General features: G+C 42.4%; 2 protein-coding genes across 2 annotated transcripts; one reads left to right on the top strand and one right to left on the bottom strand.

Moving 5' to 3' along the window:
• Positions 1-42,160: 42,160 nt before the first annotated feature.
• Positions 42,161-46,317, bottom strand: lsm6 (LSM6 homolog, U6 small nuclear RNA and mRNA degradation associated). Its single transcript, XM_080879516.1, has 4 exons — positions 46,237-46,317; positions 45,814-45,919; positions 45,611-45,724; positions 42,161-42,341 (listed from the first exon to the last, which is right to left on the bottom strand). Exons 2-4 carry the CDS (start codon positions 45,905-45,907, stop codon positions 42,307-42,309), a joined length of 243 nt encoding a protein of 80 aa, XP_080735642.1. The 5' UTR covers positions 45,908-45,919; positions 46,237-46,317; the 3' UTR covers positions 42,161-42,306.
• Positions 46,318-61,009: 14,692 nt separating this feature from the next.
• znf827 (zinc finger protein 827) lies at positions 61,010-136,311 on the top strand. Its single transcript, XM_080881648.1, has 14 exons — positions 61,010-61,275; positions 84,329-85,606; positions 89,234-89,406; positions 89,631-90,126; positions 97,555-97,833; positions 109,734-109,976; positions 112,685-112,739; positions 112,876-112,976; positions 120,376-120,513; positions 121,681-121,852; positions 123,734-123,900; positions 127,509-127,718; positions 128,708-128,885; positions 132,094-136,311. The coding sequence occupies exons 1-14, from the start codon at positions 61,233-61,235 to the stop codon at positions 133,145-133,147; spliced, it is 4,587 nt and encodes a 1,528-aa protein (XP_080737774.1). The 5' UTR covers positions 61,010-61,232; the 3' UTR covers positions 133,148-136,311.
• The last annotated feature ends 7,868 nt before the right edge of the window (positions 136,312-144,179 follow it).

The following is a 144,179-nucleotide window of genomic DNA, read 5'->3' as shown; positions in this document are numbered from 1 at the left end:
CTGCATATTTATATGGGAAAGGCGTTATGCAGAGATACCAACTTGTCACCAACTGTGTTCTGGGTTTATTCATAGCTCTGTGCTACTGAGTTTGGAAATGTTAGCGCTTTGGATTGACATAGGACTGGGAGCTAGAGTGACAGAATCAAGACAACTAAAACAGATCTGCAATAGGAGAGGAAGACATAAACGGGTACCAGACAAGGAGGAACGTTTTTCTCCCCCTCCCCCGTCCCTCTGGACTCTCCTGTTTGAATCTCAGTTTTCCATTTTAATAGCGTCACAGCCAGAGTACTTAACAGTGCCCTCCAGAGGCAGTGACGTTCGTGTCAGAGTGACACGAAGGCAATGAAGTCAAAAAAGAAATTCACAAGAGGGGGCGCCACTCTTGGAAACAGATACAGGAGGCAACACATATTTCAGCATCAGTCAGACTAAATCACTTGACATAATTACAGATGCATATAGCTTCTTTTTTTTTTTAAAAAAATCTTCAGCCTGTTACAAGTAATTATATGACTATGTCAAACCATACTGGTCATTTACTCCATTTTGAAATGTTTCTGGCATTCCCACTTGTCACCTGTTCATAGAACGGCAAAGATACTATAAATAACTTTAATCCTGCATTAAGTTGAAAACGGTAAAAAGACAACATAACTGAATTAAACCTCTTTCAGAAATAGAAATAGTGAGGTGTTCAGGTATGGTTGTGTTGTGTTTCACTCTCTCTGTCATCACTCTTAGTGTGTTAATTTTCATGTCTCATGTTTGTTTTACTTCAGTTTGTTTCCTGCTTTTATTCCTTACCTATCTGAGACCATCGGCTCTCCCCTGAATAGTTTCACCTGTGTCTCATTCTACTCTAAGCCTTGTTTATTCTTGCCTGTCCCCCTCTCCTTTGTCAGACTGATTGTTTGTTCTCCTCATGTCAGTCTTTTGTTCTTCTGTTTAGATTCCGGTTATGTTTAACTTGTCCTTTGGACAGTGTGTATCTTGGTTTTTGCACCAGCCAAATAGATGCTTGCTTTCCATTCATTTCTCCTGAGAGCATGTCCTGTTTCAGATCCTGTCTCCAGTGCTATCATGACAGGTTCACCGCTCTGTGAAAGACTGCCTGGGCTAATAGTTTAAAGAATAATATTCACTTAAAATTACTTCACAACATTGCCAAATATTTAAAGTGTCAGGATACAGAATCAGGTGATCCTGAATTCTCCGTTAGTTATGCTGCAATAGGCCTAGGCTGCCAGGAGCTTCCAGTGATACACAGATTATTTCTTCTTCACTTTTTACAGACACTATGTGTTTACACACTACTTTGAATTTAATTATTAGTTATTATTATTAATCATTGGATCTCCACCACAGTGTGTTTTTTGTCTTGTCTTCCTGCCCTCAGCCTCAGCTGATTGCGGCAAACAGTTGCCCCTCCCTGGGCCTGGTTCCACTGGAGATTTCTTCCTGTTAAATAAGACTTGCCACTGTTGCCAAGTGCTTGCTCCTAGGACATTGTCTGACTGTTGGGGTTTATTTGTATTATTCTAGGGTCTCTACCTTACAATATGAATCATGTTTGTGTGTTCATGATATTGTCGTTATTCGTTTGGGTTTCATTTGGATGCATTTTGATTGTTGATGTTTCTCACCATTCAGGCCCACTTTGCTTTTAAGTAGGTCAGAATGGTGAAAATCGTATTTCTGTCAGTGTAAAGAAGTTTAACTGCACATTTAATCCCTGTAATTTCTCAATATAAGATTATAAATATGCAATACAATAAAAGGAATCTGTCAGCACAGTTGCTTGAACTTTTAAAAGCTGAATGTGAAATTACCTAAAAGGTTCTGGTAGTTCATGTCCTGTAATTAATACAGTAAGAAAGTAAGTAAATTAAAAAACGTTTGTTAAGTCACAGAAAGTGTCCTATTTTTACTTTTTTTTATTTATCTACCTTACTTTAGACATATTGTAAAAAATAAAAATAAGAATTTTTATAGTAGATTAATAGTCATTGTGAGGTCTTTATCAGTAGGGCAACCTGTAAAAATTATGAAAATACAATTAAAAATCCAAAATTTTTGGCCACCCTCACATTCTCCAAAGATGTCCAGTGGGCCGGATTGGAGTCTTTGCTGGGCCGATTCTCACCCCGACCTTATTTTTGACACCCCTGTAGTAATTAAAATACATATTAGCATCTAGAAAATTATTTGTAGTCATTTGAAGGAAACTCTGGTTCATTTATAATATTCACGCTATAAGAGAGAAGTTAACTATAAACACGACACCTTTTTATAACATTCATAGAACTAAAAGTTGATGTTGCTAAACTGTCACTGCAGTCAAGCCGCTAACAGAGCTGCATTTTTAATAAGATTTAAGATTTAGAACAACATTTGGTTTCACATTACCGATTACCTGAATAAAATAAAATAGGTATGAGAGCAGAGTCTGTAGCTGTCCCGTTTAGCTATTACAAAGGTAAAAAAGTAACTTACTAAATGTATTTTTAAAATTAACTGTAAATCACTGCATGTTGTTGCCGTTTACATTATATACAGTATCCTAACTTTTTTTTGGATTTGTAGTTGTAGCCTGTAAATTACTTAACAACCACATGTTCCTACAAATTTCACTTTCACATTTTCTGGCAGTTCTGAAAGCAGAAAAACAATAGAAATGTTTACATGCATTTAAAATTGCACAAACCGAGGTTGGAAAACCTGAATATCACCATCTAAGCTCACATAATAATGTGTTATTCGTTAAGGTAATGAGAATGTGATTAATGTATTGATCTTTTAATTTATTGAGTCAATAACAGACAGAAAAGTGATTGTTTATGTCACTTCCCTGTGTGGATAAAACTGTGTTATACTGTCTCTAAGAACATTATCTGGGCCAACATGCCACAGTATTTCCAAGATGATGTGGAAAAGTGAAAAAGTAATGATGCAAGCACAAATGCTGCTGAGCCCACACAGTGCACTTCTAATGTTGAAGCTAGTGGGCCTGGTTTAATTAACTTGTATTCAGGTTTCTGGCTGAGGAGAATAATCACAGTGCAGCTCTACTTTCACAGGAGAGCCAAATTAAAACACACACACACGCAAATGAAGGATATTCTTATGAAACTGTGTCAGTTAAGTAAGTGCATCATGTTTCCTGCTAAGGAAAAAGCATGTTTGAACTCAGTCAGTTTACTCTGAGAGATTTTACTTATAAGTTATTGAATGTAATTGATCACTTGCATGATTTTGAACAACTGCTGTTAATAAATTGCTGTTAAATCTTAGGAAAATAATGACAACAGAAAAAATAGCATATTGGAAGGAAGTCAAACTCATTTTATATGGTGGGTCACACTAAGCCCGCTTAACAGGGGCAGACCAGGGAGTGTCCCTTTTCTCTCAGTGTAAAGATGTTTAATTACACATTTAATCCTTTAGATATCTTAATATAAGAAAAAAGAAGTGCAATTTTAACATTGTGTCTCAGTGTTTTCTAAGAAATGGGCAAAGCAGAAATGCTGAATGAAATCTGTCAGCTTGAAATAAACATGCTAAATTACAGAAAAAAGTGTATTCATGTGTACAGTGGATAGTAGGGGGAAAAGTTTCTGTAGCATATAGTGAAAGAAAATCTGCAACTTTTCCGTCATTTGTTTTTATTTATATATTACTTAAATGGTTTAATGTAGCATGAACAGCCATGTGAGAATCAGTAAAGCTAAAGCTGTCATGGTCCTGCGACCATGACTCAGTGACTTTATGTTTATGTTCTTTATTGTTATTACTTTCATTATTATTCATGGCTGTTTTGGGATGGTTTGTGTTTGGGATTTTAGACACTGGGTTCTGGGTTTGTGCTCCCTCTGTTGGTCCCTGGTGTTAGTGTTCCCCTGTCTCGTCAGGTTAATCAGGTCCAGCTGTTTCCCCCACCTGTGTGTGATTTCCCAGTGTCTCTTTGTGTACTTATAGTGTGTGATTTCCTCTGCTCCTCGTCGCGTCGTCTGTGTTCATACCCTGTGAAATCCCCTGCGTGCTCTCCCTGCTGTTCTCCCTTCATGTTCAGGTTTGCCACTCCTTTGTGTAGTTTCACCCAGTTTAGTTCATCCTTAGTTCTGTTTTGCCATCTCCACTTTATGTTTGATATTGTCAATAAATCGCCTTCACATCTGAGTAAGTGCTGCATTTGAGTCCTCCTTTCCACTCTTCACACGGCCGCTGCCCCGGACCGTGACAAAAGCTGTAAAATCCATGAAAGTACAGCTCAGAAACACAGCTAAAAGTTGAAATGAAGTAAATCTTTGGACGGTAACCCAAAAAGTACAGATGAAGAGCTAAAATACCTGCAGGAGCTCATCTGTTCTTTGGATTGTTTTACATTCTAACCATTTCATAACTGGCATAGTTAAATGTGGCGTCCTAAACTTTAAACTTAGTTGAGCTTAGATGTGTGCCTTATTCCTCTGCCTTCCCAAAGCATTATGGGAAATCTGGATCACAGTGCATCTTTACAACCATTCTTCACATGAGAGCCAACCTCAGGCTTTCAAAGAGTTGAGTTAAAGGTGTAGACAAGACTACTGGCATCCATCCCCAGGACAGCAGGCCAATTATAAAATTATGAGTGAAGAGTTCCTCTAGCTCCCCGATTGCACCAAAGAACCCTATTACCCAGCAGCCTTAGCTTTGAACACCTCTCCCACACAAAAAGATGACACAAGCCTCCGTCGCTGACTCCTGTCAGGCAAAGGTTTTGCAATTGAAGCTATTTTTTGTGTCTCTGTCTCCCAGAGTGTTTAAAAGCAGCACAACGGAGCCACACTTCCTAACATCCTCGGCTTAAAGGCAGCACTGGCAATATGACAGCCAGAAGAAACAGCAAGTGCCACTATTGACATATTCCCCATCCTTTTGGCATGTCATCTCCCTTTTTCTGGACACCTGATTGATTCTGACAGCCTATATTGGGTATTTCATACGAAAGAGAATTTTGTGATTAAATGTTAATGAGCTGGAATTTCTCTCAGTGCTTTTATTACAGGCCGCCAGTTTTGAACATTTTTCAAAGTAACACACCCAAATTCCACTGTTTGCAATGAATTAATAATACAGTCTTGTCACTGAAGTATCATGCATTCTTTAATCAGGCTCCGGGTCTGAAACAGTAGCTTCTTGAAAGGTATTTCTTTATGATCAGAATAATTAGAAACTTAGCGGCACTCATAAAGGGCTACTCAAAAAGTCATGCACTCATATATACAATATATGTGTGTGCATGTCAGAGACAGAGAAAGCGAGACCCCTGGGGTGGACTACTTTCTTGTAGTTGCTAGCTGAATTATATGTCCTGACTGGTTCACATCAGTCATGACTGGGGACTTGAGAAGACTGAGGCCAAAGGGCTGTGTGAACTGCGAGCACAAAAGAACAGAAGCGCGCATCTTTGTTCCAAGAACTCAAAGTGCTCGCCAAGTTGTAAAATAAACATCCACAAGAGTTTAGCTCACCCCCCCCCCCCCCCCCCCCCCACGCCTCACCCCTTCCTTCACGCAGCCAAGCCTGGAATCGGGCCTCCGCTGCTGTTCCTGTTGTTGAGGACAAGACACAAAATTGCGCTGGTAGTTTGGGTTGTTTGGTGTCCTTTGTACTAAACTGTATTTGAGCTGACATACAGTATATCTAATGTCTGCATCTGCCTCCTACCTGAAATGCTCTGCGGCTTTTTCTACAACTGCCAGCAAGAGACGAGATGGGAGCAGCCAGACTTGTTTTATTTCATCATCTCAGAACACGATAGTGCCTACCTCACCTACACTCTCTTTACCACTTTACCACCCTCTGCCAGTTGTGTCTGTGTGCACTGACATAGGAATAAAGGGATTAAAAAAAAAAACAAAACGGGAATGGGTAAAGTGAAAAATAGAAGGTGCTCAGCAAAATGTCTGAGGTGTTCTCACCGTTAATGCAGTAATCACAGCAGGGAGTGTTATTCTGTCAAAAATGCTCCCCAGTTTCAGGATTGTAATATGCTTGGTATGTGGATGCTGGCTTTCCTTCTCAAGGCAGAGAAAACAAAAGATTTTCACAGCTATTGTGTTTCAGTTTCAATTCTTAGGCTACTACACTTCCATGTACTACACTACGAGTACTGTGTACTTTTTGTTGTATCGCCAGGGTTATGTGAAATCACTGATCATAAGTGTGACCACCCCTGTTGCGCTGGCTGGTACAATTTGTGAGGAAACAATTGAACACCTGAACAACACATGTAACAACAGTAACTAAAGCCACCTCTCATTTCTTTATATTTTGCTTGCAAGGAGACAGATTTTACTGTCATTTTTCAACGTGGTCTTGAGCGATATCTCTACAGGCTTTCATCTTTCATAGTTTTTCTTTGGACATTTTAGCTGCTTTTTTACTCATTTTTAGTCCAGCCCTTACACCTGACCATTTTCAGAGAAAGGTTTTTTGTTAAGCCACTTAACACTGACCTGCCAATCATTCAAGATTAAATAAGAGCACGTAAATGAATGACCCAGTGTCGTGTCTACACAAAGCAGAAAAGTTAGCAGTGAAACCATTTTAAATAGTGTCTTTAGCCACTTTCAGCCTTTCACAAAAACACATAATTTATTGCCATTTCCTGAGCTGAATCTATAAAAATGCCAAAGATAACACAGTTTAACAGACATAAAATAGTATTTTTGCACCAACAAAGAGATTTCCAAATATTAGTGTAAAATTTGGTATATGGTGAGCAATGCGTTCTTATAAAATCTGAGGAAATTTGGCAAATGGTGGACGAAATAAGAAGCGGTAGGCCTAAAAAGAAAACTATGAGGAGCTGATGAACAGTATCTGAAAATCCTTAAGAAATGGGAGCAAAGAAAGACAAAAGACCTGAGAGATGCATCCAGTGTTTCAGTAAGTACACAGGATGTTATGAGTGAGGCATGTAAAACACGTTCATCTGTAAAACACGGTGGAGGTTTGGGATGGCATTCCAGTCAGTGGTGCTGAAGATCTTGTCCGAATTGGTGGAATTATGGATGCAGAAAAGTACAATCAGATTTTGATCCACCACTCAATACATCTACACTGCCAATACAGAAAAAAGAGACATGGATAGAAGGACACACAGAGAAGCCCTGAGAATAATTTCTGGAGGCTAGTTAAAAAGAATTACAAGAAACCTGCCTAAGAAGTTTTGAAGAATAGAGGTAGTCATGCTAAATATTTACTTTAAAGGTTGTTAGAATTCCACAAATTCTGTTTTTATCCCATATACTGGATTTTCATGCATGTTTCCTAGCAAAGAAATAAAGAAAAGAGGGGAAATATGTCTTTACTGTACATTGCCCCACATTCAGGTGCATAAGCTGCCAGATTTGTCGGTGTAAATGCACTCAAAATAGCAAGTGCAAGTATGGAAGTATGCAGCACGGAAGAGATGAAGGTTTCTTTTTTTTGTTAAAAGAGTGAAATCTGCCTTTGTAGACTGATTGACTTTCTGTCTCTTTGGAGTTTGTTTTTCAGAGTCTCTTCTGTTCTGCTCTGCAAAGTACAATCTGTGAGAAGCAGACCTCTGAGCTCTCTCCGTTCCTGAGCAGAAGTTAGAACAGTTGGTGCCCCTCAATAAGTTATAGCGCCATCATCCCAACTCAGGAACACGCAACAGTCTGGAAGAATTTCAGGTAAAGGCCTGTCTAATTAGTTCCCATCAAAAATGTAATTCTTTTCTGGAATTACGCCGCAAGGGCAGAGTAGCCAAAAGCGAAGATACCTGGTGGTAAAAAAAAAAAAGAGGAAAAAAAAGAAAAATAATGAATGAAAAGAGATATTCTAACCTCGAGCCATAAGTACATTTATATGCTTGACATGACTCTGCCATCAATGTTGGGTCGAATTCTAATTTAATTTCTGAGATGTATGTGTAATTTTGCCATTAATATGAATGTTACCACCCTAAATATTTTACGCTTCTCATGGATATTGTGAGCGTCTCATATATCCTTCAAGACTGTATTAATTAATAAACTCTTTTCTGATACTTTTTTTTTTTGCTGGAAACTTCTAATAGGAGCACGCAGGTGGGATGATATAGTGAGCGGAGCCAGCACATAGATGTCTGGTGCCTCATTAACATCTCCGGTTCATTAGGAGGCGGCTTTTTTCCTGTCATCTTTTTACTATGTGCCAATGTTGTGTGGCCTTTAAGGTAATTAATAATGAATTAATTAACCAAATTAATTCGTAGGTTGGAGACGTTGTTCTGTAGTGAGGCCAGTCAGCTTGGATTTGGGCCCTGATGGGTGAGGCCCTTTACAAGCTGATGTTGTTCATGTTTCTGACAGTGCCAGCCCCCTGTCTAAAAGCCCTAGCAAGTGCCATTTGTCTCCAGGTTAACAGAAAGACGAGATATAGGGCGGGCTGAATTATTTAAGCTCCCACAACACATGCACTTTTGCTTTTCAAGCATGAGTTATAATTTAATTAGAAACTTCTGGTGCGTTGCTGGCTATTTAAATATTAAAATCTTCCGCTGATCACATTGGATTAGCCATCCCTGTGAAATTCCCTGAGATGTCAGTTGTTGTCTTTCTGTGTCCCCCCCCCACACACACACACACACACACCTTCCACTCTATCCCTTTTCTCACTCTTGCCGCTTCTCTTGCATCTCCATCAGCGTTTCCTGATCTCCCGCGCTCACAGGTTGTTTGTCGACTCCTCCATTAGAGACAAAGGACTTGTCATGGACCTTTGGGAACCTTAATGGGTGTCAGCTCAGAGTATGTGAGCATAAAACTGATCTGATGTGAATGAAAAGAGAGGGTTATGCCTTACAATCGGGCTGCGTCAGAGGCTGATTACATTAGCGCTTCTCCCCCGACAGCAGTAAATAATCGTCTTCCTGCGGTCATGTCGAGCCCCGTTTTCCGCCACCTTTTATGCTCTGAATTTAACAGATGCAACTTGTTGACTTGTAGCTCCACACGCGTGTTTGTGCCACTGTGTTGATGATTGTGGCATCTAGAAAACTGAAGTAGAAGCAGTTTGTTTTCCAAAAGCAAGAAAATCTTGATATAGCATAAATTCCAATAAGGTGGAATATGCCAGTCAGAATCAGCTGCAGTGGCTGTATTCTCTAGAACAAAGGAACGTGCCATCAACAGTGTGGATAATTTATATGTAGGTCTTGAAGTACAATGGAAGTCTTTGTCACAGATTCATAATCAAGTTCTGACTATGCATACAAAGCTTGGTTATGTATCTGTGCCATAAATACTGAGGCACATTTATGCAGACTGCAGCTGATGATAAGTTTATGCATTGCTGATTTTTTTTTTTAATTACCACGATATGCACTAATTTCAAACTAGTTTCTTTTTTCTAGGAAATTTTAAGAATATGAAATCCAATTACAGAAGGTGAGGAAGCGGCTAAAAGCTGTTTTTGTCTGCCCCAAATATGTAGGTGAAAGAGAGAAAAGACAAAATTGTATCACTGCAGCGAGCCGATGCACGGCTTTACTCTGCACTGTATGTATGAATTATGGCTGACAGGTTGCACGATCCCTTTGCACGGTCAACCCAGTGACACACACACTCAATCAGCAGTGGCAAAGATGTACTAGTGATCCTAAGCAGTAGGCCTGCCGCCTAATTATAAACCAGCCTCTACCTAAATAGTCTCCCCCTGAAGGTTATTTATTCCTTTATGCGCCTTTTGAAGCTGCTTCCCTTTTAGCTTTAGCCCCTCTTTCCTGCTGCAGATCAATGGATGCATATCTCACCTGCCTTTGATTCAGAAATAGCTCTCACATGACAGACAAAGAATACCTTACTTTTCTTCCTCACCATATGCCTGTGTGCTTCTGTCTTTCTGTGTATTCCTACCTGTCATTTTGGCTGTATGAACAGGTGTATTTGCCTACTCGCAGTGGGTGCGCCTTGTGCTGTTTCTCCAAACTCTGGGAGGTGCCCCGGCAGCAGCGCTGCAATTGTGTGTCAATCAGGCAACGCTGCAGACGGCCTCTCAGGCCCCCCATCGTGTGGGGTCCTCTTCTTCTCCTGTCTCATCCTGTCATCCCAAATTCTTTTCATCTCCTCCTCTGTTCCTCCCTCAACCCTTCAATCATCATCACCAGTTACTCTCTGAGAAGCGTTTCCCTCTTCATTTCTCCTCCATAGCATTTATTTGCTGCACAATTCACCGATATAACACTAAAAATCAGTTAAAATCAAATAATGCGGAGGGACATCTGTGGCTTTTTTTATAGACTGAATCGATTATATATGTCATATATCTATATATCTATATAGATATATAGATATATATTTAGATTCACAGTGTACTGTGTGCTGTACATTTTCTCCATTTTGGTTTTGTTTTCTCATTGCATTGAATCACTTTCTATTTAAATAGCTTTAAGGTCAAGTTAAAGGTAAAGGTTCAGGAAATATCTTAACATTTGTTTTTTCTAGATAGAGAGAGCATTTAAAAAATATACCTTTTCACCATGAGGAGCACAGTGGCTCATAGTAAAAGGGTTATGGTTTCAATGTGGAGCTTTGCATGTTCTCCATGTGCTTGTGCAAGTTTTTCCAGAAACGTCTTCTGGAAAACAGGTTAATGTTGTCTATGTCAGCTCAGGACACTGGGGCAAAAGTGAGTCTTAATCTTAAGAATTTCACATTGTGGTTAAATGAAGGTTAAAATGAAAAACTAAGTGTGGCGTAGGTGTGGTCTCTGGCCCGCTGCAGAGGAGGAGTGGCACGTGAGCTCACGGGGCGGCGCGGAGGCGGGGCTGAACAGGTGTTTGGGACGAGATTGAGATTCTTGTTATGTTTCAATGACAGTCGAGGAAGAAGGAGAGCGACTACTGAGCGGGAGTGTCTGTGTCCCATGTGTCAAGCCAAAACCACAGTATATAATAAAAGAAGTGTGTGTCACCATAACCACGGCGTGTGTGAGCGTGTGCTGGGGTCCGACGTCACACTAAGTAAATAACCAAAAGCGGAAAACTCTCATGTTTCATCTTTAAAAATTACATTTTATATGGAAGTTAGATCAATTCGGGAGAATCAGAGCTATTTCTAATTTTGTCTCATTCATGTACAATTGTGCTATCAGTGTGCATAAGTATGTGGACATTCTTACAGGTGCCATCAGTGTAATTACTGACTGCAGGTATGAAAAGTTCCCTAAAACACTTTAGTAGACAAGTCCCATATTTAGAACAACGGTTAAAGAGAATATCATCACAGGTGCTTTGTTAGCCGATCAGGACATTACAGTCAACAACTTTGCTCACTCTCTCTCCTTCCCTCTCTTTGCCAGACCTCCCCAGATGTTATTTGACTCTTATTGGCTTTAATATTTCAGCAGTTTGCACAGTTAGAGGAGCTCGATTCGCTGCAAGCCCTAATAATGTTACGTCCCTGTAAACACAGTTGTATTTACTGACTACTCGTAATCACACTGGGGCAAGTGCTGGATAATCAAAGAATGAAGGAGAGGATCCGATGTGTGTGCCGCCTGATGAAACGGTTAAAGAGGCAGAGGTGCACCGACGGAAACATCTAAATATGCTGCCTGCGTGAACGTCTGGATGGGCTTCAAAAAAAATCACCAACAGGTCTTTTGGGACGTATTTGACTCAAATGAGGTCGACAGGATTCAGTCGCTTGCAGCATATATTAGTAAGTGAATAAACTGACCTTCGGCCACCCCCGAAGAATTCTTTCGACCTTCTAACCCCGTATTCTTTCAGATGTATTGATTATTTTAAGCCTCCGTCGGGCCTATGAAAACAGTCTCAGTACAGACCTTTTCAGTCTGCTCTGTTTTGTATTGTATTTCCATTCATAATGAGCTCATCTGCAGCCAGATGTTCAGCTCAAATATGCTAAAGCAACCTCTGAGTCCAAGGCTTTCTTTTCTTTCTTTTTTTTGGCAAGAAGACTATCAGATGGCCCTGACAATTAATACTATGGCGAATAGGGCACTTTAATTATTAACCCTGCGTTACACTTGAAGAATGCTCACCAGGCGTGAGATTTAAAAGAAGCTAATGTTTCACTATCAAACCATTTCATCCAATCTTCATAACAGATGTGTGCGCTGGGGAGAGCATTACTTTCCTCAGTGGGTGCTGAAAATATGCCTGCTTTCCTCTCATCAGGAAAGAAGTCATGGTTTGTCTTGAGGGGCCAAGTGTCTTCTTGTGACTAGCCATTGGTTTTAAGTGGCTTGTGCATTTTTCATGGGACAGTGTTCAGTGGGAATGTCTTGTCACTCTATTAAGGCCTATTCAAATGGTAGTGGCCATAAAAACGAAGCAGCCCTGAAATATTAATTTGATATTGCAACACACCACAGTGTGTGTTAATTAAGGAGAGAGCTATATGCTTCAGACGGGACAGGGCTTTCATGCCGTAATGGTGGAAGATGAGTTAAATGAAAGCGGCGTTTGGGCTTCCCAGCTGATTTCAGTATGTAGATTTTATTTTATAAGTAGAAATGAAATGCCCGCCTTACATGGAGGGCACTCAAGTGCTGATAGAGGGCTGCTGTTAACAGTTCTGCTATTCATTAATATTTTTTTCATAAATTAAATTAAGTAGTACAGTTGTTTGCTGTTTGGTGGCTTTGTTTAATTAAACAGAAACAGCGCCGCTCGATTGAGAGCCTATAACTGAGTCAGGGACAGCCTAAAGGTTACATTTTAACCGCTGTACCTGTTAACGTGTGTCCTGTATAAGTGTCTCCTTAATGTAAGGCTGAAATGATTAGCCAGTAAATCGACTGGCGGGCTGTTATCTTTCTCAGTTTGATATTTAAGCGATAATCCACAGCAAACATCGTCAGAATCCTTTAATACGTTTGTGTATGTGATCACAAAAACATGCTATTTTCTAATAGTTTTAACATTTGTTGCAGTCCCGCACCACACAAGCACACATTTATAAAAGACTCGGTTATATCATCGTCACAATTCTATATTGTTTCTTTATATGTTTTTCCTTCATAGAGCAGTTAAAGTGTCATTTTGTATCCTTCTCCCCTCCTTCTTTTGGCCTTTTTATTACTTCTCCACCAGTCCTCCTTCCTCTGTAGGACAGACTAGCGATTATATACCCTATCTTCCATCTTAGAGCTTATTAACCTTTTTGTTGGAATATCTGGAGCATAAAGACCTCATTAAATATTTACATATGCACTAACCACTATGAAAAATTAAGAAACCCAAAGTTTTATTAACCTGTGGTGATATAATGTCTACTCTTGGCCAAAAAAAGCGGGTCTTTTTTGCACATTAAAGCATTCTGTAGCGCATAATAATGTATGGTAAGAAGGCTCCCCGTGCATAGATTAACTCTGCTTTAATATAACATTAGGTTTCCCCTAAACTAGCTTTATTATAGAATTATGCTTTTCATACAAGGTGTGGAGCTAAGGGCAGGGGAGGGATGTTTTGCTTGCAGAAATAAAGCATTTGCGACAGTCTTTAATTATCCATGGCTCTGTGTGTTGCGACTTACATACGTGAGGGTTTCAGAAAAATTCTCATGCCCTGCATTTCATGAATATATTAGAAGCCGTAGTGTAAATACCTGTCCCTGCTAGCCACACTGACCCGCCATAGGTGCAGTTGATCCACAACACGCTCAAACTTTCAAATGGGACTAAGTGGCGTTCAATTATTCAAGCATATATTCAAGAAAGGCAGCATAATACTTACAATCATATGCTCCCGCTACTCCACTCCTCTGTTTTGGATTGCGAGTAATACCTCACAGGAATGAGGCACTAATATCTCTTCACTGTCCCCTAAAATCACTCCCCTTTACTCTGATAGGTACTCAAGCACCCTGCTTCCCAGAGAGCTGTTACTTTGATTCTTTCGGTGGCGCATGCGGAGCCGGCTATGCTTCAAACCTGCATACCTGCAGGCACCTGCATGTCACCGGTGCAGTTCATCTGAAGGGAATTATGATTATAATTTCAAAGCAGGAACCGAATCTTATCATCAGTGTCAAGGCCAGATAGAAAGACAGATAGACTGTAATGTAATGTGGTGGCATATATTAAACTATCCAGCAGAATAAAAATTGCCTGCACATCAGGCAGTTATAACATTGTGCTGGCAATGATAATACAGTTAAATAATGTATCAAATAAAAGTGACAGGAAACAAAAACTCACATTTTTATTCGACTACATGCTGTTGACCATAATTGTTCTTGTGCTTGGAAAAGAGAGCTTGACTTTAGATGTTTAGATATTTAAGTATTGTAATCGTATATTAGTCCTTCTCTGCATAATATATGATATAATCTTATAAATTTAAATCTTCAACCATATCTCCAGTAGATGCTGCTTAAATTCTCCAAAGTTGGACTTTACTTTATTGCTGTAAAAGATTTAAATGTGTCTTGCCGTAAGAAAAATGGAAGAAAAAAGTCAATGGTCAGAGAAGGACATCGGTGCGGTAAAGAGTTAAAAAGACAGAAAAAAAGAATTGCAATTACAACGCATGATGAAAAGCTTGGAGAAACAATCCGGGACAGGAACATGGAAAGTGAGAGATGAGATGCGACCGAGAGCTGTAAGTTGTAGGTGTTAAACTTTGATGTCTCTGGCGAGTGAAGCAGTAAAGTACAGTACAGTGTGGTCTGTAGCTGTAGTGGGGGGGCGTAAAAGAGGGGTAAAAGTAAAAAAAGAGTAAAAGACAGGAGAGGCGAGCCATACATAGTTTGAGTGAGACACAGCAAGTTAGGGGGTGCAGATAGTTAGATTGCGAGAGAAACAAGAAGGTTATCCATGATTTAACGCCTGTGGGGCCCTGAGATGAGCTTTTCCAGTTCAGGCTGCTGTGATTGCTGGCTGGTGCTGACTGAGGCTGGGGCCTTTCAGATCATTTCATCATGGAGCGCCTAATGAGGCCTGGGCTCACTCCCCGAGCACGGGGGGCTCCAGACACACCTCTGATGGAGAGGCTCCAGCATCTACCAGCAAACACCATCAGGTCCTGCCTAAGGAGGCTAGGAAAGGGGCACTTGGAGGGAAGTGGTGGTGGTGGTGGTGGTGGATGTTGCTCCAGGGTGAGCTGAGAGACCCACTTTGTCCCGAGGCTGTGTGAAAAGGTCACTGCCCGTGAGGAGCGCCCACAGGCCCCCGCTGCAGGGCGTCTGCAGGGAGAGTTGTTTTTGTTCAAACAGGAAGTGGCAGGTTAAGAGGAACATGTCCACCGAATCTATGTCTGCTGTTTGCTCGTGAAAGCAGAAGTGGGAGCTTTTGTTTTTTATGTTTTGGAGTTTGTCTGGGCCACTCTGAAAACACGCTGTGCCAGTTATTTTAGGTTACACCTTAGATGGCTCTCAAATTTATCAGGCAAATAGTCAAGGACTGTGGGACATATGTGGCAGTGTGGGTGCTTCTCTAATGAGAGGCAGCTCTTGGGGATATGAAAGGCAGAGCGGTAGGGGCGGGTGGCAGGGGGTGGGGCAGCAGACTGGTGGAGCGACCTGTCTGTTCACCCCGGCTATGGCCTTTGTGCAGAGTTAATGATGCCACTAATATGTTCTTTAAAGACCACACTGTGATTCATGGCTTTCATTAGCCCTGTGTGCCAGGGTGTCTTTCTCTCTCACTCTCGTTCTCTTTTCTGTCGCCCTTTTAATGATGGCCTGGAGACGAGGTGGCACGCTTGACCCTTAATCATACGAGTGAGAGGAGGCTGGGGCGAGTGAGAGGCGGTGATGAGATGGGAGGTTTTGGAGGAAAAGTAAGGGGTCTGAGGAGGAAGAAGAAATCAGATGGTTGTTCTTCATAATCTAGCTCCCTGGGGCTGGTTAAGCACAGCTCTTCTGCTTGGGCAGGGCAGTGTAGTGTCCAGTATATGTGTGGGCTTACAGGGAAAAGGCATAACTATCATTTATCTAAAATATCACTGAGCCTGTAAAATTCCTAAAACTCAAGACTTTTCACCTCTGAATATAACAATAGGCTAAACCTGACGTGAGCAGATTAGTAAGAAAAAACCCATCTCCTATTTAAAGATAATGATTTTTCATTCGTTGAGGTTTTGACATAAGCTCCAAAATAATATTATTATATTATATTTTATAGAGGTTTTAAGGAAATTCCTTGATTTAGGATCCAGCATGTCTCCTTATAAAATACTAGTCCAGCTAGGCTAGCTGGAGTGGTTCTCAGAGTTTATTTCTATTTCCACTGTAGCTAACTGGCTGGCTGGTTTACACTGGCATGTTTTATTCATCAGTATTGTACGTAATTTTTTGTTGTTGAGGTGCTGAACATGGGAAAAGTTTGCATAGAGTAGCTAGCTAGATTACTATCAAGTGGTGACCTCTGGGATAGAAAACAAAGGAAAATAAAGGACTAAAAACTGCAAATAAATTAGAGGTGACTTAAGGCTGGCCCTTTGTATTGACGCTTAAATATTTCAATTTTTATTGAGCTGCTTTAAGTGACAAATGGGCTGCTAGCTGCCTTGAAGAAGTCCCTCGCTAATATTTTGGTGAACTGAGCATCTTGATCATGTTTGGAGCTTTGGTGCCTTTTTTAAATACAGTTATTTAACAAATATTTTGGCATGCTGTATCCAGGTTTCCTAATAAGTAAGTATTATTTTATTTGGAGTTTAGCAATAATTCACTGTATGTGATACAACTATGCAGTCAAGGTATGCTAACCAAGCTAGCATTAGCTGCTAACTTAACACTATACCCTTTCTTCCAAATATGGAAACACAGACTGTATGACTTGTCAGTCACAAGTCATTTGCCACTGAGCACACCAGAGATAAGTGTCCACTTTAATACCCTGTATCACTAATTTGCAGTATGACCCAAAATGAGCAACTATCACCAAAGGAAAGTGTTTACAGTGACCAAGGCTGAAAGCCATTTTCCTTTTTCTTCGATCTGTCTTTTTTCAGCCGCAACTCTCGCCATCTGGTGGCCTTCAGATGGAGTGCAGGTCAGAAGTCAAATTGGCTTCATTTCCTTTCTTTCTTTCTTTTTTTTATGTCCATCTTTTATACTGTCACTTGATGTGCGTACAGAAACCAACGGGTGAAAGCCCCCATATTTAATGCATAGTCTATGCAAATTTTGCAAGATTGTTAGCTTGGTCGTTAACAGGGTAAACAAATAGGAGAGTTAAATGAAAATATTACTTTTTTTAAATCCTTTTTTTTTTTTACCATCTAATTACAGGAAGTGGACGGACTGGATGGTGCAACAGAGTCAATAAATCCATTTCTGTCTGAGATGCACCAGTTCTCTTGTTTCCTCAAAGGTAAACAACTCACTATTCATCACTACGGTTGAAATTGATTCAATGAATTTACACCATGGATACATTTTTTGTGACAAAAAATGATATTTATTGGCAAATTTATTGGCTTTTATCTCATTTCAAAGGGGACACTAAGCAAACGATAAAATCTGGCTCAAGTGGCCCACTGTAATGGTCACTATTTACAGATGTAGACCTTTGACCCAGTGCACTCAGAGCTGTCGGACATGCACGCAATTGTTGTCTTGTGGCAAGGACGGATTTGATGTGCTGAATTTCCTTGAACATGGTTCTTTTGTTTACATCTGTATATCCTGTTTTTGACCCGGTCTCTCTGTTTTTGGGAGGTCTGAAAAGGTCGTGCTCGGTGGGGGGGCGTTACTGGAGCACACTGGTCACATCCTGCAGCTGACCTCAGGACTTCCATTCTTGTGTCTTCTATTTGCGTCTGTGGAGCCCTCAAGCCAAGCCAGGCTTTTACTTAATTTGGGAGCACATACAGGACTTACCTGTGTTTCCTCATGTGGAAGGAAGAGTAAATGTTGAAAGGGGTTTAAAAAAACTTCTCTCCTGTCCGCTGGAAAAGATTGTTACAGACTCTTTGACCGTGTTAGGACTCAGGGAATCGCAGGATGTAGTGTTACTTGACCTTAATAATGGCTTTGTTGAATGTGATGTTTATTAAATCATAGAAATAAGGGCTAAATTTAAGATTTAAGAAACACCACTGAGATTTTCTCTCCTCTTTGTGATAGGCGATGACATGAGCAAAACTTAAAGTCATCTGAAGCAACGCTGCAGTCATAGCTGATGCTTGGTTTGTCTGTGAGTCTTCGCGTGTGGCCTGGGTGAGTATGTTCACAGTGGGGTAAACAGAGTATCTATCACCTCCAGCTGCCTGTTGGTAGGCAGATAAATAAATGATAAATAAATTACACGCGGACATTCTGTACTTGAGCTTGCTTTGCACAGAATTACAGTTGTTTACAAGTGTGTTGGGGGACCTGGCAGGCAGAGCCACGTACGTCTCTGCATCATGTTGTGCTGTTTTAGACCACTGACACCGGGGATAATTTCAATAATTTACACTCTACGTGATTCTAGGAGACGCCTCGTGTGTTGCTTTTTAAAAATGTAAAGCGGGCCATGTTAGTCCCTGCCTACCGACCACAGCCTCCAAGTTCAGCACACTCACAAACATAACATGGCTTTGGACCAGCAACCTGATGATGAAGAGCAGATGTTTTCCCCAACTGGGGGCATGCTCTTAATGCTTCTATACCCTCCATCCTATAAAAACTATCACCACCCCCTCCTCCTTTTTTCTCTTGCTTTTCTGGTCTCTATCCAAGCCATCCATTTTTCGACAGAGTAAAGACAGATTAGGGCCTAAATCCTCCGCAATTTGAGTCACGGCCTTTTGTGTGCTCCACACGGTGTGAGGAGTGGCGCACAACTGGCCCCCCATTTGCCAGAGATCAGGGGGTTAGGCCGGCCACTGATTGAGGGGGAGCCACAAACTGCGACCATGTTTGGAGAAATAATGAGATGGAATTAAGAGAGAGTCTTAGTGCAGACCTGGGTGTCACAGAGAGGAGGAGTGCTGGAGAAATTAAAGAAAGGGCTAGAGGTTTCATTGTGAGGAGACCGGTCAGCAGAGGTGTGTGTCAGCAGGAAAAGGTACATTTGTGACCCTCTGGATCCTCTCATTATACCTCAATTCTGCACAGAAATGTCTGGCTCATGCATTTTTGTGGCATTAGGCTACATAGCACTATAGCAGGTGGTGGCTACCAATCACAAGGTCTGTGGATCAATTCTCTAGTCTTCATGTCGAAGCATCCTTCGACAAGATGCTGCACTTTGAGTTGCCTATGTGGGGGTGTGTGCGCAAATGTTTGCACACTTTTCTTTTCTACCAGGAGACCAATCCAAGCTATCACAGCAGCACAGCAGTTGTCATATTCTAACATGTTGCTAACTTAGCTCACAATATTAAGCAAATTAAACAATTAACTCTCATGTATGTCAGTTAAACGCTATTTGTGTATGTTTCTATTCATTGTGGACCCTAAAGACTGAAGTCAGAATAGTTGAGTAGTTTTTGGCCCAGGCAGTTTGACGCTTACAATTCTGATATTAAGACCAGGTTTCTGCAAATAGAACAGGAAATACCCTCAAAGAAATCAGCACATGGTTGCAACAATGCCTCTACTCCTAACTTCAGTTTCATCCATATTACCATCTCATCCTCAGTTCAAAGCAGCGCAATGTTAATGAAGGTTCCCATGTACAAAGAGAAGCTTATGTAAATGTTACCTCTCCAGATGTTCCATATCTCTGAGCCAGAACTGCACTTAGCCGCCAGCCACATACTACCAGTTAGCATTTAGACAAACCTTTGTACCTTCACTTGCCTATAGGGCCTATCAGATCGTCGTACCCCCGAAAATCAATATCTGCTGCTAATGAAGTTTAGCCACACATTTTAATGAAGGACCCAATTTGCATTTGAAAGTAACAAGAGGGGAAATGGGTTCATTTTCCCCCATATCTTATTTAGTATGTACGTTTGAGCAGAAAGCAATGCGCCAGTTTGTTGTGTGTGGTAACATTTGTCCGATTGTGAGGGGGGTGTTGAGGGTTATTTTGATTGGTTACTGTATACACGCTGTTATTGCGTGTCTGAAAAACTCAGTTGATGCACATGTTTGTGTGATAAGCTTAAATAAAATCAAGCACGTTGAATCTGTTGAAAGTTTAAGTTGTTGAAGGCAATGGACATTACATGTCTGATCAAGCAACTGTTCTGCAGCAAACAAAGCTAAGCTAGCACTGGCCAGATTTTGAACCTTTCTACTGTATCCTGCTTGTTTATGAGTATTTATGAAAACGTTTCTCTGCTTTATGTGTGCGTTTAAAGCCTGATTCTGACATGGAAATGCCTGTCTATCAGCTGTTGTCCGTGTTAACCATGATTTAGCTTTCTATTGCGTTTTCTGAATTTATTTATCTGCAACTCATTATATCTGCAAACGTGAAAGTGGAGAATAAATATCAACTGGCTAAACTGGAATTGCAGAAACACTGACCATTAGCCCCAGAGGTTAAATCAGCAGATTAGCTGATGGGTGTTTTATGACCCGCTTCTATTGTGGGACAAATGAGAATCTAAAGATCATAAGTAACCTGTGTAAAGACAGTAGTGCTGTATTTAGACTGTAATTAGCTCAAAGGAGGCGAGCAGCTTCTCATGAGTCCCTCTCCGCTCGCTTTTTTCTCCTCCACAACAACGTCCGTCTGTTTAATCTCTCCTCCACGACCGCGAGCGTCTACTGCGTGCGTCTCTAAACTAAACTGGCTTTAATCCTTATTTATCTTGCTGCTCTACATGGATCATCACACTCCCAACCTGTGTGTATTTTTGTTAGAAGTTAAATTGCTACAGTAGAAAGGCTGAAGGCTGTTTTCTTTCTTTCTTCCTTCTTCTTCTTCTTTTTTTTAAAGTGAAGCCCAAATCCCACATTTAAGAGGGGGAATAAATGGTGGTTAAGGCCTCCAGACTGAGGACTTGATGATATTCAGATAAACAACCTGCATCCTGCACAAACGCTTGCGTGTTTTCGGTGTAATCCTCTTTTAAAAAAACAGGCGCTTTGATATGTGTTCTTGTGGGAGATTTTCTCCTGGACCAGGTGAAACATTAAAGTCTTATCATTTCACTAAACAGCTGCAGCTCACCTCAGGCTACGTTGCTTTATTTTTTCTTTGTTTTTGTTTTTTTCTGCCCCGTTTTATCTGTTTTTCTATGTTTGAATGTTTTTCACATTCTTGCTTTGCATGTACTGGATCTTGAGTGCATTATTCACAATTTACAGCACAATTTAGCTGTGCTTTTTGAATAGTTTATATCAGGCTGTAATGACCCCATCAAAGGTGATCATCACTGTGGCAGTTCACATTTAGACCAAAAATGAGGGATCAAAATTTGCCAAATGCAGCTCAGTAGAAATGCAATAAAGCCACTAAGGACCGCTGTTCTTCACAGATGGGCATCCTCGTCTCCGTCAGTTAAAGTTCTCCGCGAGCAAGCGCATATTTGTATCGTGTCACACTGCGTTCATGACCCTTTTCTACTTGAGCGGCTCCTCGTTCATGAAAGCCAACCTGCTCGTCTTATGTAAATAACAAGGCTGAGTCTCCGGCGTGCCACACTCTGTTAGAATACTGTGAGATCTCCGCAACAATTTTCGCGCTCTCCCCTGTCGGCAAAGTGTGCCACAATACCAGCTGCAGCAGGAAGGCAAGTTAGCCTCCAGCAAGACTAAAGTGTGCATCAGAGTAAAACAGTTGTTTACTTTGTTTGAACTGCAGTATCTCACCCACGGGAGAGCGCACGCTTGAAGTTTCGCGTCTTTCACTCCAAACTTGTGACGAAGGCCTGGATGAATAACAGTGTCATTTCTCTACCTCACCCCCCCACCTCACACCCCTCCATCCTCCCTTGTTCTCTTGTTGTCTTCTCCTCCACATTCACTCTATTTCTTTTACCACCCCAGCCCGCGAGTGCCACCGCCACCCTTCTTCCCCTTTGCGCTCCCCTCGAATTATTCATAAGCTCTTTTAAATTTTCAGCATGCGGCAAATTTATGGTGACACGCAAACTACATTATGTTTTTTCACCCCCTTTTTTTTATGAACTAACAGCACTGCTCATTTCTCTTTAATTGCACAGCAGTTGGGGACACAGATGCACACAGATGCGAGTGCAGGAGGAGGGTGATGTGAGAGGAGGGAAAGTGGAGATTAAAAGACAGCAGAGGCGAGGATTGTGTAACTTAGTTAAAGTCATGAGGCAGTGGTCCTAAGTGACCTGGCTCAGATGGAAGCGCGCCTGTGTGTGTGTGTGCTTATGTGGATACAAGAGAAGGAGGAGTGAGAAAGGGCCGATGCTGTTTCTCTGGTTTGCTTCTGCTTCAAATCCAGTTCAAACTAACACTACATCTGAACATCTGTTTTAAAGTTCCTCACAGAAAAATAACAGTGACTGTACTGGAAAAACAGTTCGTACAGCTCCAGATATAAATGATGAACTCAACATGCCGTGAAGTTTTTCCTTCGTTGTGTTCCTATGCTGAAAAGAGTTTTGAGTGTGTGTGTGTGTGTTTATACTTTACTGACCTTTTCCTGACAGCGTGCCTTCAGTGTATCTAGAGCAGTCTGAGTACATGTGAAAGCAACACTTTATTTTAACTGCTTGTGTTATTTCTTCAGATTTTTTATTGAGGTATTTGGGAAAACTTCATTAAGTCGTAATGTGAAAAGTACTGTGCTGAAGTCTTGAGTCCCTCTTCATTTCTTTATATTTTGTTGGGGAAATGGGAAATAAGTCCAGCAACTTGTGACACCGAGAAATAAAGTTGTTATCAGTCAGACACTTTCCAGATCGTATTGCATCCTGGATCAAAAATTGAACTTTTCTGCGTTCATAATTCCATTTTGGCAACATTCCCGACACCACAGGCTCAAATGTTGTCCCAGAACATGTAGATAGACACTTGCTGTTGTACCTCTCTCTGGACCTCCTTCATACACACTGATGATGATTTCAATCAAAACTTTTTCATTTGGATTCATGACTCCATCAGACCTGTTGCGGCTGATTTTCAGTCAGGTTCTTGTTACTTTGGCATGCATCAGACTTTTCTTTCTGTTTCCCTTCCTTATGAATTGCTTCTTGACAGCCGCCCTTCCACTGAGACCATTTCTGCTGAGGCTTCAGGGAACAGTAGATGGATCAACTAAAGGTCCAGGTGCATCTCTCAGGTCTGTCAGGTTTTTTTCTAGATTTTTTTTTTCATGTTTATGCCTACCACTTCCCTTTGGTGGTCCACTTGTTCAATTTCCTCAGTTCTTTTAAGGACACACTGCACACCATGTGATATGCCAAGGTTTCAGCTATTAAATCTTTGGGAATCACCTTCTTGGTGCAAAAATAAAATTATATGCCTGTCAAACTGTCTTAACTTTGGGATTTTTCATAGATTCAACTAAAGAAATGGGAACAAATGATATGTTTTTGCTAATGGCTGCTGGTTAAATGGTGGCTAAAGTTTAAAAGTGGTTCTTTGCCAAGTTGTCTGTTATGTGTAGACACAACACTGGTTCATGCCTTGAGTTAGTTGCCATTTTATGCTTGACTGATTTATAGATCAGTGTTAAGTGGCTTAACAAAGAAAAAATAGTCCTCAAAAAATGGTCAGGCACAAGGACTGAACAAAAAATGAGTGAAAAAGCAGCAGATTTGCATGTTCTCATATCCATTAGATTCATACCAGGAGCCTTCTGGTCACAGCTCATATATTACAAAAAAAGAAAAGAAATTGAATCTAAAATGCGATCGGCACATGCACAAAGAAAAAAAGTATTGCATATAAATATAAACAGCAAGTTTTCATTACCCATTAGTTATAGATAAGTGGAAAACCTTGGCTTCTCAAAAGGGAATGGCCTCAAAACAACTAGATATACAATTAAATCTTGTGTCTTCCCTGGATGATTTTATCTTTATTATAATGGCTATTTTTCTATATTTGTGGTGCTTTTGCTGATCCTTGAAGCATCTTTTTTAAACAGTTGTGTCCATTTTGACTTGTTTTTTGGGGGGGGGGTTGCTTCGTTGTTTTGTAGTGTCCAAAAACAACCTATCCAGTTCTCTTTGAGCTTAATAGAGTTGTAGCACTGACTGAACAGCGTCAGTCTGGGGATGCGCAGAGCAGCACAGAGGAAAGATCCAAGCAACAAAAGATTATTGATTGGAGAAAGAAACAGAGAAATCTTTTTGTTGCAGATCAGGCTGAGGTGTCCATATCGCCCTACTCGATCCAGTCTGTTCTTATCTTGATGAACACATCTGTAAGGAAGTTTGCACGTGTGCCAGCATGAAACCATAACACGTTAATTTGTCCTCAAGAGAAATGTGAATTCAAGACAGCGCGCAAATTCTCTAGCATCATTCCTGAAACACACACGCACTCCCGGATTACCACGAGGGGTTAAAAAGACCAGATCAGACCGTAAAGTGTCACGTTTGTAACAGTCAGACAGCGCAAGAGATCAAAGCTGTACAAAATGTGTCAGATTTCGTGTGCGTGTGGATGTTTGTCTGCATGTTTGTGGCAGGCCGGAGCTCTTCTTGTCACTTTTTTTTTCCTTTACCAACCCCCCCGAACAGAAAATACATAAATTATACCCGAAATCATCGCCTATGATTGAAGAGGCTCCGAAATGGAGGAGTGAAGAGCATCGCCAGATGAAGTGAAGTGTTGAAAGGAGTGATTATTTTTGCTTCACTGAGGTCTTATTTTTCAAAGTGCCACTAAAAGCATGAGAGACTTGTGTCACTTTGCACTGGGAGGATGGAGGAGCTGAAGGGTGATTTGATAAGAGATGAAAGAAAGGTAGTGACACCCTGGCCACCATATTTTTTTCTTCCTTTCTTTCTTTTTTTTTCCAGACCTTTGCTCAAAAGCCCGATACTTCAAGTGGCTCCAATCATATTCTCCATGAGGCAGTGCGATATTTATGGCCAAGTGCCCACAGCTAAAGCTAATATTATGAGCTTCCACAGTGCCATCCATATTGTTTTACCTCCCGGTTGCCTGCGGTGAGGAACAAATAAAGTGCCTGACGCTGTAGAGTGGCACTGGCAGTCTTGGCTTTCACTCCTTTAGCAGGTTGGAGAGTAGGCTGGGCTGCAGAGAGGGGAGAGACGGAAAGAAAGGGGGCTGTCACTTTAGGTTGGGTAATTTTTGATGTGCACGTCAAGGCCTTGACAAGGGGAATGTGGCCGGCTTGTACATTAGAGTGAGGCTCACAGGCAGCGCAGCACTGGGGACAGGTAGTAATGCAGTCCCAAAGAGTGCTGCTCATCTGCTCGCACTATGTACTTGTCTGGTGCCACACAAGGATGCCCCCTGTCGCCCTGGCTCCACTCCCCCCATCCCTCTGCAGAAATGACTTTAGTCAGTGAGGGAAGAATCCATTTACAATGTGTGCTTTATAACATCTCCTTGACAATGCAGTAGTGGATTAGAGACATTTGTGATGAATCTTTTATAAAGACTCTTCCCCCCCCAATCTTTCTTTTCCATGTGCACAGGCTTTCTGGGTCCTGGCGCCACATGCACATGTGTCTGTTCGGATGTTATCGCAGATAGGGAGAGGAGATAGCGATGGGTTCTTACAAAAAAAGAAAGGAAAAAGGGGGAGAGTGACACAGAATCGTCAGAGTGGGGCATTAAAATTTATCTGCAAGTCACACTGGCTGCCATGATAGTTGGCATGACACTTTCCTTTGAAAATGAACGTCACTTGTCCTCTCCGTCATCCGTGCGCCTCGCAACCAAGACAAGCGCTCTCTGTCCTCATCAATTCTTCACTGCAAATTCTGACATTCATTTCGTTCATTTGCATAGCGGCGTAACGCGATCGGAGCGCGGCGTTCCCTTTTCCTCAACTTAAAAAAAAATGCTCCTTTAAAATTAATGCCGCGCCCAGAGAAATATATAAATATATCCTAAAGTTGACACGATGTTGTTCTACATTATTCTCCTTGAAAAGTGATTTTGTTCATACTTACAGCTACTCAGGCACCGCTGACGTGGAGGTGCGGGGCAGACACGCTCGGCCTAACAAACATGCATGCGGCTGTCTGGCCCTGCCAGCCCTCCCGTCTGTCTGCTCTGTGTTGTTAACATGGAAAGTTGCATACGCAATCCTGCGGTCTTGACCAACTTCATGCTGTTTTTTTAATGCGCGAGCCTCCGGTGAGTTCTCAGCAAAGAAGTTCACTTGTTATCAGCATTTGACTTTGCCAGTGATGCTATTGGTTTTTAAAGGGGTGGGGGGGTTGTAGACGCTTCTGCAGAAGTCATCTGTGGCTTTCCACAAAAGGAAAGAAAACATAAAAATGGAGGATTAAGATTAAAATGAGTTCTATAAGGGTGATCTTCTTTAAGTCATCCTTTCATTTGTTTTCCAGAATAAATGTGCTCTCCTCTCCGAGCCGGCGTTTTCTCTTTTTCTCTGGGCTGCTGCTCGGATGAATTTTCTGCCTACGTTTTCCGCTTCAAGCTCACCTGTCCGCCACCGTTGTCCGTTTGAAAGGGACAACAGCAGCCAGAGAATATGAGAGCGAGTCAATGCAAACGCCGCACCGAAAAAAGAAAAGAAAAATTAAAAATTGATCACCTTTCCATTTGAATTCAAGGTAGGCATCACTCTCCATAAGCAGGCCTGTCTCTTTAAATCAAAGGAACTGTCACTTGTGCGACTGCCTGTTTACAAAATATGAGGCTGAAAATGAGACCTGGTCCCTGCGGACAAGCTCCTTGTATAAATATAAATAATGAATATTAGATAAATTATTTCTGCCCTTTAATAATGTAAAACTTGACGAAATTCACTTACACTGTGAAACCGGAGGATCAAACTAAAAGTAGATAATGCAGTGGGTACAATAGGGGTTAGAGTGCTCTGTGTGTGTGTGTGTGTGTGTGTGTGTGTGTGTGTGTGTGTGTGTGTGTGTGTGTGTGTGTGTGTGTGTGTGTGTGTGTGTGTGTGTGTGTGTGTGTGTGTGTGTAAAGAAGAACAGGGACAGGTTGGAGTCCCTGCTGACCTTGTGGTCACCTCGGTGCATTGATGCTTTGAAGGTGGTCAAATCGGAATTCATTTTTCTTTTATTTATAAAAAACCTTAAAACAACTGCCTGTGAGCAACCACTCAATCATCGTGTATATTCTTTTGCCCATCTGCTGTGTCTGTATAATAATTATTAAGTCATAATTTGAAGAAAGGTTAAATATAAATGTATTTACAGCCTTCACAAGGTAATCAGGGGAATAAGTGGGAGCAAACTTACAGCTCCAGTCCCTCTGGGGGAGGTGGAAGAATGGGAGCGAATGCCTGCGCTGCTCTGCTGCCTGGGTGTCTTCTGGTAAGAAAGAGGGCGGAGATTTGATAAATGGTTAATTATGAAAAGCCTTGTGCCAAAGCTAAAACTGTAATTAGCCTTAATTGGCTAATTGGATAGAATTGGTGGATGGCATAAGCGTAATTACCCCGCTCTTTTATTTTTTTCCTTTAGCATTCAGCGTGAGATTATATGTGTCGCTGAGACAGTGACAGTTGTTGTGTTTTCTTTCTCTAATAAGTTTTGTAGCTTGTTGGGTGATTCTCGACTTGTGTTACTTTTTTTTTTTAAACTGGTTACTCGGTCGGGTTTGTTTCCACCCTCACTTTCCAGCACCGCATTGACTTGTTGTTGCGCTCCTGCTCAAAAGCTAATAAAACCCTGAGTGAAGGAAGTCCAGCTTTTTCTCCAACCTGCTGATTCACACCGCTGGAGATAAATTGTGCAAAGGCCTTCACTCCTGGTCTGAGACAGTCGAGCGAAACTAAGAATTTTCTTTCTTCCTCTTGCTCTCTTTCTGTCTCTCTCTCTCTCTCTCTGACACACAAACTCACAGTGAGCATTAGAGCCGCTCAGCTCAAGGTGCTCAGACTCTCTGCTAATAACACCATCTAGAATTCACGCCCTCCAAATAGGTTAATGTGTTTTTGCCCAGAGGGCCCTATCTACCTTAACAGCAGAACTCTCTCTCTCTGCACTTCCATTAAGCTAGAACACTGCCGCCTATTAGCTGCTGCGGTGTGTATGGGGCCAGAAGTGAGAATGCGAGTACAAGCACAGCTTTTTCTCTCTTTATGTGTGTGTGTGTGTGTGTGTGTGTGTGTGTTTGGACCACAAAGGTGCTCCTGTAGTGCACTGAGGGTGTCACTACCTGGAGCTGCCTGGTGTGCCGTGTTAACTGTTGCAGGAGAACAATGTTATGGCCCCTGACAGCTTGTTAAAGACTTCACCGAGTTGTCTTCTGTGTGTGTGTGTGTGTGTGTGTGTGTGTCTGTGTCAGGATCCTCGCAGCAGATATTCAAGCACACATACACAGTCAAAACTCACAGAAACACATATTTGTGTTTGTTAACATCTGAGAGTGAAGTTTTTTTTTTGACTAAACAAACAAAAAAACAAGAAAAAGAAACAAGCTGCCACTCAGAGAAGACAAAAACACTCATTGCGTGGACTTTTAATGAATCCCCGCTTTGTTTGCTTTTGTGAATGTCCACAAGCACTTCGTCCTTGTTCTGTCTTATTTTGTAGATTTACTGATGGGTTACTTAGGAAACTTTTTTAGTGATTACAAAAAAAATCCTTGTGAGCATAACTGATGTATTAATTACAGAAAAGGCTCAGAATTGTGACAGGACTTTTACAAACACCAACCTGGCTCCTCTCAAAAAGTGATGAATGAACGTGAACGATGGGCAGGATAAATACTGAGCGCTGCAGACGGTAATTGAACCTGAGAGCAGCAGCAAAAGCACCGTCCTGAATTGTTATCTCAGCAGTGTTACATTTAATACTGAAGGTGATCACTAATTAAAGATTTGAAGAATAGAACAGATGTATGAATCTATGAGGTGACTTAACTGGAGAAAACTAGCCTGACAGTGTGATTTTGTTTTTAGTTGATTTGAGATTTATGGTAAGAAAGAAAGAAAGAAGCCAAGTGCTCGCTTGCTTGCTCTTTACTTTCCAACGTAAATCGCCCTGAGATTATTCTTTTTGCTATGAATTGTTGCAGTATAGTGACGAAAGCTGAATTCGACACTTTAAGAATAAAATCAGCAGATTTGAAACCTTTCGTATGGACATAATGGCACCTTTTTTCTTTTTTTTCTACCTTCAGCTCCTAAATTTCACCTTTCAAGCAAATCAATGTATTTTCATCAGCAGGACTGACTGGCGTATTTTTGGAATATATTTGCACTAATGAGTCATTTTTGCTACATTAATTATTATGTGATTCTAGCCGTGAGGGGTGTTATAAGGAGAGCATAAAGCAATCATTTCTGATAAAATTGCTTATGGCACAGCACTTGAGGTGAATGCACTGACTCTGTTGCAGACGTGATTTGCTTAAAGGTGAAGGTGATTACGGGGTGTAAAAAAAAAAAAAATGAAAGAAGGAAAGAAAAAAGCAATTTTTGTGGTTTGAAATAGCAGCAGCAGTGGGCTCTGACCACCAGGCAGTCAGGGATTTTATTGGACTTTTTTATGAAATGCAAACGACTCTGTTAAAATCAAACACGTCCTTTGTCTCTGGGTTTCTTATTGTGCTTCTCTGCGTGTGACATGTGTTCATTTCACCTCATTCACTTTAGAATTCTGAATTTCCTTTTTTTTAACATTTTAATTTTAAAAGATTTTGAATCTTATTTCCATCATTAGGACCTGGCCTCACATCACCTCACAACGCTCCAGCATCTGAGCGCGTGCAGCGTTGTTTCAGAAGCTGCTCAATGCTTTGTGTCAGCCTGACCCCTAGTGGACATCCAGCCCACCCACCGATGCGCCCGTTTACAGAAGTATTACAGGGAAAACAGCAAAGAGGAAAACATCTATGAAACTTGAATAAGTTTTGTTAAAATTAATAAATCATCTATTGAGACGTTTTGATTGGATTTCACAGGCAGCACATGTCCTGAATTTTTTTGCGGAGAGGATTCGAGTTAGAAGTGCCTTAGGCCCTCAGCAGTGGTCTGTGTCTGCAAACATTTATTTGTATTTAAGCAGACGACGCCATTATTCATCGTGTTTGATGCCAAAGTCAATAACGGGCTGTACGGAAATGCGAGTTAAATTGCTCTCAATTCTCTGAACTGCAGTTCAGCGTGTCTGTCTATGACAACAATAACTCAGGCATTGAATATGTATTAACGACTGAAGGGTCCTCAGAGATGCAATGCATATATTTGATGAATTCCATGACTGACTCGACCAGCCCGTTTCATCGAGTGGAAAATAGATCTGACCAACTTAGAGACAGCAGAACTAATTAAATGGATAAAAGATATATATTGCCTCCTTAGAGTATGTAAAATTAATAGCAGACCAAAGGACTTGCCTCTAAGCCGCTCCATCCACTCTACAGCACTGAGCTACTACAGTGTGCAGAGCTTTGGAGGGCAGATGAGGCTTTGTGTGAGTGCGTCTGTTCTTCTTCTTCTGATGCAAGAATGATATTTCTCTTTTGTATATTTTATTCCCGTATTAAATTATCTGCACGCTCTTTGCTGTAAGTTGCTGTATTTCACTGCCTGTGCGATCAGTGTGTGTAAAGCCTGTAAATATGAAAAGTCTGCTTTTGTCCTGACAGAACAATATGCACACCTGAGCACTAAGAAGTACTGGCATCAAATGAAAATTACTTTTTTCCAAAACCATCAGACTCTTTGGTTTTTTGCCGTTGTTTAATTTTTTACTTTTATTTCATCAGGACATAAAGCTCAATAGACCCTGAGACAATATTAAAGCAGCAAGTAAACCAAGCATCCAGCCAAGGTTCAAACCCAGGACCGTCAGGCTGTGAGGCAAAAGTGCTGTCTAGTATGATGATTAAGAATTTGGGGTGTTGATTTATTTCATTTAAATAGGAATTAAAATATGTGTTCAAATGTTTCATATGACCAGCTGGGGGAAACTGAAAGCAGTGTCAGCTCCAGATCTATGAACCCTCCATCCTCCATCAGGTGGTCTGTCTATCAAGTCTGAAAAAACTGACAAAAAAAAATCTATATATATGGGTGTGTGTGTGTGTGTGTGTGTGTGTGTGTTCCTGTCTAGCTATCTTTGTGAGGACCGAAATCTCCATTCTACTATACTTATGAGAACCGACAGTCACTTGTGAGGACACACACACCGGTCCACACAAATTTGAAGGTATTTTTGAGTGTGTGTATGTGTGTGTATAAAAGAAGAAGAGAAAAAAAGTAACAAAAAGCTCACATTTGAGAAACTTTAATTAGCAAATGGAGCTCTAATGGAGGTTAAAAGTTACAAAATTAGCTCCCAATTAAGTTTCTGTCAGTTGAAAGTGTAATTCATTCAAAAATCCTTTCAGCTCCAGTCTTAAGTTATGCATATTATAGATATGTCTGGTTATACAAATGACTTAAATAGTCTTTTTGTCTGACTCTGACACACGCACTCACCAGTCCTTCACTGACCTGGAACAGCAGGTGACACCCGTGCTGGGAATACTCTACACTGACCCACTTTGACTCCTTAGTGCCCTTCATTCTGAGCTTTGCTGGGTGTGAAGACAGGTTTATTTTAACCTTACAACTCAACTCTATTAACTTTTGCTTTTATAATGCTACATATTAGTGCTTTTTACCTGTTCAAGGTTCAGTTTGTTGAGCCCCAGTGTTCCAAGTTGCAAAGTTTAAAAAACACCTGTATAAAGAAATTCAACACACCTGTGATGATTTTAACATAGATGTTTTGAAGTTTACTTTCATACAGCAATGATTCAAATATAGATATCTGATATCCAGCCATCAGAAGATGGGTACACTGTGGTCATAAAGGGATGGACATGGTTAGGAGCAACACTCAGGTATTCTGTGGTGTTGAAATCAAGCTCAGTTAGTACTAAGGTGCTCAAATTGTGCAAGGAAAATATCCCCCATGCCATTACACACTACCACCAGCATGAACTATTTATACAGGGCAGGGTGGATCCATGCTTTCATGTTATTTATACCAAATTCTGACCCTAACATCTAAATGTCGCAGCAGAAATTGAGACTCAATAGCACATTTTAAAACAACAGAGATTGACCCAAGGTGCTCTCCAGGCACACAAAACTCATAAACAAACAACACAATAAGAATGAATACAAAGTAGGAAGGATTTTAAAAATGTGATAAATAAAATAATAATACAATCCATGAATAAGACTGAAAAATGAAGTATAAATAAAAAATGAAAGTAAATATATAAGTAAATAAAAGTCAAATAAAAGAGCAGTAGAAAACATTTACAGTGAATTCCACCAACGTTACATCTTTAGAGGTCGCCTTTAGTTTTAAGGCAAGAAGAGGGCACTGAGAGGAGTCGTTAGGACGATGATCTCAGTGACCTGGAGGCAAAATACAAAGTTAAAAGATGGCGTCAAACCATGTACTGTTTTTCCAATCTTACACCGTCTCATGTTGGTGAGCCCATGTGAACTGTAGCCTCACTTTACTGTGTTTTATACTGACAGGAGTGGCCCCTCGTGTGGTTAAATGTTGGCATGGTGTGGCTGGTGTGGCACCAGGTGTGCAATCTTGGACACAGGTCAGAGGTATGCTCTTCTGCATTTCATCCAGAAAACTGGATGGATATCACTGGATATTTTCCCTTTTTCAGGCCATTTTCTATAAACCCTAAATACGAATGAATGAATGAATGAATGAATGAATGAATGAATGAATGAATGAATGAATGAATGAATGTGTGGGGAAAATTTCTGAAATACTCAGACTAGAACACGTTCACAGCCACTTAAATGACCTTTCCTCACTGATTCTGATGCTCAGTCTGAACTTCAGCAGGTCGTCTTGATCATGTTCACATGACTAAGTCCACTGAGTTGACATGTGATCCCCTGATTAGATACCTGTGTAAGCAATCAGTTTAAAAGTAGAAATACTGTATATGTTTGTTTTTATGACTTTTGTATATATACATGCTATAATTCTCATAATATAAGGCCCTTACTTGGCACCTGTGACTATGTATGTATGTCTGTCTGTCTGTCTGTCTAATACATTACAATAGTCTAAGAGAAGGCCATGAAGTGAGTAAATGCAGGTTATGCTGCTGTTTTGGACCTTATACTATGCAGTATTTCTGCTCCCTTTATCTCTGGATGTGCATTCCTGAAGTGTAACTGCAGTGAGCACAATCCACCACTGGAGGGCACCCCAGTGAGTTATTGCTACAGCTCTCAAAGGATGCCTAGTCCTGCCAACTTGCCTGGCCTTGACCATGCACTTGGGAAGCCATCATTTATTTTTGGAGCCCTAGGCTGCCTGGCTGCTGTGAGACTGGCAGAGGGTGAGGAGGTGGGAGGGTAAGGAGGGAGAGGAGATGCAAGGAGTGGGAGGGGAAGCAGGGCAACTTACGCCAGCACCAGTGACACAAAAAGCATTGTCCTGATTTAATGGCTGTGAAGTCTTGCCTCCCCCTGGTCCAAGGAGCTGCCGATGCTTAATTAGGACGAGCATTCATTCAAGCACACACTCACACAAACACACAACAAAACGCCGCGCATGCACACACATACAGCACACCTCGGCCCCAGCATTCAGCCAGGCTTTCTGCTACAGCACCAGCCGGAAGCGAAGATGACTCAATCCAGCTCTGCCATCACAGAGATGAGTTATGAAGACAGACGGGAGTTTCTGTTGTATCGTGGCACAGCACGCTCGCTCTCCTTCCAGTATGGAGACCATAAAATTGTCACCGGGCTTTAATATGAAGACTTAAACCTGTGATGAGTCATCAAGTGTAAAATCAAACAGCCCTGTGGTTTATGAATCATAGGTGTATTGGGAGTTGTAACATGACATGGGTGAGTAGGGAGGGGGAGTGGGGAAAGAGCAGCAGGGGAGAATTTAACCTGAAATATGGCTTTTACGTGACCTGCCGTGACACCGTCAGACGGAGGTGGTGGCAGGTATGACTGACTAAATTGCTTGTGCATTTATCGCCTCTACGTTTTTCAGCATGTTCAGAATGACATTTTTTAAAAAGTACGGCACCATTATCCATCTTTGTTAATCACACAAATGCGTATTTTTATATATTCACCCAAGGACTTTGTATCTGCTAAATACATTCATTTCTCAGTTTGATCTCTCTTTCATTTCTCATGCAGCGTGTTTTGATTGAATGGCCTTGTTCATCGTGTAGAATATTGATCGCCTTGTATTGATAACACGAACCTCTGAGCAGCGCACTGAGCAAACCGCATTAATATGCATGCGTGTCATACTGGACCCATTTGTACAGGTTTCTGTATTTTAAGAAAGCGATCAGGCTCGTTCTCTGTGTCTAACAGGAAACTCTGGATAAATATTTCACTGCATCTTTACACAGAGAAATAAGAATACAATACAAACTCGAGTGCCAGCTCCACACAAACATATGCAGTGGGTTTTTTTTTTCTTTTTCCAATGGATTTACATCCAGATGTATTAAAAATTCTCTTCTCCATTATCTGAAAATGCATATTTCTTAATTATTCATCGCAAGGCATTGAAGCACCCAGGTCTTTTAAATTTTTTATTTCTGCTCAGCTTCAAACAGGAGATCTTGTAAAGGGGACCCAGTTTTGGGGTGTGGGAATTGCTGCAGGGCGAAGCTGACAGGATTTTTCAGTCTCGAGGCACCTCTTGCTTTTTCATTACAGCAAAGCAAAGGAACAAATCCAGGTCAATTAAAATAAGGAAGAGGAGGAAGAGTTGAGTAGCTGGCTAAGGGGCAAAGCCATCACCGGGATCTACCACAAGAGGGCACAAGGAGCTCGGATAGTGCTTTCAAAACTTGGGGGAAGGAAGCTGCAAAAGGAGCTTGGTCGCAGCCCAGATTACATGTCGATATCCATAAAGCTTTTGAAGTTTATAGAATCTTTTCCAGAGAGGAATATACCATCAGTTGTCACAATAAACAAAATTTAAAAAATGATGTAAGAATATGTTCAAGTTTCAATTTGTATGCTCAGTTAAAAGTGCTGCCCCATCACTTTAGGCTCTACATAAAAGTCTATCAGACGCCTCCTCCTCCAGGCCGTACCATCACATGTGCGGTCCCTATAAAACCTGCTCCTTCAATTCTATTGGCGCCTTCTGCCGGAGTGAGTCGGAGAGCGTCCCCTCTTCGCTCGCAGTGACGCTCGTTAAAAACTCTGGAAGTGACACGCCCCCGTAAAAAGCATCAGTGGTTCACCCGGCGGGTGTCACATTGAATTTAATGGCCTCTTGTCCGCGTGCTGCGCTGTACGGGAAGTCATATCGTGATGTGAAAGGTGCTTTCCCCCGTCTGTCTCTTAATATGTTGTGACGCAAATGTTCACATGCTCTCTCTCTCCTGTGCACACACACATACACACAAACTAACTGAGGTATAAAAAAGCCATTAATTGTGTTTCTCTGACTCTCATGGTGGCTGCAGTCCAGTGTGCAAGCGTGCGTGTGTGCGTTTGTGCATTCTTGTGATAGATTAAGTAGTTTTTTAATATGTGTTCTCGTGTGTGTGTGATTGTAGCCTCCTTATGACCTCCCTGACGGCCAAAGTCAAAGATGGGCTGAAGTCATAACTCTTCTGTCTGGCTTTGCCCTTGAGCAATATCAAAGGCAGTCTGAGTGCAGCAAGTCAAACCACAGAGCTTCCGTCTTTAGCAGTGGACACACAAACTGAGATGACCAAACATGCACACAAAGGCCTTTCTAGTGTGGCACACACACACGATCAGACATCGCAACAGTCGGTGCTGCTGATTGTGAAAGACAGGTTGAATTCTGTAAAACAAATCGGTCAAAAGAACATTTTTGGAGCATATTTCCAGTTCGTAACATGTTGAGTTGTTGCTACTGATGGTTATTATTGGATGTTTTAACCAGAGCATGCTGTACTATCACTATCAAAGGAAGAAACATGAGCGGTCAAACCATGAGACCTGGAACAGTTTATCCCGACATCAAGAGCACCCCGAAATGCTGACAACGCCATGAGCATTCATTACAGCAAATCAAAGCTGCACCACTGTGGACTGTCAACCATACCGGATGTTTGCAGCAGACCCTACAGATTATATTTTTACCTTTAACCTTTGTTTTCTCTCCCAAAAAAAGCTTATTTTAGCAGTCAGCTTGATCATAGGTAGAAATATGATTTTATAGAAGTCAAAGATTCACACTCTTCTTATTTTTTCTTTTAACCGTCTCCCAATACGCAGCATCTTCACTGGAAACAGCTTCCACCGTTGCTAGAATGAAATCTGATGGCGTGATAGTGGCGAGAGTAGAGAGTTGAAGCTGAAACATACTGAAGCCCTGAGCTGCACAGCTGGGATAGTTACGGCTGGATTTGCTGCCAGCAGTTCTTTTCACATACACATGGTCCAGTATTGATTCTTTGGGCCCTCATAAAAAGCCTTTGAAAAGACATATACGTAACTCTCAGGCAACTCTTCCAGGCTTAATAGCAAAACTTAAAACTAACCCCGAATAACCCGGTGAGAGAGAATCCGACTGAATCAGCACCCCAAAAGCCTTTGGCCTGCACTATTTGAGAACAAAGGTTCATGTCTCAACTTCTGACTGTCGTGCAAACATTTCCACTTCCTCAACATTTCATCCAGTGACACACCAGCCGCCTGTGGCTGTTAGTCTGAGAGGAAACAACAACAAAAGACTCTTGCATTACCATTATTACCGTTTTGGGTGCTTGCCAGCAACGCTCCAGATTACCTTGCATGGCAGACAAATTGGCAATCGCAACACCAGTGTAATGGAGGCTAATTGCCTGAGTGCAGGGTTAGTTTGTATTTCATGCAAATCTCATGTGCATAATAGTGAGACTTGGCTGACAAACAGGACAGGCAAGGGCCATTCTGAAGCAAACGTAATTGAAAATGGCTCTTTGACACGGGCCGTTTACCTCATATTCAGTGATTATTGCTCACAAGCGCTGATGAGCTCATCCTTACATTTACTATTTTGTGAGACAAGGTCCCAAGACAGCCATTGATGCAATAACTTCTGTGCAACCTAAAATTACCTCCTACCAAGTATTAGTAACGGTGAGCTTTTTTTCTTCTTCCTACAGTATGATGTGGTCGGGAATTGCACTGGAATAAAATTACAAATACCTTTCGTGTCAGGAAAGTTCAGCAATATGGCAGCAGAGCTGTTTAGTTAAACACTTATTATAGAAGAATAAAAGTTTTATTTTACTTACCTAATTATTTATTTTTATGGATTAAAGGAGTTTGCTTGAGGATCACACATTTTTAGCCCGAAGCTTCGCCTGTTTTTACTGACAAAGGCACAGAAAAAGTTCACTAAGAGGGACAACAGAACGCAAAACTAACAAACCTGTTTTTGGCCTGTCGATTAGACTAGTGATGATGCGCTTTGTATTCATATCCATACAGCTTATTGAGCTGTAAGTGGGTCAGGTCACGGTCAGTGCTACAGTACGATTAACATGTAAGTGAGTGCGTTTCCAAAATAGACCCTACTGTTGCAGGACAGCTGCAGAATCTTTTAGGGGCCAAGGTTCAAGGACTCACATGGACCGTGCTACTGGATCATTCAAGACTTTTCCTGCCTTCCTTAATAAAGCTTTTACTCTTCATAGCGTACACATGCAGCACACCGAGAGCCAAAGAGCTGTTCTCTAGCGTCCTGAAGAGCACCTAGTCACACTCCGCTAACTTTGCCATCTGCATCGGGCTGTTTTGGGGGAAGATAAATCACAGAAGACCCTGTCCATGCTGGAAATAGAATTCTTCCAGTTAAGAAGGTCAGGGGTCGCATTTCTGGCCATGGCTGACTGTCCTCGAGGCTAAATAAAGAGCCTAGGGGTTGCAGAACAACACAGGCTTGCACAGACCTTCACACTCAATTAGGATCAAAACAGCCGTCAAACTTGGACGTGGATGAAGGTTCCTGAAAGACAAGGAAGCGATTCTGAGAAGCTCGCAGATCAACACATAAGTAATGCACACCTTTTTTCTGCTGATACATTGTCTGAATGGATGTGTTTTCAAGACTCAGCATGTATATTGTTTTTGCTTCAACCACATTCACAGTGGATTTGAAATGAAGCATAAAAACATGATTCGCTTAACAAAAAAAACAAAACTGTGTTATTCGTTTAGCCCTTTTTGCACTGTCTGCATTTGTACAGGCTCAAACCAACATAGTGTATAAATATGAGGAATATTATTGAGTCTTGGACACAAACCTTTGCAGCCAGTGACCAGCCTGTTAACAAACTTCCACTTCTTTGCTTTAAGTCTTTTCAACATTTGGTTGAACCTGAGCAGAAGCTGTAGCTGTACAGGCTCACATAATCAGCAAACACCACAGACCCAGTTTCATTGGCACTATACATGCACGTGTCATTACAGTGTGTTACCATGGTTGACAGATGATGATAGCTCCTTCTTTCTCTTCTTTTTCACTTACTCGGATACAAGACAATCTTAACTTTAGCTGACAAATAACCTTTTTCAAGAACTAGACAGGCCTTTTTATAATCTAGCAAAAAATCTAATCCAGCCTTTCTGCTCTTTTTACATACCAGTTATTTGCACTTTGTTGGAAACCTTCTGTTTACATTAATGAAGGTGTCTCTTTCAACGTCCACAGGCTTGACCAGCTGTTGTGAAGAGGTTTGTATTTACAGAGGAAATGTTGATATCGTCACTTTACTTATTCTCCATCAGCTTGCAAGAGTTTCTGCCATCTTTCTTCAAGCCTTTTTAGATTTTTCACTTTAATGGTAATGCCTAGGGTTAGGGTTAGGGAACGTATCGAAGTCCCACTTCTTAATTTGCGGTGAAACCTGTCATAAAGCTTCGTATCACTTGATCTCTGATGGTTTACTTTCAGGCCTGAAAATTGAGGAAGAAATGAGTGCAATGCTTAAACAGTTAATGCAATAGTTTATGAATTCCCTTGAATCAAAGCCTCAAGTATACACTTCAATCATATCTTAGCTGCTTCACTGTGGGGGATGTGGAGGGGCAGAATTATAAAAATCATGTTTCCCATTACTGATTCATGGAATAATCAGTTAACGTGCAGCTTACATTCAGCGTATTAATCAGAGGAACGTATTTAAATTTGTCAGCCACCGCCATGCTGTTTCTAAGGTGTTTGTTTATTCTGCACTTTCCAAATGGCACCTCTGACCCAGCCTGCGAAACGTGAGAGCGGAGCCGCTGAGTGTGAGGTCAGCGCCATCATTTACATCCTAAACACACGACAGGCTGTCAGGCAGAGGTCAAAGCAGGTCAAGTTCACATCCTAATACAATGTGAGGAGGGCGATCTCTTTACACACACAAAAACAAATAGCTGGTCGCATCTACACGTGCAGGCGGTAGATGCAGCGGAAATGTGGTAAATGTGCAGGAAGAGCCACCTTAGTTAAAGTTATTGAATATTTTTGTGTATATATTTTTTACAAACAAAAGAAAAACACTCTTTATCAACCATTCATATAAAAAGTTCCACATTGCACAGCCAAATGTTATAAAACAGAATCTCAGGTTGTCCTTGTCTTCCTTTGATCCCTTGTGAAAAGGCTAGACAGTCATGCTGCAGTGATCAGTCAGGGTCAAAGTCATACTCCACTTTCCCCTCCCTCCCTCATCCCATGTCGTCTCCACTGTAGTTTTGTAGCTCTGGCAGCTGGTGGTGCTGTAAGACTTGAGTCTGCCCCCCCTTGGCTTTCTCTCCTACATAACAAGGCTGTCACCTATTCTACCCTCCTTTGTCCTCTCCCCTCCATCACTCACCTCCACACGTCAACAGCGAGCCACTGCAGCATCCTCCGTCAGCCCGCTGCGATCGGGCAAGTGGGGACCAGCGCTCTACGCAAAGTAAGCCTGGACGACGGAATGAAGTGTCTTCAAATGAAATGTAAAATAAAAAAGGAGGTGGATTTTGGGTGTTCAGTGATCTAAAAGAAAAACAGTTTTGTTCTGCAGAGGGTTTAAAGGACAAATGCATGCACATGCAAGATGAAGAAGATCCTGCATTGATTCAAGAGTTTTTAAAACAAACAAAAAAAAAAAAAAAGCTCACAGTCCGAGAGCACGATGTCTCCCACCAGGTCATTTGTGTGAATGGTATTAATTGGGTTCCCTGTGAGGCCACACGGCCAGCGGCTCAGTTATGATTCCAGTGGGTAAATATTTGCCTGCACTAACCCTCACCAAGTGCCATAATGATTCTTTGTGTGTTGCGCTGTGTGCCGTGCCTTTCTTTGTGTGTGTATATATATGTCACTCAGCGCCTATGTCCGCCTGTGTTTCGTGTCTGTGTTGCAGCTCAATCTCCCTCCAACATTCCCTCTCTTACAGCTGCAGCTCGCCAGAGTTTGATCAATAACGCGTCCTTCATTCTCAAGTCAGGCCTGACCTTGGCAGCCTTTTGTCTCCTTCCAGGGGCCAGAGTGCGCATGTACAGGTTGGAAAACAAGGCTCTCAAAAAAAAAAAGAAAATCCATCCTTGGACGAAAAAGAATCCCCCACCCACCCCCAACCCCACCCTTCTTCCAATGCCTCCACGCTACAGCATTCTCATTAAGAAACTAATGAATCATATATTTATAGCATTCTTATCTTAGCGTAATGAGGTGATGCCACTTTTGAACTCATTTGCTAAATGACCACAGGCCAGACGCAGAAATGGAATAAACTTCCAATTCCCTGCATGTGCCACCGCATTGATTTTCACAGGGCAAAACACAGCAGAGCCAATCCAAACCTGACTGAACAAAGAACACCTATGCAGTCACGGATGATTTAAAAAATAAATAAATAAATAAAGCAGGCCTGTTCGCTCAGAGACATTTTTAAAAGCATTACAACATGGAAGACTGCAGCAGTAGGCAGTCAGAGTTGATCTGACAGATCTGTTTACATGCTAATGCAGCCTGACATAGCCTGCAGGTGGCACCATTTATAGATTGGTCCTGTAGTCTTTGTACTCTTTGTTGGTCGGTGATACATATTTGCATGGCACATTTTTTCTTTCACAGGTAGATATTCAATCTGTGACGGCGCATTAAGTGATCAACAAGTGTATTTTGCAACACAGTCACCAGCAAAGTTCAGATGTAGGGGTTTAAAAAATATATATATTTATATATCTATATGCGCACAAAGCAATCAAAGCATGATGTCATATTGAGCTAAATCTTTGTGATCAATTTGCAAACCAAAGAGCCAGAGACTGAAGCTAAATGAGCCTCACAACAGGAGCTTTTGTTTATAAATTCTTGTTTTGAAGCGTTTTATTTGAAATTATAAAGCGGCCGATTGTCAGATTATGTGTAATGATGAGTGCATTTGTACACGAGCCATTCAGTAATGGGTTTCTGCAGGCCAGTCGCATCAAGATCAATTACAAAATTAGCACATTAGGACTGACAAATTACAAAATTATGTTCTAATCCTTTTGAAGCCTTCTGGGAAAACAGTGGTAGATTTGATGTCTCCGCTTGCTCCGGGGATAAACTGTGAGCGAGCGATTTCACTAAAAGGACAAAAAGAATAGATCATTCGTCTTCCACAGTCAGACTTCCCCACGAGCAAGGGGGAAGTCTAAGAAGCCATTTAAGATTTAAATGACAATTATTAAAATCATTAAGCATGTATGGATATATCAGTCAGAAAGCACTTTCATCATTGACTGCTACTGGTAAATACAGGACATTTGCTTGTATAGCAGTGAGCTATGTTCATCTGTTGAGTCACATCAATTTTGTGCTGGCTAAGTGTTCAAAAACAGTTCAGTTTGTTTTTACATTGAACATTTCTTTGTTTCCATGGCACCAAATGGGAAATAAAAGCCACACCAGATGATGCATCTCTACAAATAGTTTAAAATTTGCAGGTTTGGACAGAGCCAAAAGAAATTCACCAGCTTTCTTAACCACCTTTTATTTACTTAAACATTAAAGCCCTTCTGAGTGAGGAAAACGCAGGTTTGTGTTAAATTCTTAGTTTTCCTGCTAGGAAAAAGTTAGATTGGACCATATCCGGTAAATGTGCGAAGCTATAGTTGTTTTCCTTGTGATAATAACACCAATATGTGTAAATGACGTTCAACGAGTCAGACATAAATCGAAACTCAGAGTTTATTCATATATTCCACTTTCACAAAACAAACGCTTCTCAAGCTTTACAGAACCAAAAACGTATGACAGTCGTCTTCTGAAACATTATTAAAAACTGAAAAAATTAAATGAACTCAAAATGGTCTTCACTAGACTTTCCTCTTCTGGGTGCTGATGTACAGAACTGTAAGAAGGAGACAGGAGAAAAGAAGGGGGGGGGGATCTTATTCATACACGATGATCCATAAAAATAAATCAAAATTCCGAAAATCTCATTTGACAGACAAAATACTCAATGAGGCGGCGTAAAGCAAAACAGAGGCAGGCTAATGTAGGATTTTTAAGATCGACACAGACATCTGGTGACTTAAAAATCCTGTATGTCGGATGATATTTTTTATTTCCTTTCAGACACACAAAATAAACATATTCCCCTAACATTTTTTTGTGTGTAGTTATTCATTTACACTCCACCCGACTGCTTGAATCAGCTGGTTGTTGGAAACACCCTGTACTGCCAGGAGAGATGCTGAAGAGCGCCATCTGCTGGTTAAATTGTGTAACATCAATGCTCACAACATTGTTGAAGGGTGTTTCTCTCGTCTTTAATTTATTTTATTTAGAAGCCGTTATAAATTATAGTCTGGCTCCACTGCAAAATGTTTTTTTTTCTTAAATGTCTTTAACAGAGGAGCCATTGTGTGTTTTGTTTTTATTTTTTATGTGAATAGCTACTGCACCTCACAACAGTCTGAATGCGCAGCCCCAAAAACAGAAGTTATTCCACAGAAACAAATCCCAAAGAAAAAACAATAATTCCAGTAACAAGAAAATGTGCTGCTGATGATGATTTAGCAAATTCTATGTTAAACCTTGACCCCCTGCAGCATCCACGTTCCACATTTTTTCCCCTCAAAGATAATCTGTATAGTTTGTTGTACTGGTTATTTTGACTAAAAATAACACTATCTGCGGCCTGAAACACCGGCCTGCATGACTCACATTCGAGATCAAATCACACACTGGATACAGTGCATGCCTGGTGTCTGGAAAATGCAGACAGAGAGATGAAGATGTAAACAATACAGTTAAAAAAAATGTTCCGACTACTGTGGTGAATACAGAATATATTAAAACTATCTCTGCAAACAAGAGCCTTACAATGAGCCAATTCTCATAAAAAAAAAAAAAATTTAAAAAAAGGGGCATACCAGTGATTAAACATGAAATCTCTGTGTCAGGACAGTTTCAGTGGTGTGAAAAAGTGTTTGTCCCCTTCTTGATTTCCATTTTTTTTTTTAATGTTTGCTGTTTTAGATCATCAAACAAATGTAAATATTAAGCAACAATAACACAAGTAAACACAAATTTCCAAATGAAGGCGTTTAGTCTGACTAGTATCACGCCTGTTCTCAATCAAGAAATTATGTAAAGTGGAGTAGACCAAAAATATCCTCAAAAGCCAGGCACATGTCGGAATCCAAATTCAGGAAGACATGAGAAACAAAGACCTCTTGGTCTTGAAAAGGGTTTAAAGCCATTTCTTGAGATGTATGACTCCAGTGAACCACAATGAGAGCTATTATCCACAAATGGCGAAAACATGGAACGGCCTCAGAAAACATTTTGATGATCCCCAAAACTTTAGGGATAATACTCTCTGGACTGACGAGACAAAAGTTGAACCTTATGGAAGGTGTGTGTCCCATTAGATCATGCATGAAGCGAACACAGCATTTTAGAAAAGGAACGTCATACCAACAGTGAAAAGGTGTTAGTGTGATGGTCTGAGGCTACCTCAGGACCCGGAGGCTTGCTGTGGTAAATGGAACCATGAATTCTGCCGTCCGGCCACCTGTTCATTACCTCAAGCTGAAGCAGAGTTGGGAGAATGATTCAAAATACACCAGCAAGTTCACCTCTGAATGGCTTAAGAAAAACAAAATGAAGTCTCTGGAGTGGCCTAGTCAAAGTCCTGACCTGAATCCAATTGAGATGCTGTGGCATGACCTTAAAAAAGGCAGTTCATGCTTGAAAAGCCTCCAAGGTGGCTGAACTTAAACAAAGATCCACTGCAAAGATGAGTGGGCCAAAATTCCTCCACAGTGCGGGAAAAGACTCACTGCCAGTTATCGCAAGCACTTGACTGCAGTTGTTGCTGCTAGGGGTGGCCCAACAGGTTTAGGGGGGGCAATCACTTTTTCACACAGGACCATGTAGGTTTGGATTTTTCTCTCTCCTAATAATAAACACCTTCATTTAGAAACTGCACTTTGTGTTTACTTGTGTTATCTTTGTCTAGTATTTAAATTAGTTTAATCTGAAACATTTAAGTGTGACAAACACAAAAAAAATAGGAAATCAAAAAGAGGCAAACACTGTACAAAGCCATTGTACAGTTTAAGTTCAAGTCTGTCTATGCTGATCAACATGGAGAATATTAATACAAAGTTTCATAAAAATACAGCAAGACACACAAGAAAATGCAATATTGAACTGACAACGAGTGAAAAAGGGCAGTTCCCAAGAGCTGTGTTAACAATGTGTTGTTTTAACAATAATTAGTGAGTTAAAAATATCTTAATAAATCAGCTCGGGCATCAGCTTACAGCTACTGTCATTAACAGTTTATCTACTGATTATTATCATATAATGATGTACTTCGAAAAATCAATGCAGGCAAAAAGTTTAATTTGAAGACCAATTTAATTTGAGTGGGATTTTTTTTATCATTAACTAATTATCACCATTTGGCTAACCCTCACAATACTTTCAAGAAGGCGAGAGACCTTTTCCACAGTTTAAAGAGGGAAAAAAAAAGTACTGGTATAAATAAAAAAAATAAATAATAAAACACATTTCTGAGTTCAGTTTTACAGTTTCAGGGTTCTGGTTACTCTTCACAACTGACTTGTACTGTACAGCTTACTGGAGCTGTGTACACTTTTATTTTACAAGTAAAAAAGGAGTTGTGTTAGAACAGAACATAGCTAAAAGGTTATGGCACCATTAAGTTGTGCCATTCATAATGTATGCCCTCATTTAAACGGAATTAATAAGCAAGCACTGAATGTGAGTCATTATCAGACAGACCACAGCTTCCTGTTTTGAGAGGAACATCCTACAGAGCAGGTTACTTTTCTGGGCAAGTTGGCTATTTGACAACCTTTTTAGATCACACTTTAATCTGCGCTCCTCACCTGTGTTTGTCATATTTTCGTCTCCTTTCAACTGTCATGAAAGAGTTCCAGTTTCAGACATTCAGAGAAAAACCTGATGGCCTCAAAAACATAAACCTGCATTTATTTATTTATTTTTAATCTATTTTATCATCTCTGTCACAGCTGCACAGCATTTCCTTAGGTTTAGCATATTTATTCTGCACTTCAGTCTTCTTACAGAAGACCTATACTGCCTTAAATACCAAAGTCTACATAAAAGGGACATGCTTACCATTGTTTCCTCTTAGGAAGGCATCGCCATATTTGTTCTTGAGTTGCCCGTTGACATACTCCTCTGTCTGCTCTATGGCGATGTTCATGTAACCATCTAAACAGGCCAGAACACCTGCAGGTACACAAACACACCGTGTTTTCCTTTAAAGTCATTACTTACCGATCAGTATGGGGGGGGCAAGTGGCTAAGCTGTTACGTACCTCTATAATCGACACCAGAGTTCAGTTTGACCACAACAGGTCTGCCAATGATCTGCTTCAGAAAGTCACTCGGGGTCTGCTTCCTCAGGCTCATTTTGACTGTGATCTGAAAGGATGGAAGATGAGCATTAGATACTATAGTAGCGATTTATTTCATGGAGCTACATTAGCGTAACAAAAGCTAACTCGTGTTCATGTCTGTAATAGTAACGATTTCCTAACGCAAACAGGCTAGTATCGTTAGCGGCTAGCTAGCTAACGAGTATAACTAACCTGCTAACCGACTATTTTCCCGTGAATCTGCGCAGCGAGGGTCGCTGTCTTTGTGAAAAGCATGCTTACATTTTATTGCACCCAACAACACAAGAAGAAACCCTTTAATTTTATATGCAGCAGCAATATGTTTGTTAGCATTTCACTCACCAGACCGACGTTTTCCAGACAATTGTATTTAGCATGGACGTCAGTTTGACCAATCACAAGCGTGTTCTGTACGGAAAGCGGCTGAGGACAAAAAACTTAAATGCTTGATCGCTAATCACATAATCAGCTATCAAACTGGCAACAAAGTAGCTATAGTTTTGTGATTAAATGTTTGCCTGAGCCTTCTGTATTTTTGCCTCTTTTTTTTTTTTGCATATTTGTCACATTTACATTTTTCAGGTAAACAAAGATAACTTGAGTAAATACAAAATACAGTTTTTAAATTATGATTTCATTTGTTATAGGAAAAAAGCTTCTAAAGCTACCTGGTCCTTTAATCCCCCCTAAAAAATAATCCCCCCTTGTTAAGTCATGAGTTAACTGCTAACTTTTCCCTAGTCACAGCCAGGGCTGGTTACTGCCAGACCTGCTGAATCAAGAAATCACTTAAGTAGAAGCTGTCTGACAAAGTGTAAAAGGTAAAAGATTTCAAAAAGCAACACACCATTCCTCATTCCTTGATCTAAAAAAAATAAATAAATTTCAAGAATTGATAAGAAACAAAGTCAGTGACGTCTTTCAGTCTGGAAAACGTTACAAAGCTATTTCTAAGGCTTTGGGACTCCAGCGAACCCCAGTGAGAGCCAAGGTGCCACAGGCAGTTATTAGGTTTTGGGAAAATAAATGTTTCAAGCAGGGCCAGCTTTCGATAGTCTTTTCCCTTAATCAATAAAATCAAACCACATTTCATATTTACTCAGGTTACCTTTGTGCAAAATTACAATTTGTTTGTTTATCTGAAACATGAAAGTGTGCCAAAGTGGCAAAAAAAAGAGGGGAAAAAAGGAATCTGTAAGGGATCAAATACCTTCCTCAGAGCATGCGGTGTTTTATGTGTTTAAGACTCTTACAACACTGTAGCCTTGTGTTCAGCATCACCGTTACTTTTGGTCCCAGCCATCACAGTTGATGTGCAAAGAGAAGATTGTGAAAAAAAGGAAATATGAATTTTAGTCCAGCAAAATTATATATATATATATATATATATATATATATATATATATATATATATATATAGAAGAAGGCGGCCGTAGTGATCGATGTAGCGGTTCTGAATGACAGCAATATCAAGAAGAAGGAACACGAGAAGCTGGAGAAATACCAAGGGCTCAGAGAAGAGCTCGAGAGGATGTGGAGGGTGAAGGTAACGGTGTTCCCCGTGGTAATCGGAGCACTAGGTGCGGTGACTCCTAGGCGAGTGGCTCCAGCAGATCCCGGGAACAACATCGGAAATCTCTGTCCAGAAGAGCGCAGTCCTGGGAACAGCTAAGATACTGCGCAGGACCCTCAAGCGCCCAGGCCTCTGGTAGAGGACCCGAGCTTGAAGGATAAACCGCCCGCAGGGGCGTGCTGGGTGTTTTATATATATATATATATATATATATATATATATATATATATATATATATATATATATATATATATATATATATATATATATATATATATCAGCTATTTATTTTCCTGCTGTTAGTCAATAATTTAGATCTGTGCGTTTTCTATATGTCATATTTCACATAATTACCATCCTAGACTGAAGGAGCATGATGAAAACAAAACATTTGAATCTGGATTCTGGTTACAGCACAGAAAATCACTACCCAAATAAGAAGAAATCAGAGCAATTTCTGGTTGAATATTACTAATAACAACAGAGATAATGATGTTGGTACGTCATACCTCTTTGTGTTGTTAAATTAAAATATAAAAAAATCCTTTAGGTGCTTGCCTTGTTTTAAAATGCATATGATCCTGAGGCAGAATTGAGTTAAACTTAATGGGTGACATCAATATATATTATAACCTATGGTTTCACAAAAGTTTGGATGCTGTAAAATGTAAACAAGAACAAAATGCAGTAATTTGCAAATCGTTCAAAGCCTATAATTGAGAAAAATACAAAGGCAACATATCAGAGTCTAAACTGAAAATATTATAAAACTATCAGGTACATGGGCAAAAAATAAGCATACTGGAAATGTTGAGTCTGCAAAAAATCTGTGGTCATTTGTGGTACATAACAGCAATTAATCAATCAGAGAATCGATAAAGATTTCACCAAAACTTTTGCTGAAGGGCCATGATCTATGGGCTCTCAGCTAGCACGACATTAAAAATAGACATGATGCTTTAGTAGAAATCACTGCATGGGCTCAGGATCCATTTTCAGTAAAATATTATTTGTCAACCATTCGCTCTCACATTCACACCTATGGGCAATTTTGAATGACCAGTTAACTGCACTAACTGCATGCCTGGTTGTCTGTGACAGGCTACCGACCTGTCCAGAGTGTACCCTGCCACTCACCCTGTGGTAGCTGAGATAGGCTTCATCCCCTCTACGACCCTGAATTGGATAAATGGACGGAGGGAAGGATGGATGTTATTTGTCACTGCCTCAGCAAATGAAAGTTAAAACACTACCCTGCAAAGAAAGTACATTTTTATCAGCACATAGTTCAAAAGCTGAGACCTGTGATGGTCATGTAGTACACATGGCGTGTTTAACCTGCACATCTGTAGGGCACACAGGGATAAACACACATTTTCAAGCAGCATATGCTACACAGTCCAAATGATGCGTTTCTCAGAAGAATCATTGCTTATTTCAGTGAGAGGATGTCTGTACATATTCTGAATATTCATCATAAAGAGTAACAGTCCTTCCTGTTTGTTTTTGTTACACACTAAAAAAACAAAATAAAAAAAACCTCAAACAATTCCAGAGAACCCAAACAACGGAAATTATGTATCAAGCAAGAAGAAGGAAGGACTCTGTGGTCTAAATTACTGCAATTTAATTTCAAGAAGGTTGTGTTGTAAAATGTACAGGTGATGCAACACAGTGGTAAATATGCTTCTCCCTAAATGTTCATGAAACTACTCTGAATCTCACATGTTTGACTTTGATACTATTTTACTGCACTATGCATAATTTTCTACATTAATCATATGGACAAAGTCTCATTTAATTTAATCCAAAAGCTTAACCTAATGTAATAAATTTCAATCTCAGTGGAAATCTTTAAAAGCTACAGAAGTTGACTTATATGTTAAAGTGAGTTTATGAGTGTTTCTCACTTTGGGTTTACACATTTTTAAATCACTGTGGAATTTCTCTGTTTTAAAAGAGAAATAAATAAAGTGCATTATAGCTTTAAAAACGTATAATGCAATATTAGTAATAGTATTGTTATTTTTTTATTATTATCATTATTATTATTATGCTATTGGTAAGCTGTGCTGTGAAGGATAAGAGAAAGTCTACCATCTGATAAAAACTCTGGTTGTTAGGGTGCGTGACCCAAACACTGCACAGCTTGGGAGGTACATGAAAAATGGTGTAGGGGGGGAAATAGGGATGAAATGGTGAGGTGAAAGATAGAAGAGGATAGAGGGCACGAGGATGTGCCAGTACGTGTTAGCAGAGACAGAGAGGTTGAGAGAAAAAGAGAGAGAGAGGGAGAGAGAGGGGGGGATTGTGAGAGGTGGAATCATAAAGTACTTCTTGTGTGTCTAGACAGGTTGCTTGTTAGCAGGGCATGGCTAGCCCTGTGGAGGCTAGAGGTTAATTTGGTATCTGCTGCTGTGTTAAACTAAGGTCAGTACTACAAGTCCTTAAGTCATAAACAAGAGTGGTTAAGAGCCATGTATACACCTAGGCACCGGTTAATGAATATTCAATGAAGATTTTTTTCCCCCTTGTCCCTTGTTTCCTTTGTCGTTGCTTGCTTTGTAGAAAATTTTTGGAAAGGAAAAAAACCCACCGTTTTTCTCCATGGCCTTCAGAAATGACCTCTGCGTGCTTACATTTAGTTGTCCTTTGTTATCCTATAGTTGTAACGAATAGTGGCTTTTTGCTTTTTGAAATGCGGCACGCTGATTATTCGCTTCCATTCTTGAACGCACCGAATGCAAATGCTTGTGATTTTTATTTCGTAGTACAATAAAAACCAATGATCTAATAAAAACAAACGAAAAAAATGTCAGAGTCATGAAGTTTGTGGATAAAGCAGAACTTATACTCATGACTGGCATTTAATGCAGATGTTTTCTTGGATCTTAGTGGAAACATAATGAGAAAATGTTTGAAGTGAGCTCGCACGAGCAAATCGGGTATAATTCACATGCTGAGAAAAGTGCTTCTGGCCTGTAACCAGCACAAAATCCACCAATGATGGTTAATAAGTCAGCTGAAATAGGGCTTAATTAAAACATTGACACTGTGGGCTGTATCTGTTAACCCGTCAGTGATCACCAGACTGTTCTGCTGCCTATGCATTACATTTGTAATGTATGTCTAAGATGCCAAGTCTTTCTTTGTTTTGTTTTACATATGCTGTAACAGCAGATTCAAAAACAAATAAATACATAAACACATGCAAATACAAAAGCATCAACAGGCTTTGTTTTTGTTTCTAATTTCATTGTTTTTGCTTTTAGTCAGCACATGTTCTCAGGTAAGTAGTAGATTTCCCTCTCTGGTGTCAAATTGCTTCAGGCAGTCTTAAATGTTTGATTTTTTTCCTCACTGTATTCTAATTTTGTATTCATTTGCATTTCATGTGTGTGTGTGTTTTATACATATATATATATATATAATTTTGCATTTTAAGGTAATGGATACTGGCTCTTTGACACTTCCCATTGTCAGTGGCTGATATTTATCTGTTACAATAATTTGCTTGGGCTCAAATCAAGTGAAAAATGTATTGATATAAACACTGACTAATGACCAGATTGTTATTTTAAACACCTGTATTGACAGATTTTCACAATCACCACATCATTAGTTTGCTAACAAGTTAAGGCAAAAGAGGCAAGTATTGTATTTTTAATGCTTCTTTATTCATATTTTCTTCTATTTATTTTGGTTTCCCAAAATAGCAAGCATTTAAGCATTTCACAGTAGTAGCAGCAGTATAAAAGCAGGAAACATCAACCGTGTAGTTATTTTCAACCTGTTTTTTTGGAGCCTCACGCCCACACAGAGGCTCAATAAGGCCAGATTTAAACAATAATAATGATAATAACTGGGGGGGGGGGGCAGCTTACATTAATGTTTGGACAAACAGCTAGTCATTTTTCTTCAAAACCTCTCTGACCATGCAGTGTAAACCTGGTCAGCCAGAAAGCATAACAGCAGTGCTGTCAATTGACAGACAAATCCCGTCTCCATCTCCAGACCTCTTAACCCCGAGGGATGGGCTTGTGAAATAGAAAGATTACGGTGACGGGAGATGCTATTGTAGGTGGGAAATGGGGGACTGGACCAAAGCAGGCAGGGGCTTGAGGTGAGTGGGAATAAGGAGGAGGGGGCACATCCCTCTTGTATCCTAAAGCAATATGCAGGATGGGGGTTGAGGTGGGTTGGCAGTGCAAGATGTGGAGAAAGTCTAGACTGCATTGACCCTTTTGAAGCCAGGTTTTCTCTTCAGGTCAAGCTTGATATGGAGAAGATAATGGAAAAGCTTGGGGGACTTTTCAAATAAAAAAACAGATTGGTAGACCAAGTATCCCTTCTCTAGCTTCTGTGTAATCCCAAACTGTATGGAGGTAATAGCCTGGAAGTGATGGGAAACCTTTTTCTTCCTTTAAAAGGCGACCAGGACAACTCAGTTGCATGTCTTGAAGCTTGTATCTATTACTTTTGTAGCACCTAGGGTTCCTTTAAATGGTTGACTTGCTTAAACATCTTGCCTGCCCTCTGTTCTTTTAACTGTACAACAGCGCGGCCGCTTACCGAAACAATTGATCAAATCGTCACATTTACTGCACATCCACAAAACAGAGCTCTGAATCCCTTCACTGTAGCAGGGAAGTGCTGAAGAATTTACATTTCTATGCATCGGTAAATTGCCCACAGAAGCAATAGGAGTGTCCCTGTGCTTTGAGTTTTGCTCCTTATTATTTTCTTGCCCATGACACGTCGCTCAACTTCCACTTAATGACTCAGCTATGAGCGCTGACAGTTGACAGAGGTTGGCTGGCCTGGGGGCCCCGTGCTTAGAGAAGGGGGTGGCACAAGGCAGGCTAGGTGGGATGTAATCACTCCCTGTAATTTGGAGGAAAACCACTGAGCTGCTCACAGTCAAGATGAAAGCCCCGTTCTTGTTCCCATCATTCCACAGCCATCGAGCTCCACTGCTTGCAAAAATCTGAAAAGAGAGCTTCAGAGAACCAATTCTGCCTGGTTGATGTCCCCCAGGGTTTAGTCCTGAGACCATCTCAAATCAGCTACAGCCCCGGAGCCATGTTCTTTCCCCAAGGAGTGTCACTGTAGCCAGACAGTCAGACTGCCCATCCTGTGCTGTATGGCCCGAGCGCAGCCAGCCAACACAACTCTCCTGAGATCCTCCTTAGTGGAAAGAGAGCTCAGTGGAGCTTATGCTGTGGGCTTGTATCTGGCTGTCTGTCTGTCATTCTGTCTGACATTCTCCCATGTTGCCGTTTCCCTTTTATATCTCAATCTGGGGAAAGGAGGGAATGCATTTCAAAGCTGTTCCACATCAGGGAAGGAAAAGAATATATTTTATTTTTCACAATATAGCAAGTTGGATAAGTTTGCCAAAAAGCATCCTGTCGTGAAAATAATTGTCTGAACTGGCCAATAATTGCACTTCGTTAAGCTCAGTGTACTTCATTTCCCCGAATGACCATTTTCACAGCAAGATGGGCCAGTTTGATCACTTTGCACGCAGCGCTATGCTACCAAGTTGCCAAAGGGACACTGTAGTGGTTTTGCTTGATAGATGGTGAATGGTGCTTATACAAGGAGCCACTCCAGTGCACCCATAAATATGCATTGTGACATTTGGAACAAAGCCGCTCGTCCTCTATTTCCTGATGAGCCCTGCCTGCATACTATAACATATTGCCATACTGTCACACCTTGTGTTTCATAGCCAATCTCTCTGTTCATCAACTTGGCAGATAACCTCTAGATGCTGACAAATGATATGGGCGATGGCATTAGAGCTCTATTGTATGCAAAAGCGGGAAGCAGTTTTCCAACAGTGATGCTTGTGCAAGTAATTAATGATTAATCCTTGTTATTTGATGATGAATATGGTGCAGGGTTGCATGAATATTAAAAAAAAAAAATAAGGCCACACTTTCTATGTTCATTTTTCCCAATCTGCAAATAGTCAGCATCACGTAGATAGTTAATTAAATGTAGTTGCTGTTATTTTAAATTAGCAGAAAATGAAAGATAATTAATAATATTTACTGACCCCCCCCCCCCCCCCCCCCGAGCAGGTTTCTTCCTGTTAAAAGGGAGTTTTTACTTCCCACCATCGCTAAGGTGCTTGCTCATAAGAGGTCATCTGACTGTTGGGATTTTTCTCTGTCTTCTCTGTATTATTGTAGGGTCCATACCTCACAATATAAAGCACCTTGAGATAACTGTTGTTGTGATTGGGTTCGATATAAATGAAATTAAACTGAATTTAAAGCTAATTGATTGGGTTTAGGATAAGATCATAGTGTGGGATAAACTGCACCTTTTCGCAACTCTGCGCATTGCTGATGAAGTGCAAGGATTACCTATTAACTTGCAGTTTATTAACGATCGTATTATAAATCAGGTCCCAAAACAGGTTTCCCTCTATCAACAAAAGGTTTGGTCTGAGGATGTGTTCTCGCATCCACACACCAGACTCGGGCAAGTGCAGAAGAATGCTCCCAGTCCTCGCTGTAGCATTAAGAACATAGCTGGCCTGGATCTCCAAACACCCCATTGCGTTAGAAAGGAATAAATATCCAAGACAGCCAGAAGCAGTTCCTTTCAAATCCCACACACACGCATATCTCTATCTCTCCTCCATCCCTCTCTCTCTGACTCTGTCTCTCCCTCTCTCTGTCATTTGACCAGCAGTGCTTCCTGCCACTGAGGACCTGTGACTCAACAGCCAGAATACAGCAATGTTCTTTTGCCCACCCTCTTGAATATTCATAGAAATAAGAGGACCCATCCATCTTGCATCCATCCACTTTTATATCTAAAAAAAAGGAATTGTGTGTGTGTGTGTGTGTGTGTGTGTGTGTTAGAGGTTTACAAGCTAGCACTGGATATCTAAACGGGTGCTGTTGGAGAGGGTAGGGGCGGGGGTAGGGTGGTGGGGGGCTGTTTTACACTAATTTCTTTATCCCTTTCACAGGAGTGCCATGTTACAAGAGAATTCCTGAGGCGAGCCAATGGCCCGATAAATCTGCCGGAGCCTCTCTCTCAATTTGTCTTCGTGGAATGTCAGCTGGCAAGCGCCCAGACACTGAGAACCTCTTTTCACAATGCGCCAATCTAACAGACGAGATCCCATGTTGGAGCTACAGTACGAGGACTGGCATGGATAAATTGCCACGTGCCTTATCTATGTGTCTTTATGTGTAACTGTCTGAGGTCCTCACTCGGCCTCTGGAAGGCCACTTCCTCTTAGACTCGACAGTTAACCTGAACGGCCGGGTGGCTGACATTGACAAAATGCAGGTGTCGCCAAAGAGGAACCTGTTATGTGACACAGACGCTGTGTCAACCCGTCTTACGCCATATGACCCGCAGTGTGAACAGAAATTGTTCTGTTTGGTGTCGTTCATCACTGTGTGGCGCAGTCTCCCACATAGCTCGGTCCAGGTGGCAGAATGGCAGAGTGGGAGAACAGACCATGTTTGTGTGAAGATGCAACAACTATCTCTCTCTTTTTCTCTCTTTCTTTCTCTCATTTGCCTCCCTCTTTCTGCTCTCGCGTTCCCTGTTCAGACAGATCGCTGTGTATCTGTCTTTGGACACTATTTAAAGGTTGTAGGTTAGCAAACAGGAAGATGCCTTCCCACCTGTACCCCTATATGAGCCATGAGTCATGATCCAGTCATAATCCATTTATATGTACAATATTTGGAGGAAAATGCACACGTATGTACACACACTGGTGGGAACATAAAGTTTATTATTAACCAAGAGAAAGTTTTATTTAATGAAGTTCATAAATTAAAAAGTGCTATCATTTTTATGCATTATTTAGACCTAATTTAAAATAGATTATCCCCTAGATACATAGCAGTATGTCTGCATAATGAATGCGTTTATTTGTTAAATTAAGTTGGGTAAAAGTCTGTAAAGCAGATACTTTCAAATAAAAAAAAAAAACAAGTAAATACCACTCGATCCTCTACATCTCTAACATTTCAACACAGCCCACCACACAAGCGTATTTCGGGGGTTCATGTTACTGCATGACAGTTGGCATGACTGTAAAAAAACGCCATGTGCCAAGTGGAGCTGCCAATGCTCAGCATGGCTGGTTTTAATATTTTAATGTGTTTCATTACAACATTATGGGCCAGATAGCCTTTCTGACGTCCAGACAATTGTCTGCAAATGAACAAGATTACATGACAAGCCCTGAATGACAGCGCTGCCCACTGTTGCCTACCCTAGCCACTTATCTGATGGTAGCCTAGCAACAGATCCCTGACCTGGCTTTGACCTGCACCCGATAAGGTCAACACCTGAAGGCTCTCCCATTGGAGGGCTGGCTGAGAGAGAGGTGGAGCCTGGGGATGCAGGAAGACAAAGGACTCACAGACCAAGGGCAGCCTCCTCTGCATATAGCTCCCTGCTTGTACAAAAGCATGCCAGACCTCCTTACTGGCTTGCATTATACCTGCGTGTGTCTGTGTATTTATGATTGTGTATCAGAGGCAAGGCAGTCAAAAAAAACTGGCAACAAAAAAAAAGCCCAACTGCTGGTACAGCAACCCCTCATAGCTAATTTAGACGGTGCATTATTTTTGGTAAAGGGTGAAAAATATCTCCACATTTCTCCCAGAATTACTTACAGAAAATGAGAAGTATTGTGGTGACAAGACCGGATAGATACATTATGAAGGAGGTGCTGAATGCGAAACTAATCGACCACAGAAGCCCACCCTGACAGACACCCCTCCCACCACCCCTTCTCTATTATTTGTGTGCATGCACACACGGAAACCTCACTTGGTTTAACAGCAGTGATATGGAAGTTAATCCAAATTGTGATAGTGGCAATATCCTATTAGACCATGGCAATAAAATCAAGCTGAGACTGGTAACGCATTACAGATATCCGAACATGTTCAGCACGCTCCATTACAATGCGAAGTGACATTAATCAGCAGGGGTCCTCTTACACATACATGGAGGCAAAAAACAAACATGCAAATAGTGCACACACAAGCCCGAAGTAAAAGCTCAAAGGAAATATTTGAGCCTTGAAATGATCACTCGATATTATTATTTTTTAAATAATTACTGAAATAACACTGGCTTTTTACAAGATAAGTACAGACATATTGTAAAACAAAACAAAAAAAAGATAGCCAGGCAAGCCAAGCGCAGAGAGGTGGACAAATGAAAAGCAGTTCATAATACTCTTTGTAATTATTTTTGCTCACCCAGCCTCAGGAGTAAAAGTGATTTAGAGGCAGGTGGCAGAGAGTTTTACAGTCCTAATGCTGTGTGAGTTTCTCTTTTTTTAAAAAGTGCCGTTATTCAGTATGCAAAGCGTTTGAAATGATAAAAAGAGCACTGCAGTTTTTGTAGACCAGTGTTTGCAAAGGGTGTGTCACGAATAAGCTTGTATATGATTTCTTTCATTTTTTATAACCATAAGTTTTCGCATCTTTCCGTCTCTCTGATGTGCATATTCACTGAGGTTTTGTCCCCGTGGTGATGATCATTCAGCCCTGTCAGGTTTGGCGCTAAAATAACTCTCGGCCCTGAGTCGAAGGACCTTTCGCTTCCCTCCAGGGCTTTTTGCAAGACCTCTGCCCCAGTTCACCCAGGGCAACCTAGGCTCCTCCTCTGTATATGTGTGTCTGTGGAAATGTGTGTGCATGCGTGTGTTTGCACTGTCTCCTTACTGTGGGGAAACTGTTGAAGGTCAAAGGGGAGGAAGTTGGCCACCTGCCTCTGTCACACTAACAGTAGCTGAGGGGAAAGAGAGAGGAAGCAGTAGCGGGAGACGTGCCATACACACACACACGTGCACTTAAAAGCACACACACACACAAACGAGCACACACAGAGAGAGAAAGTATAAGTAAAAGTTGTATGTGTGCATTCTTTTGTCTGGCAGCTCAGTTTTCAAGGTCAGCTGGGTTGGAGCTTGGAAATCCTTAAATAAGTTGAAATTATTGTCATTTGAGTCACATACTCTTAAATTTCCAGCACTTTGTGATGCTTCCCTTTTTTTTCACTGAACATTTTATTGACCTTTGTAAAAGTTTGTTTATCTGATCCTCACACTTTTATTCCTGAGTCAGAGAAGCAACTCCTATAGGCTCCAGGAGACCCGCTGCTAAAAAAACCTGGTGCAGGGAGTTCTCCATTGGTATTTGCTAGAGGCGACAACCCTGCTCGCACCCTGCATAAATGTGCCAACCGAGGACGAGAGCATAGAAGGCCAGAGGGCAAAAAGGGAGTGAACCACCTGCTTCTGTCACAATGTCAGGATGAAGGCGGATAAGTGTAAATAGGGTGAAGTGTGTGTGTGTGTATATGTGTGTGTAAGGGCTGGGTTGTGGATATTGTGTAGGAGGAAGGGGGGACAGGTGGCACGCCGGACAGCGCTGGCACGAGCCACCCAAGGATTTATCACTCAGCGACAGTCATGGCTGGGCAGGGGACAGATGTTGCTGTTTACCCCAGGGCAACATCTGACTGACTGAGCCTAGCATTGGCCCAACCAGCCCAGCCCAGCCAGCACAGGATGGGGCCTGAGAGGATTGAGGAGAGGGAGGTAGGGGAAGCGACAGAGGAGGAGAAGAAGAAAGTGGATAGATGCTCAGTTTACCCCCAAGGTACACAAGCAAGCGAGCCCATTTCTTTCCAATCTGCTCCATGCTCCACTGAAGCACCTGAAACTCATTTAGCCCCCACTAACTGTTGTGCCACTATAGGGAAGCATTTTAATAAGTAGTAATAATGCCACATGACAATATGAGCTTTCATCAGAGGCCTGAAACCTAAACCAGCTACTGGGAAGTGAAACAAAGAAATTGTAATTGACCTCGGATGTACTGCGCATTAGTTAACAAAGCAGACACAAACACACGGCCCTTAAGATGTAATTAGTGCATGCACGAATACACACGCGCTGCACATGTGTTCCACCAGGGTCATGTGAGAAGTTTTAAGAGGCTGTCACCAGCAAAATAGTTGAAGCATTCCTCCCTTGAGCAATGAGGAACGACCTTTAGGTTCAACCGTGAGTGAGGTCATGTCATTGTTGCCATGGCTACTATCAGCAGGCTGCCCTGTTGCTCGCATTACCTCAGCTGCCTGGCATTGTCAGGGTCAGAGAACAGGCTGTGACCTCCCCATGGTGACCAAACTCAATGGGGAACAGAAAAAAGCTCCACTAAGACAAACACTAGTGGCCTATTTGGCTGATCTGCTGTTAATGTAAATGCTTAGTGGAAATTATGGCATTTCCAAGACAATGCAAAAGATATTCTTTGATGATTTGTGCCTTGAAGAAGTCAGCCTTGTAAAGTGAGTGTGATATAACATACAGTTTGCTATCATTAATGATCACTAATGTGGTGTAATAAGCTAAGGGTGGACAAGCAGACCAAGATTTTGCACAGGAGCACGACACACAATGGCTTAAAGGAGAGATCTGCAGTGCCACTGTTAGGCTACAAATGTGCAAACAAGAAAACTGTCTCCAGCATGAAGAAACGCACATTTATCTGAGATTTCATCGAAAAACTGCAAACCACATCACTGATGGTGTGATCAAAAGTAGCTCGCTCTGCAGGAGTGTATGCATGGAAGCTGATCGGAAAGTAAATACAGTAAAGTCATCTGTGATAAGGCCTGTTAGCTCGATGACTCTGTCCACAGTGAACGCTCTACACGTTTATCTTTTAGTGTTTAAACTAAGAGTTTCTTTCTGATGTAGTGCAAGAAACCGTCTAGAGGTCTTGTCTTTTGCATATTTTATGTTGTAGAGAAAAAAACAAGCTGCAAGCAGAAAGAAACCTAAACGATTTGAACCTCTTTTGTTTCCCAGCTCATAAGCTTTCTGCCTGGAGAACCTGTCTTTGTCCATCTGCATGTGCACGTGAGAAACAGCTGTTTACACGCCACAAACACACTGGGACAACTCTATTAAAATTTTAATATAAATCATTGTAATATTCAGCATCACAACCCAACATTATCCTCTCCACAAATGAAAAAAAAACCTAATGGAGTGTCTTAATCATTTCATGCAGGAGATGCAATATAAAATCGCTCTTTTGCTATTTGTGGAACATGTTTGTCCACTCTCCTCCTGATAGGCCCCATTTAATCATGTTGTTCTGTTTCCTAATTAGCAGAAATGCAAAGTGTCTTTGTCACCTGTGGACAGCCAAGAGGGCTAATTTGGGCTTTTCACTAATTGCCACGGTAACGAGCCTCCTGCGCCTCCGCTGGGGGTGGGTGGAAGGCATGGCAGGAGGAGGACTGGAGAATGGAAGGATGGAGGGATGAAGACACAGCTCTGCTCACACACGGCCGAGGTGTGAAAGAACGCGGCAGGCCAACAGAACACAGCCTGGAGGAGTCCAACAGCAGGGAGTGGGGGACAGCCTGCGCTGTGAAAAAGCCCCAACACCCAGCTGAGAGGGAGGAGGATTCAGCTCTGGCCAGTTTTGCTCTCTCTCAACTTTGATGGGGAGATGACTACATTGGGTTGGATAACTGTTGGACATTTTTCTGACACCGACACTTGTTTTTTCCCCCACCTGATTTAATACAGGTTTCCACACAAATGCACTCTTTTAAAAAACTGTTCTTATTATAGACAAACTCCAGGAATAACTCTGCAGGCCGTGTTTTTACATGAAGTTTGACATGTGTGAAGCCTGAGTGTATTCTTCTTGTTGCACTTTTCATACACATTGCAAATTATGTTGAAATTAAATTTAAAAAAGAAGAAGAATGCATTGCATCTAGTCGTACTCACCACAAGCCCCCTGTTATTTATTTCCATTTATTATTAACTTTTACCGTGACGCAAATTGAGGGCTAATATTAATTGTGATAAGGATTATATATACATATATATATATATATATATACATTAGGGTTTTAGTGAAAATGTATCCACAGAGCGCTGAATTTAATGTTAAATTTCGCCCCGGATTTAGCGAGTTCCACCAGCAGGTCAAAGCGAAGATGTGCATTCATGTTTGCATGCACCGCATAAATTATTGTCGCGCTGTTTTTTTTTTTTTAATTTTTTATCTCTATACATATAAAAATATATTTATTTATTTATAATGGTTTTTTTGTTTGTTTTGTTTTTGTGGGAAGGAAATTGCCCTGACTCCCTTTAATGCAACCCGACTCCATCAATATGCTCTCTCCGCCGAATTATGTCCCTGCTTTCTCAAATATATTTTTTGTTCAGTAATACACTCTGAAAGCTTGGGGGCACCTTGTCCGTACGCTGCTCTCGGGGGCGAGCTCCTCCAATGTGTACGTGCGCGCAAGTGTGCGTTTGAGTGAGTGAGTGAGTGTGTATGCGAGAGAGAGAGAGAGAGCGCGCGTGTGAGCGCCTGTGTGAGCGAGAGAGAGAGCGCGCGTCTGTGTATGTGTGTGTGTGCGTGCGCGCGCGTGTCTGCCTGCTCTGCTGTTGCTGCCCTTTGATCCCTGCATTAGTGTTAGTTAGGGGCTCGGAGACACACTTGCACCGAGAGCAGCCATAGTCAAGACACGGCAACAACAACAGCGGCACCTCCTCCGCCTGTGTGTTCCCATTCCCCCAACAATACACTTTAAACCGAGCAAAGCCAGGTGCACGACCAAGTCCCTGCCATCACTGGCGCCTCCAGTCTCAATGGGAAAAACCTTTTTTCTCCTTATCCCTAAACAAGGACGAGAATGTGATTAAAAACGGGGGAAAATGCCAAGGAGGAAGCAGGAGCAACCCAAGCGCCTGCCTTCACGTAAGTCGTTCGCTCGTTTTGTGCAATTTTAACGGCTCTCCGTGTGTTTTGCGCAGTAGTTTAGGGTTAAAGAGGTGAAACAGACAAAAGACTCGGCGTAGGTTATTTCTCCCCTTTTTAGGTCCGAGCGAGGCAGCCATGTTGTTGGCGATGGGTAACGTTAGCCTAGGCAGTGAGTGGATAAATGATACGTGGCTTTAATAAGGGTATAATCGATAAAGGTCCGGTTCCGCTAAAGGTTGCGGTCAGTTGGCATATGTGTCGGTTGTGTGTGCGTGTGGGGCGATAACGGCCGAGCGTTTTCGGTAATGCGTTCGCCTCCGCTAGGTCGCTTTTCGGGTAGAAAGGGGAGGATCTGGGAGTCTGGCCGCAATAAAATGAAGGGTCAGTCGGATCAGACGAGCCAGACTCTGGCTACCCGTACTCCAGTGTTCCTAGTTAGCAATAGCGCTATCTAGCAACGCTCGGTAAACTTCATTTCGTCGGCAATAAACGTCCAACTTTCGCCTCATAGTTTTTTGCGGCTCCCCAGTCGTAGAGACGAAAATTCTTCTCGCTTGTTTGTCATCGACTTTTTTTTTATTTTTTAAAGTATGGTTAATTTCTCTTTTCTTTTTTTTTCTTTCCGAGGCAATGCAATTTTTCCTCTCCCCCCTACCCCTCCCAGTCTGCATGCAGGCTGTGTCAGAGCCATGGTCGGTCACCTGAAGTTCAGGGTTTTTCCCCCCTTCCCTTTTGCAGCCATTCATTGCAGACAGACTACGATCAATAACGCGGTTAGAAAAAGGAAACGACACTTGTGCTTCTTTACTACGTTTCTCACGGTAACGCCGTGCAAACGCCGCAGAAAGCCCATTAGAGAATCTCGTGCTGAAGCTGAATTGGGAAGAAGCTCGTTTTTTTTTCCTTTTTACTTTTGTGTGTTTGACCCTACCGTGTCTTGGATGTTCGTATTGTGCCTTTTATCAGTCCAGATAATGAAAAGCTGCAGTGACATTCTCTGACCACTAGAGGATTGCTGGAGACGTTAGCGTGGCCGATGACAACTATTATTAAAGGGTTTATCCAAGAGTGGCATTTAGTCTGCTCTTAATCATTCTTGCCCAACACGTGCGTAAGCAAAAGAGCAGAATTAGTCATATTAGTATGTAAATGTAATGAATAATGAGTGATTCATGTTTACATCAACAGTGGCTTGATGCATTTGTCTATATGGCACTGTCTTCTTCTTCTTCTTCTTCTTCATCATCATCATCATTTCTTAAATGTCAGATCCGGGGAGCTGCTCGGCCTAACCAGCACAGATCCCATTTTCCTTTTCTCCACTGTTAATATTAACTGATCTACTGTTCAGGTGTTTGACCTAGGCTTGAACTTGGGGAAATTGCAGCGGTTGGCTGGGAGGCATAGAGGTGGAGACGAGGTGACAGTGGGTGCAGGGACTGTGTGTGTGTGTGTGTGTGTGTGTGTGCGCGCGCGCGCGCGCTCCGGACTTGACTGACAGCGAGTCCTCGCTGATGTGCTGCATGAGGAGTGTGTAAGTCACATGGATGAACCGCGCAGAAGCAGGGTCACGACGTTTAAATGATAAGAATCCACTTCAGCCTGCGTACTATCACTACACATCCTAGAGGGAGGGTGTCTTTAACGGTAGTTGTGCAAAGGCATGTGTTTTGCCAAAGTCTTGTGTGTCATGACGTGTGTCGAGCGCTCGCCGTAGCCCTGAAATGCAAGCAGTGACACATTAATTTCACACGTGAGGTGAGAGTGACCCTTTTCTGTGAGGTGTATTCATCAGTTTGCTCTGCCATTCTCTCTTTAAGAAAGGTTTCAGATTGGGGGTGGGGGGTTTCTACTGTACAGCCCACTGTACTCCTACGAGCTTATACTCGGCTTTTCCTGGAAATAAGAACACGTCTGTAGTCCTGCTCAGGTGGAGTGACTCACTTTGTGATATATATTCAAATAAATTGTATTTTGTGTGTGTGTGTGTGTGGGGGGCGGAGGGCTGCAGCACTTGAATATCTATTAAACCATCTCAATTTTTGCATTCTAGACTTTGAAAGAAGCAGCAAGGTAAAGGCACTGACTTTTAAGGATGGAGTTTGTTAGTTTAAAATGTAAATATTTGGTATAGTGTGTGAATCGAAATGAACCGTTCTATCAGACGAGCGGTGAGCTGATTAAAATATAAGATCCAAGCAGAGGGGAATGAGAGGGGTTGCTTAAGATTTGTGATTTACGACAACCGGTGTTTTCAGAAGGTGCACACGGTTTCGTGATAAAAGCTGTTTGGCACAGTGTGATTATGTATAGTCTGGATCAGCAACACAAGATGTCCCAGTATTTTCTCTCTTTTTGAGCACATCAACCTTTCAATTAAGCCGCTTCGTAATTGGCCTGCAACAAAAATACTCTTCACCCACGTATCTGAAACCATGCACTCCCGTGTAGGCACTGTACTGGAGCACTGCTGTGCCTGTTCCTGGCTCTAAATGAAAGCTGCTTTTTTTTTTCTGATTTAGGAGTTGTTTCCCTCCTCAGTCAACAAACTGTCACAGAAAAGTATGAATTTGTCAGAAGCTTTTTGCGCTTTGTTTTGGATCTTCCCACTCTAGAATGGAAGTGTCACCCCATGCCATTCGCTGTCAGTCTGTGTGTTTTTCATTATTCAGCCAACAACACCCTAGTGGTGTGCCAGCCAACGAGCACAATATCGAGCTTCAAATCTCTTCATCTGTGGTGAAAAAGGGCAAGCTAATACACTGGCTTTAATGCTGAAGGTGCTTTATCTTAGCACAGACCCAGATATATGGGCTGTGCTGCCCAGTGTGCAGTGTCCTATTGTCTGTGGCACAGCTTGTGAGTGGAGACTATTCTTTAAGTGCGTGTGCATGGCACACACATGTGAAAGTGTTATGAAAGTGAACACACAACCTCTTGTGTGTGTGTGTGTTGTGTCTGTGGGTACATAAGCTGGCTATGGAGGTCACAGTACAGTATGGCGCCTTCACTCTGACAAGTAAACATGACCTTTGGTGCCACAATGAAAACAGCCATTCTTTATGACCTTGTGGTGTGTTATTGTGTGTGTGTGTGTAATGTTGCTGCCTTATTACTTGCGATTCAAAGTTAGGTTAAAATGCGTAAAAGTTTGGATATTTTGCATGTGACTTTGTGCATTCGAAAATGTGAGAAGCAGCATTTTTGCCGCCTTCTGTCCCCAAAATGTCCATATCCCAGCTTCCGCTTTACTCGGATCACCCGCTCCGCACCACCTCGTGCTTCTCAAACAATCAAGAAGAGCCACATCACAAAAAGCACCGTCCTCAGCGACTGGGGAGGAGCCTTCTCCGTCCGCCCCTGGTTATCTTCAGCTGAAATGGAGTTGCATTGGACATTTCTAGATCTAACTCTGCTCGTCTTTGTCAGCCAATAGCTGACAGACTGGGTGGCTCTGGAGCTTACTGTAATGGCGGGTCACTGGCTACCTTCCACTTGCTATGATTATAATGACCTTGGTGGGGCTGGGGCTTGAAAACATTGGATTAAGGGGAAAGGAAAATGAGAGGAGGTTTCCATTTCGCTCTTGGCATAAAATTTGTGGGGGAATTTCTGCCAAGAACACCCCCTCCCCAACACACACACACACCCTAACATCACCACCGCTGCCCCTCAAGTTGATGAGGCTTGGGTGCACTGGCGGCGTCGGGCGAGTAGAGCTCAAGCGAGTAATGATACACAGCCTTTAACTTAGAAATGAATTATAGGGCAGGGGAAAGGTGGCGGACGCCTCTCTCGCTGTATAGTCTTTGAGAGAAGAGAAACCACCTTCTTCTTCTTCTTCTTCTTCTTCTTCTCCTTCTTCTTCTTCTCCTTCTTCTCCTTCGTAAGCAAAGAAGAAGAGTCCAGCTTCCTTTTGTGTTTCACTTAATAGTAACAGAAAAACACTGAGAGTGATGCGAGTTTGGGCAAGGTTTAATGGGCCTGGTTTCAAAGAAGTAACTAAGCCTCAGGGTGAGGATCAATATTTATACCAAATGTTAACCTTATTTGCTGCTTCAGACAATTGGCTCAAAGCACACAGACTACAAAAAAAGAAAAGGAAAAAAAAACATTTCTTAAGAAGCAAAACTCTGTGTGGATCTGTTACTTGAAAATAATGTGAAATGAACGCGCTGTAAAAAATTCAGTTTCACATCCTGTTGAAGGCATCATTTGAAATGCTAACCGCTCTTTACACAACCAGGCTAATACCTTACTGAGTGGGTTTGTTTTTTTTTGTTTTTTGTTTTTTTTGGTATTATGTCTCCCTTAGATTTTGGTTATGTTTGTTACTCGAGAACATCTGAATGCAGGCATGTCAATTGAAAACTCCTAACACTCGGGTTCAAGTGTGTTGGTCAGTGTCACGTTGGTAAAGCACAATGGAGATTTTTTTTTTCTTCTTTTTTTGTCGTTAATTCAGTTTCTTTTCACTTTAATTGGATTTTATCACCAATACAGAAATCAGAAATACAATACTTTGAGACACAAAACCACGAGCCTGGATTTCCTATGACTTCTTTTTGCAGTAAATACAAGTCTGGGCTAAAGCAACATAAAGACACACAGCATCACAGAAATTCATTTTTTTGTATGTGTTGGGACAGAAGATGAACAATTGTGCTGAGATTTCTGGTGATAATTTGACATGTTTACGAAAGAAATCTGTTTTCTTGGAAGACTGCGTGCACTTACGGTTACCTAGACTACAGCGTGCTAGTCAAACCAAAACTACAAGGCCTGCTTGGATCTTTGTGGATTCATAGCTAGTTGAAGCACCACACAATGACAAGTGGTGGGCCAGACATAATCCTTTTGTGTCTAGACACACTCACACAAGTTATGCAGATTGTTATATTACCTCGCCAAGTCTTTTGAGGTTTCACGACCCAAGCGTCTGTGTGCATTTTTTTCTTTTTTTTTTAATTAATGGAGGAGAATCATGCAAGTCGGTCTCTTGCATACTGAGAAGGGCTATAACAGTACCAAATGCTAAAGGTTGTAAATACAGGATGATTTGCACTTGAACTTCAAGCTCTTGCTGGGCTACAATGATAAAGCATCATGTACACATAGTAGTGTGACTGGAACATCGTCAGTAATGACGTTTTTATGTTAGATGGTGAGACTGAGTATCACCGTATTTGTGCAGAAAAAATATTAGATTTTTTTTTTTTTTTTTTTTTTGATTTAGAAAAAGAAAAAGCTCCCCAAACTTGGACAGTTTTTTTTCCTTGTGGTAATGCATTAATGTGCAGTCTTGGCCTGAGTTATAGGAGATTAGAAGATATTAGAGTTTTTGAAGATTGAATAAATATTATCCTTTTTCCCCTTTATTAAATATGTTTGAGAAAGGAAAAAGTCCCGTGCCTTTTTTCTGCATTTGAGTGACGGAGAGAGACGGGAAGCCCGGGGGGAAAGAGCGGGGTAACGACTTGTAGTAAAGATCCATCTGGCTGGGAATCGAACTTGGGACTTGGCTGACGGACGGTTTTTGTGCTCATGTGATACTCACCCAGTCACACTTTGGATCTCCCCCAGCTGGTTTAATACAATTCAGCGACATTTTTAGCAGAAGAACTGACAGAGAGGCGTGCCGCTCATAGAAATATAAAGACTGTTTAATAAAGAGTAAAGGAATGCATTTGACCAGTCACAGTAAACAAGCATTAAAAAGCTTACTGTTCGAGCCTGTGGTAAGTTAGGTGTCTTAAAAATAAATTCTGGTACAGTGTAACAAAGTTTAGTTCAAATTGTAACACAGGAAAAAAAAAACTTGATCTGAAATGGTCAACTTGGAAAGGTTTTTTTTTTTTTTTTTCAGATGTGTGTTATCTAATCATTTCAAAGTGCTTTCTCTGAGCAGAGAGTCCTCTGCAGCACAAAATCAGTAGTCAGCCTAATACTTCAGTACAGTACCTGCCTGTCTGCCTGGTCACAATCAGAACCCCCTCTGTGAGGAATGGAAGTGCCTCAGCCTTGGTAACGATTTTTCCAGTGTTGACAAGTCACAACATGGAGATCTACAGCTCGGAGAGCAGCCCTTTGGCTACGCAGAGCCCTGCTTGCACTGAGTAATAGCAATCTCACAGGAGTAGCAGGCTTTCAGCTGGCAGCAGTTCATACGGAACAGCTCGCCGGTGCAGCTGGGAAAGACAGAGCAGAGTGGAGAGGGAGAGAGGAGCTGGTGGTGGTAGCAGCAGTGGAGATGGAGGGAGGGAGGAAGTGGAGAGGAAGAGCTGTTAAGAGCTTTGGGCGGTTTCTCTGTTGTTGTACCACACAAGTGCATCCAGGCCCTGCAGGACAAGCCTTTAACAGGCATGAGGGATGGAGAGCATGAGAGGAGAGGAGGCGGCGGCGGCGGTGGTGGTGGTGGAGGAGGAGGAGGAGGAGGAGGGAGGTGGTGGTGGTGGTCTGGGGAGCCGAAGCTGGCTAGTCGTGCCAGACGCTCGCTCTAAACAGGGATGTGATTTATTGTTTGCCTCTGTCTCACGTTTCACTCCTAGAAAGACACTTAAATTGCGTTGTTGAGAGATAAAGTACTTCCTCAATTGTCTTAAAAGAACGACCACCCCCTGCGGGCTGTGAAGAATTTTTTGAGCATGTGGTACATCATTAACAAGTGCACCAAACTGGGAATATTTTTGGCACAAGGTGGCATCTTGATTTTGTTTTTCGTCTGTGGATTCCGCTTGGTTTATTGCTTCCTTTTTTCTTTTTTTTTTAACTGTCTATATACAGATCCTACTGCTTATGTATATTACGCATTAATTACTTACAAAGCTGCCTTTTAAAACTCTGTAATTCAATGTACGTATATTTCCTAGTGGGCTGGCCAACACGTTGATCTTTGTCACCCTTGCTGAGTGCACTCGGCACGGCACAGTGCTATGGGATGACCTCACTTCCTGTGTGGGTAGAAGAGGGCAGGAGGCCTCGTGTACACACACACACACACACACACACAGACATTCTGAAGCACAGCCTGGCTTCAGTTAGCCTTCAGCGCACCAGCCAGGCTAACCCCTCTCCCTCCATTTGGCGCGGACGCGTTTCGTCTTTGCGCATTTGGGCAGACACGAGCACGACGCGGGCTAATGTCTTTAACTAGCTGGTCTAACAGCTGTGTGTTTACAGCTTTTTGGGACATAGGATCAGTTTTATGGGAAGATTAAAAGTACAGAAGGGGGGGTCCGTCACAGACACAGGATAGTAAGACCATAAGGCAGTGACAGCTCTCTAGGGAAACAATATATCACCTCTAAAAGAGGGTGTGGAAGTGTTTGACAGTGGGATAAAAATCCAGAGAAGTTAAAATCACTGATGTGATGGCATCTCCTGAGAAAGACATTGTCAGGGCGGTGTTAGGTTATTTACGATGTAGTCGTTTCATCTTCTGGCGTATTAAAACAAATATCTTGCCTTTCATTGTTAACCAAGGGCACATGCTCACTTGATTCCGACCTTACAATTCTAAAGAGATTAGCAAATAAGTGGATGTTTTTTGAGTGCAGAGTCCAGTGGCTTATGGTTCTTTTAAAGAAGCCAAAACCATAAGTAGAAACAAATTAAGCTGGACAAAGTAGTCGAGTCAAGTTACCAGCGGTCGGATGTGGGAAGCTAAAAGACAGAATCAGGTGGCTCAGCTCATAATTGCCCGTATGTTCCCACACCCCACCAGTGTTTTGACCGAGGTCCATGTTGGTTCAGATTGCCATGCCATTAATCCCTCGTACTCTACAGGGGAGTGGTCAGCGGCAGATGTATTTGCACTTCCTCCAGAAGGTTTTCTAGATTAGCCCAAATCCTCCCAGAAAAACCTTTTTAAAACCTCATTTGGCACGCACAGTCAGACTTTGTGCTCATAGCTGGCCAGAGAGCCGTGCCTCCCTCTACGTCTCATTCTCTCCGACTCCCCTGATATTATTATTTTTTGTTTTGGGGTTGTTTTTTTTGTTGTTGTGGTTTTTATTTTTATTTTTCGTATCCCTACCTTGTGGTTCTCGCAGCTTAGCCCCACATCGATTTTTGGACTGGGCAGTGTAATTGTTTGGAAAGTCGGTTCTGTCATTTGCATGTAGCAAGCAGCCACTTTTCCAGTTTCAGTGGTTTGACCTTGTTGTACCTGCCAGCCAGAAATGAGATCATCAGAAGAGTAGACGAGAAGCTGACATCTCTCCTCCACCTACCCGTGGCTTTAAGTGATGGTTGTCATAGCAATCATTATGCCACAGAACAGACTCAGTGGGTGAAGGATGGCTTTGAATGCGGCAGCCTCGGGTCACAACCTGGTTATGACAGAACAGATAGACCTATGAGGGTTGGTTGCAGTACACACTCTGCACAAAGTAAACAGCCACATACAAACCTTGTGAGGTTCATATGGATTTCAGGTCGAGATTGAAATTATTAAAGCAGTGCCACCCCCTTTTTTTAATGCCACAAAGAAAGAGAGGCAGGTATTGGTGTAATGGAGAGGGGGAAGAGCAGCATGGGGCGAACAATGCCTCTCATTCCCATCAGCTGCCCTGGCCAGCATTTAACATGGAGATTGGAAACGGAATAAGCCCCCCCCATTCTCCCTGGACCTGCATGTAAATGAGGCTAGCGGTTAGCATTTCCTGCTGTGCTACAGCAGTTCTTCTCTCTTTCTTGCTCCTCTCCCCTCCTTTTTCTTTTTTTTTTCTTAAGTAATGGTCTGAAAGTACTCCCCCTTTTCCTGGGTAGGAACCGGGACCAATCCTGATTAGTGTCCCTGTCCTAAGTGACAGGCTAAAATCCAAGCAAGCACTGCCTTGGGCGCCTCTGCCAAACAGCCTTCAAACCAATACCACCATATAAAAAAAGACACCCCCCACCACCTACCCCCCATTCGCAAGATTCCCTCCCTCCTCCTCGCTCCTCTGCTCATTCTCCCCTGCCGTCCTTTCTGAGTGTCTCTAATAGATGCTGTCTCCATCGCTCTAACACACTGTCCTCTCACATACATGCATACATGCACATATAGAATTACCTGTCACTCTTCCCTCCTCTCCACCTCACACCAGAGCTTGCTTTGTATCCCTGGGTGGACTGGCTGCTATAGAGCCAAGTGTCCCTTTTGCCAGTAGGGTGATTTACAAACAATACATGGACGCTGTACACACTCCCACCTTCCACCCTCCTACACTCTCTCACTTCTCTTCCACAGACACACAATCACCTCTGTGAGGAGCTTCAGTATGCCAGAAAACTACGCAGCAGGGTGATGGCCTGTTCTTTTCACACTTGTTCTAAAGAATGTACCCTGGCTTCTTCTGAAAGTTAGCGCAACACGCACGCCTCGGTTTGAACGAGGTTAGTTTGTTGTAAGCGGAAGAAAAATTGGTGGCGTCTGACTTGTGTGTCAAGTGGCTTATTATTGGTCGTTTTCAGCACCACATGAAATGATAATCTGCGCTCCATTTGTGACAATTCTGCCTCATGCAGACAAGCAAATGCGTGAGGAATTTGTGTATTTCATTTGAGGAGTTGGGATGCTGTTGCAAGTTTGGAAATTGGTATACTTCAAAACCTTAGTATTTGTCACTAATTCCTGTGTACGTTATAACTGTAAACCAACCACGATACTAGTGAAAAGTGCTTACATATGCTTGAATATTTTTGCATACGTACATGCATATATGTAAAAACATGCACGTGTGGGTTCCATGTGGTTTTATGTGGCCACCAACATGTCACAACCAACGAGAGGGTATGAGGGAAGTTTCTGAGTATGAGCAACTCTTCCTCACACAGCCAAGAAAGTGTGAACTAAATCATTCAGACCGGGTCTGTCAAACATGAATCAAAAGGTCCAATCAGGCCCACTGGATGACTTTGCAAAGTGTGGAGGACTTTTTTTTTTTTTTTGTCTTCAAACTTCTCCGGCTCAAGGACCACCATCTACATATCCATTTGTCTTCCTTCAGTTCACAGGAATTACTGCTCCTAAGTGTTGGTCAGATTTTAGTGAAACTTGAGCACGTCATCACCTAATAGGTCTTTTCCCCAAATTTGATCAGTGGCACAGTCATATTGATCGTGTTGCAGGGACCTTCCAGTTTTCAAAAGAAGCTCTTCTGCTCTTAGTGTTGCTTAACCTCTCAATGGATTTTAATGGATCCCATTATTTTGTGCAATACAACCAACCGAAGCTCATCACTCTGTTTCTGTACTTCACATGTTACAATAATATGTGAATTGTGATCGATCATGAAGCGGATGATCTAAAACGTGATTGCCAGTGTGACTGGGCCTTTTACTTCACTGCACTTTGTACTAGGAAGAATTGTATTACAGGTTGTACTTTGTTTTGTAGTATAATTTTTTTTTGGGGGGGGGGGATTTTAATTTTTTTAAATTTATTTTTATTTTTTAGTCATTTTCATATATAATTCATATATAATAATTTTTATTTCTTTCAGTGTTTTTTTTTTTTTTTTTTTTAAATTATTATATATTTGCTTTATTTTGCTATGCTTGTCTACAGTAATGTAAAAGTCGAATTTCCCAGAGGAACCCACCCGAGGGATTAATAAAGTTCTATCTTATCTTATCTTATCTTATCTTATGGTAAATGGCCTGTATTTGTATAGCGCTTTATTAGTCCCTAAGGACCCCAAAGCGCTTTACACAATCAGTCATCCACACATTCACACACTGGTGATGGTAAGCTACATTGTAGCCACAGCCACCCTGGGGCGCACTGACAGAGGCGAGGCTGCCGGACACTGGCGCCACCGGACCCTCTGACCACCACCAGTAGGCAACGGGTGAATTGTCTTGCCCAAGGACACAACGACCGAGACTGTCCAAGCCGGGGCTCGAACCGGCAACCTTCCGATTACAAGGCAAACTCCCAACTCCCAAGTAAGAGGCCCAAACTAGGACATTACCCATGATCTGTCATATGACACTATATTAAGGTGGTTAAACTAAGGAGCTGGGCCAGTGTGTGTCTCTGAATTATGATGTTTGTTTGTAGTTACATCAGACTGTGTTTCTTCCAGGTGCTTTGTCATCCGGTTTGTAAATGAATGGTTTATTAAATGTGAGCATTTTCAGAATGTACTTGCTCTTCTTTACTCTAAAAATAACACAAATGGATCATTATGCTATATTTCGAACCACTTGTGATCAAATTGGGCTGAGCGCATGTGGCCCATGAACTGAAATGAGTTTGATTAATGTTGTTCTTAAGTCAGTTATTCCTAATTAAATAATAGTGATGCTGTTAAAGCCCTGCTCTTGAATTGCTTATGACTTTTTTTTTCTCCCCCCAAAAATGAAAGGTTTGCGTTTTGGCTGACTTCACATAGACCTGCCATCTGGCTTTTCTCCACAAAAAAATGGAGTACTAAATTATGGTTCATAAATTTAGTTTTTGCATAGAGTCCGGCTGTATTGAGATTAAAGCCATATTGCAGTGCCTTACCCAAAGGAGGACTACAAGTAGACTATAGCAATGCAAATTAGAAAAAAATGGTCTATAAAACAATATATTGCAACATAAAACAAAATAAAGTTGGCTCCTTCCATACCTCTTTGACCAAATAGCAATTTCGGCTTGTCAGTAGTTTTATTATTGCTGGGATTAGATGATTACTTACTGACATCTAGTTTTTAAAGACCTCAACCTGTTCAAATTTGTGGAAATTGTTATTTTGCCGTGAAATTCACACACAGCCACGCAAAGAAACAAACCACTAAATTATATTTAGGGAAACCAAACCGCAAAGGTGCTGAATAGTAAATTTGAACCTTGACATTTGGCACTTCTCTTTAAAAACTGTGGCGTTATCACATTTGGAGCAGTGAACAATAGTTATAGCTTTTGATGGTTTTTCTTATTCATTTTGTATAGAACACCCCATACAATTACTTTAACTGATAAGAGGGGTTTTGTACAGCCTTGTCAGACTTGAGATGTTCTTTTCAAATGGCTGCTTAGATTATTTACCAGCGCGCATAAAGCAGATTCAGTAGAAAAGCATGACTCATCCCTACTAAAAACACTACAAGCAAAGAAGATGCCATTCATATTAAAATAAAAAATTGGCACAAAGCGTGACAGTTAAAATCATCAACTGACCCACGGCCGCTAAGAAGTTGACACAGCCCTCTTAATTGTTTAAACCAGAGCCCTGAAAATCCAAATATCCTGGCTTAATTTCTCTTTTTTTCTTTTTTTTTTTTTTTTAAATTAGGCAGTTAAACCCTCTCCTAGCTCGAATGTCCTTCTTTATGTTGTTTTTATGTATCTAGCCAGAGTCAAGTCTATTCAAGTGGCTAGTGTTTCAGTAGCAACATGTTAAGTCAAGGACATTCAACATGTATAAGATAAGATAAGATAGAACTTTATTAATCCCTCGGGTGGGTTCCTCTGGGAAATTCGACATGGCATATTTTGCATCCATATCATAGCTTTGTAAATTATCTCAGGTTTTAATTTAACATAACATACACAAAATATCCACCACTATAGGAAGCAAGTTCATCCACTGAACAGTAAGCGTGTTTTTGTATCCTTTACTCCTTTTTATTTGATGAGCGTAATCGCGGCAGCTACGTTTATCTGACATTAATGATATTAACAAAGTGACAGTCATGTCTTTGCAGTTTAGCTTCTGTTGACACTTTTGAAACTTTTGAAGCTCATTATGAAGGGAAGTCTTTGATCAAGGACTAATGATTATCTGATAGGCAGTCAGCATTTGCACCTTACGTTCGTGTGCAGTTAGAGAACTTGTTTCCACTGCGCCTGCACTGGTGGCAGCTAGCTAATTGTTATTTGTGCTAAAATTGTAGGGTAAAGGTAAACTACTTAAGACAGTTTTATATTTGTAAACTGGTCTACATTAGTGGAAATGTACATTTCAGATTTGGATTCATCCCTCCATAACACCTGCTGCCACTGATTTCTCAGTCCACTTATAACTCTTTTCCACAATCCAAGTCCCACTTAAGTGTGGGTGGGGCTGTCACAGCAAAGTGGCCTGAAAGTCTTTTGTATGCGACACAAACAAAACACAACAATGGAGGACATTGAGGCGATGGTATACTTGCTGCTCAAAAAAATCTGTATCTTGTCATTACTGCGGTGTTGGTTTGTGTGTAGCCATTTCCATCAGTTTCAAAAATGGCAAATTTGATTTTTGTAAAGTAGTCGATCTCATGACATGCACTCTGTTTATGTCGCAAACCTTAAAAACAAGTCCAGTTGAGTCAAGTCGAGTAGGTGCTAGTGGAAAAGAGGTATTTTTGTATAATTTGGCATACCTCAACCTTTTCTTCCTGTTTCCCTTCCTTCTTGACAACCACCCTTCCACTGACACCATCTCTGATGAGGCCTCAGTGAGCAGTAGATGGGTTAAATGAAGGTTCGACCCCATCTCTCAGGTCCGATGTGAGTTTTTCACTGGATTTTTTTCCCCCTTATTACTTAAGGACAGGACATTGAAGTACTGTTGCCTTTCAGTTAACTATTTGTAGATAATTGGCATCTTGTTACAATGTTTGAATAGCTGAGTACGCAAAAGTCACCACAATCATTCCTTCCTGGGCATCAGGCGGCATTGATGGTATAAATGGAACGATACCATCTATATGTTGTTTCAGAGCTCTCAGTTTACTAAATTAGGATCTAGAAAGATGAGCTGTGGAGCAGACAATAATGGTAAGAGCTTTTAATAAGGCGCAGCAACATAAAGCATTCGTCAGAGTAAGACGAGGTTGCGGTTGCAAAACATTTAAAATGCATGTGCCAGTATAATGGCCTGCTCTCACAGAATGGACAGGTTCTCAGCAGGGCTTGCATCTAGCCTTCTATACCATCTGAACAGCTGTAAACGATATACACAGATGTTTAGGAAACTCCAAAAAACAAACCATTTACTTGATTCGTTTTCCAGAATATTGATAAAATGATTGAATGGAATGATTTGCATTCTCGTTTCATCAATGCAGTTTCAACACCTCACATTACCTGCTCTGGATTCATAGTGCCAAATATCTAGCAGCACATGCTTTGGCCCAGACGCACATTGAAAAAAGCAACATATTTACGGACATATTTACGTGCGACCGTGGCTCAGGGGGTTGGGAAGTGTATCTGTAACCAGAAGGTCGCTGGTTCGATCCCCGGGCTCTCTGTCCTGGTCGTTGTGTCCTTGGGAAAGACCTACCGCCTACTGGTGTTGGCCAGAGGGGCCGGTGGCGCTTCTGTCAGTCTGCCCCAGGGCAGCTGTGGCTACAACCGTAGCTTGCCTCCACCAGTGAGTGAATGAATAGTGGCATTGTAAAGCGCTTTGGGTGCCTTCAAAAGCGCTATATAAATCCAATCCATTACTGATTTCAGATCATCGAAATCGGCGTGTCTAGTCTGCACGATAACACACGAATGCAACACACTAACTAGAGTTTTTCTCATTCTTCTTTTTTTCCCAGCGCTTTTCTTTGTCAACCTTTTCAAGACAGGAAGGGAAAAAAAGTCTTAAAATGCAATAACCTTGAGAGTGTTTGATAGTATAGGCATGGTGATTAGAAAATGCCTGCCTTTTGCCCACTCAGTTGAGAAGCGATTTGACAGTTTCATGTGGAATAGATGTTTCACATATTCTAAGCTGGTTCTTTGAACAGTGACAGATAGCAGACCCTGGCCTGTTCTCACTGGGTACTTCAGTTAGTATACAAGCCTGAGCTGTTTATTGTTATAATGATCAGTTTTAACATTTAGTGGGGTATTTTCAGTTTTCAATTACAGATGGTGTTCTGAAGTGTGTGCGTGTGTGTGCATTTTTGGGGCATTATTAACTCATATGAAGTTAAACTAAATTGGTTTACATTTAGCAGAAAATAATTTATATTTCTAGTAGAAATATGGGCCAATATACTGGCAGATATTCACCTGGTTGACTGCTTCAGCCTATTGATGAATGCTGATGGTGACTGATGTTTGTCTGTTGTCACATCAGTTTTGTGTTGTACAGATGCAGTGCTTGATATTTGTGCAGCGGGCTACAAAGACCTCTGAAACTGTGTGTGTGTGTGTGTGTGTGTGTGTGTGTGGTGTGTGTGTGTGTGTGCGTGCTTTCATTTATCCATTTCTTAAACTGTTTCCTTTACAAGATTAAAGGTTGTCTCATGAGTTTGATGATTTTTAATTTGTGCTTAATCAAAGATTGTATAATAAAGGGCTAAAAGTGTTGATATATCCCTAGTTTAGAGCAAAGTTTGTTAAGCCAAACTTTCACACTTCTTTTAAGTACATTCATTTATGATACTTATGTTCAGCTGTCATAAGCAACTGCTTATATAAACTTTGCACATTGTCAGTAGAATCAAGTCAAGACCTATGTGTTTGTATGGGTTTTTTTTTTCCAAACGATATATAGGATTGGAGAGTATTTGCATTGAAATAACTTGATGTTGAGCTACATAAAGCTTTTCTCGAATAAAGCTGGCCATTGTTTGCGTAAGTCGTCTCTCGTCGATCCCAGAAGTTCTCCTGCAGCACAGAGTGAGACACATTGCCTGTGAAACAACAAAGGAACAACTTCACATGTTATAACGACATGCGTGGCAGCATTGGCAAAGTTCATTGATTTGTGGAAATAACACACTTGAAAAGAAATCAGTCTTTTCAAAACCACCCTGTCTCTGCTGGCAAAACCAGTCACTTTGACCTCATAGAAAGCACAAATTGTCTCCTCACTTTTGTGCTATAACACGTAACATCAGATCCAAACTAACCTGTTAAAATACAAAGGTCACGCATGAACACAAGTGAACCAATCAGCAGTGTGTTTCAAGCTAAAATGACTGTTTTTCTTGTCGGGATCCTATGTTTTGTGTATGTCTGCCTGCCTGCCTGGGGGGCCGTGCCAACTGCCATCAAAAGGTAATGTGCACTGTGACGATTAAGCAGGAATCTCATACTGCATTAAAAACAGTCACTGAAATGTTTGCTCTTTTAAACATCATAATTAAATATATAAGAAGGATTTGCTTCTGAGAAAACGACTGCTTTTAAATATGAATGTTGGACATTTGCGTTCTCACATGCACCTTTTGTTGGTTATTATTTAGAGTTCAGGGCTACAGCTTTATGCAGGACCCTGTACAGTTCACGTTAAACTCGGACACCATCTGACCGCCTCTAACCCCAAAAGGAGTGAAGTATTTGCCCCGGGTGTTGCTCCTTTTTATGTTTTTGCACCATTTTAGTGTCACATTGACTTTTTTTTTGCATTTTAAGTTGACTTTTAAAGTGACTATAATGAAGATTTCTTTCCTTTAGGGATGAACTTGTAATGTTTCAGCTTAAAGCTGCAGCATGTAATACATACGTCTCCCTCCAGCAGTTTAGGCACATAGCTTCGAGTACACATCTGAGGTTATGAGCAAGAACTTTTTTTTTTTTTCTTTTCTACGTGAGATGCTAAAAATGGAAGGGAAAAATAAACCAGGATGTAAAGTGCACTTCATCTGCATTGAGGAATTTCAGAGGTCTCGGGCTCTCAGTCGTCTCATTCTCTTCCAAGAACACTTCTCCTTCCTGTTTCACCTCTGGCATGCCGCCCAAAGTACCCACAAACCACGGAGGCCAAGGCCGAAAATACACAGATGGTAATTTGCTCTACATTTCAATACGACTCAACCACCATTATATATAGCACTGCTGTCTGAACCCTGATCCCTACTAAGAGTATCACCTCACCTCAGATCCCAGCTGAAAGATGGGCTCTTTATGTCTTTGTCACAGACACAAACACTTGGGTGGAATAGTGCAGGTAGCTGGAGAGGCGTCGATTCTGGATTTTTATCATTTTTGAACTGAATATCTGAATGTCTAATGTTAATCTTCATTAATACATGGGATGACATGTCATGTAAAGACATCGTGTTACTATAGGGTGAATATCTTGTTCCTAAAAAAAAAAAAAAATTCTAACCCGTGACCCCTGAGGGAATGTTTTGGTTTGGGTCCCTCAGTTCGCTTGGAGGAGAGGATGGCTGTAATAAAAAGTTGATTTGTAGCTGTGCTTGTATCCTATGATAAAATGTTTGTGTCCAGATGAGAGTGGTTTCTTCCAGGATGATGATGCCTTCATCTGTGCAGAGCATCAGGGCTCACTGATGAAACTATGATCTCATCTTAGTTGAACATGGACACGGTGGTGTCCTCCATCACATTCTCCTCCACATTGTTGAATCACCACGAGAAAATGAGTTGATCAGTCTTTACAGTAGGTTTCTAGAAACTAGTCACGTTATGATGGTCTTTCTATTTGTTTAAAACTAGTTATTTAAAATGTAAAAACTAGACTAGTTAAATGGCAAGAGGTCCATAACATGATTTAAAAAAAAAAATAGGCATCTAAATGGGGCATGTGCAAACTAATAATGTAATGTAATGTAATAAAAGAAAAGTGCACAGCTGACATGACTCTGTAGAGGAACATACAAATAAACACAATGCATGCAAAAGCAGTGCAGAGGCCACCTTCGTCTCTGGTCCCAAGCTCATTAAGGATGGATTGAGGGCGAAGTGGAAAACTATCCTGTGGTCAGTGCACAGTTTAAAAGCCAGCACTAGTGATATAGTAGCAATAGTATGGGGGTGCATCAGTGTATTTAGCACGGGTAACTAGCGCATCTATGAAGGCACCAGAAGGATACATGCTTGTTTTAACAATCGGGGAACCGGATTAGCGCGCTCACGGTTAGCGCGATGGTTTGGTCTTGGATGTTTCATTTGATCTTGGATGTAGTAAGCGACGTACGAAGCACAGGGCCCTGATCTATGACATGGTTCAGGGTTTGTTTGTTTTTTCTGTTGTGAGCCATAGTACTGTCAAAAGTACAAAAACATGTGTATACATAATCTAAGTAAGTTAGTCTCAGCAAAGTGCACAAATACAACTATGTTAAAACAAATTAATTGCTGATGAATTTTTTTTTTAATTAGTTCGATATAATCGTGATTAAAAATGGTGCACGGCAAGCAACATCTTTGGTTATTATACATTTGATCATCCATACATGAAATTAAAACCAGCGTGCGAGATTAACTAGTGACACTAGAAAGGACTAGGATAGGACAGCAGTGCTGTGATTAATTGTTCGAAAAATAGTTAGATGGATCATTACACTATCACTTTCTTTTCTAGCACAGGCTTGGGTTGGGTTTTTTTCTGTAGCTAAAATTTCCAGATGTTCCATAAATGCCTCAAATGTGAACCTAAGAAGATCTAATGCGAACTAAGGTCACGTTAAAAGTGAATTCTAGAAATAGGTGTGTTTTTATTTGTATTCTTCTTTTTTTTTTAGCACTACACAACAAATGCCTTCTTTTCTCACCTCCATTGCCTTTGCTTTGAATAATGCTGGCATTAAATTCAGTGATCATTTTTATTAAAATCATTTGGACATTATTTTATCAATTAAACAGATGTTTAAAATGATTTCCAAGTCAATGTTTTCTGTTTCAGTTGACATCATTTTTCACACTGTTGCCACTTTTTTTCCCCTTTTGTTTTGGAACCGAGCTGGAATTTTAAGAAGTCCCATTAAACAGCCCTGCCCCTGTTTGACACTACAGATTATTTTAAGATTGTTAAGCGGTGGTGTTGCTTAACATAAAGGACAGGCACAGTCTTACAAGTTCATTTAATGTAAATAGGAGGCATACTGTCCTGTATGACATTTCGCCTCAGTAATCACTGGTATTGCCTGTCGCCTTGTTGGTTGTCATGTTTCATCAACTTCCTAATGGAAACAACACGATGAATAAACTCGATGGAGTGATGGTCATGTTGCTCCTGCAAAGGAACATCAATATTCAACCGATTTACAGATGTGTCCTTACTCTAAACACATGACACCTTTCTTTTTCTTTAAACCTTTGGTTTTATATTCAAAAATGGGAAATGGCAAAAGAGCCAGGATCTGGATTTGTAAAAATTTAATTGATTTTTTTTTTTTTTTTTTTACATTTTTAATATAAGATTTGTCTGTTTAGAAAGGTACTGACTTACATGTGTTTTACACTTGTTGACGTTGAATCAAAAGTAAGTCTAATGTTTCTAATAAATGTCAATGAAGTATTGTGTTAACATTCGGTTAAATCATTACTCCTGCAGTCTTCTCTTGCTGTTATTCTTCTTCAAAGTGAAAACTTTTATAAAATTGGTTGGTGTTAGGGAAAAAGACACGCATGAAGTAAAGTATATGACAAAGTGGCTAACATCCTGGTTACACAACTGAGACTACTTTACTGATTACAGGTAATAATGAATAACGAAATAAGTAATTTCTACTTTTTTTTTTTTTTTTTTTTTTCTTAATTCAGGGGGGAGGGGGGGTGATTTTGACATAGATCAAGCAAGTGAGGGTTTGTGGAAAAAGGAAAGGGAGGTGATCCTGATCCACTGTGTTCCAATTAATGGAATTACCTTCCTCCTTGGGAGGACTGTTAGTCATTTGCAGAGACGTGAAGCAGTCAGTAGTGCATCTCTCTCACCATATTGTCCAGCGAGCACTAATAAGGTAGCCCTGACCGCCGGGCTTGCTCATTAGCATAGCCCGCGGCTGTGGCAACCCCCGCCAGGGTCCAGCCGGACACTTAATTACTGCCCCGGCTCCTTCTTCACCACATCCATACTCCCTGCCTTCCTTCCTATGGCCTCACCCTGTGCCCTACCTCCTTAACCCAAGCACACATACCACGATGAGCCTCCCAGTCTTAGAAGGAACGAGAGGCTAATCATTTTGGTGATGTAAATGTGATGGCTCTAGTCTCGGTATGTTGTGACAGTCTTTCATGTTATTTCACTTTATAGGGCTTTGCGGTCAGCAGTCTGTGCGATTTTTAGTGATTCCCTGACCTGCACTATCCTCCTCTCTCTAGCTCTTGTTCCTTCTCTCTCTCATTCTTATATTAGCTCATGGGCACGACTCTCCTTTTGACATCAGCGCAGTATTGATGCACCCCCTTCCAACCTTAATCGGCTAATGGCCTCCTCTTCTTGCCTGCCCAGTCAGATCAGCCCCTCCCTTTTTGCCATCTCTCTATCTGTCCCTTCCTTCCTTCACTGTCCCGTCTCCTCTCCCCCCCTACCCCGTTCAGGCCTGGGGTCGGGGAGGCCAATATTCATGCCTGGCTAAGCAACAGAGTAGCTTTGTGTGTGTAAGAGAGAGAGGAAAAAGGAGAGGGAACATGTTAGTCAGCAGCCTCGCAGAAGTCATGTGGTCGGTGACCTCTTGACCTACCTTTTACTCTAGTGTCCTGCTCTTCTCTCCTTTCTCTAATTCACACGCCTTCCTTTTATATATTTACTTTTTTTTAACTAGTGATCTTTCTGTGCGACAAGGTTAGCTGAAATATAGCTGGCACACGGTCTGTACGTCTACATCTGAGCACGAAAGCACACACATGCGTGCACAACCCTCTGACCTGGAAAAGCCTCAGCCAAAATAATCCTGCCAAGTTCACAACTGGAGATTGTTGACAGCTCTGTGTGGTGAAACAATGAACAACTCCACTACCTGGAAGGTCCAACTGTTTTTAGCTGTAGTTACGGGCTGTGAGCCTCCTGGTTTCTTCCTTTGACAGGTTAGCACAACAAATTTCTAAACGCTGTACATGAAAATATTTTTATCTGCTCTGTGTGCATCTCTGGTCAAGCTCAACACTGTTTATTCTGGGAAGTCTTGAAGCCTTTGGCCCTCCCTTTAATGGAGTCTCAGGCTGGACTTGGACCCCTTTATAGGTCTGTCTTTGTCTGTCTATAATAAGGTGGCGCTATACATCTCAGTGGCCCAGAGAGAAAACTCCCTCCCGTTTTTGCCAGTGAATCATCCGTGTGTGAGTGATAACAGATCCAGACTGCTGAGCACCCCGCAGCTGTTTGTCTCAACATGCAAGTCATCCCCGCCATTACACCGCTAAATGGTTCCCTTTCAGTGGCAGACACTTGCCGCCTCGGCCAGTATCTCCATGCCTCCATCATCAAACCAGCCACCGTTGAGGAGCCGAAGCAGTTAAATGTGTATGTCAGGGGAAAAAGAAAAAAAGGAAAAGATAATCATGGGCAGGACTTTAGCAATTAAACATGTGTTTGTTCTTCAAAGAATGTCTCAATGTGTACGATGGGCATGTAGCACTAGCTGTAAGTACAGAACTGGCATGAAGGCCCCTTAGAGCTGGTCTGGAGACCATGACCTTGGAAAATGTCATTCTGTCCACAGGGGTGGCTCGCCTGTGACACACAAAGCCATGGTAGTGAAGTGCGCACTGTAGCACTCAGGCAGAAGCCCAGTGGCTTAGTGTTGTGTGCAGCTGCACCTAACCCCGAGGTTTAAGATTGAACTTAGGCAGCAAGAAAGTTCAGCCTCAAAGATGAGACCTCGGGTCAGTAATCTAGCGATTTCCCTCTAACCACATTACAGCCATTAGTGGCTCTTGCTGCTTTTCGCATGTCACATGGAAATGGGTCAAGCCCTGCCCTGCATGACTCACTGGCTCCTTCTCCCTCTGCCTCCCTTTATTCCTGTTAACCCTACTCCGGTGGTAAAATGGCTTCAAGCGGCATGGTAAATTGGGTTCACAATCGGTGCATTTTGGTGTTTTTCATTCACCTTAATAATAGTCTCAACAAAGTGTCACACGAGCTCGTCAGTGCCATAAAGTGCGTCCTGTAATATCTTGTCAAGGTGAAGGCTACTAGGCATGTGGCTATAGGATGTTTGGAAAGCACTAAGGCTGATATTATAAGGTGATCCGTTGCTCTGCTTTTTGACATCTTCCTCTGTGTTACTGTAAAATGTAAGAAAGGAAGTGGGGATGTGTTTGAGATGAGAAGATATCTGGAAGTGTGCAGGCCCTGTTTGATATCTGTTGCAGAAGGAGAGTAGCGGTCACAGCGGGTTGTGATTGTGGTCACCTTTGCGGACCACAGTGAGCCATGCTGGCCAGATGTCAGCCATCTCTAATGATCCCTACAGGTTGCTGGGCTGGGTTGCCTGGCAACGATTTTGCCTTTGCCTGTAAATAAAGAGCGGACCCACCGGGCCTCAGCGAGGGTCGTGAAGGTGAACACAGCTTTGGTGTGCTTGGAAATGTATGTTGGTGTGTAAGACATCTTAAATGATATTTTCATTTTTGAGTGCCTGCTCTTCTAATGAATCTCAGCCAGTTTTTTGTTAAATGTTTCGTGAGCTTCGTGTGTTCAGTAACCCAAAGAGGAGGTGTCAATTTTGACATTTTGTTTCACCCGGGCTTGGTGCATTTGACATATTCTTATGGAGGTTTGTTAATATGTATCAGGAATATTCACTTTTCTTTGTTCGCCCTTGTCTGGCAAGCTGTAATGTTTTGCTTATGAATATTGATACATGAAGTGTATATTAATGACCCTTGGTGACCTTAACCCTATCCTTATTGGCTCCCCGGTGGTATCCGCAGGCTCATGAATATTAATCTAGTTCTGTAACCTCCATTACCCTAATCTTTGCTGTCTAGCCTCCCAGAAGGACCCGTTGTCATGGTAACCCCTTTACTAGGCTCTTCCAGACCAAGGGTGGGAAAAATAAGGTTTAAAAAAAAAAAAAAAAGACAGAAAAATCTAAATTACTCAAACATCTTGGATGTGCCTTGTGACTGTATTAAAAAAAGAAAAAAAGAAAAAGAAGTTGAATTTGGGCTTTAAGTCTTTTTAGTTGTCTGCCTGCTTTTTCAGCTTTTAAAGGCTTTTTGACTCCCATTTAGGATTTTGCATTGTGTAGTTTGCTAATCTCTGCAGTGTAGAAGCCGGACTGTGAAAGCTTAACTGTCTTAAGCATCATAATTGTAAACCTAAGTTAGAGCTGTACGGCAATTGTTTAGCTGTGAAATAATCATCAGTCTTAACTGTTCGCTAAAGCAACCTTTGCCACAGTACTCACACACTTTCATTAATTCTTCCTTTGGTTTCCTCTCCTCTTCCAGATGTGGACAGCAATGAGGAAGGAGGGCCTGATGGCACTGCTGTGGAGGAGGAAGGCTGGTTTGGGAACGCCTCTGACACGCGCTCAGAGTCGTCGTCTTTTGGAGACACCCAGGATGAGGTCCTCCTGCCCAGGGGCTCCTCTCCCGACGAACGACCTGGAGTCAGCGCTGGGTCTGGGGATCATGACACCTGTGGAGGTGAGAGCTCACTGGGTTGCCCCACGCCTATCCATCGTGCCTCTTTGGAACTTCTTGGACTGGATGGAGGTGCATTCTCGGCCCAGGACACGCTCTCGTCTGTGGTATCGTCACTGTACGGCGAGGCAGCATCTCGAGCCCTGGGAAAGCCCCTCAGCAGCAACCTACGGCGCCTCCTAGAAGCTGGGTCGCTAAAACTCGACACCGGGGAGCTCCTGGGTCGGTCATCACGGGGAGGGGCTGGGGGCGACTCTCCTCCAATAGGTCTAGCCCCACCTTTGACACTCTCTCCATCTTCCCACCACGCCCAGCAGTTAAGTGCTCTTGCCCGAAAACTGGCCAGTAACAACAACAACAACAGTGGCTCAGCCTCACCGGCCTCCACAGCTCCTTCAGCCACCAACATCAAGCAAGAGCCCCTAGACCCCTTTAACTCTGTCACCCCAAGCAACGGCAGTGGCTTTGTATGGGCAGGTGTGGCAGATAAGTGGCCCCCAGCCAGCTGCTCCACGCCCTGCGGCTCCAGCCTGTCCCCGGACTCTGCAATCCAGAAGTTAAAAGCAGCAGCCAACGCTGTGCTTCAAGACAAGAACGCTGTGGCCTCCTCTTCAACGACATCTTCCTCCTCATCCACCTCTGCCTCATCTGCAGTGCCCACCCTGGGTGGGGGTGGTCGAGGAGACGATGTGGTGCGCTTCGATGCCTTTAACTCTCCGTTTAGCCCGCAGTCAGCTAGCTCCACCCTCGCTGCGCTCTCCAAGAAAGTCAGTGAACGGAGCCAAGCCTCGTCAACGGGCAGTGCTGCTACGGACCACCAAGCAGCGAGTTCCTTCCTCTCACTTGTGTCTATGACCTCCTCCGCTGCCTTGCTCAAAGAGGTGGCAGCCAGGGCAGCAGGAAACCTGCTGGCAGAGAAGAAAGACGGTTCCCCCTTGGCAACTACTGGGGTCCTCCAAGAGGACGTGAAGCCCCTGTTGGACAAGAACCAGAAAGCACCCACGCCCTCTACACCCAATCAGAGCCTAGAGTTGCTGTTGCCCTCTCCTCCTAAGGGCAGAGGGAAGCCCAGCAACCAAGCAGGTAATCTAAAAGCACAATAAAGGACTATAATAAGCATGGGAATCACTATAAGCATAATGAGATTAGTGAATTAATTAAAATAATGGTTGCACCAGTACGGTACAGTACAGTAGGTGCATAACTCCATATTTCTCTACTTAAAATATGTAGTTTTTTCTTCTTTAGCAAGAGAGACTTGCAAAATTATTAAAGTACACTCAAGTGTTAGATTGTGTTAAACACACAATCTGTCTGCTTAAAGTTAAACAAGACTGCTATGGTTGAATGTGCAAGCTTGTCTTACTGCAGCAGAAAATAATTCACGTCTTTTAACTGTCAGTTCAGTTTCTATATTTCCCCAGCCATCGTGTGGCCAAACATACAACACTATGAAATTCAAAGTCACACCGTTAGCAGTGCTAAATTATTACTTCGTTCTAAGGATGACTCCAAAAACCTTTTCGTGTAGCAGCGGCAGGTTCGCATGTCACCAAAAAAAAAAAAAAGAAATGCCGGCGGAGAAACAGAATTGTGAACTTCGGTGACATGTTTTCTCTAGTTTTGTAATGGTTTTGTTCTCACCTCACTGGCGCTGAAGCAGTGTGTAGTGTAGCCTCAGCTTAACTGTCAGCCGAGCAGAGAGCATAGCCGAGAGAAAACAGCTCTGGCTGGCCTTCTAGTCTGGGAAATGGTCTGTGGGCTCGACGGGGGGTTCCCGACTGAGACCTCACTGCCTTCCCAGACCAGCTCGTTTGTGCTCGGATGTGCGTGCTGCCAAAAGGGGGCCGTCAGTGTGTGCTCGGCACAGTGGGGAGCCCTGGAGTCCATATCCATCTCAGCAGCCTCCTCCTGGCTTCATACCCCACTAACCAGAGCCCTCTGCACTGATCAGCACAGCAGACTTAAGGCCAAACACATCATACTTTCCACTGACTGGATACAGATGCGTGCACTCTTTTTTTTTTTTCTTTTTTTTTTTTTCTCCCTCACTCTTTCTTCTCTCCTCTCGTACACGCTGTCTCTCAGTTACTTACAAATGGGCACGCAGTATAATCTGTAAGAGCGTGCTCAGATGTAGACGTGCAACCCAAACAAGGGTGCACACACAGATCTCACTCTTGGACAGGCGGAGAGATGACTTCAAAGTGCAAGCTCCAGCTAAGTAGTCTTAAGGGAGAACAGAACGTTTTCAGGGAGATGGATGGGCACTTTTGAGGGATTGTGTCGCAACCCCGCCAAAACTAAAATGGCTGGATCAAATTGACTTCAGACAGATGAGGCAGTCGATGTAATATTCTGTGATCTGCATGCTAAAAAGGGGTCTGCTCTAACCCGGCATGCCGTCAAGGTCGAGCAGCACTGTTTAAAAAAAAAAAAAAAAAATGCAGGTAGTTGTTTGGTCGCCAGACTGAAAAATGTGACCTTGATTATTGACTGTCATGTCTTGTTTTATTGCAGACCCTCGCTAGTTCTGCTATAAAACTGTATCACGCTGGCATGCTGTGCTTTCGTGTTTTAGGAAGAATCGACTCCCGTTTTTCTAACACGTGATTAGGCTTACACATGTTAAGCACTAAACACACACACGCTGCCTCCTGGTTTTATTTCTGCTTTGTTCGCCTCAACTTAGACTAAGCACAAGTCATTTCTGCATTGTGATCTCTGCTGTGCTTGGAGAGGTTGGGCCGCAGATGGTGGTTTATTGTTGCAAATAGGCAGTCTCGAGGTTTTACACCTCAGGTCAATGAATGGCTGAGCACAGTAATTTCACCAAACACTGATTACCAGATGTTTTTCAAGGAACGGCACTGGAATACTTATGAAGCCATCCTGACAGGCCCTTGTAGAATTTGTAATGCAATCATGCCTCTTTCTAATAAGACCAATTAAACAGTAATGGATGCCGGATATGAAGCCAACAACAATAATCGAGATACTAAAACATGCTAGAGTTTTTTGCTTTCATTGTTCCATCGCTTCCAGCTGGTGTTTCTCTCGTGATAGTTTTCATCATTAGGTGCGCAGACGTTGTCTCTCGCAGATCTGATCAGTGTCTGAGTAACTCCCTTATTAAAGAGGGGATTTGCATTTCTTTACAGTGGGATTGTCAAACATGGATCCTGCGGCTGAGAACAAGCCCACCGAACTGTCCATCCCTGATCCGCTAGGTGGCTTTGCAACGTATGAAGATCGTCGTTAACAAATCCAATTTGTTTTCAGCCAAATGCACTTAGTGCAGTCTTAGTGCAGTGGTGCCGGCATTATTACATATGGATCTTTTGAGATCAAATAGGATCAATACTTTTGGCAACCGCTGCAAGAGCTTGGTTCGCATTGCCGGCAATAAGTCGGACTCGTTCCCGGTGGGTGATGGGCTCCGCCAGGGCTGCCCTTTGTCTCCGGTTCTGTTCATAATTTTTATGGACAGGATTTCTAGGCGCAGCCAAGTGGCGGAGGGCTTTCGCTTTGGTGGCCTCAGAATCTCATCTCTGATTTTTGCGGATGATGTGGTTCTGTTGGCTTCATCGGGTGAGGGCCTCCAGCTCGCACTGGAACGGTTCGCAGCCGAGTGTGAAGCAGCGGGAATGAGGATCAGCACCTCCAAATCTGAGGCCATGGTTCTCAGCTGGAAAAGGGTGGAGTGCCCACTCCGGGTCGGGGATGAGTTCCTGCCCCAAGTGGAGGAGTTCAAGTATCTCGGGGTCTTGTTCGCGAGTGATGGGAGAAGGGAGCCGGAGATCGACAGACGGATTGGGGCTGCAGCTGCAGTAATGCAGACGCTGCACCGGTCCCTCGTGGTGAAGAGGGAGCTGAGTGTAAAAGCGAAGCTCTCAATTTACCGGTCGATCTACGTCCCTACCCTCACCTATGGCCACGAGCTGTGGGTAGTGACCGAAAGAACGAGATCGCGGATACAAGCGGCAGAAATGAGCTTCCTCCGAAGGGTGGCTGGCCTCTCCCTTAGAGATAAGGTGAGAAGTTCGGCCATCTGGGAGGGGCTCAGAGTAGAGCAGCTGCTGCTCCACATTGAAAGGAGCCAGCTGAGGTGGTTCGGGCATCTGACAAGGATGCCCCCTGGGCGCCTCCTGGGTGAGGTGTTCCAGGCATGTCCCACCGGGAGGAGGCCCCGGGGCAGACCCAGGACACGCTGGAGAGATTATATCTCTCGGCTGGCCTGGGAACGCCTTGGTATTCCCCCGGATAAGCTGGAGGAGGTGGCTGGGGAGAGGGAGGTCTGGGCCTCTTTGCTTAGGCTGCTGCCCCCGCGACCCGGCCTCGGATAAAGCGGATGAAGATGGATGGATGGATGGATGGACTTTTGGCACGCTTGCTTTACAGTAACTATCCATCCATTCGCTTCCGCTTATCCTTTTCAGGGTCACGGGGGTGCTGGAGCCTATCCCAGCTGTCATAGGGCAGGAGGCGGGCTACACCCTGGACAGGTCGCCAGTTTGTCGCAGGGCTAACACACAGAGACAGACAACCATTCGCACTCACAATACTCACTTACAGTAACTAAATGCTTCGTTTAGCTAGTGCATATTCATTCATCAAAGTCCATCAACATCTTGGGACTGGATCTTGCCTCTAAATAAAAAAAATAAATAACAGAAAAATAAGAATAATAATTCTTTGGTTCCCATCAAGGCTCTCCTGAGGATGGTGGCAAACCATTCCAGTGTCCTGTGTGTGGCCTGGTCATCAAACGCAAGAGCTACTGGAAGAGACACATGGTCATCCACACAGGCTTGAAAAGCCATCAGTGTCCGCTGTGTCCCTTCCGCTGTGCTCGCAAAGACAATCTCAAGTCCCACATGAAGGTTGGATTTTATTTTTCTCCTCTCTGATCTGATCCCCTTACATGTCGTGTTTGATCACTATTTAAATGTTTCCATTTCTCTTTTGCATGATTTAATACTGTTGCGGCTCACAAAGAAATGTAGAAATAAAGCAAAAGATGTCCTAAAGCTGTCTTCCTGGCACCATGCAGTGCTGGAGATAAGGAGGGGTTTGACGCTTAAACCTGTCCCCATTTTTTTCCCAGGTACATCAGCACCAGGACCGGGGTGAGACGTTTCAGTGCGAACTCTGTCCCTTTACCTCCTCCCGTCACTTCAGCCTGAAGCTTCACATGCGCTGCCACCAGCACTTCCCACGCACAGACGTCAAGGTGAAAGAGGAGATCACCACCGACACGGAGGGCGAGGGCTCCCTGATGGGTGACGGCAGTTCCGCAGACATGAGAGCAACGGAGGTGTCCCCGCTGCACTCGGACGCTCAGCAGCAGACGTCCCCTCCAGTCGAGGCGTCCTCCAATCACATCCACATCAAGGAGGAGCCACAAGAGCGAGACCTGTCCGTGCTCTCCCCCTTCAGCATCTGCAGGGACCGTGCCAGCAGCAGCGCCAACTCCCTGGACCTACCCGGAGTAGGGGTCGGAGTCGGCGTCAGATCCAGCCCCAGCGCTCCGACCACAGCCTCCTTATTCAGCCCTGACATCACTACCAAAACGGCCACTGACCTGCTTATGAAGCTTTCAGGTTAGCATAGATTTATTTTTTCCTACGTTAAACGAAAGCTTTTTTTTTATAGTGCAGTCTTTACAGTGCTGCATTTAGTTAACGCTGTGCAGAAACGCATAGAAAAGCAGCTCACACAGACGCAGCGGTGGTGTAACTCCTGTAATCCATAATTGCTTTGTTTATTGTGCCGCTTTCTCAGCTTGACTTTTTAAACTCGACTCACTGCAGTTGCACTTTCATCAAGAGTTTTTCAGTTCTTCCAAACTCTCATATGAAGACATCGGCACTGATCTCCAGCTAGATGTTGTCTCCCCTTTGCCTTAAGTTTTGTTTTGATTCTTCATTGTCACCAGAAATAACATTCGTAAGAAGTGTAAACACTTTTTTATGCTTATTGTCTCAGGTCAAGGCTGCAGAATGTCTCTGAGCTCTTTTATTTTTATTTATTTTTTATTTTAAATGGCTTATAAAAACAACGAGAACGTAAAATGTCTATTAGTTCAAACATGCGGGGAATAGAGAGTTTTAGCTTTTGACAGCAGCACGTACACCAACGCATCTCAGGCTTCTTTTTTAAATTTTATTTTATGGGCATTAACATTAGAAAACATTTAAAATTCCCATTGGTGTCATTCTTTAAACGGTGAAAAGAAACGTAACAGTTCAGACTATGTGCATCTAGTCGCACTGCACAGATGGGTTTTGGCATATGTGACTGAGCTCTTTAACTTATTGAGCACAGAAAAGGTGGTGTCATAATGCCACATGTATTCAAAGTAATTTCAACTATACTAAAGGAATTCAAACCTTTTAATCATAGTATACTGTAGTGTCTTATACATCATACATACATCATCCATTCATGATTTGTTTGTGTACCATACATTGTGGTACCCACACGACAATAGTGGTTTCTGATCCAGGTTTTGGCCTAACGTGTTCTTGCTTGTGCATAGGTATTTGTTATATATACTCTGTATTGCTATTGAAAACATAATGTAGTGAACTGATACAGCATCTTAAAATATTCCAGTAACATCAGTTTAAAAAAACAAAACAAACCCTAGCACAGATGACGCTGAGATAAACACGGGAAGGTGAGATCTGGGCTTTAAATCCATATTCAAAAGCTGACACATTTCAATGATTGATACACAGAGTTTATGCATAAGTGAGAAACTGTTGGGCTCAACACATCTAGCTCATTTACTCACATCCTCCTTCTGCCCAATTCACTGCATGGGGCTAAGACTGCTCAGAAAGCCTTTTCTGAGCTTTTCCTGTCTCTTCTGTTTTTTGTTGTTGTTGCTTATGAATTGAGGACCCTGTCGGTAATGACTCAAAACATCTAACATAAATTGCTGGTAATCGGGCAAAGCGCATCCCACTGTACGCACAACCAGGGTTGGTAGCAGCAGAATGGAATATATACAGGAAATTGACTTATGTGCCACTGTGACGCTCTTAATGCTTTATCTACTAGGAGTAACCCTTGATGCTCTTTCCTGAACTGAGTGGTTTCTGTCATATTTCGGTCATGTGACTGGGTTTGTATCACCTACCCTTGGGAAAACCTGGAAATTGTCTTTATAGATGTACACAGAGGTGTCAAAACCCATCATTGCTGGTACGAGGGAGGTCGTCCAGTGTGGTATTTATGGGGGAAAGGGCAGAACCTTAAATCCAATAGCATAAAACATGCAGTTCATGCAAACATGCATGTTCTTAGTTAGTCTAATTTTTGGAAATTGCAGTTATTTTTACATATCAATACCCAAGTAAAGGTTCAGTTTTAAAATCATTTATCCAGTCAAACATAAATGCAGTATGATGGGGTGTTTTTTTTTTTTTTTTTTTTTTGTTGGTAAAATTGACACTTGGTAATGCCCGGTGGCACGTCTTTAGCTCTGTGCAGCTGGGCACTGATTAATTCCGCAAAAGCAGTCAGGGACTAAATTATTTGCTCAAGGGTACCTCGTCAATAGTGGTCAAGGAATTTATTTTCTCGCCGGCATCTTGTCAGTTGTCACGGTTGGTGACTAATTGTAGATTCCTGGCGTCTTCCTCCTGCTTTTCCTTGCACGTGTTGTTATTATTACTGACAAATTCAATTCCAAATTAGCCAAAGGGATAAACTGAATATTTACCCAAGCGGACTTTAAAGATTGTCGTCTAAAATAGAAGACTTCATATTGGCTGCTCTTGATAGGAAGTTTGTCCTTTCCTTCTTTATTTTCCTAAGCCAGCTATGATACTGCACTTTCTTGAACAAACTTAACAAACACGCTGTTCCCAGCCGTACGTGGCCCGACCCATGTTTAGATGCATTTCACTGTGTTGCAGAAAATATCAAAAGATGAGCTTGGAGAAGATGGCAAGATTGATGGAAAAAGGTTGACCGGGGTTCAGCGCCAGGGTCGAGGCGACGACTGCCACTCTTCCTCTTAATACTGTGTAATTAGATTGAGATCTTGAGAGTAAGGATGGGAGGGGAAAAAAACCCTGGGAACATTAGATTAATTAAAAATTTATGCATAATTCATAATTAAAAAGGAATTCATAATTTGAAATGATTAGCGCCCTCAGCGCCATCCTGTGACCCCGCCAGGATGCACGGGGACTCGGCTCGGCTTAGTTAACTCCCGCTCGATCTTGCACGCCCCGGCTCCACATGGATGCCCCCTGGGTGCCAGTTGCGCTTCACTCCCAGACTGCACAATCAAGCCCAGGCAACTCCCAGAGGAGCCAAGATGGCTCCCTGCAATGTCAGCCCAGTGTCAAGTGGCGGACATCTTAGTCGGGGCATCATTCAAGGAGAGTGACGCAGGATATAAAAAGACAGGACGAGAGGATGTTGAACTTGAATGCGTGATGATGGGCTTTAACGAATACCACTTCTTTGATCACAAAGTTCTCTCCCTTTGTTGGGGGGCGGAGTTAAAGAAAGGAGGGTTATGAAAGTGGAAAGAAGTGGGCTCAAATCTTTATGAGACTTACCCATGCCAAGGAGCAGCCAGGAAAGGAGAGGTGAGGAAGTTCCTCCTGGGACCTCTAGACTCCATTTCTTTTGACCTCCCTGCCAACCCAGATTGAGTGCGTACACGAGCAGCTCATCCCTCCTGCTTTTACACCGCTGTCTCAGTGCCTCGATCCCACAAGGCCCTATGGAGGCGGGGGCGGGGTATTAAAAAGCTGCAGAGGGAAAAATTAAAAAAAAAAGAAAAACGGGGAGAAAAATGAGACAGATAAAGTGACAGCAAGCAAAGGCGGAGGGAGTAAAAAGCAAAGAGGGAGTTGCATTGAGTTCCCCAGGCATAAAAAGCCAGTGAACTCTCAGTGACCTCTGACATAATAAGCATATCTCTTTTTTGGGGGGGGTGGCTGCCCTGCTTTCCGTTGAGTGTTATACTGATACCCTTTGATTTTTATCCTTGCACACTGACACAACCGTTAGCTATCCGGTGTGATCCACATTTTGATTCAGAGATGAAAGCCACAGAGGCACTTTGAAATGCACAGCCCCTACCCTGTGCCCAGTGGACCCCGAGTTAATAATGACAGCGGGCACTGCACACCCTCCGAACACCCCCTCCACTCCCACCCCGCTGTGGTGACACAGGCACAACGTGCTTGACCCTGGCTGGGTGTGAATAATTGGTGTGCGGGGGGGTTTATAGGAGGTGTTGCATCTGTCATGATGCTTCTGCAGTTGTCTTATTTATGCGTTTCCTGGGAGAGCGACTCCCATGTGGTGCTTGGGTACAGTAATGTGACGCAAAAGCAGAATTTAGACTTGTAAAACATGCCATTTGTGTGTCATCCTAGCAGGAGATCAAGGTTTTTTGTGTGTATTTATGCATATTGAAGGAAAAAAGTATGCAGGAAAGATTCTGTAAGCCATTTTTTTGGGAACGTCTCATGACAGAGTCTTTTTGATTCCCTTCTTTTAAGAATGTCTAGATTTAATCGTATGTGTCCCCTGCTTTCCAGCTCTGCATGAGCAGATACAGGCAGGTCTTTTGTGTGTGACCTCTGGTCCATACATCCCCACTGCAGCCATCAGTATCACTGTCCGGTGTCTAGCACACTGTCAGCTTTTGTTGGGTTCTCAACCTGCCCCATGTAGCCCTGTGCTTTTTTTTTTCTTCCTCCTCTTCTCTGAAGAAAAAAAAAAAAAACAGCAGCCAATTGTCAGAGGGGGAGCAGGCCGGCGTGACAGAGGTGGAAAGCTAATGAAGTTATTTGACGGCAGCCCTGGCCACGGAGCTAGAGGTGAGGTGGAGTGGACAAGCGCCTGGCAGTGAGACAGATGAGGCGCAAGAGAGAAGCGTAGCGAGGGGGAGAGAAACGGGCAGGAGAACGGCGATGGAAGTAGCGTTGGTGGCAGGTGTCAGAAGGGTGTGATAACACGGAGACAAACTGATAGCATCGTCAAACCTGAGCTAGAACCAGCGCAGGGAGCTGACACTGGACATTGGTGCGCGCATGCACAGACACACACACAGTCACGAAACTCACATAAGCGAAGCCCAGTCACCCAGAGATGCCCATCTCCTCCACGAATCTGTGCTCACTTCACAGAATGATCTGCCAGGGACTGGATGCTCATGATGCTATTGTGATTGTGAATTTTGACAGACAAAAGGCCAAAAGTGTAAGCTTGGTGGTGTTGTTGGCTGAATAGTTCCTGTTGGTGCTCTGCGCTGCCTTTTTTTTTTTTTTTTTTTTTTTTGTTCTTGAGCCATCAGCTCAGAGGAGTAAAAAACAAAAAACTTGCCTACTGGATTAGGCTACTAAATTATTCATTGGGATCTGTAACATAGATTCTGAGTGGAAATGCGCTCTATTTATAGCAATCCAAAAGGTCACAGGAGTGGTGTGACTTTGTGTGTGAGTGCACGTCCTGGAGTTGTTTTTGTTCTCATGAGGCCGCCGAGGAGAAGGATTCGAGAATCCGAGCTTGCGTTTAGTATTTATTTGTCAGTGGTTTAAGCGCAGCGACTGCCCGGGGTTTGAACGCAGCATGACGAAGCAAACGGCAACACAAAGTATGGTTAAATGTGAGTTTTTGTTTAATCTGTGTTTGTAAGGCGCTGACCAAGTGTGCTGTCCCTGTCTGATCCGACATGGCCCAACACGCTTCTAATTAGAGGACGTCCTTCCAGGTGCTGACCAGGTTATACTTAGCCTGTCCGCTGACATCTGACAGCATGACATTTCCAGCTGGTGCCATGTGCGACCCTGCGCCACTGCCCCCCTGAACTTGAAGGTCATCGCCCCACCCCCATGTCCCCCCACCCTCCCCTCCCTGCTGCTGCTCACCCTGTTCCTTCCCAGCCTCTTGAACTGCAAGCCCAGCCCTGCCATTGTGTGGCACTGTGGCATCACAACATCACATGGGTGGTCAGAACGCCAGCACCTGTCCCCTTTCCCTGCCCTGTATCCCCTGTCCCTGAGCCCTCTATCCCTCCGGCATAGATCATCATTAATCAGAGGGGCCGGGGCCAGCGCAGATTGATGATGTGGGCAGGGGGCGGCAGGCCTGTGGCGGTTAGAGATGTTAGGTGAGACGATCGGGTGAGGAGCGGAGCAGATCTCTGCTGGGGCCAGAGGAGACTGGACAGCAGTCTGCCCAAGAGTGATAGCCTCTCTTATAGCCATGCTCTGTGTGTGTTTGTGTGTGTGTTGCAGATTGAGTGTCCATGCTAGGATGTACAAGCTGTTTCAAACTGTACAAGTGTCAGGGGTTGTGCCAGTAGATGTGAAGATGTGTTTGTCGCTGCACCACTTGACATTAGCACAGTCAAACAGTATTAGCATTCAAATGGAAAAATGGAAAGCCAAATTTGGTGTGGCTAATTATGAAGTTGAACTAGTGATACCTGCATAGCTCCTTAGCAGGTACTCAACCGTGGTGTCTGCTGGAGCGCTCGCAAATTGATTTATTGCAGATTGCAGTGATGTCCTTCTACAAATGAGTCATGTTGCTATGGGGTAAAAATGACATTATATACCAACTTTATTTTTGTAACTTCTGTCATGTTTGGTTATCATAGCAACGAAGCTGCTTCTTGACTCGCATATGAATTTGCCCCACATCACAATGCCACTATTGCAGATAGTGTTCACAAGTCACATGGGCTGATCTCTTTAGATTTTGAATAAACAAGATCAAAGAGCATGTAAACTCGGCTTTTTCACTTCATGCAACAGCGGGGGATTTTGATCCTTTAATACGTCCAATTAAGTCCAGAAGGCTTTGTAAGTTTTCAAGTTATTGTGTCCTCATAAATCAAACAAATATTGTGCAGTGCATTTTTGAATCATTTGACATAGTTAAAAAAAAGAAGAAGAACAAAACTATATTTGGAAATGAAAATGGCTCTAGTGACATAAAAAGGTTCAGTGAGGGATCTAGAGGAAGTGGTTTTTAATTTTGTGGCCAAACAGTGTGACTTAAATTTAAGTAACTGAAGTTTTGTGACATTGCACAATAATCTATTTGTTAAAAAAGTCCTCAGTACTCGCGTTCTTTCTGAAAAATGGTATAGTGCACCTGCACTTAATTGGTAGACAGTGGTATCCTTTAACCTTCTGTTCCCACAGCCCTGTATTAAACAGACGTGACGTGTCTTTCCACTAACAGTATGGTATATTTTTGGCAATATTTTTAGCTCTTCTTTTTTGTGTGTGTTAAAGCAGTTTTTATTTCACCCATTTTTCTGAGCCATAACCTGTAAAAACCTTCGCTTTAGCACAGGGAGTAGTGGAATGTGCTCAGAGACACAAAGAGAGGCGCTTGCCCTGCTGTTCTTTTCTTGGCGGCTATCGGAAGTTGCTCCATGTCTAATTATTAATTATTCATCTAAGGCGGATTAGATGTGGCCCAGTTTCTCTTGAAGATGACTTTAGAGCAGAGGGATCCATGTGACAGTTCAATCCCTAACCTAGGCTACACACAGCAAAGATGGCAGATAAGACTTCGGCTGATTGCTATCAGAACTGCTGGAATTATTTCATGTCCAATTATTTCATGTCCCCTCATGAAGGGGATTCAGATGATGTCAAATGCAAAAGGAAACGAGGAATCCAGACTTAAGGTTGAGAATAATATGCACAGAAATGAATGGGTTGGGGAGAGGGAAAGGCTCTGTGAGGTAGAAAAGAAAGAGAGGAGGAATTCTGAATTTGTTGTGGATACCCTTAAGACGAAATGAGATCATAAGATTGCGCCCTGGGTTTTTCCCCCCATATCGCGCCAACTGTTGGCCAGTATGACCTGTGATATCCCATTGTGGAAAATGTTGTCATTCATTTGTTTTTTTTACATTTTCACAGTGCTGCGTAAGTGACTTCAGCTTATGAAATGCATGTCAGGTGTTTTGGTCATGGCCTTCTTTGGATAATCACTTTTCCCTCTGATCTCTTTTGTCTTCTTGACTCCAGCGGCCAATCAGAGGGAGACACTCAAATCTCCGTTCCAACTGAAGGAAGAGCCCAAAGTGGAGGAAGCACTGAGCCCGAGACCATCCTCCCAGTCCCAGAGCCAGATCCAGCCAAGCTTCCCTACGACTTTCAGCCCAGACGGGCCAACGGTGGCTGCAGCAGCCACAGATCGCCCAGGGTCGCTGAAACCAAGAGAAGGAAGCCCCATGGCTAAGAACAGCTTGCTGAGCCAGGATATCAACGTTAAGGTCGCCTCTGAGCTGCTGATTAAGCTTTCAGGTAGACTATCTGCTTATCTATAGAACTGTAGAAATGCAAAATGAGCTTTATAGCTCTCAGATCGGTCTTTGCAACAACTGGCACAGTTCTGTGCCCTTAAATCTATGCAAAACACTAACTCTGTGGTCTTCAATATATATTTTGAATTCTTGCACTGTATTTCGTGAGTTTCAACAAAGCAGTTTCTGCAAACATACATATCTAAAAGAACGGTCACCACTGCAAGTAGTTCTAGGAAAGAACAGGTCACGCACTGTTATCTTGTTATTTATTGTACCAGTTGGCTGTTTATGTTCCAGATCAGCTTGGGAGGTTAGATGTAGGCCAAAGGTTAAGACGCTGACTGACATAAAACCCAAGCTAAAACTGAGGAGAGTATTACGGACCTGCAGGGGGATAATTGTCTTTGTTTTTTTGAAGCTTCTGTTTCACTTTTATTTTGTTTAGTGTCTTCTGCTCTGATGTCCCCCAAAACAAGGCCAGCAAATGGCAAATTATATAATATTATATAACCTTGCTTGCATTGTTGAACTTAAACTCAACCCTGACTTGCTCCTTGTTCCATGTCAGGCAGTTTAAGAACAAGAGTTTTGACATGAACCACGTCTCAACCTGTGCGGACCGCTCTGACATCATGCATTGCAGCGTGATTTAGCCTTTGCCTCTTCTGGTTCCCTGCCCAAGGAAGCAGAAGATGCAAACCTGATTCCTTCTTTCGGAGTGTGTGCGCTGCTGCTTCTGCGCTTAGCATTACATAAATGCAATCATTGTTTTCAACGTACTATACGGTTTGTATCACGGGCTAAATAAAGTGTTAGAGCAGGTGCTTTTTTTAAACCTGCATCAGAATCTCTACTGAATGCCAGGTCCGGTTCAAGTGTGTTATGGACAGGTGTTTGTCCACTGTGGGCTGCTGGAGTGCGTCTCTCAGGCAGTCAGGAATGAAACAGGCTGAAGTATGCACCGACACAGCTAGCTTTTCCAACTACATATGAGCAGAGTGATTCTTTCCTTATTGATTGCTTAATTGCAGTGCTCACATTATGTGTACAGCGCAATTGTTTTTCCTTTACAAGTATAAGAGGAAGACAGGCGGTGCAATCATAAAACGTACAGTGTGGCACACTCGTGCAAGTATGCATCCACACAAAGAAAACAAATGGCTGTCTGACGGTGGCGCAGTGGGGTGTTGCTCCATCCGTGGCTCTTCATCCTGTGCCAGTACGTGCACGCTTGACAGACACCCTCACACACACCGGTTGCCATTGTTCTCTCTGGGTCGACTGGTGTTCACAGTGACTCATGCTGGCTGGGAGCTCTGTGATAGTACACGTGTGCTGCTCCAGTGCCTGCCCCCAGGTCACGTTTCCGTGTGTGTGCATGTCTTTTGCAGAAGACAGGGATTACGTGAGTGTAAACAGAGAAATTGAGACAATGCTTATGGGCTTTATATAATTCCTTCACTGTACTCCCTCTACCTGTGCTCTTTGTTTCATCACTGCTCTTTCCCGTCCCTGTGCTGACGTTATCCTGACAGTTTATTTGGGCTTCAAGCGGCATGACCAGCATTTATCCCCTCCCGTTACTTACACTAGCTCTGCAAGGTTGACCTAGGTTAGGGAAAGATGCTGCAGCGTTCATCCGTCCGCTGGCTCCCTCTGCCCCCTCACACAGTCCTCGGAGCGCAGTGCCGTCCATTGCCATGGCAACAGTGGGGGCGGTAGATGGAGAGGGCTGTCTAGAGTGACAGCCTTGACAAGAGTCTGGACCCTCAAATGACCCTGGGGGGTGTGGAGGAAGGGAGGAAAAAGATGGTGAGGAGGAGGAGGGGAGGGAAGCGGGTAAAGGTCATTGCCGTTACAGTCACGTGTGATTACGATCATGAGGTTCAAGGGCATCTGCACTGTAACCTTTCTCTGTCCCTCGTTAAAGGTCAGGCCAAGTACACAATAAGCCAGTGAGGGTACTCGGAATAAGGAAAACGCATCGGTATTTTAGGTTAAAACATCCTTGTCTGTCTGTTAAAGTGTTTATTTCCACATACTTGTATGTCAGTACAGCAAATGGACACAGCCTAATTAAATTTCATCTGCTCGGCTTTCCTCGACCATGGCATTGGACAGTCAGAGCAAGTAGGGTTGTCATCATTACTGCCCATTGTGCTGTAACATAAGTTGCATCATCCCTTTAACTAGGTCACATCTTCTCTTCGCGCTCTCTCTCCCTCTTCCTCTCTCATCCTTATCAAACATTTGTTGGTCGTATATAGTCGCCTTGCTAGTGCTACCTCCCCCACATCTGTTTAAAAACCAGGCTGCTGGTGTCTGGGGGCTAATTACGCCAGGCTAAATAGTCCCTGGCGCCAGCGGCTAACGTGTCCTAGCAGATGGGCACTGGTGTTGCAGGGCAAGGGGAACATGGCGTCACAGGACGGGAGGGGGAGAAAAGGGGGGGCGATGTAGGGCCCTAGGTGGTGCCCTGGCAGACTGGCATCGTGTGGGTAACAGCCGTGCCTCCCACTCACCATCCAGCCACCCTCACCATAGGTGTGAAATCACACTGTACTCACTTAACTCTTTTTTTTTTTCTTTTTTTTTTTTTCTTAGGAACAGGCCTTGCATCTCCGAGGACATTTTACGGGCCCTCTCCCCTCTCTAGTGCTCGTTACTTTGCTAATAAAAGTTGCATTAAGCAATTTTGACCACTAAGGAGCAGAAAGATTTAGAGCGAGCAGTTGACAGCAACACCCTTTTAACATATGAGGTTAGTTTTATTGTTGTTGTTATAGAAAGCCAGACTGTATGCACTCACTCTGCAGGAAAAGGGACAAATGCATCACACTGGAGCCTGTTCCGATGTCCATTCAATTTTAGCTATTAATATTTGCTGGCAATTCCCCTGGTTTGGTGGTCCACCTCTTTGATAGAGGGGTCGCTGTGATTTTAAAAGCTGTAAGGTTGGGCTTTTTCATCTGTGTAGCAGTATCAATTAACTGAATGTTAAATAATAAAAAAAGAAGCCTTTTCAGCTTTTTTTCCAGTAGTAGCGGCAGATCTTGTAGCACTGGCCAAATCTAATTCATTGATAATTAACAGTCAGCTTCACCTGGCTTCCTAATTAATGGACTTGACACGATTATCTCAAATGCAGCAGCTACAATAACATGATAATGTTTAACCACAAATGTGGAACTTAAAGAAGGTTGTGGATTTGTTTACCTGGAAGAAATCATTTTTCAGTGATAAAATATTTCAACTATGGTTTTGTGGAAACGAACAAACAGTTCATTATTTTATTTTTTTTTAATCCAATGAAAATCTCATTTTGACAAGCAAGCTTTTTATCCTCTTTGATTACATACATGGATACAGCTCACAAAGGACTTTTTCCATTTTTCCTCTTTAACTAAAATGTCAACAGATGTTTTTTTTCTGCAGAATTTCTTCACTGGTGATGTGTTTCAGGATTTTTGTCCATGTACTACACATCTGGGCTTTCATTCAGTTCTTTCACAACCCTCCTTTTGTTGGTAGTTTTTCTGTTGTGGAGATTAGGATTATTATTCTGTTAAAAGAAACAGATGCCTCACAGGTCATCGACTGGCAGTTTCATTAAACAGTCCAGCATGCTGACCTTTGAGTCAGAGTTTGGAAAGTTTGAGTGTATGCTCTTCTTTTTAACGGCCAGCCTCAGATATGGAGACTCTGGTTTACTTATCTTCCTCTAGATCATCCCGCTTCTCTTCTGGTTAGAATCAGTTTGGTTGGTTATGTGAAAAATGTAATACACACCATGGACAATCTTTCTTTTTTGGCAGTTTCCTACATGGGCTGATCTGCTGTGGGGGTTTTTCTTACAAGACTTTTTGGACTCCTTTTTTTAGCACATCAATTTTTAGGGAAACAAATTGTTCATTCATACATTTTCTTAGACCAGGGGCGGGCAATTCATTTTCGTAAGAGACCACTTGAGAAACTGTTGTGGAAGACTACATAAAGCTGAACTCAGTTGTGCTCAATATTAATTTATATTAAGTTATCTTCTTATAAGCTGCTACTGTTACTGTAAAAGTAGATGTTACACTTTGTAATGAGAATGTGAAATGGGCGTACTAAAAATGCCAACATTGTTTCACTATTTATTCAACATTCCCAAAAACAGTTTTGAATAAAATGCGTATTTTCTTTCAATGACTCTATGCTATTGCTATTTTGCTTGTAGTTTTAAGTGGGAAATCTAGTCTGTTTTAGGCTTAAACTATTTAAAATTTGGTTCATTGTATGAGTAGAAAAGCAAGGGGCAGTCACAACAACAAGTGCAACGTCTGCCTTCCTTTCAGAGAGCTCTATTACTTTTCTTCTCATAAAACTCTCAAATTTCTGCTCTCAGGTCCCATATTCTTTCTCTCTTTAATGGCACCTCGATGAGCTACCTGACAGCTGTGTGGTAGCCTGTGTCACCATGTTCAGTCTCATCCTAGTTCAAAAGTAAAGCAAACTGTCTGTGATTTGGTGTTCTTGCTCTGATTAAGTAAACTAATTTAGTAATCAATTTCCATGTGGTTAATTCTTAGCAGTTGCTTACACCTTTCAGGTGATATTTCAGTCACTTTATCTTGTATCAGTTTCTAAAGTCCAACATTTTTCCCTGTCAGATTTGGACCTCCATCCGTTGTAACACCATCCTGTTTGTCCTATTTCAGCATGAGCCTATCCAAGCATGTACTTGTCATGTTTAGCCTCATGAGATGATTCAGACACGGCAATCTGCTCTCCACAAACAAAGTACACGCTTTCACCTCATACTTCAGTCAATAAATAATTACAAGTCCAAGTCTTGTTAAAAAATATAGGTTGTGCATTAATCTTTTTATTTTGTTTTAGGGTTTGTTTGTTTTTTCTCCATTTTTCCAGCGCATTTAGAGAGAATCTGCATTTTCATGCAGACATGCTAATTTAAGTTAGAAATAGCAGTCCTTCAAAATAAGAGCAACAATGTTGTATTATGATTTCCCAGAAAATCATAAAAAGAAACTCTCAATAAATACAGTAAACCATTTTATTGGTGACTGAAATGTGACAAAGGCTACGATACAAGTATTTACATTTGTGTCATAATTTGCCATTGACTTGGGTCCAATATGGCCCACATACAGTGCCACTGTCTGCCACCCCCAAAAGCCTGAGTGTTTACAGGGCGAGAGCCTGGGTACAGCCTGGGAATTCTTTTAACTATCAATGTTATCCTGTTAAAGGGATCATTAGAAAATAAAGCATCCTCTACACCTACATACATTAAAAAAAACAAACCACACACAACAAAAAAAATCCGTCATTTGTTTATTTACTTACATGTCTGATCAGTATAATATTCATTTTGTTATAATGCATATTAGATACAAACATAAATACCTTTTATTTAAAAAGATGAGGTAATTTGAATGAATCCCAGCTTTGGTTTGGATGTAAAGAATGTTAAATATTTAAAACCTTTCCTCTTTCTAGCAAATAAGTAAATGCGATTGTAATTTTTCTCGTCACTTGCACGTAAAAGGATTCACTGTTTACTCAATATAACCTATCACAGCGTAATGCCTAAGCACCTCATTCTAATTCAAAACACTGGCATTACTGTACGGTATTACTTTATATTAAGCTCTACACTGTTCTGGCAGTGTCCTCACTGTGCCTCCTCAGTGTGGCCGCTCGCTGACCTCTCCTACTCCCGCCTTCCTACTTCCATATTCTGTCTCACTGGCTCCTCATCACTGCCTATAAGTTCTATTTACAGAAATGCAGAGTTGATTCCTTTTGCCCCTTGCTGGATGTGTTTGCTTCCTGAGTGCCTGGTAATATATGCAGCAGTGATTGACAAAATTACAGAGGAAATCACTTGGCACCTTTTGTCCTGACCTTTGTATGATAAGGCTTTAGTATCCTTACCTCAGCTCTGGCTTGTGTCCAATGTTTTTGTTTAGGGCCTTTGCGAAGAACTCCTATCTGGCTACTTATGGGCTGTATATCAAGCACGCTGCTCCAGAGTCAGATGTAGCTGCAGTATGCAACCGTTGGAAGCCTGAACTACTGCACACTGGCTGGTCGAGGATCAATTGTAGCAGCAGCTGTCTGTGAAGTCTGCAGGCAAGGCTGCTGTGGCTCCCACATGACATGCAGTCTCTACACTGCAGCCTTTGAAGCGCCTGAACTCTTCACCCCTGTCTGAGCAGGTCGGCTGGAGAGCAGCAGAATAGAGAGATTGAGAGAGCGAGGGATGGGGGCAGGGATGGAGAGAGATGTGGAATAACAGAGCAGGGAGAAGTGTAGACTTGGGTAACGGGAGGGGGAGAGGTGGAGAGGTTGTCATTTAGGCTCTAGCTATTCCTCATCCTTCTGTCCTTTTCCAGCTCTTCTTTCTCACTTTGCTTTTTTTTTTTTTACCCTGTTACCCTCGGGTGCTTCTTTTTTCTTCTTCTATTCTAGCACTGTTTGACATTTTTCCCTATCGTTACCCATCCTCTTTACCTCTCTATCTCCCTCACTGCCTGTCACTCAAAGTTTTTATTCCTATGCTTTCATTGCACCAAAGTAGTGCAGTAAATTGACTGTGCATGTATTAAATCACTGGACTGTGTGAGTGTTTTAATCCAAGTGTAATTGTGCAACCTGTGCACTGTGTATCCTCAGCAAAACAGGCTCCCAGGTCCACACAGATTCAAGTTGACACCTGAGGCCAAAGGTGATCACTAAAAACAGAACATCACACAAATCCCAATCACTTCCAGTCTGACTCAAACACTGAGTGGAGATGTGGAAGAGAGAATGAGAATATAACATGTTTGTAGTAATGGGGCATACATTCAGAGTTGCACAGAATGGCTGCTCTTACACTTCTTATATGATCTAATCAAAGCACATTTTTATCGCTCAACTTCATTGCAGCTTCATTTCTCTGGTAAAACAGAGACACAAAGACGTGAAGTACTGAAACTAAACCCAAATTAAACTAAAAGGCCACTTCTTATTTTAAAAAGATTCGGAACGACAATGATATGTGCAAGTCTGTGAAATTGTTTCATCTGCTCTTAAGAACTGAAAAAAGATCTTGAGCCTTCAGAAAATGGCAAATAGACACAACCTTTGTGTCTGTTATTTTGACATGTATCAAGAGGAAGTGGACACTTAAAGTACTGTGCAAACGTCTCAAATCAGTCATTGAATTTCTTTTGAGTTGCAAATTCCTTGCAAAAATGTGTAAAAACATGTACGAATTAGGTGCAGTAAATTATTGAAACATGTGCAAACAAAAAATGAAAATACAGCGTAGTATTAGCAAAGACAAAAAAAGAATCTGTACAATTCTCACGAGCTTGAAGTGAATCTTTTGGACGTTGGCTGCCTTTTATTCTGTTCTGTCTCGATGATCCTACACTGCTTCAATAAGGTTGAGGTTCAGGCTCTGGAGAAGCCGATCCATGAGTGATGGTGTTCCACTGTGTGGTTTTGTTGTTGTTTTTTTTCTCTATCCAGGTATGCTTTTACTGCACTTGCAGTGTGTTTGGGATCGTTGCCATGCTAAAAATTAAGCCGTTGACAATTAGATCCATGTTTCAGGTCCTGTGTCAGTCTTCTGATTCCTAAAAGACATGGCGTTTAACTGCTGTTCCATCTGCGGTACATAGTTTTTTTTAATTTTTTAGGTGTGCACTTGTCCTCCACTTGTCCATTTTCATTTTTAATGACACACTCGCACTATGCAGAGAAATATCAAGTTTTTGCCAGTAGGTTTTTGTGAGTCACATTGTTGGTGCAAAACTTCTATTTAATGTCTGTCAAACTGTGTCATCTTTACCATTTTTCAGAGATTCATCTAAACAAACTGGAACAGATTATTTATTTTTCAAACAAGCTGCTAGTAGCAACGATCCAACTTGAAATTAATTCTTTCCTAAGCTTCCTATGATCTGTAGACACAACATTGGTTCATCCCTTGTGTTTGACGATTTTATTTTATTTTTTATGCTTGAATGATTCATAGGTCAAAACAAACTTAAAAAGATTTCTCTGAAAATGGTCATTACAAGGACTGGATTAAAAAATGAGTGAAGAAGCAGCGAGAGTCCAAAGAAATCCCAGATAACTAATGCTGAAGACCACTTAAAAAAATGCAAGAAAGTTTGGCTCCTTGAGCAAAATATAAAGAAATGAGGTGTGGCTCGAGACTTTTGTACAGTACTGTATTAATTAATGAAATGCTGCCATGGAAACCATCAGGAAAGTGGAGGAAGCTCTAAGAAATTAGCCACAGAAAGTTTTAAAAATAGAATATTAATGGAAATGGAAATATCCCAGATGTGACAAACTCCTTTTACTATTTTTGTGTAGTCTGGTTCCCATCTTGAAATAGTGGTGCTGGAGCAACAGTGACACTAAAGAAAAGCTATGATATTTATTGAGAAAGGGCACAGTCTCTTTTGTGCGTACCATGCACACTGAGACATTTTTCCAGACCTGATTCTGTGGCGTAATGGCAGCTGGAGGCTTCTGCACTAGAGGGGAACACACACACACACACACACACACACACACACACACACACACACACACACACACATGCGCTCTTGCACGGGCTGGATTCAGACAGTGTAAGGGCCGCTTTTTATGGCTTCAGAACATTAGGTCATGACCCCAACCAAAAAGCCATAGCTATTATCAATGTGGGAGTAAGGCCACATTTTCATTTTTTTATTTGGTGACAGGTAGACTTTTCATCCAGCCTGCTGTGATGTGATCCTTTCAGTGTCGGCGTGTTTAAGATCAAATGTTTAGGGATGAATTCGACCAATCAAAATTGTTGGACTGAAACTGTGACTACTCTTCAACCAGTTGATTGATTGAAAAGAAAATCTGTCCATGTTTTTTCTAAATTAACTAAATTTGCTGCAGTGCACGGCACGCTCTCAACTTAAAAAAAAAAAAAACAGTGCTGCAGCATTTTAAATAATTTAAGGTAGTTATTTAATGCTCAAATGATAAGTGTGCACTTGTCCATATTTATATGACGGCTGAAAATAGGTCTTTCTTAACCACTGATACCAGAACATGTTTGGTTGCATGAGAGCACATCGCCCATCCAGACATCCTGGAGAAGTAAGCCCTTTAAAATGTGCTACGTCTGTTATCATGTGATCGTTGTGTCATGGCTTTTTGAGTTATAAGCATATTTATCCTAACACGTGAATGATCCTCTGGTACATTGGTGCATTTCATCTGTTTTGCAGCAGATCAGTTCACGCAGCCTCTGTCACTAGGGTGGAGATCTGATGGTAAAGGCTCGAGTGTCCCTTGGTTGACCCTGACAGTGCAGTGCCCCCTACCCCCTCCACCCTCCGTTCTATCTCCTCCTCCTCTCCTGTGCTTCTCCATCAGCCTCTCTGAGGTTACTCTTGGCCAACTCTGGCCACCTGATTAAGGGATTAGTGGGGCTGATGGTTGTCAGTGTCCCCCACATGCTGGCTACTACCAATAAAGCAGACACCTGGACCTCAGGGAGGAGGCAAGGGGCTGGTAGCACGTATTTCATGCACATAAACACAGGAGTGTATGCATACACATGGATTTAGTAAATTCAGTTTTAATGCAGGACCAGTGTTTGTCTCACGTTGGCCTTTTTGACCAGACGGATAAAGAATGTAAGAGGAGAGGTGGCAGGGTTAGCCCAGGTCTTTTATTGCCCTCCTGTCTTTCTCTCCTGCTCCTGTAGCCTCCCCCACGCCTCCCACTGCTCCTGATGTCCTGCCAAATTTGTATATCCCTTTAATCGTGTGAGTCGCCATGTCAGCAGCACTGTATAAACCCCACTGCTTTGTCTTGCTTCTGTTTGTCATCACACCGAGACTCTGCCTCCTGCCATCACTCTGGTCAAAGATCAGCTATCTTGGAATTGCAGATGCTTAAGGATGTCCCAATGTTGTTCTTTTTTTGGGGGTTTTGTTGTTGTTTTTGTGTCTTGGATCTAAGTTACTTATTTATTTTTCCTCATTATGCAGCTGCACAGTAAAAACCTGCTGTAAAATGAACTCAGAAGTACATTTAATCTGGTAAATATAGCAATCAAGACCACTGGAGAGCTTGTGACACTGAAATAGCTCGGTGTAACCCCAGTTTCTTCATATTTTTCTTTAAACATCCATGGATGGAATTTGAGTCTAGATCAGTTCAGGACATTCCTAACAGCTGCCATCTCCCTCATGACTATTTTTAGCTGCTCCCTTCTTTAAACTTGCACGAGAAACAAGTCATTGGTTGCTTTAGCATTTTGCATCATTGATTGCGAGATGGTGGGGAGGGGAGCACATTACACGTGTCATCATAAACAGAGAGGCATTGCTTCCTAGGTAACATTTAAAGGGTTTTACTGTCTCTGTTGCTTGCCTCAGTAAACCTACATGGACTGCTGTCCTCAAGCGACAGCATGACCTCCCGCTGCCCTCTTGCCCTCATAATCACACAGCTAGATGCTAACCGGCTCAGCTCAGCTTTAGAGCCAGTGCTCTCATGCTTTGGCTGTTATTCGGATTTCTGCTGGTTTAGATTTAATTCCATTCATGCAACATCTGTAAACACGCATGCAGGATGCTTAATTTACTTGGACCTGAAGGGAGAGTTTGAGTGTTTTGTTCTGGTGAGATGGTGAAATTTGAATTAACTAAATGTTTTTTCCCCTTTTTAAAGAAGTTTAAACTGAAGTCTTACTTGATTCTTTTAAAACGGCATGCCCCCCTGCTGGGGTTTAGGGTCTCTGTGGGGGTAGGATGGGCAGAAGGGATGGGTGGGGTATGGAGTGAATCTCGGTTAAGTGAATGTGATTCAGGCAGGGAAAATAAACTAGAATTTCATAATGTAATCATGCTGATCATTACAAATCTATTTGGATTTCTTTATTTATTTATTTTTAATCGTTAGTGATTGACAACAATTGAAGTGAGTGGTGTAAACCTTTTTTGTTTTTGCCTTCTGAAGTCAGGAAATGCCAGGATCACTGATTTAACTTAGTATGTTCAAAGATAGAAGAGGGAGGGTTTTACTTTTCTTAAAATAGACTTTGCTTAAACAGAGTAATCACGTCTGTTAGGTAATTTTAGAGGAAAAATGTGCCAAATGAAGCACTTTCATCAGCAATTACACCGTTCTGTTGTCAGGTTTACTTGAAAAAGTGCAGTGTAATATTATACTGCGCTAAGTCTAGACAAATTAACAATAGAGAGTTTTATAAAATGTTCAATAAGGATGGATTAATTGGAATACAAGAACAAGGGCCATCAATTATAATTAGTTTAAGGACCCCGGTCTGATTGGCTGGAGGAATGCAGGCAAACAGGACAGGTGTAGTGATGTTAAAATCTGAAATAAGGCGAGGTGTGGAAAAATGGAAATGATCATGAAATTTGAGGATGAATAATGTTATTCAAGAGGAATGAGAGACTGTTCTTTTGTTTTTGTTTTTAAGGAAAGTTTTACTTTCCTGGGCTTCCTGAAATGATCAGAGGTAATTGGATGATTGGATGAACCTGCTACAGTAACTATACATGTATATATGAATCATTATGAGGGGTCGTAACTCCAAAACTGACTGGAACCAATGGTTTAATGTAAATGGCGTACTGTATGTTTCTGTTTAATCTTAAAAATTCATTAAGTATGCACTAATGTAGTTAAAAATATACAATAATAATTGTAATAATACTGCTAATTTTTCTTATTAAGTTATTGCTCAGGGTTTTCTGTGGTTTCGGTATCACAGTAAGCTAGAGTGAAATCTTTACCTACAAATATTTGGGTGTGCTGGTTGAATCTCTTTGAAGAAACCCTAATAATTGCTCCTTGTTTGCTTATTTTCCACAGAGAACAACAAAGATGCCCAATACCAGAAGGTGAAGGTAAAGGCAGAACCCATGGAGGTGGACCCGCCACCTGCAGACCTCACCCCACCTGCCTCCCACATGCTAGCCTTCAGCACTTTAGGGGCGAGTGAGAAGAGCGAGCCAATGAGTAACCTCCACGAGACGTTGGCATGCCCCCAGAAAGATCTCTTCTCGCAAGACATATCGGTCAAAATGGCCTCTGAACTATTGTTTAAATTGTCAGGTATGCTACCTCAGGCTGGTCACTCACTGTTTACTGAGCCATAGAAGATCTACAACACACACACACACACACACACACACACACACACACACACACACACACACACACACACACACAGGAGCATCATGTTCTTTTTTTCTCCCCTCAGCACTCTGGTGTAAACCTTGGACAGTTTGTGATATTTGACCATAAAACCTACATGTTTCCATTTCCATCCTCTGGTGGCTCTGTAGTAAAGTCAGGATGTAATGACTTCCTGCTTTTTACCTGTATGGCCATGAAAGTGACATTGAAGCAGCAGACAGCTGTTTGTATTGCTAGATGAAGACAGAGCACTGACGTGTATTCATGGCCCCCCAGAGAAAAACCAGGTGTGTGCATGTGTGTATGTGAGAGATGAGGTTTGTAGCCCTGGGCTGGGACCCAGGGCTCTATCCAGGTTCTGATTGCATCTCTTAAATGCTGTACAGAGACACAAGCTTGTGTAAATCTTTCTTTTTCCTTTTTTTTTTTTTTTTTTTTTAAATTCTTTTTTGCTCGTCTTGCTCTCACACATATTCACAAATTCACACATTGCCAATCGTTCTTTCCCACACACTCCTGCACACCTTTACACACTCACACAAGGCCCCATGGGGAGTGGTGTCTGCACAAATGCCCCCTCTTCTCTCTCTCTCTCTCTCTCTCTCCCTCCCTCCCTCCCTCCCTCTCGATTCGTTTTCAGACATGCCGGCTCAAGCACACTTGGCTGCACACGCTCCCCCTGCACTTCCTCTTCCTCCCTCCTTCCTTCTCTCCCTTTACATTTCTCCCGTGCGGCATCTCCATGGCAACGCGGAAAGAGACCTCTGTCCTTGGCGAGCAGTGTGACGGAATAGGGTGTTTTGGGTAGGGGGTGGGTTTTGGTAGTGGTGGTGGTGGGTTGTAGCAAAGGCGGTGGGTGGCTGAGGATAAGGAGGGTAGGGAGGGCAGCGGGGGTACGGAGTATGCCCACCCAGGGAGGCCAGGCCATCACTAGCCTGGCAACAGCGACGACCGCCCGCCTTAGAACTGGGCTTGAATGTGAGGGGGACTGGAACAGAGTGGGCTGCTGTCACACAATGAGCAATCAATATGAATTACCCAGAGCAGTAGGACCTCAGAGACACATCAGTAGCAAGGTCGCTCTGAACACCGAGATGATTGCAGCTTTGAAATTCACTTCAATGCGTTGCCTTGAAACTCACACATATGGCTCCGTTCTCAGGCATTTTGTATAGTGCTCTTTACTGCCAAATACTGAAACAGCCATGATCCGTGCGCACATTTGCTGGGCACCTAGTGTCCAACTTGATAATTCTTGCTTTACTTTTAAGAGATTTCCTGTACTGTAGTGCTGTAGGATTCTCAAGGTTTTTGATTTTTTTTTTTTCTTTTAAGGAGGGAAAAAAAGAATCTTTGCTCTTTTAGTACATTTATATTGATATTTCTTATTACTAAACAGTTTCTCGGTGGGAAAAAAATTAATAGCACCTTGCTGTGTTTGTGGGCGAGGGGCTTTTTACAATTTGGGGCAAATAAATATTTGCCAGTTTAAAGAGTTTACTTTGTCACTCAGTGTATTAAACTGCCTATTTACAGATGGGTAAAACATTAGAGGATAAAGCTGAACCATTAACCTCCAACAGTGAGCTGTTACACTGTGGGGGGCTTTCTGGGTTTACTTGTTCCCTCAGACTCATGTGTAAATGCATAACTTATTCTGTGGTCTCATTGTTGCAGTGATGAGGCATTAGCAGGTTCGTACAGCGTGACGGTGCCTGCATCCATTGGGCAAGAGGTGGTCACTGAATGGTTGGTTACATATGGAAGTGTTGTGAGTCACATTCTGTGAACTTTCCATGCAGCAAATCTCAATTTAGTTGAACACCGGAGGAAGACTTTGGTGTGGAATGTGTGCATACAGTGTAATACAGTCGAATATTAAACATTCCCATCTTTTTCAACCTTCATGTTATTGAAGGTGATTCAGCTCTTGTGCTGTGGTTTGAGTCCATAGGTGCAAGAGTAGTGGTGTTGATTTAGATACTAAAATGTTGACAGTTTTTGTTTCCCCCCCCCCCCCCCTACATTATCATACAAGAGCATGACCGTACACCAACACATGTGTCATCTGGGTAGGCTAATGCATATCTGGGCAGCCGTGCACATTGTTATTTTTAATTTTTTTAAATGCTTGCAAATTGGTGTTGTTGGGCGAGCTCGTGGCGCAAAGGTCAGCAGACCCGCTGGAGAAACTCCCACTAATCCAGATGGCCAGTGGCCTCCCTACTGGCTGTGGCAAACCTGCACTTTACGTGAGCACAGCTTAACTTGGCAGTCTGGCCATAAGTTCACTTGCCGTTGTCCTGATTGTGTCACAACCGATCAAGAAGGAAAGTTAGGACAGCGCTGTTTAATTATTCATCCGATGGCTTGATCTGTGTGATTCCTCTGAATAGCAGCTCATGTGTCAAACTAAGATTGTCTGGGATGTTGGATAAATCTCTGCACATGTTTCATCTCTGTGTCACTGTCAGACAGCGACTTACGACCCACGGGGCGTTTTAGGAAACTTGCCGACTAACACTGAGCCTAAATGGACAGCTTGTCACCGGTCCCTCAAATTTGAGCACAGTGGTTTGACAGAAAAGATATCTAAACGTATGGTTTATTGTTTTTCTCTCCAGAAAAAGTCAGCAAAGCCAACAACCACAAAGACAGTAACATGGTGGGGATAAACAGGTAAGTCTGTAAATAGACTGTAAATACACGTGTTTTTGTTCAATGTCTGATCAGTAATTACATGGCTTGAATATTGGGTTGGTTTGATGGCCGTGTAAGTAGGCTGTGTGATTTATTTCATGTCTCTCCATTTCAGTCCATTTCTGGACGAGTGCTTCAGACAATCACCCTTTAACTCGCGCTCCAAGAGCACTTCGCCCGCAGAGGCCAGCTCCTCTACCAGGGTACCATTCAACGGTGAGACACGTTACCGACACACACTGTGGGCCAACATCATCACGGGGAAACACGGACATGTAGATAAAAGTTAAAGATGCGGGATTCGAGTTCTAGTGTTTTCAATTAGACCTAAAGACAAATTTAAAAATGATAATTTATATGGAATTTAAATAATTGATCACATAAAGAAAAGTAATTTGCTTATTGATCGAGAATGAAAATCATTGTGGCCTCAGCTAAAAAAAAAAAAAATCAGCGAATTGATCGGGTGTCTTTGTGTTTTGTTACGAGAGAAACTGGACTAAAAAAAGTCCTCCGCAGCTCGACAAAATATGAGACTTAATTAACTGCCAGGACTCGGTATCGCTGCATCATTCATGGTCTTTAAAGGTTCCAAGTCTTCATGTTGTTCCCGCTACAGCTTCGGGAAATAATTGATAATGTGGAGTTGCTCATTACCTGCTTTCTTACAATATACAGTATGTCCACAGATTAATACTCTTCGTGTGAATACAGCACACTCACACACACACACACACACACACACACACACACACACACACACACACACACACACACACACTGTGGTTAAACCACTCCTCTCACCTTTTCATATATAGAGCTGCCTCAGGCCCTTCTGAACTCTCGCACATTTCCCCAACCTGAAGGCTCTGCTCAGGGCATCCCCTCTCTTCCCCTCTTTCCTGGCATCTCAGAACTTCCCTCCTTGTTCCTTTGGCAGTAAGAGATCCAGAGGTTAATTAGCTTGTGCCAGCTTTGCCTGTCCCTCTGCCAGTTAATGAAAATCTGATTGGCTTCTGGGTGTCAAGAGTGTCCTGAAAGTTAATTCGCCCAGCCCACCTCCCCCTTTCCCTTGTGTGTTTAAGCTTCACATTCAGCCTCTGCTGCCTTTTCTCTCTCTCTCTCTGTTTTTTTTCTTTCTTTTACAGTTGTACCATTTCTCTTTCCTCCCTCATTCATTGTGTCCGCGTTTTATTGCGTCTCCATTGCCTTCGATCGGTAAGTTTGCCCACCGCAGCTGTAGGGAGGCAGACCTTTAAACATATTTTCAGTTCATTGGTCGGTGAACTGCCATCTTTTCCCTGCCACTTTGTGCCACCTTTCCTTTATAGCACAGATGTCACTGTGCGGTTTTGATCCTGCGTCAGCTGTCAAAGGCATACCTCGAGTCTTTGTTTAGCACTCCTGTGTAATATAATGATTATACATTCCACTGGACTCCACTTTGTTAAATACAAATAACTTTTATAATGTAAGTTATAAATAGAAGTGTATAGGGGAAGACAGTATTTTCCTGGAAAATGCTGCCATTCAGCTGCTGTGGCCATGAGAAGACAAAAAGAAAAGATGTGCCGCAACTTATAAAAGGTGATCAGTGTGTTTTTGTTTTGTTTTTTAAGTCTTTAGTTTGCCCACAGTCAGAGAGTTTCACTAAATACCAGAGATGTAAAGTTTTCTGTTTTAATTTAGTCTTTTCATAAAATTCCTCAAATTTTGGTTCTTTTGGGGTTTTTCCCTATAAAAATATGTAAAAACCAATGAGCAGAAAATGACACCTTACCAGTATGAACAAATGTCTTTAATTCTTTTGTTTGTTATTCACATGACTTGGTCTTAAATTTTAATAATTTTTTTAATTTATTTTTTAATTTGAGTGTTTAATCTGATCCAATCAACAGCTAAAATTCCAAAATTAGGTTGGTTTTTTTTGTTTGTTTGTTTGTTTGTTTGTTTTTTGAAGATGGACTTATTCTGTTTGTAGATCCCAACTTCAAAGTTTCCTTTAACATTCGATTTAGACATACTATGGTCCGGTCACACTATTGGGAAACAGTGGTTAGAGACCGCGTGGTTGCTTCAAAGATGGGGGCCGAGTCTGTGACGGCTCGCTGTCAGTTGTCATCTTCAGAGCAACTTTGTTGCATCAAAACTGCAAATAAAACCGAGGCAGCTCTCAGGTTAAAATTGAATGAGGTCAAACCAGCTCTTATATCCAATTGCAAACTGTAATACAGCCTTTAACTGTAATAGACACACAAAAAATAAAAATCACAAAACTGTTGCATGTACATACACAAACTCAGGTTAACCGCTTACACATCATAGGTTTGAAACCGAAATTCCTCCATAGACAGTGATGTACTTGCTACAAGACGGCGACTTAACTGCAAAATGATACCTGCACTCTGCAACATTACTTATATAGGAATATAACCAGCTGAGTCGATTCCCTCTGTTGGAAGAAGATGAGTTGCGCCTGAGCGTGCAGTCTGATTCAGATTAATTGCAACATGTTCGCAATCTGTCTGCGTTTAGAAATTAAAAGGAAGTTACTTGCAAACCTCCAATCTGAGTTATTGCATCCAGTTCAAGTTGACCACAGCTGTTTGATACAGGTTGCCTCTCACCAGGCGACCCATGCAGTCGCCTTGCAATCCAAAGTCATTATCCAGACTTGTAAGTAGGTGACTGAGCCTTTAAACAGCTAGTTGATATCTTATTTGATGTCAGTGTAAGATAACGATTTTTCTATGAAAACCTGCATTTTCAATTTCACGTGTGCGTGCGTGCAGTTTATCCAAACCAGTTGAAATTTCACTTGATCATTTTTAATCAGTATAGATCCTCCGGCTTAATATATAGTGTTCAAAAATTAAGGACTACGCTAAAGCACACTTGAAATAATCAAGTTGAAAATCATGACGGACAAAAGACCGGATTCAAAATTACACCAAAAATCAAAATGAAATTGTTCCAGTATTTTTTTTATTTTTTATTTTTTAATGGCTGCACTATTGTTGTCATCTACAAACTACACTTTAATTTGTCCGTCCACCCCCTGGAAAAAACAAACAAAAAAAATCCATAAAAGAACTTAAAACCAGACTGTGAACTGCATAACAGGCGACATAACGGCTTCAGCAGAGCGTCTGTAGCACAAAAATGCTCTCCATTATGAAGCAGCTAATGGAGCAGCTATCATGCAGAGATGAAGCTGAAAAGTGTGAGCATTTCCCTTTAAGCAAGAAAGAGAGAATAAATGAGTAGGAGTTAGTGTGATACCAGTGTGACTTGAGGAGTTCGCTGTCTCCTCCCTCCAGTCTGGGGTTTAACACAATCCTTCATTTCTTGTTTGCGTCCCTCTCTTCTGCTCTAATAGCACTAATTAAACCATTAACCACTTGAAGGCCCCTACACCCTAATTGGCTTAATCATCAGTGTGTATGCCGGGTCATGGCCTTGAGCCTCTGCTGTCTGGATTCTCATCACTCTGTGTGACCAAAACCATCCCCGAGTCTCACTTGTGTGAGTCAGGACAAGTTAATGCTTTCATGGGGTATACTTTAGCTTTAAGACATAATAAAGATTAGGATTTGTACAATAGGTCACAAACTGCGAATGAGTTTAAAAACCGATAGATGCAGGTAGATTCCAGCTAATGCAGGATGTCACCTTGAGGACTTTTACTGTGTTTATGCGTGTGAAGAAACACAAAGTCACTCGTTATTAACGTCACTAATGGTAGGTGTTGCTTGACACCGGCCTGCATGCATTTACCATCGTATTCCAGCCTCGTTCATCCTTCTCTGTAGCAGAGCGGTGAACGGGAAACAAGTATGATTACACATGTTCTCCCCTTTTTTTTTTTTTCTTTTTTCAAAATTGATTAAAGGTAATTAAATTCACAATGGGTTTCATGTTGTTTCAACATGTGACACCTTGCCTTTAATTCTGTTTCAAATTAGTTTTTTTTTTTTTTTTTTTTTAAAGGTCCAAACGAGTTCCAGACTGTTCTTTTAATCTATTTTTTACTTGCAGTCCCAAACCCAAAGCGACATTTTCGGATGTTTTCACATTGTCTGATCAGCAATCCAGAACTTTCCTACCAGAGGATATTTGACATTTCTGCATGTTAATCAATTTAAATGTTCATTCAGACAGTTTGACCTCCAGTTTAAAAACGATCTGGATGAATCAAGAAACTCAATCTGTAGTCAACTCCTTGAATCTTGAACACTTCCTTAGAAATACTGTCAAATCGTTATTTCACGAGTGGTTCAAGGTAGGAGAATTTTTTTTTTGGCTTGAATCAAGTTTTATAAGAAAAGTAATTGTTTTGATAGAATTCTGTATCTGTTGTCTGGATGCATCTATTGTCTGGATTCTCTGCAGAAAAGTCGAGCTGACTGTGCGTGATCTTGCTTTGACAGTTCCGAAACTCTGCGAGGAGACGGTGTGACGCAGATGACAGAACATGAACAAAGATATGCTAGATAAATTCAGTAGTTTGCATATGGAGGCTAGAGAGGCGATTTTTAAATGCGTGAAGCTGTGTGAGTCACTGCAGCAGCAGTGAAATGTCCTTTCACACCAACATCTGTTCTTTACCAGTTGCCACTAAACATGCCCCCAAAATGCCACAAAACAATCTTTGCTTTTTTTCCCTCATTGTGGTATTCAAACCCACACGAGTAGCTCATCGGCTGGCTAGACGGTATGTTTTAGGACAGCCTTTAAAAAAATAAAAAAAAAAAATAAAAAAAGTGATAGCGAGCAGTTGTTAAATATCAACAGTGGACTGAAGTGCACTGATTTCCATCTGCAAAGAATCTAACTCTGAGCTAGTGGGAGGAATGAGCAGCATTTTTTCCTTTTCTTTATCGTCATTTTAAAAAAGAGAGACTAAAGAATTTTTAAAGATGCCTTTTTCACCTTTTAATGTCTTGCACATAGAAAGGTTTTGGCCAAGGCTACCTGTGTAGCCTGTTCCCTGAACAGCATAGACATTTGTAAATAAAATTTCTGCCTTCATTCATGGTAGTTGTACACCACAATGGGGTACATGCTTTTGCGCTCGTGAATTACTCCTTGCTCTATTCATATGGTGGGGGTTAGTTCAAAGCTGTAACTTCTATTCTTCAGCATCTGTCAAAGCAAGTGAAAATTCTCAGTGTTATTCTTTTTATGTCTTTCCTTCCATCCTCTCCCAAATGAAAGAGGTGAAATACAGCGAGGAGAGTTACAGTGGTGTGCTTGTGCTGCAGGCTTCAGAGCAAAGGACTTGTGCTTGCTGTTGACATTAAGAATGCATTTAGACTGCATCCCACCTGCAGGCTAAACAATGAGCATCTGTCAAATGGTGGCAGACAGGTTTCACTCTCGTGGGTTAGCAAATTAGCCCGCGGTGTATCAGTCGTCTGCTGTTCAGACGAAGGGAATTAAGACTTTTTCATATTTATATGCCTGAAAATGTTTTGATTATGGGGCATATTTTCTCAAACAAGCCTTTTTTACCTTTCAAGCTTTTGGCTGTCGAACAGATTTTACCTTACAATCATCAAAAACGTGAACGCAGATTATAATTAAAATGCATTCGTAAAGAAGGAACTAACAAAACATGTCACCATTCTGTTTCATTTGCCCCGTTTCTTGTCCTGGTGGGTGATGGGTAGGCACACACAGGCACCTTTATGAATGTGAAACTATGTGAAATTATTACATTAGATTAGAAAATGTTTATGTACCCTTTTAAGAGCCAAATACTGTGACCACCCCTGCTTAACACACCTTTTGCATGCTGTAAGTGTCGTGTAGTATCTGGTCCCAAGATGGTTGCAGCAAATCCTTTTAATTCAATTCAAGTTTATTTATATTGTGCCAATTCTTAACATTTGCCTCAAGTGCTTTACACTGTAAGGTAAAGACCCTACAGTATTATGGAGAAAAAAACCCCATGAGCGAACATTTGGCAACAGTGGGAAGAAAAAACGTATTTTTAACAGGAAGGAACCTTCAGCAGAACCAGGCTCTGTGACGGCTATCCTGCACATCTGGTTAGAGCATAAGCTTATTGCAGCATAACTATCCAGACCTAAGCTTTATCAAAAAGGAAACTTTTAAGCCTAATCCTACAAGTAGAGAGGGTGTCTGTCTCCCAAATCCACCCTGGGAGTTGGTTCTACAGGCAAGTGGCCTGATAGCTGAAGGCTCTGCCTCCCATTTTACTTTCAAAAACTCTTTGAATTACAACCAAGCTGAAGGTCTGAGAGCAAAGAGCTCTGTTAGGATAAGTCTTTAAGATATGACAGCGCCTGATTTTTCAAGACTTTATATGTGAGGAGAAGGATTTTAAATTAAATTCTGGATTTAACAGGGAGCCAGTGTAAGACGTTTGAGTTGGAGCGCGCATTGTTGGACTCGGCTGAGTCTTGTTCAAGCGTGTCCCCTTTAAAGCACCTTGAGGCAACTGTTTTTGTTATTTGGAGCTATATAAATCAAATTGCATTGAATTAAATTTTATTAAAAGCCTGTCAACATTATACTTTAAGCTGTCAAGAGATTTTTTTTTTTTTTTTAAACCCAGTTGTCGTGCCATGGTCACCTGGTCACTGTTAAAGCTGAGAAACTTTGACTCTTATCTGATGACTCTTAGGGACATGGGCCATGTTTTGGAGCTGCTGCTGTACCCAGAGAATATATGGGCCAAGAATTTTGCTCAGATGTAGTTGTTACTACAAACTGCATTCAAAAAGCTTCCTGTACCGCAGTCTGGATATTCACTTTCAAATATGCAATTATAAGGATAATTCAGTGCACCAGATCATGTTTCCTGCATTCAATAAATTGACCTGCAGAACCAGCCTTTCCCTAAAGGTTTAATATATCTCTGACCATGACACATGCTGCTGTTATGAAATATCCAACATTGTTTGTTTCACTGTGGAGTGAGAATAATGTTTTGGCTCATCAGGGTAAATTTCAGGACGGCTTAGATTATGTCAGCTGGATGCAGGAGGGCAAAAAATGGCTGGCATTGTTCTGTCCACAGTTCAAAAATAAACCTTACATATTTAAATTCACTAATAAGTATGAAAATTACAGTGTACACGCAAGATGTCCTTTTACTGCTGCTGTTTATCCTGCTGGGCTGCTGTTATTACTTTCTGCCTGTCCTGTGGAAAAAAAAAAAAACGGCCTGGCTGCTAGGTCAATAATTATTAGATCCTGTCCTCAAAGAAAGCAAATAAGCAGATTTCTTCAAATGTGAAAATATTTCTCAACGAAAATATGAACGGACGAGTGCGCCTCGATAAAGCTGCGTTACTGGTCTGAGGAGGGAAGTAACTGGGGCATCGTAGCGGGCTAATGTTGAAGCCTCATATCCCACCTGACAATAGATTATTGAATAAAAAGAAAATGCTTAAAACAGACGAGGAAAGCAAAGGTTACCCAATAATCCAGAGAACACTGTGGTTAGTAGAAGCTCACTTAGCACAGCAGTGCATGTAGAGCGTAAGTAACTTTGGCTGAGTTACAGCAGTCTGCAGTCGTTTCTGTAGCTGGCAGCAAATGATGGGAACGGTTTTCTCCGTGTGTGTGCACGTGTGTGTTCTAGACTCGGAAAAGGATGACGGAGAGCTGGGAAATGGGATCGCCCAGTGGAGATTAAACGAACAGCTCTTCCCCTGTCCCATTTGTGGCAAGGTGTTTGGTCGACAGCAGACCCTTTCTAGACACCTCTCCCTGCACACAGGTAAGTCACCGCCAGCATGCTGTGACGTCTTCTCCGTTCAAGTGCAGGCATTAGGTATTCACCTGTGTTGTTGATGCTGCCCACAGTAAATAAATAAGGTTGACTAGACTAGATTACCCTTCCTTTAAAGAGATTACTACCATGATTAGTCTCACTGGGAAAACTGCCCGTCTAATTACCCAGCTAGAAGGATGCCACGGAGTATACACACACACAACCACACCCCAGTAATTCTGATACTGCTACGATTGGTTAGCTCTTTCACTTTCTCTCTGGGAGTCTGCCTCACTCCCTTGTGTCCTGATTACCCTGTGTTTTTCAGACTCGGCCCGCCTTTGCACCCCATCGATTCATTCTACCCCATCGCCGTCTTCCACAACTCTCCACTCTCCTCATTCCTTATTGGTTAAAAATGAATTAATAAATAAATAAAATGATTCTCCTGTTTGTAAAGTTTTTGTCTGTTCAGGATTAGTAACGAATAACTATACACACACAAAGTGCACAAATGGAGACTAGTGTACAAAATGCCCCCACACAATTGGACATGCTCTCACATTTAGCGTGCACACACTGCACGACATGCACGCTCACCATCTGAGAGTGTTGGCTGTGAACAGCTTGGCCACACCACGGAGAGCAGAAGCAGGGGCATATGTCAGTGTGATGGTCTTTTTGGTTTCCCCGGCGACATAAAGGTTGCCTGGCTTCGTGTCCTTGGGGCAAATGGCGTATGTGTGTGCGCGCGCGTGTCTTTGTGTAAGCATGTGTGTGTTTGAGCTGGATGTGCTGTTATGTTAATTTGTTTTCAGATAAAGAGAAGTGTGTTTTTGCGTGGATTTCATAGCGCTCGCAAATTATTGGGAGATGATGTTCATGTGTGCCTGTTGTTTTTTTGTTTTTTTTTGTTTGTTTGTTTGTTTGTTTGTTTGTTTGTTTTGTTTTGTTAAAACATCTTGTGGTATCTACATGTTTTTCCCAGAAATCTGGGGATCAGGTTTACAGTTGGGGTCGGGCGAAGGTGAGGCAGGGTTAAGCGTTAAGTAATTAGGTTTAGGCTTGCTTTAAAAGCTCGGAGGCTGAGCGCAACTTAATGAAATATCATCTGAGGTGATGTTTACAGTAACCCAGGGTCGTGTGTGTCTGTGTGTGTGTCTTTCCTTGCAGAAGAGAGGAAGTACAAGTGTCACCTGTGTCCTTATGCAGCCAAGTGCAGGGCTAACCTCAATCAGCACCTGACCATCCACTCTGTCAAGCTGGTCAACACAGATGCTGAGCAGATTGTCAGCGCTGTTACAGCTGACTCCACCGAGCGCAAGAACTGCCCGTACTACTACAGGTAGGACCACGTGTTACCACCACACCTGCTGAGGACATCTCAAGCCAGTACCACATAGTGGATTTAGGCTTTTCAAAAAAAAAAAATATATATATATTTATTTCTCTGATGCACAATTACACCCTCTCTCTGCCACTGCTACATGTTAAAGGTTTGTTTTCATTTTATCTGAAACATGCTCGTTCGCCTTCTTGCTAAAGGTTCAGATGAGGAGATGAAGTAGATCTGCTCTTGTGTCTGTGCTTTTCACATGAACCAAGACCCAGTGAACAGTTGTGCAAAAGTCCCACATTTCCTTATGTTTTGCTGGGAAGCTGAGAAATGAGTGTTGCAGAAATATGTTAGCGATACATGGAAATACAGTATAAAAAAACAAAACAGAGTTTGAAATTCTAACAAGCTTGAGAAAGTCAACATTTGGTGTGACCACCTTTATTCTTCAAAACAGCCTGAACTCTCTTAGCAGGTTTTCCTCTGACTTCTTTAAGTAGTCTTCAGGATTAGTTCTCCAGGTTTCTTGAAGGATAATCAAAGCTCTTCTCTGGATGTTGGCTGCCTTTTGTTCTTTTCTCTGTCAAGATGATCCCACCCTGCTTCAATAATGTCGCGTTCTGGGCTCTGGGGAGGCCAATCTATGACTGATGGTGTTCCACTGCATGTGTGTTTGTGTTTTGTTTTTAAATCCAGGATGCTGGACACTTTCCTGTGCTCATAATTCCGTCATTTTTCACAAGACCCCCAACAACCCTGGCTGAAATCCAGCCCCAAACCATGACACAGTGTCCACGGTGTTTTATAGATGACTGTAGGCACTCACTTGTTGTATTTTTCAGTCCAATTCGTGTTTAATGTGGAACACTTCAGCTTTTTCTCTTCCTTAAGAATGACTTCTTGACAGCCAACCTTCCACTGAGACCATTTGTGATGGAGCTTCAGTGAACAGTAGATGGATATCAGCTAAAGAGCCAGATGCATCTGTCTGGTCCTGTGTCGGGTCTTTGCTGTTTTTGTTTGTTTTTCTATTTTTTCTGGATCTTTTAAGGATGTCTAAAATTGCTGTCCATAAATCAATTTATGATTGATAGTTTTTATTTGATTTGTTTTGTTTGTTAGCCCTGCTATCTTCTTTTCTCCTCCTTGTCCAGTTTTGTAAAAAAAAAAATTAAGGACATACTGGACACCAAATCAAGAATCAAGCTTTTGGGGAATCATCTTGTTGGTATAAAAATGGTCTTTTTTGCATTTTTGTAGATTCAGCTATTTGTGTGACACGCTGCTAGTTAGGACCTGAATCAAGTATTTAAAATTGGTTCATCCCTTCAGTTAGGTGCCCTTTTTCTAATTAATTAATTTGTTTTTTTGCTATTGCACAACAACACTTTAAAATAAATTAAAATAGGTCTTGTTCCTTGGAAGCAAAACATAAAGTACTGTAGCTTAGCATAAAGAGTGGTGTGGCTTTTTTGGAGGACAACAAACAAATAAACTCAATTGTGGGGTTTTTATTATATATATTTAAAAATAAACAGCTACTCTGTTCTGGTAAAACAGCTTGGATTTTGATTTGTGAGCAGCTTGGTTGAACAAACAGAACTTAGCTAATCATCTCTTCTTTCTGTAAATGTCTGCAAAAAAATCTAACTGGATGAATTTCCAAGATGTAACTGGACACTTTAATGTGTCCAATGTCTTTTAAAATAGGTCAGTTGCACTATTTCTGAATTGTATGTTATCTTCAGCAGTCTTTATCACATTGAGAGGAATGTAGCTACAACATACCATTTGGCAGTTCTTGCAGGGAAAATCTAACACTGAAGCGGCCCGTCGGCCTCCTCTCATTCTCACCCTCTTCCTCCTTCTTCCTCTCTGTTCTCTGTCCAGCTGCCATGTGTGTGGTTTCCAGACGGAGCTGAATGCCCAGTTTGTCAGCCACATGTCGCTCCATGTGGACAAGGAGCAGTGGATGTTCTCGCTCTGCTGCAGCGTCTGTGACTATGTGTGCATGGAGGAGACCGACATGAGGAACCACATCAGCACTGGGCACACAGGTACAGATAGCTGGCCTGACTTTTGGTGGTGACAGCACTGATGAGAGAGTCTTTGATTTTTATTTTTGTTTGATTGTTTGTATGTGTATTGTTGGAGTGAGCTGATGATCAGTTTATGGAAGAAAATGTTAGGAAAGTTCTGCAAAAAGAAAAAATACGCTCCAACTCATCAGCAAAGCATGAAATATTCACACAATTTGCTTTTTTTTTTTTTTTTTTTTCTGTTTTTCCTAAACAGAAAAAGCTCACCCTCTGGCGAGGCTGAAATATTAGACTTTACTGTTTCAGCCTCCTGCTCTGTCTCATTAGCTGCTGGAAGGCTAATGTTAGCTGCGTGTTAGCATACTGCTGCCACGCTACTCGCAGCTTTTTGAATGATTCACATTTCACCGTTTCCCTCCTCGTCTGCTCTCCTCGCGTCTAGTCCCACCCACAAGAGGATGCAAGGAGTCCAGGCAAAAAGCGTCCTTGAATCTGAACCTCATTTTTAAAGCGACTGGTTATGTGTGACATGTGGCAGAGATGCATGGCCTGCCCGCTGTTACACTGTCACAGCCTACTGTTGGATAGCAGATGTCAGATGAGACTACCGGCGTTCAGGAAGAGCTTTTATATTTCAACTTAATAACTCAACATTTCATGTTATTTTCTTATTATTTTGTATCTTAGGATGTTAATTGTATTTAATTAAAAAAAAAAAAAACACTTTTGGCTTCTGAATGGCAAAAAATGACTTGAATTGATGAATTTCTTTTCAGCAGCAGAAACAAGCTTCTCATAGATGCACTTAATGGATAAGGAGGAAGACTTAGTTGTAGAGTCCTCCTCATACCATGGGCCAGATTTACTAAAGGGGGGGAAGGCGCTATACTCCTGTGGTTAGTTTTACGGGTGATTTACAGATGTTGCGCTCTAAATCACTTGCGTCTTTTTTTGAATATCGAGCGCAAAACATGTCTTTTTTCCATCTGAAATGTTGGTGTAATTGGCAGTAAATCAAAGTTTTTGTGCATGATTTAAATATTCCCCTCCAGATATTAAAGAAAGGAACTAAAAGAAATACAATATTTTCTTTTTCACACCTAAACCTAATTTGGTGTAAAACGTATAGGTGTTATCTGTGTCTCACGCCTCTGTAATATGTCATGGGTGCAAACGGTGCCACAGAGGATACATCTGCGCACCCTCAATCAGGCCTCCTCTCTTCGTTCCTGCCTCCTCTCAGTGCGTTCTAGGAAACGATAGATGTTTCAGAACGGCACACTAACATGATTTCCCGGTCACAGGTAGGAGGAGATGAGGAATCACGTAAACTCGATGGAGAACTCTTTCCCATATGGGCGGGACTTAACCGCACTCTGCGTCTTTTAATCTCCTTTCCGCTCGCTGTTGTTTCTGCGGGTCCTCAGACCTGTTCTGCAAAAGCACCCGATTCAGCTCCCGCAGAAAAAGAGATTTATGGAGTTATTTTCAAAATTACTCTCGCATGGAAGAGTGGGTGGTAGCTTACACATTGTGGCTCTTGGTCGCAGCTCAGAATATAAATACAGTGCGGTATTTGGACAGTGACACATTTTCTATTATTTTGGCTCTGCACTCCAACACATGGAGTTTAAATTTAAACAACGGGTGAGGTTAAAGAGCTCTCCCCCCCCTTAGCAGCGCAGATAGGGCGAGCAGGGCAATCGTAGGGCTCCTCCTCTGCTCACCTTGTCTGTATGTGAACAACTTAAAGGTAAAGTGCTCGGTAATAAGCATTTGAGTTGGCTGGTGTATGTGCGTTTTGTGAACAGATATCAAATTTGAGAGAAATAAAAAGCATAATCACAGCAATATAAACTCTGCCACTGTTTAAATATTTATGGGCTGCTTTTGTGTAATTAAAGGAAATCACTATGGGCTGTTTTAAGCAAAAACATCTTAATGTAACCCTTGATAAAAACACATTTCCGAGGACAGAGGGAAAGACGAGCGGCAGAGCTGGGTTTCATAAACAAGTCTCCTCCAATCGACCTTCTTTGGACTTTTAAAGCTGCTGGTCTGAACCTCTGGTGGTCGATATGACTGTTTTTGTCTAAAACAGCTTTGTCCAGTTTATTGCTGACGTTGTGCTCCTCTGCTAGTGCTCCTTGTTTGTGTGTGTGTTTGCTCCTTATGTGTGGGTGGGAGGGTGGGATTGTCCGGCCCAGACAGCTGAGGGGTCTTTCAGAGGCCACGGCGGCCTTGTTTATCTGAGAAGGTTGGCCCTTATCGTGCCTGAGGGGGGGGAAATCAATAGGCCTCGGGTCCTTTTGGAGACGAGCTGGGTTTACGATGCCACTTTGGCCATCTTTTAAGTCTCTCAGCGTCTCTTGGCATTTATCTCAGCTTCGCACAAGATGGACACCAGTGGCAAACGCACAAACGGTGGCGGGAGGGGGTACGAGCGACTTCAACTGTAGAAACGTGCATCCCGCCTTTTTTCGTGAGGGATGTTTTAATGATTTGTCAAAGGTCCTGCCCATTTTTGGTGAAGTGTCAAAACTTCAGGTGGTCGGAGAGGGTGGGCTCAGCAGCCTGTCAGATGTGTGGACACACCCAGGCGCGAGATGGCAGAGAGCTCACCGGGTGTTTGAGCCGACCCCCTCCGGTGAAGTTTGCAGTGAGTGGGGGGTGGCGGGGGCTTGTGTGGGTGGGATTTCATAAGAAGGGAGGAGTGAAAATTTGCCTCTTTATTTCTCTTTATCATAAATGTTGCTGGACAGTCACAGAAAAGTTATTCTGTGAAAGAAAATTAAATATTTCTCAGTTAAGTGTGTTTTAAGGTCGAGTCTCGGTGGCTCAGGGCATTCCCTCCCCGCTTGCATCTTTTGCCATTAGCCTTTGGGATATTATAAGAGAAGGCCAGCAGATGATAAATACTGCAGCAAAGGAGACAGAGGCACGCTGTATTTAAAAGCTGCTGAGACCGTGCTGTGAATGACCCTGGTATATTTAGATTTGATTGAAGGCGCTTCGTCATCTTGTGATACCAGGCGGGGGGAGACACATGTGCGCTGCATGTGCACATTCCTGTACATTTTATGCTTGTGTGTGTGTGTGTGTGTGTGTGTGTGTGTGTACTAGGCTGTTATTAAAAAGGTAGGTCAACCATTTCAGGATCGGTGCAGGCTTTTCCTCCCTCCTTTTTTTTTCTTTTCCTCTCCCTCCTGAGTGAATGCCCTTTGTTGAGCTGTGCCCTGAGATGCTCCCGCCATCTTAGCTCCTTTGGCCATGACCCGAGCTCCTCGCCCCTCCCTCCCTGCCGCCCCCTCCGCTCTTTATTCCCTCTCTTTTCCTACTGAATTGCAGACTTACAGACGGGGATCAATAAAAGCACACTGCATCTTGATTGGACTGGCAGCAGGGCCTCAGTCAGAGCTCAGGACCATCGAGCCTGCCTGTTTTCATTCTGTTTGTGTATGTGTCCGCGTGCGTAACAATGGGGATCTAGAAACCGATGATGTGTCGCTCACAGATTGTGTAGATTTTTATTTTCTCTTCACTGCCCCTGCAGTTTCTCTCCCCTGCTTATTAGATCCTACCAACAAACGTTTCTTTCTCTCTGTGCTCCGCCCTCCGGCGTCCAGGTCTGAACTCGAGAAGTCCCCTCAGCGAGACCAAGAGCACCTCATCCTCCCTCTCGGCCCTCAGCGACTCGCTCAACAGCTCGGAGGGCGGAGACCTCACCCACGGTAACGAAGAACTCAAGAGCCTGTTAGCCCCGCCCTCCTCCGCCGGCAGCCAGTCCAGCTCCGGAAGCCACTCGGGATCAGGAACCGAGGACAAGTCTGACAAAGGCAAGGGACTGTGGGAACTGTTGCACCCAAATACACTTTCAAAGCCCCTGAAATCTCCACAAACTGAATTATTCATTTCTAAATGAGCAAGAATCAGAGTTTAGGTGTTCTGAAAAAGTTGTTTAAAGTGACCAAACAAGCAAAACTGACATGTTTTTGAAACCTCGCTGGGGTCAAACTGATCAACAAATCTCTTGGCCAAACAGTTTGAGGGTACTCCTCTGATTGAGAAAGTGAGTATTAAAGAGATCCCGTCTCCATAATTACCCTTGTCTTTTGAAGATCTATTAAGACTAAATGCTTTGGTCAGGAAGGTGCACGCTGGGCGACGGGCTCAAGAAGACGGGACAACGCCCCCAAACCGATTCCGTCCTTCAAAAACACACTCATTAATTCTCAACCAAGCACAGCCAATGAGTACATACTAACTTGATTCACTTAATTGTATTCGTATGTGGCCTCATCGAGGATGCTGTGAATTGTTTTGTTTTTTTTTTCCTTTTATTTGGATGCTCTGCAGATTTTATCCATGAAGGTTAGTTTACTCTAAATGAGAGTCTGTGTACAAAAACCATGTCCCGTGTTCTGAAGTCTGTCTGTACTGTAGAACAGAAAGAGGTTTTTGTTACAGAGCGGTAAGGGGTCATTTTGTTGCAAGAACTGCAGGGTCGTGTGTTTTTTAAAGAGCTCGAGCCCTTTTTTGGACTCAGTCAGGATATTACAGCCGCTGCTGCATCTCCTTGGACGTCCACTTTCACGATCTGTCTCTCGTGAGCCCCTTTGCTTGAACAGAAGTGCAGAGGAATTTTACTCCTGCAGCCTAAGAGGGCATTATTACACCTGACCTCTCCCTGTATCTGAACTCTCTCTCTCCCCTTAGCAGATGGGCAACCTCTGAGATTTCGTCCAAATGCAGATCAGCTTTCTACAAAAAAACAAACCCGGTCTTAATACTCACCGTTCTCCTCCTCCTCTTGCTCTCTCTCCAGGTTTCGAGTGCGTCTTCTGCAATTTTGTGTGCAAGACGCGCAGCATGTACGAGCGCCACCTCCAGATCCACCTCATCACACGAATGTTTGAGTGCGACGTTTGCCACAAGTTCCTCAAGACGCCCGAGCAGCTGCTGGAGCACAAGAAGTGCCACACCGTCCCCTCCGGAGGGCTCAAGTAAGGAAAGCAAGTACAGACAGAGGTTCCTAACTCCGCCCGTCCTTCCCCTCCCTTCCCCTCTCAATTCACTACACACAAAAATCACATACTGTATATACACACTCATTAGAGTACCTCGTGGGGTGTGCTTGTAACTTATTATAAATGCAACATTTTTAAAAAATGCACAAGCATATATAAGCATTATTCATTTAAATAAGCGCTGATTGTAACCAACACGTTTTTTAATTTGAAGATTATTTGGGCCGCATGCCTTTAATCGCCTAACCTCCCTTTTAATGGTTATTATCTGCGGCCAGCAAATGAAATGATACTTGATTCAGTTTTTCTCAACAGCCTGTCTTGGCAAGTCCAACTTATTAGACAGCGGTCTGTGGGTCTGCAGTGGCTGTTGTGAACAGAAGGGAGAGTGGAAAGGAGATGGAAACGGGCTTCCCCTCAGGGTCTGTTGTTCCTCTGCCCACAGCTAACAGGCATGCCAAGGAAAAAATATCTTAGGAAACCTGCATTCCACAAAACTACGTCCCTCCCTCCTCAAAATAACAGACACATGGTGCACTCTGCTGTTGATTATATAAAATTTGTTGGCACACCCCTAAAAGATAATCAAGCGCGTTACAGGCACCCCATAATCACAAATGTCTAAATCACTCGCAGTCTGTTCAGTCTAAATGCATGCAGTGGAAAGAATGAACAGCCTTTAAATACCAGTGTGAACAAACACACATGCACACTGCATATGGTTCCGTTATTTTTAATGTATTCTGATAAAGCAGCCTTGTTTTTATTATGCTACAGTCACACTAGAAGAAAACGGCAGTCGGAGACCGCAGTGCGACCAAAAGTATTGCGACTGTGCGCAATCAATTTGAAGTTGTTAAATTTTTAGAGACTAAGTCTGCAACCGCTTGTGGTCAGTTTTGCCTTCAAAGCAACTTTGGCACATCAAGATGGAGATAAAACGGCAATAGGCTGGAGTCGGTCGGCTATCCGTTTCAATCTAGCAATCAGTCAACTAAATTGCAAATCTGTTGTCGTCTACATGCACAGAATTTCATATTAACTACTTACGTTCAGAGTCCAGCGAGAACCTCAGAAATATCTCCACAAATAGTGACGTAGTTGCCGCAGGACAAATATTTGACTACAAAGTGACATAGGCGCTCTGCGACTTCTGTGGCTTTTATAGGAATATAATGGAATGCAGCCAGTCTGCAACCAGTTGTGCTCATGGTTGCAGACTGACTCTGACTGATTGTAAGATGTTGGCAGTCTGTTGATAAACTAATCAGCAGCTATTTGTAAACCTTCACCAATCTGTCTGAGAGTCGCTGCACTCAGACCATGAGTGTTTTCAAACCGGTTGCCTCCCACTAGGAGACCTGTGCGATCAAAAGTGGTCACAGAGAGGCTGAGAGTTCTGCGCACTCAGCTGCCGAATGTGGAAAAAATTCAGCGCAAACACCGGACAACCACCAACTTTTCCTCTAGTGTGACTGAGCCATTAGCACCGACTGTGTGTACAGCTCTCGTCTCCTCACGCTTCCCTCTCCATCACCATACTCCAGTCCCACAGGAGCCTTTGTTGTACTGTGACACGTCCTTGTGACATTTCAGGCCTGTCAAGCTAACATAAAACTCATCTGCTGACCTCAGCACCCCCCCCACACACACACACACACACACACACACACACACACACACACACTGATAATGTACCAATGTACTTAAACACACCTTTAGCTTCGGCCATGTTAACGCCACTCTGGATACAAGATTCAAGCTTCTGTATGTGTCTTAAAAAGTAAATGCAGATGTTTTGTGAAGATTCATTTCAAGCAACACGAGTCATGTTTTGTTTTTGTTCTCGAGTCTCTCACACAACTCCAGTCCCGTGCATGTGCAGAACCATCGAATATCATTATGAATACCGCCTCATCTTGTCACGAAAGACCTGTGTTGTACATTTTTTTTGTTTTTTGTAGTTTTTTTTTTTTTTTTTTTTTTTCTGTTCAGCCATCAGTGAAGTTCTCAACATTGCTATAAATGTGTGGAAATGGTAGCATTTCACTGAATGAAAACAGGAAGCTGCTTAACAGAGTTGCACTGACTTTTATCTCATCTGAAAATACGAATGCAAAAATGACACAAGAAGCCCCTTCATAGCTCGAAGACCTGCACGGCGTCTTTTAGTCGTTACCTCGACACGTTGCTGCTAGCTGTAGTGCGAGCGATTAAATGTAAAGGACTTCTTGTTTAATGATTTAACTGTTTGTCTGGTGTACGTTTCTGAAGCCAGATTAATTTTTTATGGTACAGTATACAAATAATATAGACCTGGATAGAGGACATTTTAAACGGGAAGAATAGAGCTCTTTTGATGTCTGCGTATTCAATTCGCTCCAGCTCGACTCGTATACCTTACTGTTAACATCTGCATATGTGACCTTCTGCCAGACTCTTACTTTCTTTAAGCCACTTTTATATTTACTAATAAAAGCAGGCAGAATTAAGCCAACTAGAAAAATGTTAAAGAACCTTCGGGGAAAATTGCTTTTCGATTGCCTGCATTTTCTTACCCCCCCTTTGAGCCCAGATCAATACTTTTTTTTTTCTTCACCCTTCCCTCCCCCCTCCCATCCTGTGTGCGCACACACACATGTATGCACTCGAGCAATGTAAAGTGTTTCTGTATATGTAGGAGTGTGTAGAGAGGGAGAGAGGGCCTTGACCATTTCGAGGTTTTTCTGAGGTAATTCTGTTCTGCAGGGTTTGTGAAGCGCTTTGGGGCCCAGAGCAGATGAAAGGTGCTATTTAAATGTAAGTGCCACTCCATTCCTTCATTTCCCTTCATGTCCTACTGCTCCAATCTTTTTCTCCTGCCTGTCATCTCCCCTACCCCACACTGCCTCACCTTCCTCCTTTCCCTCCCCTCCCCTCTCACACATGCATACCTGGTCACTTCAATTCTTTCACCATTAAACTTCCACACATACCACCACGTGCACACAGAACTGTACATTGTACTCAATTTTCCTTTATCTGTCCTCCTCCTCTTCATCATTCTCGTGTTATTAAGTTTCAAGGTGTCTTACATGGCTGTGGACATACATGTTCCTTTCAGCTGTCTTTTGCTTTTGTGTGTTGTGTCCTCCCTCCCTGTCCCCCTTCCCTTCCTCCCTCCGTCCTTCCTTCCATTAACCAGGTGCCCTTTTTGCATCTACTCCACCAATCGTCCAGCGGCCATGGAGTGCCACCTTAAGACGCACTGTAAGATGGAGTACCGCTGCCGCATCTGCCAGGGACTGTGGCCCGACCAGGCCTCGCTGGAGGCCCACATGCGCAGGCACCGCCTGGGCAACCACTACAAGTGTGAGCAGTGTGGCTACTTGTCCAAGACGGCCAATAAGCTCATCGAGCACGTGCGCGTGCACACGGGCGAGCGGCCCTTCCACTGCGACCGCTGCTCTTATAGCTGCAAGCGCAAGGACAACCTCAACCTGCACAAGAAGCTGAAGCACGCGCCGCGCCAGACTTTCGGCTGCCAAGAGTGCCCTTTCACTACCACACACCCCTTCGTCTTCAGCCGCCACCTCAAGAAACACCAGAGCGGGGGAACGGGGGGGGTGGACGGAGCCTTAGGGGGAGGAGGAGGCGGAGGAGAAGAAGAGGAGGAAGACGAGGAGGCGGTAGGGGAGGAGCTGCCGATGGAGACGTCACCGGGTGGCTCGTCGTTGCAGAAGAGCCAGGAGAACTTCCTGTTTGGCGGCGGCGGTGGTAGCAGCAGCGGAGGCAGCGGGAGCAACAGCCCTCTCATGAGCCTCACGGCATCTCAGGCGCTTCAGTCCGTCGCGCTGTCGCTCACGCTGGGCAAGTCCCAGCAGCTGGACCCCGCCGGCCCCCGGCACGGTTTGGTTAACGCCAACGGCGTTGGCGGCGCCACCCCAAGAGACCCCAGCGGAGCGAGCGTTGCCGGCGACGGCGGCAGCCCCTCCCTCTTCCTCCCTTCTTCCCGCCACATGTTGGAGCAGTACAGGAACTGCGACCGGGCCCACCTCATCCCCCTCACCACCCTGTTCACCCACAACAGCCGCTTCACATTCCACTCCCAGCTCCACTCCAGATGGCGGCCGGCCACGTCTCCTCTCCTCTTCTCCTCCAACTTGGCGTCCCCCTCCCGCTCTTTCCCCTCACCCTCCTCCCACAAACACTCCTTCCTGGCCTACCTGGGACTGATGGAGAGGGCCAAGACTGTCTGACCTCACCCGCCACTCCTCCTCCTCCCCCGCTTCCTCCTCCTTCCCCTTCCTGCTCTTTCCCCTCACTCCTCGGACGGTGGTGTGAATGACACTTGACCACTGCGGCGGGAGCAACCCTTTTTTCCAATCAGACCAGCAGAATAAGCTGGACCAGAGAAAAAAAAGAAAAAAATAACATTTATAAGAGAAAAAGGCTGTACATGCTAAAATGCATTTATATATAAAAAAGCTGCTTTTCTTATCAGTTCTATCAATTGAATTATTACTACTTCAGCATCAATTACTACTCTCTTTACCTGTTTTTTTTTTTTTTGTTTTTTTTTTTGTTTTTTTAATATTTTGTTTTTGTTTGTTGTTTTTTTCCCCTGTTTTTAAGCATCTGAATGACCTGGACCCAGCTGCATTACCTGACGGAACTAACGTCTCTCACTTTTATAGCTAATTTTTCGTTAGTCGTTTCGAGGAGACAAAAAGACGAAAAACAAAACTCGCAAGTGCTACAATTTTAGTGCATTTTTGTCTATCGCTATTATGCATCGGAATAGCATGCCTGTTTCTGTGTTTCAAACTAGCTTTGACGTCATTAGGAAGCGAAATTCGAGATATCCTTGAAGTGTTAGCGGTGCAATTGTGGACAGAACCAATGAAACGGAATGCTTTTCAAAAGCAACGCCTCAAACCACGCACTTACTTATTTATCAATCTTGTACATAGTTTTATAGCCCCCCCCCCCTTCCCATCTTTTTTTTTTTATTTTTTTTTACTTTTATTATTATTATTATTTTTTAAATTTCTGTTTTCTTTTTGTTGTATAATGGTGAAATGGTATTGTGCGTAGCTGCTGGCTGATATCGATTCCATCTCAGAGTTAGTAGTTATTTCTAAGCTCAGAAAAAAATATATGTAAGCTGTGACGATGTAAATATGGAAAATCCGACCTGTCATCAATCAATCTAAATATGAAATATTGCAAAAAAAAAAAAAGAAGTTACAAACATCCGTTCGTCTCTCCTGAGACGGGATCGATGTCAGAGCAGCGTCACATGCAGAACTATGTATCACGCACCTATACTTAGAAGAGATATGAGATAACTGTTTTGTGGAGGTGACCCGCTCTCGGGTTTAGCGAGCTAGCCCGCAGCAGGCGTCACCGCAGGCCGATTCAATGGTGCTTTTTGGAGCTTTTGTAATTTTTTTTGTGTACAAAAAAAAAGGAAGAAAAAAAACTGTTCCAAAATGACTTGAATGAATGTATTTTTGTTTATGTACATGGAGAAAAAAAAGGCGATACAGAAGTGTGAACAGTCAAGAGACGTCTTCAGTGCTGGTAAAGGCGGGGAAAGTTAGTGTTTGGTGGCCTTTCTGTGTCCTCGTTTATTTTTATTCTCATTTTTTTGTCCTTAATTTTATTTTTAACTGAGCCTTTTACATCATAATAAATCTTTTCTACTAGCGTTCATAGAGAGCCCGTGACGAGGCAAAGCTCCTGTAGGTGCCACGATGAAGCCAAGCCGGGCCTCTGTTAGGCCGGCAGACACGGTACTGCTTTTAGTCCCCCCGCCTCCTTCCCTCGTGTCAACCTTTTGAGTTTTAATTGCACTTACTTTAGTTACACTTCAAGCCAAAAGCACTTAAACCTTTTATTTTACACCCCCCCCCTTTTTTTTTAAGTGCAAACTTAGATCCACCAAGTTAGCATAATGTGAAGTAGGCAGTAGTTGCTGGAAATGACTCAATCAACACCCCTTAGTTTCACATTTAGACGTTTCTGGCGGTGCAAAAGGGTCTGCCTCTGTGAAATCAGAGAAAGCAAATGAATACAAATTGCATGAATTAGACAGTAGAGGTCAAGCTCCCCCTGGGAACTAAAGGTCCCAGGCTAAATTGTGATAGCCAATTTTGCACAGTGCTGCACTTTTTGATTATGAGACTATGTATTTATCCGCGAGAATGCTCGAAAACAAGTCTTTTTTTTGTTTGTTTGGTTTTTTTTTGCAAAATGGAGCGGCACAAAAAAAGAGCTTTACCCGTCATCGATCGCGTTTGTGTTTCCTAAGTGGTCTTTAAGCCAAAATCCCTTATTTGTAAAGGGGTTGTTTTCCCTTATTATTTCCATGTGTCTGTTTTTACTTGTGCATTTTCTTTTTTTAAAAATGAAATATTGTTGCATGTTTATTTTGGGTTTTTTTACTTCACTTATGTAAGGTAAAAACAAAACAAAAAAGAAGAACGCATCGATTGGACAGAGAACGTAAATCGTCAAGACCAAATTGTAACTCGTGGCAGTACGTGATGTTAGGATGGAATCCGTCACGTCCTGCTCTGGAGTGATGCCTCGATTGTCTCCCCCCTCTTCCTCTTCTTTTTTAAATTCCCGTTTGTTCCTTTTTGTTCTGTCGACGTCTGGCATGCTGTCTCTGGAGTAAAGGGAGCATCTCTCCAGCACACACACAGACACACATACACACACTTTCCTTGTACTATCTATGTTATCTTTTATACTCTAGTGCCACTTGGTGGAAGGAAACCACCTGAGACTTCTGAGAATGAGTCAAACTAATTGTCAGGGTCCAATAGAGGAAAAAAAAACAGAGATAAATAATAAAAGAAAAAGAATGTCTCCTCTTGACACCTTTTTAAAATGTCTGCCTTTTTAATACAGCGTAATCATGAATGGCTGCACTTCTTTACATCCTCCCCCCTCCCTGTCTCCCCCCTTTAGTTTGAGTGTAATGTTTAAAAAGGCAACAGGGCTCTCTCCTTTTGAAACCCAGTACTCTTAAGCACTTATTCTCTTTATTTTGCCCAACTGTAAGCAGCACAGTGACCTTTTTTTCTTTTTTTTAATGCTTGACTACCTTTTTGAGCACTTCAGAGTATGCATGACATTGTCCTCTAGTTCTTTAGCACTTAATTGTGTTTCAAACTAACTCCCCCTCGGTTGCATTTAGTTAGCATCACACTGCACTGTCTGCAATCAGTTAGCTTTAAGTTTGGCTGTATTTTATGATTAGAAAAGGCTCAACTATCTTAACTTTTGGCACTCGGTAAAGATTGGTATGTGCTGTACAAAGCTTTTTTTTTTTTATTACTCCATTGTCAAGGCTGTACAGGGTTGTGATGATAACTGGTAAATAGATCATTTGTACTTTTTTTTTTTTTTTTTTTTTTTTTTTTTTTTGGTTTTGTATTTGTTTTTCTTTGTTTGGCATTATTTTATGTTCAACTTGCCAGATCTAAATGTAACAGGATTTGAAAGTAAAGCTTACATCAGATATTATGTCGGCTGTCTTGTCTTTTTCTTTGCGATATTGTTGGATTTCGACGCTCACTTAACCGCACAAAACATCTTCACAGATGTAGGTTTTGGGGGCTTTTTTCCCAATCAGAGACGATGACCAAGACTTTTGGCTGATTTCCCCAAGGCTGTCACCGCAGCAGACCAATGTTGCGTGTTTGATTTGGTGACACTAGATGTCCTCCCATTTGTGTGGGCTTGATACCCAAGACCAGAGTTGGATTAGCTTGTGATCCAACGTTTTTCATACGCCACTTTGCATTCAATCATTAGTTATTATTCATCTCTGGCTCTCTTCCACAGTGTCTCTTTCCGTTTTCTCTCCCCGATGGCTCTTCTTCCTGTTAAAAGGGAGTTTTTCCTTCCCACTGTCGCCAAGTGCTTGTAGCAGGGTCATCTCATTGTTGTTTTCTCTGTTATTACAAGCTCTTAGCTTACAATATAAAACACCTTGAGGTGACGTGTTGTGATTTGGCACTACATAAATAAAATTGACTTGAATGTGTGTCTTCAAAAAAAAATCAAACAAGGGGAACCTTTTGCTTGTGAGGCAGATGTGTTAAACACTACAGTTCAGAGCCATGCCAACAAAGTAGTTTAATTATAAACTGGTTTCAAATTTGTTTAGAAACTGTGAATAAAAATTAAATTAAAAAGACATTAATACAGGCAGATATAATCCATCTATTTTTTTCCAGTTACCCTATTTAAATTTGCAGGTGGGCTGGAGCCTGTCCAAGCTGTCATGGGCCGAGCATACACCCTGGACAGGTTGCCAATTTATCACAGTGGTAACCGAAAGAAATGAGAGAGCCCATTCACTCACACATGCATACCTACGGAGCACCCAGAAAGCATTCAGAGCGCTTCACTTGTTCCACAATTTGTCACGTTACAGCCTTATTCCAGAATGGATCAAATTCATTTGACACCTTATCGTTTTCCACACAATAACCCATCATGACAAAATAAAAAGCCTTTGCTTGCAATTCTTTCAAATGTATTAATACAAAACAAAAATAGAACACGTACATAAATATTCACAGCCTTTGCTCAACGCTTTGTTGAAGTGCCTTTGGCAGCAATTACAACCTCAGGTCTTTTTGAGTGTGATGCTACAAGCTTGGCAGAACCTCCATCAGGTTGGATGGGGACCACTAGTGCACAGCTATTTTCAGATCTCTCCAGAGATGTTCAAGTCCGAGCTCTGGCAGGCCACTCAAGGACGTTCACATAGTGGTCCCAAAGCCACTGCTTTGTTATCTTGGCGATGCGCTCAGCATCGTTATCCTCTTGGAAGAGGAACCTTCGCAGTTATCATCCCTGTACATTGCTGCACTCATTGTTCCCTCAACCCCTCAGTTTCTGCTGCTGAATAACATCTCAGCATGATGCTGCTACCGCCATACTTCACTGTAGGGATGGGATTGGTCAGGTGATGCCTGGTTTTCTACAGACATGACACTGGGCAAAGACTTCAATCTTTGTTTCATCACACCAGAGGATCTAGTTTCTCGTTGTTTCAAGTCCTTCAGGTGCCTTTTGGCAAACTCCAGGTGGGCTGTCATGTGCCTTTTAGGTGTTGTTCTTGATATCCTCCCTGAATAAGGTCCAAATAAGGTACCCCAATCGGGCAATCAGCTCTTTCTGTACCCTTCCCTAGATCTATGCCTCGATACAATCCTGTCTCTGAGGTCTACAGACAGTTCCTTGGACTTCATGGCTTGTTTTGTGCTCTGACATGCACTGTAGACTATGGGACCTTTTTATAGCCAGGTGTGCACCTTTCCAAATCATGTCGAATCAACTGAATTTATCACAGGTGGACTCCAATTTAAGCTGTAGGAACTTCAGTGGAAACAGGATCAATCTGAGTGTCATGGCAAAGGCTGTGAACACTTCTGTACATGTTGTATTTTTGTTTTTTATTTTTAATGACTTTGCAAGAATTTCAAGCACACCTTTTCTGCTTTGTCATCACGGAGTTTTTGTCTGGAAAAAAGATTGGGGTGTAAAATGAATTGAATCCATTTTGGAATAAGGCTCAGATTCAAACCCAGGACCTCCTTGTTGTGAGGAGATCCGAATAACCGCTGTGCCATCCCATTTAAACCATTATTTAATTTTGAATAGCATAAAAATAACAGACTTTGTTTCAGCATGTGATGTGTGTGTGTGTGTGTGTGTGGTGGGGGGGGGGTTCTCATTTCAAATTTCACAGCAACAGTATTTCTAAAAGGGAAAAAAGATTGGGAGAAGATTACCACAGTGCTGCATTACTTCATCTTTTGGTTCATTTGGGAAGAGAATGATTGCTATAGTTCTAAAAATGAAATGTTTTTCCCCTTTTAGCTTAATTTTATTTATTTATTTTTTAATATAGAACAAAACCAAGTGATAAAATTCAAACCAACAGCAAACTGCTCCTTAAAGTTCTTCAAAAAGTTTTCTTCAGGGAGAAAAAAAAAATCCATCAAAGATATATTTAATAAAACGAATCCTTTGTGTTCATTCAAAAGAAACTCTGTGGTTTCGAACTAAATTATTCTGAATGGCTTTCTCGTGTCCTCTGTGTAACATTTGGTTTTCCCATTCTTGTCCAACTTAGGATTTTAGCCTCCCAACAGTTTGGCGTCTCATTTGTGGTATTTTTGTGTTATGTGAGTGGGTAGCTGGGTTTTATACAGGTGACAGATGTGGAACGGACACCTGTCAGCCTACACTGTGGAGCAATCCTGCTGTAATATGTACTTAATGTGATTTGGCATCATCTTGCTGAAATAAGCAACGCCTTCCCCGAAAAAGACGTCATCCAGATGGCAGCGTATGTTCCCAGATGTTACCAGATGTTGCCCATGTCGTGGGCACTAATTCAGTAATTCTCTGAACCATCACTGATGCGAACTCTGTTCCCGACCAGCTGGTCTGTCTCCTGTTAGGGCCGGGGGACACACGGCCCACGGTTTCCAGAGAGACTTGAGGCTCAGAAGTGGAGGATCTGGATCTAGTCAGTTTTTTTATTTAGTCTTTGCATGTCAGTGTTTTAGATTGCATTTGTGGGATGCAGGGACACACTGTGTTCACTGATAATGGCTTTCTGAAGCTCACAACGGATACATTTCTGTTTTCAATGCAGCGCCCCCCCGGGCCTGAAGATCTTGGCTATTCAGCACTGCTTTCTATTCTTGTCTCTTTTTTCTTCCAGTTTTCTGAATCATTAAATGACATTATGTACCACAGATGATGAGATCCACAAATTCTTTTCAAATTTTAGGCCGAAAAGTTTTTTTTTTTTTTTTTCGTGTGGTGAACCCCTGCCTGTTTTTATTTGTGAATTACTCGGCCTCTCAGGGATGCTCTTTTGTTGTCCCAACTTTTTTTGAAAGATGTTATCGAATTCAAAGTGACAACACATTTTTCAGTGGATGAAATTTCTCCATTTCAACATTTGCTGTTATCTTTGACCATTTTCATTTAAATAGAGGTGTCACATGGCTTCCATTCTGCGTTTATTTTCATTTTATACAGCAGAAGGTAGTAAGTGAAGTGGACTTGAGATGAGTTTGCTGAATTACAACATGACAAAGGCAGAATAATTAATCCCTGTGCCCACAGTAGAGGTCATTTCAATACATTCTCATGTTCAAGAAGCTAGTTTGAGATGATGTGAGCTGTGTGACATGGTGTGTTGTCCTGCTGGAAGCTGCCATCAGAAAATAAGCACACTGTGGTCATAAAAGGATGGAGATGGCCAGCAAAAAGATTCAGGAAGGCTGTGCTGTTTAAATGTTGCTCAGTTGGTACTAAGGAGCCAAGAAAATGGACTATATTGCCAAAAGTATTCACTCATCTGCATTGAAACATGTGAAATTGAGTGACATCCCATTCCTAATCAATAGGGTTTAATATGATGTCTCCTCACCCTTTGCAGCTATAACAACTTCGAGTCTTCTAGGAAGACGTTCCACAAGGTTTAGGAATGTGTTTATGGGAATGTTTGACCGTTCTTTCACAATTGCACTAATGTTGGACCTGAAGGCCTGCTTCACAGTCTCTGCTCTTATTCATCCCAAAGATAAGAGGGGTTGAGGTCAGGACTCTGTGCAGACCAGTCAAGTTCTTCCACACCAAACTTGCTCATCCATGACTTTATGGACCTTGCTTGGTGCACTGGTGCACTGTCATGTAGGAACAGGAAGCACTTGTCCCCAAACTGCTCCCACAAAGGTTGGAGCATGAAATTATCCAAAATATCTTGGTATGCTGAAGCATGAAGAGCTCCTTTCACTGGAGCCAAGGGGCCGAGCCCAGCTCCTGAAAAAAATCCCCACACAATAATCCCCCCGCCACCAAACTTTACACCCATCAGATGCAGTCAGACAAGTACCGTTCTCCTGGAAACCACCAAACCCAGACTGGCCACTGGATTGCCAGACAGAGAAGCGTGATTTATTACTCCACAGAGCATGTCTCCACTGCTCTAGAGTCCAGTGGTGGCGTGCTTTACACCTCTGCATTCGACACTTGCATTGAGCTTGGCGATGCAAAGCTTGGATGCAGTTGTTTGCCCATGGAAGCCCATTCCATGCACTGTTCCGACCCTACCATCTGAAAATTGCTGGAGAAACTGAGACTCGTCGGATTAAGCAACATATTCCAAGCTTCTGTTGTCCAGTTTTAGGGAGCTTGCGTGAACTGTCGCCTCAGTTTCCTGTTCTTACCTGACAGGAGTGACGACCCGGAGTGGTCTTCTGCTGCTGTCGCCCATCTGCTTCATGTTGTACATTCAGTGATGCTCTTCTGTAAACCTTTGCTGTAATAAATGTTTATTTGAGTTACTTTTCCCTCCCATTAACTCAAAGTAGGCTGATTATTCTTCTGTGACCTCCAGAGAGAACTCCAGCTCACTGGTTATTTTCTCTTTCCAACCATAGAGATGATTGTGTGGGAAAATCCCAGCTGTTTCTGAAATGCAAGCAACCACGCCAAGTAATTTAAATCACCTTTCTTCCCCATTCTGATGCTCAGTTCAAACTTCAGCAGGTCATATTGACCATGTCTACATGACGAGCTGCTGCCATGTGTTTGGCCGATTAGAAATGTGCAGTAATAAGCATACGTACCTAATGAAGTGTGTGCGTCAGCTTACAAAGAGTGTGATTCTAAATGTGCCGAGGCTGTCATCTTAACAGTTCAGGGTGAAAAAGATGAAAATGAGTGACTGAAAAATGAAATACTTAAATTGAAACATTTACATTTGTAACCGAGCAAACACAATCTGCTAATGAAAGCTGTGTTCTGTGCATGATGGGAAAGAACAGAACAGCCACTAAATGAAGCATGCAGTGAGATTGTTTTTCTCAGCAACAACAAACCAAGCCCTAATTCCTCCACCGCCATCTTGATTATGAACGCAAGCGCTGTGGTGGCTATTCAGCAATGCTGCGACAAATGTGAATAATAATAAGATGAAATAAGAAGTGAGAAAGATTACAAGTTTGTCTCAGACCCACAGGAGCAGAAATCATGAGCAGCGAGTTAAGGAGAAGCACCGATCATCTTTGAGGGACGTGGCATTCTCGAAATTTATAACAGCGCCATGCCATCGTAATAATAAGGAATAGGATCTGTCATGGGGTCTAGCTGGTGTTTTTATTAGACCGATGGGAAGTCTCTGCGCCTCTCCTTTCTGTGTTGTAGTAATGAAAGTTACAGCACGTTCTCTCCCAGCCAAAGGTTGGCCCTGCCTAATGAAAACAGATGAAGCAGAGATAAAGTGTTTGCCGACATTAAGGGACTCATTTATCACCGTTAGCCCCCGAGCTATAGAACACCTTGGTCTGGAGCTCTCCTTTAACAGGCCCTGCCTCACAGCACCCTGGTGGCACACTGCAGCCTTCCAGGCGCATGCACACCTCCATCTTTACCTCTCTTTTCCCCTTCATTCTTTGTGCTTCACACAGATATATATATATTTATAAAGGTGTTGTTGTTTTTTTACTTCTGTGCAAATACACAAGGTTTATATAGGTTTTATAAGCCAAAAAAGAGAGTTTTTATGGAACCTTTATCAAATCTAAAGGATTTGGGAGTCCTTGCGGGACCTTCATAGCCGTTCGCCTCCCAATGTTGACCCTTTGTGGGTTCAACAGCCATCCGGAGCCGAATCGCCTCTGCTGAGGGGAGGGAGGGGGTCATGTTCTCATCTTAGCTGCTCATCTTGCCTGTGTATTAATGAATCTTTTTCGGCTGTGTTTAAAGCTGCTTAATTAAGTTCAAAGCAGCGCTCGGGGCACTGTGCGCCTGCTCGGCTGACCTCCCTATGAGTGGAAGTGTTGATTAGGAAGTAAAGAGACATGGAGGCACTGCAGGGGGTGGCTATTGATTGAAAGGATAGAGAGAGAGGGGGGGGAAAACTCATTTGGATTGTGGTGATTGGAATATCAGACTGCAATTTTTTTTATATAAATATATATAACTGATCTTCTGAATAACAATAACTCAATCCCCTGCGCTGACAGTTTGGTGAAAATTGCCAAACTTAAGTGAGGAATTTTCTGCGATAAGACCAAACGCCAGAGTTTTCCCTCATCCCAATAATAGCCCTTCACCCCCAGCCCGAGCTGTCTGCACGGTGTCGACCTCTCGACACCACCTCGTGAAAGTTGGCCGCTGTGGATCGATAGCGTGTTAGCTTTTTTGTTTGTAGGTTCAGGGCTGCCTTGGCTTTATTACAGCTGCCGAGAGTCACGGGGGAGTCGTGCGCGGCTTTGTGAGAAAGGAGCTCCCTCTTGTTTGCCAAAAGTGTAATCCCGCCATGACCCGCCGCGACCCTGCCCTGAGAGGAAAGCTGCTTAGACAGAAGTGCGTGTCTGTGGGAGCTCCCAGCTGCCTGGCCTTTCTCTCCATCTCTCTGTTTTTTCCTCAATACATCCACCTCACTCTCTGTTTTTTCCCCCCTCTCCTTACTTTATAGCACCATCTCTCCTTTTTACCCCTCACGCTCATCTCATATATCCTCACCGTTTATTTCATCTCGCAGCAAACTTCATGCATTCCTCACTCCACATCAATACTTCTGAGACTCCCCCCTCCTCCTCCTCCTCCTCCTCCTCCTCCCCCATCCTTCCATTGTCGAGCTTGTGAAGAAGGCGAGGCTTTGCTAACTGCAGACAGATCTGATTTTTTTTCCTTCCAAAGGAGAAAATAAACACACAAAGTCTTAGACTTCAGTACAGTGGTGGTGGTGGGGTGGGGTCTGCAGAGCAGGACCAGTGGTGCAGGAGGGGAAAGAGAGAAAAAGGAAAGGGAAAATGACCTCTGGAATCGATTTGGCATGGGTTGAAGCCAAGGCTAAAACTGTGCGCGGCGAGGCTCCGCTGAGGCTGCTTGTTGATTTGTAAATCTATTCATCTCTGACAAAAAATTAGGCACAGAAATGAAGTGGTAAAAATGTGAAGCTCCATGTTGATTCGAGCACTTAACGCCTGCAGAAGTTGTGCAAGTTTTGGTTGCCAGCTACTGGAAGAGCGGCTGATTTTATGCAGAAGAGCCAGCCGATGATGTCACATGTTCCAAAAAAAAAAAAAAGGAAAGAAAGAACAAGAAAGAGGGGCAGTCAGCACCTGATGCACGCTTCAGATCATCTTTGTGGGATCGCCTGGAGGGTCACTTCACTGGGATGCTCTTGATTTGGACACGCATGGTGGGGACGTGGATTTATAATGCAGGTTT

Source organism: Rhamphochromis sp. 'chilingali', assembly GCF_963969265.1.
Source record: "Rhamphochromis sp. 'chilingali' genome assembly, chromosome: 4".
NCBI classification, from domain to species: Eukaryota; Metazoa; Chordata; class Actinopteri; order Cichliformes; family Cichlidae; genus Rhamphochromis; species Rhamphochromis sp. 'chilingali'.
This window is presented reverse-complemented; position numbering and strand designations above follow the sequence as displayed.

Excerpts from the sequence above, each read along its gene's own strand:
- znf827 (XM_080881648.1), top strand. The coding sequence starts at position 61,233 with ATGCCAAGGAGGAAGCAGGAGCAACCCAAGCGCCTGCCTTCAC. Across the intron at positions 89,407-89,630 it reads ATCTCAAGTCCCACATGAAG|GTACATCAGCACCAGGACCG; the intron begins GTTGGATTTTAT and ends TTTTTTTCCCAG. Across the intron at positions 120,514-121,680 it reads ACACCTCTCCCTGCACACAG|AAGAGAGGAAGTACAAGTGT; the intron begins GTAAGTCACCGC and ends CTTTCCTTGCAG.
- lsm6 (XM_080879516.1), bottom strand. The coding sequence starts at position 45,907 with ATGAGCCTGAGGAAGCAGACCCCGAGTGACTTTCTGAAGCAGATCATT. Across the intron at positions 45,725-45,813 it reads CTCTGGTGTCGATTATAGAG|GTGTTCTGGCCTGTTTAGAT; the intron begins GTACGTAACAGC and ends GTGTACCTGCAG. Across the intron at positions 42,342-45,610 it reads CTTCCTAAGAGGAAACAATG|TTCTGTACATCAGCACCCAG; the intron begins GTAAGCATGTCC and ends TCCTTCTTACAG.